Source organism: Dipteris shenzhenensis, chromosome 4 (genome assembly GCF_047967505.1).
Source record: "Dipteris shenzhenensis isolate YYH24624 ecotype China chromosome 4, Dip_SZ_1.0, whole genome shotgun sequence".
Classification (NCBI taxonomy): domain Eukaryota; kingdom Viridiplantae; phylum Streptophyta; class Polypodiopsida; order Gleicheniales; family Dipteridaceae; genus Dipteris; species Dipteris shenzhenensis.
The window spans coordinates 21,444,731-21,588,909 of record NC_141599.1 but is presented as its reverse complement, the minus strand read 5'-3'; the positions used below and the strand labels follow the sequence as shown (position 1 = coordinate 21,588,909).

The 144,179-nt window shown below is 43.5% G+C and overlaps 1 protein-coding gene across 3 annotated transcripts; it reads left to right on the top strand.

Annotated features, from left to right (window-relative positions):
* Positions 1-30,610: 30,610 nt before the first annotated feature.
* LOC147902589 (snurportin-1 protein) lies at positions 30,611-92,687 on the top strand. Of its 3 annotated transcripts, none has more exons than XR_015540865.1 (8): positions 30,611-31,125; positions 60,432-60,618; positions 61,055-61,305; positions 61,723-61,837; positions 84,749-84,841; positions 91,520-91,669; positions 91,821-91,996; positions 92,266-92,687. XR_015540865.1 is itself a non-coding variant. In XM_087373325.1 (7 exons), exons 1-7 carry the CDS (start codon positions 30,698-30,700, stop codon positions 91,923-91,925), a joined length of 1,329 nt encoding a protein of 442 aa, XP_087229451.1. In that variant the 5' UTR covers positions 30,611-30,697; the 3' UTR covers positions 91,926-92,179. The 3 variants fall into 3 exon arrangements, 1 of the variants encoding a protein (XP_087229451.1); XR_015540864.1 differs by having other exon boundaries at positions 92,235-92,687; XM_087373325.1 differs by lacking the exon at positions 92,266-92,687 and having other exon boundaries at positions 91,821-92,179.
* Positions 92,688-144,179: the final 51,492 nt, after the last annotated feature.

Here is a 144,179-nt window from a genome sequence, read left to right as displayed (position 1 = left end):
TAGCTTATCATCTTTTATCATATCTTTGATGTGAATATACGCCTTCTCAGATATGACTAGCCTACCTTGCCCTGTTGTAAGTTCCTCGAATTCTCTAATCTCTTCTCCTAAAAAATCCTTGTGTTGATCCAATATAGCAGCATAGCTGAGAGATTTGTTAAACATATCATAGAAAAGGTGGAACTCCTGCTGAGCATTACCGACTTGAAGATACTCAAATAGCTTCAAGCCACATGCCTTCTACTCTTCTTGCATTCTCTTTCCCTTGAACTGGAACTGCATTTTGATCACGAGCATTTGCATGATAAGCGCCTCTTCCTTTTCATCTGTCCTCTGCCTCTTGTCTTGAGCTGCAAACTTGTATTGAGGGGACGTACTTGCAAAATTTAGCCTTCTCTTCATGGTAGTTTTGGGTTTGTCCAATTGACCTGCATGAAAAAGTGCAATATTTCAACATTGAATTTGGCATAAGGCTTCGAAGACCTTTTGCAAGCCATCTAATACATTCAAAGCTCTCTCTCTCTCTCTCTCTCTTTGTCGCTTTTCCCTAACATACAAAAATTTACTTAGAGCAAACTGTGCAAAAGAATGCAATTTAGGTTGTTGGGCTAATGCCAACCACACAAATCGCATTCTTTTGCACATTCTCTCTATCTAACTTCTGGCACTTGAGCTTCCCTCAGGTTGTAAGCACACCTAGGTTTACAGCAATTCTATACACAAAGGTCCGTGAAAAGAATTCAAATCTGATAAGACAAATAGAAACCTAGGATAAACAGATATGGAGAAGGTTCTTCTCTTTTACCTAGTATCCAAAAGGTTAGTCTTACCAAAATGTACAAAAGAATGCATTTTGTAAGCTTGGTCTGATCCCAACAACATAGATTGCATTCTTTTGCAAATTTTTCTCTATCTATTTTTTGGCACTTGAGCTTCCCTCAGTTTGCTTGCTAAAAAAGGTTCTCATAGCTCCTTACTTTGGAAAAATTCAAAACTGACAGGAAGCATAGAGGCATAGGACAAAATAGATCTCAAAAAGTAAGAATACAAACTTGGGTTTGCAAGAACTCTGTGCACATGGCTACCTAGAAGCAAAGAAAGATAAAACCTATCAACATATATGAAAAAGGTGATTAAGGCCCCGTCTCTCTCTCTCTCTCTCTCTCTCTCTCTCTCTCTCTCTCTCTCTCTACTAACTATAGAAACTTCTAAATATAACAACTACTAAATATAGCACTGCTACTTTAACTACCACACTCTTCAACTACTACATATATTGCTACTTCATCTCTTACTTCCACACCCTCCTGCACTACTTGATCTTCTAGGGCCAACCACATACACTGCTACTTCAACTTCTACTCCCTCTTGCATTGCTACACTCCACCACTCCTGCAATACCTGCTTTTCTAGGAAACCTCCACCTCCACACCCTCTTGCACTACCTGACATTCTAGGGCCATCGTCTCTACTAGAAGGGCCAATAGCTAGCAGACCACCACCAGCACTATCCAACAAAGATCTCCCTGTATTAACAAGTCTCTCTCTCTCTCTCTCCTTTAGAAAATTTGTAAAGAGAAAAATGTACAAAAGAATGAATTTGCAAGATTGGGATCAACCCAACCAAAGCAAATCGCATTCTTTTGCACATTTTTTTGTAGGCTTGCACTCTTCTAAAAACTCATACACTACCTGATCTTGTAGGAAACCTCCACCTCCACAAGCCCCTCAAATACCTCATACTCCAGGGCCACCTACTCTACCAGAAGGGCTATTGTCAATAAATTGTATTAGGTTCTCTCTCTCTCTCTCTCTCTCTCTCTCTCTCTCTCTCTCTCTCTCTCTCTCTCTCTTCCTTTGCCTAGATCCCCAAAACTTGCAAAGAGGAAAATGTGCAAAAGAATGCGATTTGCATGGTCGAGAAAACCAAACCTTGGAAATCGCATTCTTTTGCACATTTCTCTATATTCAGATTTTTGGCATTGGAGCATCCCAAAGCTTGCATGTATGGTAAAAAATATGCAGAATTGTAAACGTGTAAAAGAATACGATTTGAGAGGTTGGGACATGACCAACCTCTCAAATCGCATTCTTTTGCACATTTTGCATTCTACATATTTTTGACTTTTTATTAAGCCATTCATACTGCATGTTAGAGAGAGAGAGGAAGAGATAGATAGATAGATAGAGAGAGAGAGAGAGAGAGAGAGAGAGAGTGAGAGAGAGAGAGAAAGAGAGAGAGAGGCATCTTACCACTTTTAAATCTTTTCATCGTCCTCTTGAGAGACTAGTATAGGAAGGGGGCATAATTGCAAAGAGACTGGTACAAGTAGGTGGAAGAACTGGTAGGGGCCAATGGTTGTGAAATAGGTAGAACCGATAGGGGCCAAGGGTGTGAAAATAGGTAGGGGGCGAGGAGATAGAAATAGGTCTCTAGGTGGCTAAGGGTGAGGTGCGGGCGACATGGTTGAGATGCAAGAAATGATCAACGAGGTCGATGGAGATGGAAACATACTCAAGGTTGACGCAGAGAGACTTCGAGGCCAACCGTATGCTTGTGAGGGGAAGACGAGGCTAGCCATATGCTCTCATTAATGACACATGTGCTATCATTATTTGACACACATGTAATTATTATGACCACACATGCCACCTCTATCAACCTTCTCGCCACCATTATGTACATGTCCAGCCTCATATATTTCCATCTCTACTCATGTAATACCCTCTACCATCTAGACAACCTCTAGCATGTGCACCACCCTGTACCAACTAGACCACACTGTACCCTTTAGGTGCATCTCATCTCTCTCTCTCTCTCTCTCTCTCTCTCTCTCTCCTATTTTCCTTTGCCTAGATTCCCAAAACTTGCAAAGAGGAAAATGTGCAAAAGAATGCGATTTGCATGGTTGGGCTCATCCCAACCTTGCATATCGCATTCTTTTGCACATTTCTCTATATTAAGTTTTTTGGCACTAGAGAGTCCATAACTTTGCACTGCTTTTGGAAGACTACTACACCTTGAAAGAACAAAAGCTGTTAGCATATTTTATTAGGTTCCTGGTACCTTTATAGAGCCTTTGGTCATCCAAATACTTTAAATGAGCTCTCTCTCTCTCTCTCTCTCTCTCTCTCTCTCTCTCTCTCTCTCTCTCTCTCTCTCTCTCTCTCTCTCTCCTCTTTTCCTTTGCCTAGATCCCCAAAACTTGCAAATAGGAAAATGTGCAGAAGAGTGTGATTTGCATGGTTGGGATCAACCCAAGCTTGCAAATTGCATTCTTTTGCACATTTCTCTGTATACAAATTTCTGGCATTGGACTGTCCCAAAGTTTGCATGCAAGCATCAATTCCACCCTCAAAAGCAGTAAGGACACACATAAACAGGACCAAAGAGAGAGAGAGAGAGAGAGAGAGAGAGAGAGAGAGATCCAAGGTAAAAAATATGTAGAATTGTAAACATGCAAAGGAATACGATTTGAGAGGTTGGGCTATGCCCAAAGTTTCAAATCGCATTGTTTTGCATGTTTTCCATTTTGCATATTTTTTACCTTGTATTAAGCCATTCAAGATTACTTGCATAATAGAGAGAGAAAGAGAGAGAGAGAGAGAGAGAGAGAGAGAGAGAGAGAGAGGTGGGGGGGGGAGCACACCTTTTTTAGATCTGGGTATTGTTCTCTTCAGAGACTGTAGAGCACAGGTAGGGGGGTAGAGGTGTAGAAACAAGGGGCAGGGAGGTTGTGACACATAATAGATAGGGTTGAGTGGTGGCGAGGAGTCGGATAAAGTGGGGGGATAGTGCAAGGATTTAGATAAGGTCGAGAAATCTGAAGGCGAGGAATCCGAGGCCACTTGCCATCCCCTATGGACATAAGCAATGCAATTAATGCCACACATGTTGCCATTATGGCACATGCCCCATCATAAGTCTCTCGTCTCCACCTCCACTCCCTCTTGCACTCCATCTCCACCTCCACTCTTGCATCTATGTAGCATCTCCATCTGCATGTCCACCTCCACTCCCTCTACATAGCATCTCCACTTATACCAGGCCTGTACCTCTACCATTTCCACCTATACCTCTTACACCTATACCTCTACCATCTCCACCTATGCTTCTTCCACCTACACCATCTGAACTTCCTCTACCTCTAGCAATACTCTCTAGGCCACCTCTTCCATCTGAACCTCCTCTACCTCTGGCCAGCACTACTCTCCAAGCTGCCTCTACCATCTAGGTGTTCATTTTTTGTGTTGTTCATTTTGCAGACCCATTTTAGTTCTTTAGCAAGGGCAAGGACAAAGAAGATTGGTAGAAAAAAGGAACAGGTTCCACGGATAGCAGAGGCTGCAATAGCAAGACCTAAACACAAAGGGAGAAGGACACATAAAGTTGAACCACAGATTATCAATTTGAGAGTAAGTCATGCTAGGAAAGGAAATTCGATGCACCTTCTTGCAAGGAAGAAGAGATTCAAGAAGAAGGTTTTAGTGTTAAGGGAGATTAGGAAAGCTCAAAAGGCAATGGGATTTAGCACTCCTAGGGCACCCTTCCAGAGATTAGTAAAGTAGATTTGTGACAACTGGAGCCTCGGTTATATAGCGAAAGAATTGCTATTTGGACTCTTCAAACAGTTGTAAAAGATTTCTTTATAGAGTTCTTTCAAGACATGATGCTGGTTGTTGCTCATGCCCATAGGTTCACTGTCATGGTTAAGGACATGGATACCCTCAAATGAGTGAGGTACAGATATGACAAGCTCCTCAAAGCTATCAACTGGTCAGATATCAAGATGAGGGATATTTTGCTAATCCCACTTGCTAGGAAAACAGTAACTGATGAGGTTAAGATACAAGAGGTGACACACACTAGAGACACAAGAACAAAGTCAGCTTATGAGGAATCAGTGAAGGAACAGAAGAGTGCTTCCTCCAATTCCCTCAACAATGAAAGTCTAATCTATGTATGTACATATCCTCTATTGCAGGGATCATTGGAGTTTGGCAGTACTTGATCTAACACAAAAACAATGCTTTCATTTCAACTCCTTGCAAGGGACTCATAAGGAGATTAACATGTATGTGATCTCTATTGCCTACAAGAAGTATCTTGATTCTTAAAATTAGTAGAGGTTTTTTTTTTCTATCTTATAAGATCTCTGTCAATAGCGGTTCCTTGAAAAGATTCTTCAATGCATTGGATCATTGCCCCCCCCAACGTCGATTTGTTAGATGCAGTTGATCCCTGCTTTTTGGAGGTAAGACTTAAATCTCTCTCTCTCTCTCTCTCTCTCTCTAAAAAACATGTAAAAACATTGTGCTTTCTTCATATCTATGTTATTGAGATAGTTCACATGTAAAAACATTGGTCCCTGTGATGATTTTGGATCATAATAGATTCTAAATTCTATTGTTAGTCATGAATGTATCAAGTTTGGAAATTGGACCCTCTTGTCTCATTAATACCAATGTTGAGAGAGAGAGAGAGAGAGAGAGAGAGAGAGAGAGAGTTGTCTCATTAATATGAAAACCTAGTTTAGCAGAAAATATAGAGATTTATATTTAGAAAGCATGTCCAATATAGAGACTATAACCAAAGAGTGCAAAAATATTGATCAATATATTAAAATTGACATTGTACAAATCTTAGTAGGAGATAAAAAATCATTGTACAATGGATGAGTCATTCCATTCTTTCTGATTGTCAGCTTGCATTCAAGGAGTGGTAATCTATCCCCCAATATTTAAAACTCATCCAAGGAAAGGTAGTCTCTCCCCAAGATTTGAAATGCATCCTAAAGACTCAGGACAAGAGTCAGCATAATGAGCTTCCATCAAATAGTACCCCAAGATATCATCTTTTGCCTCAGGAGTAGCCTATAGAGCATGTGCAGACTGCGTTAGAGAATAAGCATCTTTTTTCAATTTAATAGTGCAATAGATACATTCATTAAAATCATTGGTCTTGTTGACCTGTAATTATGAATTTTGATTTATCTCAATAATACTAGTGGGGATGTCTTTGCATCGAATTGTATTTTGTCTCCTTTGCAGTACCTATTTAGATTAAGCAACTCAGTAGTAATAAGTAATCAAGTATAAATATTAAATTAATTGAAAGGCACAAGTTTACCTTTTTGTTGTTGAGGATGAATGCAAATCCTTCTAAAAGCGTACCCTCTATCTCTATATAAATGTTGTGGTGCAATTGGGTGAGTGTATGGAATTGTCTAAGTGATATGATACTCAACAAGTTTCCATTCTTATTAATTGTAATGTCAATTGATTCATTCTTAGGACCAAACAAGTTTAGAATGCGCATGTGCGACCCCCCCTTCTCTCCCCTCCTTGCGCACATGCGCCCCCCTGAGCTCTCCTCTCCTTGTGCATGTGTGCCCCCCTCCCCGACCTTCTTCCCTAATTGCGCAACCCCCCCTCTCCCCTCGTTGAGCGCATGTGTGACCCCCGCCCCCCATCTCCCCTCATTGCACGGATGTGCACCCTCCCCCCCCTCTTGCACGCATGCCCCCCCCTCCGTCCGCCCCCCTCTCCCCCTCTTGCACGCATGCCCCCCCTCCCCCTCTTGCGTGCATACCCCCCTGCCCCTTCTCATCCCCCCCCCTCTCCCTCTCTTGCATGCATGCCCCCCCATGGCCCTTCTCATCCCCCCCCCCTCTTCCCCTCTTGCGCACATGCCCCCCCCTCCTCCCTCCCCCCCCCTCCCCCTCTTGCGCGCATGCCCCCCCCCTCCCCCCTTCCCCCCCCCGCCTCTTCTCATCCCCCCCCTCCCTCTCCCCGTCTTGCGCACATGGCCCCCCCCTTCCCCCCTCCCTCCCTTGCCCCCCCCGGCCCCTTCTCATCCCCCCCTCCCTCTCCCCCTCTTGCGTGCATGCCCCCCCCCCCCCTCCCTCTCCCCCTCTTGTGCGCATGCCCCCCCTTCCTCCCTCTCCCCCTCTTGCATGCATGCCCCCCCCCCCCCTCCCTCTCCCCCTCTTGTGCGGATCCCCCCCCCCCCCCTCTCCCCCCCGCCACCGACTATGCGATCTTCTTCAACCCCGCATCATTTGACAAAGATCATAGCTCTACTACATCATACCTCACATATTGCTATCAGTTCCTTTGGGTTGGTGACACTATTGTATGTTGCAACCTACCGGATTCCTTCTTCATAGCTACATCGACTAGCTTCACATCCGAATGCCTCTTCCACAGAGCAGCTGCACAGTCCATGACTTCTGACATGGTCACCTTTGACATGTTCATCATGCAGCCACATATGCAATCATACACACAGTCATCTTTTGATCAACTAGTTTTTGATCCAAGTGGCCTTTACTTCATGCATATTTCCTTCCTGTTCCCTGCAGCCTAGGTTCAGGGTTTTATTCCCAAAGGTGAAGGATGACCTACAACTTAAGAGGGGGAAATGCTCATTATGTAGAGATTTAAGTCATACTCATTGTACATGCTTCTGCTACGTAGTCACTATGCTCTCGCATGCACATACTACTCTGATTCCTTTTAATTCAAGTAGAGGATATTGAGTCTATACCCAAAGCATCACAGCCTCTAGAGAAAGTAGAGATTTAGTCTACACCCCTTGTGGAGCATGTAGCTCTTGAATACAACTATACTTCATGTTTCCATGATGTTAATCTCATGTGATCTTATTAAATTATATGAAATGTGTCATGATGTTGTTTCTTAATTATATTAAATATATGAATGCATGAGGAGCATGTGCTCATGATGTTTATTCGATGTGTATTGTTTAATTATATGAATGTCTTATGATGTGGTTTTTTAATTATTAATTAAATTTCTCATGATAAGGGAGTGATAATTATGTCAATCATAATACCACACTTTACCACCTTGAGTATGCACTAAGGGGAGGTGATGGACTACTCTTTTGTAACTCACATCTACCACCTTGCAATAACCAAAACATGATGGCACCAAGGGGAGTTTTTTAGAGTTGTAATGCCATGATCACAAGAATAGAGGTGAGGTATGAATAAAGAGCATGCTACCACATGGCCGGAGATGAGGTATGAGTAAAGGCATGAAGTGAAAGCATGCTATCACATGGCAAGGAGGATTTCTCACACATGTAAAAAAGAAATGCAAGTATCCTCACCTATAAAAGGGAGGTCACTCATGGAATAACATATGCGAGATTTCAAGTCTCTCTATATGTGCAAGTCTCAATCTTGTAACCTAATTGAGCTTGATTCTATGCTTACTTAGCCTATCTCTTCATCACGTGTAGAATTAGGATTCATCCATCTTACATTAGCTTAGGCACACCATAGATCCTTAGGTACTCATGTTTTACGAACTTAAGTCGAGAAAGGAAAAGTAATCCAAGTTGAAAGAACAAATTATGCTCTTATGAAAAAAATCATGCAAATAGAAGAGCATGTATATTTTGAAGATGTAGTCTAATAGCCAAAATGGAAGAAAGAAATGAATGGAGAAATGGATGAATTTTATAAAAACAACACTTGGGAATTAGGTAATTTTCCACCAGGAAGAATGCAATTGCAAATGAATGGGTTTTACAAGGTTAAGTATAGTCTAGATGGTAGCATTGAGAGGCATAAAGTAAGACTTGTTGCGCAATAACCCCAAAACAAATGGGTTTACAAGGTTAAGTACAATCTAGATGGTAGCATTTAGAGATATAAAGTAGGACTTATTGCAAAAGGATTTGCACAAAAATATAGATAGAACTATGAAGTAACCTATGTTCTAGTAGCCAAAATGGATTTTATCAAATATTTGGTTTCATTGGCAACCATCAGTAAATGGAAACCACACATCAACTAGATGTCAAGAATGCATTTATTAATGGATGTTTGGATGAAGAGGTTTATATGGAAGAACCTCATAGATATGTTGAAATTGGAAAATCAAATCAAGGATGCAAACTAAAGAAGAGTCTCTATGGATTAAAATGAGATACAAGAACTTGGTACGATAGAATTGACAAATATTTTGCTAATATTGTATTCAAAAAGTCTTATGCAGATCACACAATCTATTGTGGATGAGTTGATAGTCACAAGAAGTAATGGAAACTTCATCAACAAACTAAAAATATCTATTTTAAAATATTGAAATGAAAGATCTTGGATTCATGCATCATTGTCTTGGCATTGAATTCTAGAGAGATTCAAAAATTCATGAGTCAATATTTAATGGAAACCCCCCTTTTCCTTTTCATCCCATTCCTACTTAATGACACCCCATCCCTTTCCTTCATATCCCCTTGCACTTCTTTTTCAATGGACAATCCATCTAGAATATATCAACTTTCTCTTTGAGTTCCAACTTAGAGAATATATCCAAGGGTGTGTCTAAGGGTGCACAACTATCAATGTACCCATCACAACTTTGAAAAGCAACTTAAAGCCAAAATTTATATTTCTAAGGATGACTGATTTGGAATTTGACCCATCTGCTCCTCCTCCTTTGCATTTTAGCCCCTCCCTTATGCTTTCTTCTTACTCTTTTCTAGGATGAACTCCATGGACTAGGTTAGGGTGTTATACCTCATCTTGGAGTTCTTTTAAAGTATACTTCACTCAGTTTTATCTGCAGGAAGCTCCTCTCTACTCACCGTTCTGCTCTAGCCAGCCAAAGTTTGCTACTACTTTAGACGGGTTTCTACATAGACAAAGAATCAGCCATAACTTTGCAAGGTTTGCTTAGATCATTTCAAAGTAAAAAGGGAGTTATTATTTGAAAGATAACCTATAATTTTCTCTTCTAGGTCAAAGTCAAAATTAACATCGTTTGTATGCAGTGAGAGTCACAAACAAAGGGAGGGTCATGGTGGTAGAATGTCATTTTTGAATGGGTGACAAGAAACTAGACAAGCAATCTTCATATGTTGTAGCAGTAGCTTCATCTTTGCCTAACGATAGGCTGAATTAAGTCATTCTTCTTCTTCAACAACAAGTTTCTCTTTTTAAAAAAGGAGAATAGTGAGCTGAAGGACAAGTTCCACAAGCTAGAGGAGATAGTAAAAGTGGCTGAGATTAAGCTAGAAAAGCCAACTCCCCACCCAATTTTAGATGAGGAAGCTAACTTCATTCAAATGGAAGAGATGCATGAGAAACTCAAGGGAGAGATCCAAGAGAAGCTCAAAGGATAAGTGAAGAGCTCCTTAGATGTGATAAGGTGGGAGAGAGAGAGAGAGAGAGAGAGAGGAGTGTACAAGAGATAGCTACACTGTACACTATGTTGTATTGAACATAAACATGAATAAATACATGGGAACCCCATAGGGTTAGGATTAGGGTTAGGGTTTGCCCCCCCTAGTGGCCTATGTAAATAGTGCAATTTACACTATCCTTAACACCCCCTCTTAAATTGCACTGGGTAAGTAGAGGGTGCATGTACAAGACCTTTTTGTGGATTTCATTTGGTGCATATGATAGCATCCAAAACTAATTCACTTTATTATAAGACATCCTATCCCTAATCACTTTATTTCAATATTCTTGTGAAAGCACTCCCTTTAATGTCTCCTCAAGAGAATATTGCAAGACAAGCCCTCTTCGTATGTAATGTAGCCCTTAGTGCTGATCGAGTTCCTGCTCCAAGTTCCACCACATTGCTTCCAACACTGTATACAGTCACCATGAAGTATAAAACTAGGCAAGAAGCCTTCTCAAGACCTTCATAACAGAATACAATACAATTTCATCTTCAAAATAATTCCTTATAGTACGAACACAAAAACAATTACCCAACAATTAAATATCACTCTACCTCCTCTCCACATAGGTTTCTTGTCACTTTTTCTAGCTTTACAGGAAATAAGCATATGATGTGTAAGAATAGTGGACTCTTCTTGAATGCCCAACTTCTTGGCCACAATTTTTCCATGTGCCATGTAAGTTGAAGTCCTCAAACCAACTCAATGACACAAATAAACATAAAACCCATTAACAACCTAGGTCACATCAATTACACATGCACAGAATCCATGGTTAGTTAGTGATCAAGAAAACATTCATAAAATGACACTAGGTTTTGTTGAGTGCATACCCCACAGAGTGACATGCTTATCATATTTCAATAATCATCATGGTGGACAAAAATTCTTGTTTTGATATCCAACTTGCCTTTCTTGAGAAGCTTTCAACCATACCTATACCCATGGGTGCACACATGATAACAATCCACCCGTCATCATCTAAGATTGTTGTTGCCACACCCAATGAGTAATGCACAAGATCCTTTGAGAGTTGATTCCACTCAGGCACACCATCAAATAAAATTCTTGGAACAAAGATAGAGGAGGGAACATCAAGCAAACAAAAATGTGCACTCCATGCACAAGGCTTTCCATTCCTATAGCCTTCTTTACTTTGTAGTTCCACAAAGTAGTTGCACATAAACTAAAATCCCTCTTTGTAATCTCCTTCAAGGATTTGTTTTCCAAGATTTATGTAATCATAGGACCATATTTTCACTTCTTTTGCTGTGTATGCACCCTCTCTCTCTCTCTCTCTTACACACACACACGCACACACACACGCACACACACACACACATGCACACCCACACGCACATGCACATGCACATGCATGCGCGTGCACACACACACTTTTTTTGGGTAATTCGAGTAGCTTATATTACAAAGTTAGGTAATACAAAGAGTCTCTCCAAAAGCAAAGAGTCTCCATCAAAAGCAAGAGTAAACTATCTCCAAGCAAGTCCTGTCCAGGTCACCATCCTTACAGGCATCATAAATAGATTCTGAAGAACTCATAGGGCTGAGTGAACTATTGTTGCAAATATGCCAAATTATGTGCAATCCAAAAAGTCCAAAGAGCCCAGTATCGAAACCAATGAAGGAGAAGGGAGAAAAGATCGTACTGGAGTGGGACATTTGCCAAAAATCCAAAAAAGTCTCCCAAAGGTGGTATTTGGGAACGAAGGCATAACATCTGAGAAATCCTCTAGATCAAAAGCCTAGAGCATGGATAGAACCATATAAGATGTGGTACTGTCTTTGCTAGCACTGAACATCGAAGACAGGAGGCCGTGGTTGAAGAAATCTTCCATTTGACAAGAGTAACACCTACAGGCAGAGTACCTGTGATGCATCTCCAGAGGAAAAGCCTCTGCTTCAGAGGAAGCTTAATTTTTCATAAGGCATGCATAGTCCTAATCCACCAAGCAAGTGGTTTTTGCATATGCCACAGATTATTAGCATAGTTATGTATCCAAGGCCTTGGCTACAGTAGCCTATAAGTAATAATGAATGTGAGTTTACATAAAGGCACAGGACCGAATGTTCAGCCCAGTAGGAGACAATAACCAATCCTCCAACCTATCACCCTGTTAAAGAGGAGGAATAGGCAGAAAAGGTTGTAACATCTCCCTTATCTTTCACCAAATAGGCTTGTGATGCATGCCTAATCCATATGCTGACATAGCTTGGGGAAAAGTAAGGATGTGCCCCTGATCATCCACCACATCATGTATCTGCATGATATCCATTTTGCTCAAATTGTAGGCCTTAATAGGCTCTTAACATGCAAGTGGAGTATCAAAAACAACACTCTAATATAAACTTTCATGACGAAGAGAGTTGGCCCTTGGATTGGGGGGGCCCATTTAATGCGGGAGAAAACCTGCTTCCAATCAAGGATCAGAGCAGTAGCAAAAGGACACCCTAGAATCTTCCCCATAAACTTGCCAAGGAGTACATCCCATATGTCCACATCCCATTTACCATAAGCAGGTGTCATCATAGTCCTAGACATGTAAGCAAGCATCTGGGTCCATGGCTGTTCCCACTGTGAGAAGGTCAACAACAGTGACATTTTATGAGACAAGGCATGTAGGTGCAAGTTGAGCACATTCAATCCACCACTCTTCCGAGGAGAACATACATATTCCATTTTTAGTAATCGGAGAGCCTTCGAGGAGGACTTGGTTTTCCAAAGCAACTCCATTGCTTGTGACATGTATGCTAATATCTCCTGAGAAGTCCAATGCAACAAAGGCAAAAAGAATTGAGCATAGGCCATGACAATAGATTGCACTATTTTGAGACGAACATGAAGTGGCCAAGTGGCTATTTTCCAATAGTGCAACTTATCATAAAGTTTGTCAAACACCCATTTAAGTTGTTGCTTTCTGGTAACCATCCATCTGATAGGATATCCCAGATGTCTGACCACTGCATGAGAATCCAAAATCTCACCTCGCCAAAGAATTGCATGCCAATCAGTTTTTTTAAGGGCTATCAATTTTGATTTCTCAAAATTGACATGTAGACCTGCTGCCATTCCATACAGAGATAAAGAATCCATGAGAAGTTGCAGCTCTTGTTGATTATTATGCAGCATGAAAAAAGAGTCATCTACATATGCCTGTGCTACAAAAGCTTTTTGTCCTGGTAGCTGCAGTCCTTGCAATCTCCCCTGAGTAGTAAGATGATCCAAATAGAGGAGCAGAGGATGGGTGGCAATGGCATAAAGTAAAGAACTAAGGGGACATCCCTGTCTGACCGATCTGCCCAAATTCCATGGCTGAGATAAATGATTACCCAAAATGCATTGAGCAAACGAATCAATGTATAGCCAATAAATTGCATGTACTACCTTGGGCCCAAAACCCATCTGTGTCATTGTCTGTGCAATAAAATCCCATTGAATAGTATCAAAAGCTTTTGCTATATCCACTTGTAGAATGAGGACATCTTGCTCTGTGTACTTGGTATAATCTATGGCTGTCATAGCATTTGCAATGTTATCATAGATCTGCCTTTTGGGCACAAATCCATAGTGATGTGGATGGACACCATCATGTAATATATTATGCAGTCTATGAACCAACATTTTGGAGATTAATTTATAAATGACAGGCATAAGAGTAATTGGCCTCCAATCTGTCAGATGTTTACACAAAAGCCTCTTAGGGATGAGCTTGACAATTCCATGCTTCTAGGAAGCAGGCATACACTGGCTATCCCAAGCTACATTAATCATGGCAAGGAGCACATGTTTGAGATCATCCTAGAAAGCCAAATAAAATTCTACTGTAAGCCCATCCCATCCAAGAGATTTCCCTTTGCCAAGATGAAGCAATGCATCATGAAGTTCTTGAGCAAAAAATTGCTGCTCCAGAGGAAGTACATGGTCCATTGTCAGGATTGGCTGTACCTAGGTCCACACACACACACACACACCTTATAAATCTTCTTCATCTACACACATGCACACGCACACAAACACGCACATGCACATGCACACACACGCACATGCACATGCACACACATACACATGCACATGCACATGCACATGCACACACACATGCACACGCACATGCACACACACACACACCTTATAAATCTTCTTCATCTACCTTATATTATCTCTCTCGCTCATTTCATCCTCTTAAGTCTATCTTATGGTCAAGTGTGTGGTTAGAGGTATCCCAAAGGGATGTCCACTTTTGGCCTCTCTCTCTCTCTCTCTCTCTCTCTCTCTCTCTCTCTCTCTCTCTCTCGCTCTCTTGCTCCTTATCTTATCTTCTTCTATTGTGCACTCTGCACAACAAGCTTACCATGGATTTACAAAGTGCAGTTTTCACAAATGAAGCTCTCACAAGGAGTATTACTATCAATGTACAAGAAAGCTTTTGCCACATATTTAAGTCTTTAATGGCCATGCATTTTTAGCTACAAAACGATACAATAAAGCTTCATCAATATTTTGATTCATCTTCATATGGTTTGACAATTGAAGTTCCTTCATGTTGGTACATAGGGATTGCATATTTTAGGCAGACATTCTATTTGGAGATACTTCACAATGATAAGATCATCCAATTCCAAGGTTGTCATTCAATCAATGATTAGCAAGAATTGTGACGTTGTCATTCAATCAATGAGGAGCAAGAAATGACCATTTCATGTTGCTGTGATGAGGAGGATGATTTGGTTTTCCTTTTAGGACCTTTATCCTTGCAACCTACCCAGCATTTAGATGCAAGTATGGTGAAACTCATCAGGCAATTATCCACATTAAAATGACATTATGACAAGATCTTGAATGGGTCACAACTTATATTTTAGTTGCAGAGTTGCCTTCTTGTGATGTTTTGTTTGAACTTCCATTTAAGACATTTGAAATATGGACAAGAGTAACATAATTAAAATACGATGGCCATGTTTGGATAGATCTCGGACAGATGCAATATCAACAAATAGTATTTCACAATGACAAGATCATCCAATTCTAAGGTTGTCATTCAATCAATGATTAGCAAGAATTGTGAGGTTGTCGTACAATCAATGAGTAGCAAGAAATGACCATTTCATGTTGCTGTGATGAGGAGGATGATTTGGTTTTCCTTTTAGGGCCTTCACTTGAAACCTACCCAGCATTTAGATGCAAGTGTGGTGAAACTCATTAGGTAATTATCCACATTAAAATGACACTATGACAAGATCTTGAAAGGGTCACAACTTATATTTTAGTTGCAGAGTTGCCTTCTACATTTGATGGTGATGTTTTGTTTGAACTTCCATTTAAGACATTTGAAAATACGGACAAGAGTCATATAATTAAAATATGATGGCCATGTTTGGATAGATCTCGGACAAATGCAATATCAACAAATATACATTCCTTTGTTGGGGTGGTATGTCAAAAATATTGTGTAGGTCATCTGAAATGTTGCAATTTCTCATGTTCTTTTCTTGTTAGGAATGGAATTTTTAATCAAGAGAAATGTCAAGGATGGCTACCAAATCTTTGTCAAGCTGGCATGGACACAAAATCTATTGGAACAATTGTGTGCATACATTGTAAGATCCCTCCTATTTGTGAGGCTTCTTGTTCGAGTCTTGTCCATGTCAAATGGTTCTTTGTTTTCCAAATGAGAAAGTTGGCAGAAGATACACACATTGTATTATCCATTTGGGTAATCACTTGCATCCTGTTGGATAGGGTATAACCTGAAAGTCTATGAATATCATTCAAGCCTAAAAAATGATATTCAACAACAAGGACAAGAAATGATAGATGATGAATTCAATGACTTGATTGAGTCATTGTCTCCATTGAGTGAGAAAAACGGTAACTTACAATAATCTATTTGAATCTCTCATGTTCTCTTTTGTGTCATTAATTACTAACACACAATGCATTGGTGTTTTACAATATGTAAATTGATTCAAAAAAACAAAATAGAGTTCACAAACACTATAGATGGGATTGAGGGGATTTGGTACCTAAAAAGATATAGTGTGTACGAATTCATTTAGAGTGCAATCTTTCTTGGTCAAGTTGACTTCACCTCTTTTGAAAGATCATAGATGTTATGTCTTCAAGATGTCAACAAGAGGCCACCTAGGATTAGGGGTGGATTTGGTAAATAACATGTTCCCAGGTGTAGATCTTGGAGAGTCTTGGGTCGTTTTTAACTTTGTGAAGAGGATGAAAGATGAGACAACCATGTCTTATCATGTATAGAATCCTTTCATTCACTAGATCCAAATAATTTATATATGTGCTTTCAAGGTTGAGGATACTTAAGCCCAAGTCCTCTTTTGGGAGATGCTTAATCAAGTGATGTGAAGAAACATGGATGCAAAAGCCTAGTTTAAAGGATTTATGTCAAATGAGGACCAAGAAAATTGGTGGGTTGTAAGAACTATATTTAATGGTAGTCTTGACAATGTTATGGAGTTTCGAGAATGTTGATGTTTTTCCTTTGGGAGAAGAGTCTTCATAAACATGCCATCTCCTCATCGCCAAGAGTATTTTAGACAAATATGTAGACAATGGAAAGATTCACAAACAAGATATGCAACTAACATTGAAATGAACCATCTACAAGAGTGGTGGAGCTTAACTAGTCATGAAAATGAAAAGGAAATTACAAGTCTTGAAGCATGGTCAATGCGGTGGCATGCATGTGTATCGTATTAGGGTCAATACATGATAGAGGTAATTTAGTTCAAAGTAGTTCTTTGCTATTTTTCTTCATTCACAAAATTGATATTTCTTTGTAAACTTCTTATTATTGTTGTTTTAATGTTACTTGCTTTCTCTGAAGGCTATGCAAAGTCACAATAAGCTTTGGGTGCCTTGTACCAACCTCTTAGAATCCATACATGGAAGTTGGTTGGTAGCAACAACAAATGTAAAATATATTAGTGTTTATGATGCATGCATGAGTGACCTTTCCAATTCTATATTGCAAACATCTACATACACTTCATTCCTTGAGGGAAAATTTATATGAAGGGGTCCTAGTTTGTACATTCTTGAGAAAAGGGTAGCATCAGCTAGGCAAAAGAGTTATAGTGAAAAAGTGGTGGTTGACTTGATAAATGAGGTGGAAAATGGCATTGGTGCAAAAGAAAATTAAAGCTTTGATGATGGAGATAATGAGATGGTGCATACATGAAGGATAGAATCCATGCAAATCCCAATACCTCCAAATGATAGTCATAGGCCAAAATGTGGATACTCAAGTAAGAGAAGTTCATTTATACCATTCTAAGGATCCAGAGTGGGTGGAAACACTACAACGTTCCCTAAAGAGATAGAGGAGGACACTTTCATTGTTACTAAAGATAACATTCATGAAATAGATTGGGCAGTTTGTCATACGCTGCCTAAGCTCGTTTTGTCAAGTATACCTTGGTAGGAAGGTGGGAAAATGAAATAAGCTCATCAATTCAAAAGGAAGTTCAAAAATTGGAATTCTTTCCCCATCCTTCTTCACCTGAATCAAGAAACCTCAAGGTATATGTGGTCAAATGGCATGGTATTTTGGGGACAATGTAGTTCATACATGGCAAGCCGCTTACATTATTGAAGGACAAATTGAACTAGCACCTAGCAATTGGAAAGTCACCTCTGGTACTTTTCTTCTCAAAGAATAAGTACATTCATTTATTGAAAACATATATACCACATTTACCTTTGTTATCTAGGATTATATAGGCAACTCTAAGTAAATAAGAGTCGTTTCAGACATTACTAAAGTTAAATGGAGACTAGACATGTATTCCTAAAAGAGATGATTACCTACTAGTTTGTTTATAAAATGACGCCATTTTGGAATAATTTGTGAGGGAATATTATAATATTTTTCATCTGAACACTTCAAACTTGCATTTCCATTCATGTGTGGATCATAGATAAAGATAGTACTAAAGTAGATTTCAAATTTCTAGCTACACGACTTCAAATTAAGGATTCTATAGCTTATTTGTTGAATATTTTTAATGTATGGTTGAGGTATCTAATGTTGCAAACTATTAGGTAATTGTATAACATTATGAGGATACTAAGCAGCCTTGTAAATACCTTTATTTTTCCAATCAAACCCCATCCATTTCAAAATTCCTTCAAAATCATATTCATATCCATATAAATTGCCTTTTGACTTTGGAGTCCCTTAGGAGGAAAAAGACAAGACTGTTTTTAAGTCTATGAATCCACTTGTAAGGAGTTTTCATCCTCACAAAGTCCTTCAATCTCACGAGGTCTTTTGATTCTCATGAAGTCTCCCATGAGGCCTTTTGATTCTTCATGGGTTACTTAAGTTCTTACAAGGTCCTCATGTGAGCTTTCTGAGATCCAGGGTGAAATTCAAGAGGGATGAAATGACATCCAACTAGTCATCAAAAGTGGCTTGGATTTAGATTAGCCCAAATAACTCATGATTATGTTCCAAGGGTTAGGATTGATAATAACTTGCAAAAAGTAGAGAAAAAAGGAAGTTTGAAGAGTTTATTGTCAATGGTTATGAGGATTTGATGCAAAATCTTGTAGCGGAGGTGGAGGTAGAGAAAATTATCATCAAGATGAAGAGGATAGTAGCAACACCAACATAAACTAGTAGCAAAATTCAAACAGGGAAAATAAATGAACTTCATCTCATAGAGTATCACTTCAACAAAGGTGTATCCCTTCAAATAGGTTTGCAAATATTCAGTGCAATTATTATTACAAGATTAGACAATATGAAAGTCATTACAAAATAAAATAGTGTAATTAAAAATTTTAGTACAACACTAAGAAATTTTAGAGGAAATTATCTTGGACATATTCACATTCAAAATCATTATGCAAATCAACAACAAGGTCAAAATTGTGATGAATATCACAATGGAAAGGATGGAAATAGAAGTAGATTAGTCATAAGTTCAAGAGAAGATTTGTCATCAAGGACAAAACAATGATGATGAAGTTCCATGGTTTATTGACAATGCAACAAGTTTATTAAGAGAATGTATTTATCATCACAAGAACACAAATTATTATGAAATTCATGGTACAGACCTTACCCTATTTGAAATATATTTGCTTATGCTATGGTTTAAAAAGGGATAGTGTCTCTAAAACAAAGTCTTATGCTACTCTAAATGCAATAATGCCTAGTAGTAATCTTTGTACCATTATAATTTAGACTCCTACCAATTTAGATCTTGTTTTGACCATTGATGCCCATCATGGGTATGAAAAACCAATGTCACAACCTCACATATAAGATAAATGACCCAAGAATATTTGTTGTAAATATTAATGAGAGTGGGATAATGCAATGAACCATTGTTACTTCTTGCTTGTGCATATTCCATGTAGCCTAAATGTATCAAATCTAGAAGAATTATTAATTTGGTTGTGCCTCTACCTAAATTGGTTGTGTACCAAAATAGTAAGGTATCCTTTCATGACACACCCTTGTTAATTACTAGCAACTTGACACTTTTAAATTGTCTCTTCTTAATTGCTAATATCCATGAAAATTACTCTATAGTACTCTTTCGTTATTTACAAGGTTTTTTTTACGCAGTTTAGGAACACATAGTATATTAATTACTTTTCTAACAACTTGGCATACTTTTAAATTATCTCTTCTTAAATGCTAATATCCATGAAAATTACTCGATAGTACTCTTTCGTTATTTACAAGGTTTTTTTACGGAGTTTAGGAACACATAGTATATTAATTACTTTTCTAACAACTTGACATACTTTTAAATTGTCTCTTCTTTAATGCTAATATCCATGAAAATTACTCTATAGTACTCTTTAATTATTTACAAGGGTTTTTTTGAAGTTTAGGAACACATAGTATATTAAATTCTATGGGCCCAAGAACTTTACCAAATCTTATCCTATACAATGTCATACCCATCATCATGCATGACGCATGGTGAGAATCGAGGAAATATGATTTCAAACCAGAATTTACACAATCATTAAACTAAGTATGTTTAAGTCCTACTCAAAGTATCATAGGATATCATTTGCATGGCTAGAAGCACATCGATGCAACTTTTCCAATGTTCAAGCATGATGCATGGTGAAAATCAAGGACATATGCTTTCCAAACCATGTAACTGATATCCAATGAGTTTCATACTTTGCAGAGGCCTTAAATATTTTATTTTAATGACTGTACAAAGTATGATACCCATCGGTTATCATTTTCATGGCTAGAAGAATGCCAATGCATGTATTTGAACAGTCATGTATGATGCATGATGACAATCAAGGAAATACTCTTTCCAAACCATGAAAATATCTAATGGGTATCATAATTTGTACATGCCTTGAAATAAGTAATCTCAAGGCTTGTGCAAAGTTTCATACCCATCAGTTATCATTTTTATGGACTAGAAGCACACTAATACATGTTTCCCAATGGTCATGTGTGATGTATGGCAAAAATCAAGGAAATATGCTTTCCAAACCATAAAAATGATATACGATGGGTATGATTATTTGCACATGCCTTAAAATGTAAGGCATTTGAAAAGTTTCATATCCATCGGATATCATTTGCAAGGCTAGAAGCACACCAATGCATCTTTTTCAATGCTCAAGCATGATGCATGGTGAAAATCAAGGAAATATGCTTTCCCAACCATGCAAAGGATATCCGATGGGTATAATCCTTTATAAAGGACTTAAAATAAGTATTTTTAAATCCTATTGAAATTATCATACCCATCGGATATCATCTTCATGGCTAGAACCACACTAATGCATGTTTTCCAATGGTCAGGCATGATGCATGGTAAAAACCATGGACGTGTGCTTTCCAAACCATGTAAATGATATCTGATTGGTTTCATACTTTAAAAAAGACTTAAGATAATTTATTTTAATGATTGTACAAAGTATAATACCCATCAAATAGCATTTGCATGGCTAGAACCACAACGATGCATGTTTTTCAATGGTCATGCATGATGCATGGGAAAATAAAGGATATATGCTTTCCAAACCATGAAAATGATATCTTATGGATATATTGCTTTGCACAAGTCTTAAAATAAGTAGTTTCAAGTTCTGTGAAAAGTTTCATACCCATCATGTATCATTTTCTTAGTTAGAAGCACACCAGTACATGTTTTTCAGCGATCATGTATGATGCATGGTGAAAATCAAGGAGATATGCATTCCAAACCATGAAAATGATATACGATGGGTATAATAATTTGCACACACCTTAAAATAAGAATGTTTAAGTGATTTTCAAAGTATCATACCCATCGTTTATCATTTGCATTTCTAGAAGCACACCGATGCATGTTTTCCAATACTCAAGCATGATGCATGGTGAAAATCAAGGAAATATGCTTTCCAATTATACAAATGATATCCGATGGGTGTCATACCTTGCATAGGACTTAAAATTATGTTTTTTAAGTACCATATAAATTATAATTCCCATTATATATCATTTGCATGTCTAGAAGGCGGTGTATGTTTTTCAATGGTAATGCATGATGCATGGTGAAAATCAAGAAAATATGTTTTCCAAACAATGCAAATGATATCATATGGATATCACAGTTTGCAAATGCCTTAAACTCAGTAATTCCAAGGCTTTTGCAAATTGTCATAGCAATAGGATATCATTTGCATGGTTAGAAGCACACCAATGCATGTTTTTCAACGGTCATGCATGATGGATGGTGAAAATCAAGGAAATATGCTTTCCAAATCATGAAAATGATATTTGTTGGGTATCATACTTTGCACCAACCTTAAACTAGGTAAGTTCAAGGAGTATGCAAAGTGTCATATCCATCAGGTACCATTTGCATGGTTAGAAGCACACCGATGCATGTTTTTCAACAGTCATGCATGATGCATGGTAAAAATCAAGGAAATATGTTTTCCAAACCATGCCCAATGGGTATCATACTTTGCATACGACTCCAAGTAAGTAATTCCAAGTCCTATGCAAATTGAAAAAACCATTTAATGTAATTATGTGTTCTTTTTCCCTCTTTTTACCCTCTTTCCTTTCTTTCTTTCTCTCTTTCCCTGCCCCTCTTTTTCCTCTCTTTCCATTCTTTCTTTCTCTCTTTCCCTCTTTCCTCTCTTTGTCTTTCCTCTCTTCCCTCTTTCTTTCCCTTTCTCTCTTTGCCTCTTTCCTCTCCTCTTCCTCTTTCCTCTTTCTCTCCGCTTCCTCTTTCCCTTTCCTCTCTTCCTCCTCCCTCTTCCTCTCTTCCTCTCTTCCCTAGTCTTCGTCTTTTCCCTCTTTCTTTTTGCTCTGCCCCTTTCTATCCCCTTTCTTCTTTTCTTTTATGCTTCCCCTCTCTTTTCTTCTTCTCTCCATTGTTTTCTTTTCTCCTTCCCCTCTTCTTTTCTTTTCCCCTTTTCTCCTCTCTTTCTATCCTTCCTATCTCTTTTCCCCTCTTTTTCCTCTCTTTCCTTTCTTTCTTTCTCTCTTTCTCTCTCCTCTTTCCCTGTTCCTCTTTTCCCTCTTCTTTTTCCCTCATCATCTTTTGCCTCTCTTCCCTTTATTTCTTTCTATGTTGCCCTCTTTCCTCTCCTCTTTCTCTTTTCTCTCTTCCCTCTTCTTTTCCCTTTCTCTCGTTCCCTATTTCCTCTCCTCTTCCTCTTTCCCTTTTCCTTCTCTCTTTCTTTCTTTCTCCTCTTTCCCATTCCTCTGTTCCTCTCTTCCTCTCTCCATCTTCCTCTCTTCTTGTCTTCCCTCTTCCTCTTTTCCCTCTTTCTTTGTGTTCTCCCTCTTTCTATCCCCTCTCTTCTTTTCTTTTCTCCTTCCCCTCTCTTTCCTTCTCCTCTCCTTTTTCTTTTCTCCTTCACCTCTTCTTTTTTTTCTCCTTTTCTTCTCTCTTTTTCTCCATAGAGCAACTGACCTACGTTCTCCGTTTAGCCCAGAGCCATTCGGGATAATCTGGTGCCCCAAGCGGGCCCCGTAGCCCAAGAATTGGCTGCCCCAAGAAATGCTCCATCTACCCTCAATGTGGTCAGTAATGGGATAACTTCCTGCACTAGTATGTAGCCTCATTGGTAGTGTGCCAACTCTATACGAAGACGTCTAGCCATCAAACCACGAGTGGCCTCCATCTGGTGTCTAAAGTAGGACCTATTGGGAACCTAGCTACTCAAATGCCTTCTCCTCATATAGGGGGGCTCACAAGTAGAGTTAGCTAGTTCCCACGAAGTTACATGAGAGTGGGGCATTGATATCCAATACTCTTCCCTCTTTCTTTCTCCTCTCACTCTTTCTTTTCCTCTTTCTCTCCTCTCCTCTCTCTTTCTCTCCTCTCTTCTCTCTTTTTCTTCTCCTCTCTTGTTTTCTTTTCTCCTCTCTTTCCTTTCTTTTTTTCTCACTTTCCCTCTTCTCTTTCATAAGAATAGAGCATGCATAGGTCTACATGATGGAACAAGCATTTAGAATCTCTTCACTAGAAAGGAAGACAAAGATTTGCATGCAAACAATGTTTAGTGATTAGATCCGAATGCTTGTCCCTCATGTAGGCCTCAAGCATTGATCTGATGCTTGTTCCTCTCTTTCTCTCTTCCTCTCTATCTCTCTTCCTCCCTTACTCTGTTGATTGTCCCTCATGTAGGCCTCAAGCATTGATCTGATGCTTGTTCCTCTCTTTCTCTCTTCCTCTCTATCTCTCTTCCTCTCTATCTCTCTTCCTCCCTTACTCTGTTTTCCCTCTTACTCTATTTTCCCTCTTCCTCTCTTTCTCTCTTTTCTACATGTCCACATTTCTGCATTTTTGCGTTCTTTTTTGCATCACATTCTTTTCCGCATTTCGACGTTCTTTTCCGCATTTCCACATTCTTTTTCGCATTTTTATATTTTTGCATTGTCTTTTATTTTTGCGCATTCTCTTCCACATTTTTGCATTCTTTTTCGTATTTCTCCATTTTTGCATTCTTTTCGGCATTAGTATTTTTGCATTTTTGATAGTTTTATCTATTCTCTCTACCATTTCTACCTCTTGCTACCCTATTCTTCTTAGTTTTACATTTCTCTTAGGCTGGTATGTCTCCAAGGCAACTCTAGCAAAATCCTAGACTATAGAATTACATTGGAAGGCACAAAATGTGGTAGTGTCAACCCATGCAATTAATAGTTTTAGATTCATTCACTCAGCTATGACGACCAGTATGACCAGATGCTCCTTTTTATGACTGATGGTTTATTAAAACATATCTAAGTATCTAAGAAAAAAGCTAACATTTTGAAGCAAATCATTTCTTATTATTGCATGATTTTTATACAAAAGAGGCATAGATTAGGTAATCAAAAGATGAAACAAGCTATACTATCAGAAGTTCATTAGGGAATTGTAGCACGCCATTTCTCAAGAGATATCATGAGCAAGAAAGTAATACAAGTAGGCTTATGGTGGCCAACTCTGTTCAGAGATGCATTCTATTATGCCAAACAATGTTTATAATGTCAGAGAGATGGTAGACCTTTAGAATGTTGGCATATGTGCAATGCCCACCTCTTATATGTTAGCACCAATGTTCCATAGTGCCCTTTTGTAAGCCCCCCGTTATGAGGAGAAGCCATGGTGTGAGCACTGGGCATTGGTAGGATCCTAGTTTTGACACTAGATGAGGTTTCATGGTGGCCGTTTGATGTTTAGGAGATGGTAGAAGGAACAACATATTCCTTGGGGGTTCGAGGGAAACGCCCCAGTAGTGGGGTTTGGGGTCTGCCGATAGGCCCCAACCTATGCGATATGTCCTCCATTGCATGTGCGCGAGCATTCACATGTGAATTTACTTACACGCGCATGGTCGATGGTGGTCGGTGGTCAATGGTCTTAGGTCGGTGGCAAAATTCAAGCAAACATGTGCCACCATTAGTCACACAATGTGCTAAGTCAATATGCATGTGCCCCCGCCAGCCCAGCAGTGTGGTGGAATCAGTCTACTATAAAGGGCTATATAAGGAGGCCACTTATCAAGCCTCTAGATCAAATGCCAATACCCCAACCTCAAGTCCTTCTGCATCCAAAGTCTGTCTAGATCGCCCATCAAAGCTCTACTGGAGAGCGCACGGGGGGATAGCACCATCAGTTGTATCTTATTTGGTGATATGAAAATTTTATTTTGCTCTATTGTATCTATTCTTTGGTTATTGTACTATCGTTGTTGTCAAACACTCTCTCCGTTGCATCATATTTCCATATGTTATCAGAGCACTAGGTGCTTTGAGCAGCGATAGTGCAGGAAACTCAGTTGCAACAAAGCTTTAGCACTTGGTGTGATGGCCACTCCTAGTGGAACTTCTGGAGTATCTGCAGCTGTTGCTGCTCCTACTCCAATGATTCACATTTGACTACCCGCCTTCATGGTAGGAAAACTTGATGGTACAAACTACACTCTAAGATGAGTGTAATTCTAGACTCATATGAGCTGCTAGAAACCATTCTCAGGAGTGATCCAGAACCAGTTGGCATTGCCGATCCTGCAAATCTAGCAACATAATTCCTCTTGATGCTACTCTTCTTCGAGCATGGAAGTGACGCAATGCTAATACAATTTGCACCATCGTCACAAGTGTATCTGATTCAATGCTTACGTTGGTTAACCACACATCCAATGCATCCACGGCTTGGAACATCTTGAAGAATCAGTATGAGACCCGCAATCAGACTTGGATTCAAAATTTGGAAAATCAACTTGCTGCCGAAAAGCTTGCAAAAGGGGAGACTGTTGAGACATTCATCATGAGGATGAAGAATCTACGTGATTAAATGGCTGCTGTGGGCATTGCAAAGACTAGTGAAGAGCTAGCTCGGAGGTGCATTCAAATTCTTTCATAGAAATCTTACAGTCTGGTAACTACACTCAACACTCAAGTTTGAACTCCTGCACTTAATTTTGAAGAGTTTTATGCGTTGCTACTTGAGGAGGAGATGCGACCGAAGAGTCGTGATGGTGGAAGCAATGCTTTTTTCACTACTATTACCAAAGGGAGAAGCGCCAAGTCTTCAGAAACGAAGAAGCCAAATAAGAAAATTGTGTTTACTATTGCAGCAAGAAAGGTCATGCTACAAAAGACTGCAGAAAGAAGCAATACAATGAGAAGAACGAGACCTTGAAAGCTTCATGGAAGGGCAAGGACACTATCAACAATGCTGAAGTTGAGCTCGAGCTATTTGTGGCTATTGATGAGATGTGCTCCACGGCTCAGTCTTCACCAAGCAACACTTCATGGGTATTGGATAGTGGTGCAACCCGACACATGACAAGTATGAGAGAATGGTATAGTTCTCTTTAGCCTCTATAAGAACCCACAAATGCTATGGTTGGGAATGATGCAAAATGTGCAATTCAAGGGACCAATACCATGTTACTTGTTGCGGCAGCTAATGGTGAGTCTAAGAAGTTGTCTGATGTACTTTTTGTTCCACAAATCAAAAGAAATCTACTTTTGGTTGACGCAATAACTGATCAAGATCTTGAAGTTCACTTCAAAAAACCTGAAGCCCAGATATGAGATGCAAAGGGAAATGTTGTGGGCACAGGTTCTATTGTATGAGCTCAATGCATTTTCAATCAATTCAAATTTGGAGACAGGAAGGCTTTGGCACCAGCAGTTTGGCCACATAGGCTATGCTGTGCTGAAGGAAATGCAAAAGAAAGGGATGGTTGCACATTTGCTTGCACTCACAAATAAGTGGGAGCCATGTGAAGCTTGCTTGATGGGCAAGCAAGCCTTGAAGCCATTTCCACATGAGAACATAAATTGAGCAAAGGCACCTCTAGAGCTGGTACATGCTGATCTCTGAGGTAAGATGTCTACTATTGCTTTGGGTGGATCTCTCTACTTTATGCGGATAGTCGACAATTATAGTAGAAAGATGTGGGTGTATTTCCTTCAGGAGAAGGCTCAAGCTCTTGAAAAGTTTAAATTGTGGCACAAGCTTGTAGAAAATGAAACAGGAAAGAAGGTCAAAAAGTTTCACGTCGGGCGAGGAGGAGAGTTCATGTCAAAGGAATTTGACAAGTATTGCAATGAGCATGGCATAAAGCGGCAACTTACTGCTAGCCATGCACCTCAACAAAATACTGTTGTAGAACGTTGGAACCGAACAGTCGTTGAGATGGGACGCTGCATGTTGAAGGCAAAGGGGCTACCCAACACATTCTGGGCTAGGTCAATAAATATAGCAATCTATATTCTCAATCGGTGCTATACAAAGGTTCTCTCAAAGGGATGACTCCACAAGAGGCCTACTCGGGTAAGAAGCCTTCAATTTCTCATTTACGTACATTTGGATGTGACTGTTATGCACACATTTGGATGTGATTGTTATGCACACATTCCGAATGCAGCAAGAACCAAACTAGATGCCAAGAGCAAGAAATGTAACTTCTTGGGATATAGCATGGAGTCAAAGGCCTATCGACTCTATGATGTAGAGGCAAAGAAGATCATCATAAGCCGAGATGTGGTGTTTGTTGAGTGACCACTCTCAATGGTGGATATAGTTCCAACCACTTCATCATCATCGAAAGAAATAACTCACCATTTGCTGACCCAAAAGTATGAAGAAACTATCAAGGAGGAGGTGTTCTCTGATAGTGAGGACCAAGAAATCCAGCATGTTGCACCAATCACACCACAACAAAAGCCACAACTAAGGGGGATGCAGCAGCTCTTGATGATTAGAACCCAGAATCTATTCAAGGAAGTCCACAACCCGATGGACCTTGAAGATCAAAGAGAATAGAGGAGCAACGTCGATCTGTTGATCTCATAGTTAACATGGCTTTGATGGCTAAGATTATAGAGACAGTCAAGGAGCCAACAAACTTGGAGGAGGCATTGATAGATCCAAAATGGAAGGCGGCTATGCAGTCAAAATATGACAACATAACGAAGAACGACACTTAGGAACTTGTAAGTCGACCTACAAAGAGAAAGGTAATTGGTACAAAGTGGGTATGGAAAGCCAAATATAAAGCTGATGATAGTCTAGAAAAGTATAAAGCTCATCTTGTTGCATAAGGCTTCTCACAGGTGGAAGGTTTTGATGTAAGTGAAACTTTTGCACGCGGAGCCAGAATGGCCACTATTCGTACGGTGCTTGCTATCGCTGCTCATAACAAATGGGTAGTTTTTCAAGGAGGAGGTGTATGTAGATAAGCCACCACCAGGTTTTGAGTTGCCCCATTTACAAAATAAAGTGTGATGGCGTTATACGGGCTGAAATAGGCCCCATGAGCATGGTATCAAAGGATAGATAATTTTTTCATAAACTGTGGTTTTCTGAGAAGTGCTTCAGATGCTAACCTCTATGTAATGAAGCAAGATGGAAAAGAACTTGTAATAGTCTTGTATGTGGATGGTCTTGTCATTACAGGTGACCATGAGAAGATGACCTAGCAAACACGCCAGCTATTGAGCTTTGAATTTGAAATGATACATTTGGGGCTCCTACACTAATGTTTGGGGATTGAGATTTGGTAAGAGACGGGTAAAATCTTCATCTCTCAACAAAAGTATGCTCAAGAGATTCTGAAGGCATTCAACATGATTGAGTGCAAGCATGTGGTTACACCCGTGGAGGTGAATGCAAGGCTTTCTACAAAGGATGCCTCACCATTGGTCAACATCAAGAAGTACAGAAGGCTGGTGGGAAGTTCTTTGCAATACCAGGTTTGACATTAGTTTTGTTGTTGGTGTCTTAAGCAGGTTCTTGAATCCCCTGAGAGAGCCATTGGAATGTAGGCATGCAAGTTCTTAAGTACCTCAAAGGAACTCTTGACTATGGCATCACTTATACATCAGGAGATTCCTTGATTGGCTACTGCAACTCGGATTGGGCAGGTGACGTTGACTCCAGAAAGTCGGTTTCTGGATATTGCTTCTTACTTAGATCTAGGATTTGTTCTTGGGTAAGCAAGAAGCAACCCACAGTGGCCCTCTCTTCTATAGAAGCATAGTACTTGCAAGGCACCTTGTTTTGTTGCATGCGACGCATTTTGGCTTGGAAGGATCTTGGCAAACATAGGAGTTATAGTAAGACAGCCTACATTACTAAGGTGCAACAACCAAAGTTGCATGGCCATCTCTAAGAACAAAGCACATTGAGATTCAGTACCACTATGTACGGGAGCTGATCCAAGATGAGATCGTTGATCTGGAGTACTGTTGCACTGAGAAGAACTGTGCTAACATCTTCACCAAAGCTTTGGGTAAGGAACATCTTATTCAGCATCTTCATGAGCTTGGCATTGGGCCAAGAACCTTTGCATCAAATGTACCACTCAAGGACTTATCTACACACTCTTACGCCCGACAATGTCACTCCCTTCAAAACCAAGAAATTATCTGTAGCCACCATCGACCTTGCTTCTTCATATTGTTGGAGCTCACTTCCATATCTCAAGATTACTCTATCTTGGTCGTGAATAATTTAACCTGAATAGCCTTATGCCCCATTCCGGCTATCCGTCATATTCTCTCATTGCTGTTGCTTGTATGCCCATTCCCTGCAGCGCTTGCTGCGGATGTGGATGTACTCTTAGACTTCAGAAATAACGTCATGGAGAACAATCCTAGCGTGGTTCTCGCTTCGTGGGTGTTTAGTACTAGAGAAAACTATTGTACTTGGAATGGGATCACATGTGGAAGAGATGCGTTGATAAGCTAGGTCAATGCTATCTCTCTCGTTGACTCAGAACTCGAATTCACAACGTGGGACGGTTTTGCAAGGTTTCAACATGTTAGATACATAAACTTTTCCATGAATTTTATAGTTGGGAACACTCAAAACCCTTGTATCTCTGGATTTGAGTTTCAATGAGCTGGATGGCAAAAGTTCTTCTACGTGCAATGATCTTCCTTCCCTTGAATTGATCGTCCTTAACGGCAATACCATTTTTGGAGCAGTCCCAAATGGTCTTTGCAACAACAAAATGCTACGAGTTCTAGAAATGAGCTACAACCAACTTCATCTCTACTTTAAAATAGAACAATGGTTTTAGTAATACCTACAACAAATTAAGCTCAGCTTAGAGAGAGAGAGAGAGAGAGAGAGAGAGGGAGACGTAATCGAGACTTCAATTTCTTCTTTAGAAACTTTGTAAAATCGACGCTTAGCAAGTGCGCTTTAGACGAGCACCTTAGTAAGCAACTTTCTCGTTGTTATAGCCTGCCCCTAGCGGGGCAAGACTAAAAAGGGTGACGACAGGTGTCCAAGTCAGCAGATGGCACATGGCAGCATGGGATTGCTTTTGCCACGTGGAGGTGGACAGCCACGTAGGCATCATCTCTCTCGTCCCAGCTTTTTGAATTTTGGCAGAGCTCAGAGGGAGGTTGGTTATGGCGGATCGTCTGCTTTGAATACAGAGGCTGTAATAGCTTTGAATACAGAACGCTTCTCAGAGCTCCCATGGCTGAACTTGAGCCTTCCCGGCCTCCTTCCACCCGCGTCCACAAACGTCTCCTCTCCGACCAACAAAAACGTCGGGACCTCGCCCTCCAGCGCCAAATTCAAAGCCGGCGTGACCTGCAGCAGCACGCCCGTCACGTCGTCTCGGCTTTCGTCCCTCACTCTTCTGCTGAGTTTGCGGATGACCCTATCTCCGATCAGACCGAAGTCGAGAGGCAGTACGCAGATTCCGTAGTCGGCACAGGTGATCTGCTTCTCTATGGAGATTCGGCTAGTGTGGAGGGGGACGCTCGTTCCGAGGAGGGCGGCATCGCTGGATTGCAAGAAGCCACGAAGCTCAAAGGAAGTAAAGCTCGACAGTGGTTTAAGCAACAGTTCATGTTTCCAGAATGGATGGTGGATGCCCCTCAGCGTCTTAAAAAGGACTGGTGAGCTCTTCTACCTCGTGACTACATGTCTTTTTTGATCCTGATATTGTAATTGGCATGACAATAGGGACCATAATGAAAGTGCAATTACAGAGCTGTAGTCGTTTTTATTCCCTTTCAGTTGCTGCTTCCCGGTCGAGTGCGCTATCTTATTCTTTCTTTTTAAAGGGTTGGTTCGTTTTCTGCTGGTGCAGTACGTCATGTTTTGTGCCCTCCGAATGTCGATAGCTGATACCTTGCCTATGGCAAACAGAAAGCATTTTCATGAACGAAAAGAGCTGCTTTATTTCTAAACCCGTAGGAGGTAGGGGGCTTATGGATAATAGCAGGCTGAACGATCAGATCTTCTTTCTCGTTGCATCTACACAAATTTTTTATGAGTTCATCCTTGGAATCTCCTGTTGGAATGACATGCTTCCTCTACAATCCGATTACCGAGAAAGCCTCCAGCATCAGCAGCAGTAAGTGTATCCTGAGGAGCAGCAGCCAAACATCATCTCAGTCAGCAGGAGGGGGACTGGGCTAGTAAGCAGAGCATGTCACCCAACAGGATGTGACATGATACTCATGTTTCTTGCCTCTGCCTTTTCCTTCTCCCTGTTTGTTCTGGTGCAAGGATGCAGAGATCCATATTTAGTTGGACCAATAGGCCATGCTGATTGGGGCAGATTTGCATGCCACCTCATCAGCCAATGTGTCAGTTTGAGATTCAGCATCGGTTAACCTACAATGCATGTCTTAGGCCTTTTTGCCAATTCCACACCTCGGCTGTGTTTTTCACCTATCCTATTGCTCATTGGCTTCTCCTCGCCTTACATGTGGGATACATAATTGCATTGCTTGCTCACATGTGGGATAATGCTTCCATGCCATGTGGCAGCAGCTCTTAAGAGCTTTCATACCTTTACTCATACCTTGCCCTTACCTTGTGCTCATGGCACCACAACTCTCAACTTCTCCCCTTGGTGCCATGATGTATTGGCTACTGCAAGGTGGCAAGATGTGAGTTACAAAAGAAAAGTTCATAACCTCCCCTTAGTGCATACATTGCTACTCAAGGTGATGAGATGTGGTATTACAGCATGTCAATGCTTCCCTTGGGTACTTGAATAGCTACTCTCAAAGTGATCAGATTTGAATTTAAAAAAAAAAAACTAGGTCTACTCATATGGGGAGCTTTTACAATCATGGGCTAAGGTGGTAAGGTTTGTCTTTGTGACTCTTAGTACATTTTGTTGTTGTTGTCCTCATCTTTCCTTGATGAAGACTCGCATAGTTGGCTTTCTGGTTCTTCAGTCTGCAATCTTCATCATTATGTTTGAACTTCTTGCAATGGTTACACTTCTTAGGTGTTGCTTTGTTGAAGAGTGCTTGTTCTTCGTAATTGTTGTTGCCTCCAACTCCCTTTCTTTCTCAAGTAGAGATGACACACATCCCTCAAGTATTGGATCTGGAAGATTTTTCAAAGTTATTATTAATGCATTGTATTCCTTAGGCATTCTGTGTCGAAGAGTTGCAAGTGCATCCCTTTGTATTTATTCCTTCGAATTGGGTCATGATACTTTTTATCTTGTTCACAAATTGTGCCAAGGATTCATTGAAGTTTATTTGTAGTCCATAAAACTCAATCTTGAGATACTTTCTTGATTCTTTGCCTTAGCTCTAAACACAATGTTTAACTCATCCCATGCATCTTTAGCATGTTCTTTGGAGTCTATGTGGTGGAGTAGATTAGTATCCAAGTGCAAACCAATGAGTCATAATGCTTGTTCATCATTTTCTTTCCAAACTTCACTCGGTGTGTTAGGTATTTCTTTTATAGGCTTTCAAATCTTTTTGCGCATTAAGAGGTACATCATTTGTGTAGCCTAGCTGTGGAACCCTTTCCGAGTGAACTTCTCAATAGCTGAGGTGCTTAATGCCATTTGTTGCAAATGTCTTACCAATTGAATTCTTTCAATATTGGCAGTGTCTAATTGCATGCAATGATTCTGATATGACGAGTGCGTAAAGCTCCAAAAACCGGTCACTTTTGCTCTTTAGACCTTTGCGAATTCTTCTTGGAACAAAAGTATGGCTTGTCAAAGTTTTGATCAAGAAGAGGGGTCAACATGATGATGTGGCACTATGTGTTCACATGCAAAATGGGAACTTTACTTAGCTAGCATTGTGTGTGCGCATGTGACAGGTGTGCCACATGGCATTGCTGATTGTGCAAGACTACCATGTGCTAGTGCTGACATGGCCTTGCTAGCGTTGTTTTCTCGGCTCGTGTCACTTGTTGATGACTTTATCTTGCCATGTGTACTTTCTCATGTGGCGATCTACATGGTAGTATGCCATATGTCTTGTCTTGAGCTGCTTCGTATCTGTTTCCTGATGAAGTCCGCGTGTTTGCGTCGATGAAGTACCTGCCTGTGTAGTTGATGTTGTCTTTGTAGCTGCTTGTGCTAACGAGTGTCGTTGGTAGATGGTTGTGTGTACATCTTTTGTGTTGGTGTTGTGCGTTGTGCTCTTGCTCTCTTGTAGTTGTGTGTGTTGCATCGGTCGTTGCCTTGCTTTGCTGCTATCTTCTGCTGTTGCATGCTTTGCTGCTATCTTTGGTTGCTTGTTCCTGCCTTTTTGTCGCTTGCTCTGTAGCTGCTTCCTTGTTTGTTACTTTGCTTTGTAGTGCAGGTCTATTAGTTGCTTTCAGTGCTACATGCCTCGCCTAGCTGAGTTGTTGTAGCTAGGTTATTGTAGGAGTGTCGCTTCTACAGTCGGGTTTGTCTTGTGCATTGTTACGTCCTGCTTGTTTGTTGTATGTCATTGTAGCTCTTAAACATCAGCAAGGCTCTAGAGATTGCAAGGCCCTGCTGAGATTCGGAATTGCTGTCTGGCTGAGAATGCCATCAGTAAAGCAGGCTCTAGAGAAACAACATAAAAATTGAGAGAGGAGAGGTGCAATGGGAACACAGATTTTGTTGAAGATACTATGACTGAACAGCAGGAAATGGAGAATAAAGTAGATAATCTTTTTTCTCTGTCAAACACTCTCTCTTATACAAGAAGACTCTGGAAGCACATGAAGCTTTAACACTCTCCACAAGGATGATGTCTCAACGGCGGAAGGCATGGCCAAGCTCTAATACGACGTTAAAACATGAGTATCTCAAGTGTGCCTAAAACCAATCTAAGGTGGATGCATCCTAAGTGAACAGCTAAGCTAAGCATAGACTCAAGTTCAAGTATGTTACAAGATTTGAGATTTGTAATCACTGATAGATTTGAGAGCTTGCACTATGTTTTGCATGACCTTCCTTTTATAGGAATGGATACATAATTGCATTGCTTGCTCAGATGTGGGATAGTGTGGCAGCATGTCCTTGCCTTCGTATCTTTATTTATACCTTGCCTTTATTTTTTGCTTTTGGCACCACAACTCTCAATAGGCTAACTATTGGCTTGTGGTTGGAGCATTTGCGAGGGGATGGGAGGTGCCACCGCCATGTAGATAGGGACATCGAGACGATTTTGCATTGCTTGTGGAGCTGCCTTGCAATAGAGAGGATCTAGCTGGATCGTAGCTTGAATGTGATGCATGTAACGGTACTTCACTTGGGGCATGGCAGTCTGGTTGACAGAGGGGGGTCATGCCCTTTCACTAGAGATGGTCACGCCAGACTTTAGGATTGCTGGACAGAGGGTCTTCCACATCAAGGTGCAGGATGCGATTTCTCCATCCTGCAAACGGCTTGTACCCTCACTCAAGGATAGTGCTTGGAAGGCGGGGTCTAGCATTATTGCTTGGAATATTTGGGTCGCTAGTTGCAGTTTGGTGATGGGAGGCCATCAGACAAGTACTTCCAGCAGCAGCCACCCTTATTCCCATTTGGTAGGATATCATCTATTCCATCTAGACCTAAATTTCCTGCTTTAATGAAATAAATTCTCAAAAACACGCTTCCGCATAAGCATGGCTTTGACAGCATTTGAGAAAAGTTTCCAAACAGCTTCATATACATAATTTATATGCCAAATTTCCTAAGTGTTAGAGACATATAATTGTGAAGATGGAATCCATATGAATCTTAAATACATATCATCTATTCCATCTAGACCTAAATTTTCTGCTTTAATGAAATAAATTCTCAAAAACACGCTTCCGCATAAGCATGGCTTTGACAGCATTTGAGAAAAGTTTCCAAACAGCTTCATAGACATAATTTATATGCCAAATTTCCTAAGTGTTAGAGACATATAATTGTGAAGATGGAATCCATATGAATCTTAAATAACGTGCTTGGATTATCTAACTTTTATTGAAGCTTTATAAAAGGTCATGCCAAAGTTGTTATTCCAAGCTATGAAATGTATTATAGCCATTGTACCTTACAAACGGCATATTCAAATCTACCATTTCTGTTGGAAGCTGAAGCGAATGATTTTGTTGTGGGAGCAATGCTGATCCAAGAAAGACAGTGTATAGCTTTTGGAAGTAAAAATGATATTCAATCTATGTTTTTGTTATCATCCATGCTTGGAAGACATGGAGGCGCTATTTGTATAGTGCTAAATTTCAGATCCTCACAGATCATGAAAGTATCAAATGGTTGTGTAACTAGCCAATTAAGAAGCTGAAAGGCCAAATGAGCTAAGTAAATGGAAGGATAAGTATAACATGGTAGCCCATTCCCTCAGCCAAAATGCCGATGGTAAATGAAATGAGTTTTAGTCCACATCAGTATGATTTCCTTTAGTCCTCAGAGGATGTAAGCATGCTGCCCTCTACTCTAGGACGTAGAAGAAAGTTAGTGAACGAGCTTTAATGGATGAAACCCTTGTGATAGGTGTGAAATCCACACCAGATGTTGGTGTTAGTGTATGGCTCCAGATGCTGGTGGCTGTCAACCAAGAGTGAAGAGTTAGTGCAAGTGAAGTGTTAGAAACATGGTGTGCAGAAAGGGTCCTTCAGCAGCGAGCTGCTGCTCCTCCCCGTTCCCCTGCTGCTCCCCCTCCCTCAGCCCGTCTCTCTCCCCACTCAGCCTGCTCCCCCCCCTCCCCCCCTGCTGCTCCGCCCCCTCCCCCCCTGCTGCTCCGCCCCCTCCCCTTGCCTGTCCCTCGCTCCCTCCCTCTGCCCTTCCGCCCCCTCTCCCTGCTTCCGCCCCCTCCCCCCTGCTGTCCCGCCCCCTCTCCCTGCCTCCGTCCCCTCCCCCCTGCTGCTCCGCCCCCTCTCCCTGCCTCCGCCCCCTCCCCCCTGCTGCTCCCCCCCTCCCCCCTGCCTCCGCCCCTTCCCGCCTGCTGCTCCGCTCCCTCTCCCTGCCTCCGCCCCCTCCCCCCTGCTGCTCCCCCCCTCCCCCCTGCCTCCGCCCCTTCCCCCCTGCTGCTCCGCTCCCTCTCCCTGCCTCCGCCCCCTCCCCCTTGCTGTCCCGCCCCCTCCCTTGCTTGCCCCTCGCCTCCCCCCTGCTGTCCCGCCCCCTCCCTGCTTGCTCTCCCGCCCCCTCTCTTCCTCTCACTCCTCCCTTTCTTCTCCTCTCCTTTCCCCTCCCTCCCTCTCAGCTTGCCCCTCTCCCCTCTCAGCCCCAGCCCCTCTCCTCCTTCCCTCCCCTTCCCCCCTGCTTCCTCCTAGCCTCCTTTCCCTTCCCTTGCCCCCCGCAGCTTTTTTGGAACGGAAGGAGCTTTTATTCTGTTCGAGTCGGCCTCCTCACCTTGATTGGCGATGGATACCCCGTCAGCCAATCCTACTCCATCTCCACCGGCCGCGAAAACTATCACTTTCTCTAAAGACGAGTTGCAGCAGCTCAAGAAGGATGTAGAGATTGAGTGCTCTACCACATTGCTAGCACGCATCTTCGGGTCTCACCCTTCCAGATCCCAAGCCAGAGACTGGATGCTTGCGGCTCTCCCCCCAGACCTCGCTCCTCGATTGGTAGATGTTCGCCTTCTGGGACGAGGTTTTTTCCAGGTTGTTTTTGACACTCCAGAGGCTGCGAGCACTGTGCTCAAGGCCGAGTTTTTACACCTGGGACACAGGAAGATCTTCTTTGAAGCCTTTCACCTTGGTTTCGACCCAGTAGAGGCAGATAAGAAAATCTTCTCGCTCTTCATCAGGTTCCCCGGGCTTCCCCAGGTTTACCATCGACTTCTTTCTGTTATTGGGGAGCATTTTGGCGCAGTTGCTGAGATCCCACCCCTCCCTGGGTTGCCATTGACTGCAGCAGAGGCAACCAAGGCTGATGGGGTTCCTAGAGTTAGGGTCCTTTGCAAGGATCCTAACCTCGAGATGGACCACGTCATGATCCAGCGCCCGGATGGTTCCTTTTTTCGCCAGAGAGTGGAGATTTCAGGCAGGCAGGACCAGTGCAGGATTTGCAGGACCTCGGGACACTTTGCCAGGGATTGTCCCAGGAAGAAGAAAAGGCCTAAGAAGCCCTCTGGTACAGCTACCGCCTCAGGGCATCGACAGGGGGGACAGGGGGGGATTAGACCCGGCACTTGGCCCTTGACCTCGACAGAGGGGTGGTACAGGTCTAGCTCCTGCTCCTCGTTCTTCACGTGGCGGTCCTGCTCAGTCAGGTGGTGGTACAGGTCCAGTACCTATTCCTCGGCCTCGTCAGGGGGGTGGTACAGGTCCTTCACCTGCTCCTCGACCCCCACCTCCCTCAGGCACACGCGACGCTTTACAGTGGGTTCCATTACGTGTGCAGGTCCCTCCTTCAGTTCACGAGGGTACCTTAGTAGACTCTGCTTCACCTCGAGCTGTCCTTCCTGTCTCACCTTGCACAGTCCGAGACGCTGAAGCTTCGACCTCCTCCCCAGTTGTAGCTTCTTCCTTAGATCCAGCACTGCCAGATGTTCCTCTTGAGGACGGAGAGATCTCCGCGGCTGGGCAGACACCGGGTAGAGAGCATTCCTCACTCCCTCCCTTGGATAGGGGGAAGGGGATAGCTTACACTGTTGATCCTCTTCCCTCACAAGGGATCCTTCGTACTCCGGTGTCTGGATTGCTCCAGAGGAACTCGTTTTCAGCTTTGGCAGAGAGTTGAGTTTTCCCAGAGGAGGAGTTTGTGCCCGCTACTTTTGGGGAGCCAGTGGTTGGGTTTCCTATTGACAGGGCTTCTTCTTCAGGTGCCAGGATTCTTTCCCCTATTGACTTTCCTCCACTGGGTTCCTTCCCTCCTTCCTCGAGCAAGAGGTCTTTCCCTGTTGAGGGGTTTGTTTCCGCCACTAGGTCGGGTAAGGTGTTCCACTCTACATCCTCCCGTCGATGAGGATTATCAGTTGGAACATACAGGGCCTAGGTGGCGTCCCACATCGCCGCCGTAGACAGCTGATCCGGGATCAGCTTCATCCAGGTGTTACTGGGGGTCCCATTGATATATTATTTATTCAAGAGCACAAGCTGGATTATAGAGACTGTGCCAAGTCAGGCAAGTTGCTTTCAGGACATACTTTTTGGTCGCCTGCATTGGGCACTAGGGGAGGCACTTCTATTTCAGTTTCGCAGTCGGTTCTCCCCTTAGTTGTTGGGCACGGAGTCATTATCCCCTCTAGAGCTCAGTGGATTATTCTTTTGATTGGAGGGCGTAAGGTTGGCTTCCTCAACCTATATGCCTCCAACATTAGAGGGGAACGTGTCCTTATGTGGAAGACTTTGCTCTCCTGGGCCCCCATTGTGGATTCTTGGGTGATTGGAGGTGACTTTAACATGGTCGAGTTACCTTCAGACAAAAAAGGGGGTAGAGAAGGCGGACTTCACTCTTTGGAGAGAGCAGCTTGGGATGCCTTCCTTTTCCATTTCTGTGGCAGAGATACTTGGTGTGATGATGCCTTTCTTATTCAGCCACAGTCCCTCCTGTTCTCTTGGTCGAACAGGAGGCAACAGATGCCTATTCATGCACGCATTGACAGATTTTATGTAGATGACTGGGCACTAGACAGAGGTGGATCGGTATGCATTGCTGCGGGGGTTTCCACCTCAGACCATTTCCCTGTTGTTCTGGCTATCTCAGAGCCTCACTTGAGAGGCCGATCTACCAGCATCAGGATTCCAGATGCCTTTTACACAGAGGAGGACCTTACAGAGGCAGCCCTACGGATATGGTTTGCTCATGTCCAGGGAGGGCAGCCACATCCTTCACATTTAGCCGCTGCCCTCTCTGGTATTAGCGACTTTTACTGCTCAGTTGCTTCTACCAGGAGACGAGATATTCTCAGATGTGAGATTGGTGTTCGCCAGCAGTTAGCAGCTTTGCAGAGGGAAGAGCAGAAACGGCCTTCAGATGCTTGGATTCAGGAGCGCCTTGCTGCAGCGAGGGCTCATCTGCAGTTATTGCTTGATCAGAGAGCAGAGTATGCCTTTCATGCACGGGAGTCCTTCTGGATTCAGATGGGTGGTAGAGTCAATAAACACTTTTTCTCTACTCTTGGCCCTAGACATAATAGAGAGAGTGTATCTCAGCTTATTGACTCACATGGGGTTTTACAGACCGAGCCAGATGACGTCTTACGCATAGCTTCAGATTTCTATGCCACCCTCCTTACTGCTGATCCTGAGACACACGATATAGAGGATGCTAGACAGGCTATTTGGCAGAGTATCCCAGTGTTGGTGAATCCGGATATGCATGTTCTACTTGACGCACCTTTCACCAACACAGAGTTCAGGACTGCACTTTCAGCCCTTCACAAGGGCAAGTGCCCAGGTTTAGATGGCCTCACCCCGTCTTTTTTCATTGCATTTTGGGATATGATTGGAGACTATATTACTTCAGCCATGCAGGCCATTTGGGACTCTGGCGAGATGCCTGAATCGCTTACAGAGGGCCTCATCCACCTTATCCCAAAAGGAGGTAGCAGAAATTTATTGTCCCAGTGGAGGCCTATCACACTTCTGGGGACTTGTTACAAGATTCTGGCCAAGGCTATCAGCCTCCGATTGCAGCCACTTCTCCCTGATCTTATTCATGACACTCAGACGGGATTTGTGCATGGCAGAAGTATTTTTGATAACATTTTTTCTTTCTGGGAAGCTTCAGAGTGGGCCATGCAGAGTGGCCAGAATCTTGCCATTCTACTGTTGGATTTTGAAAAAGCTTATGACAGAGTAGATTGGAGTTTTTTGGAGGGCACCCTTCTACGCTTTGGATTCACTGATGTTTGGATCAGAGGTGTTTCCTCTTTGTACAGATCAGCCCATAGCCAGGTACTTATTGGTGGGGTAAGGGGTGAGAGATTTCAGATTTCGAGATCAGTCCGTCAGGGATGCCCCCTTGCTCCTTTCCTTTTTTTATTCGTGGCCGAAGCTATGAGCATCTATGTTAGATCTCAAGCTGACATCTTTGGGCTGAGACTTCCTATCAGAAGAGAAGAGGAGCTGCTTGACAGTGAGTTGGCTGATGACACAGCGATTTATTTGGATGCCTCTCCACAGACATTGACTTCTTTCAGGACAGCATTGGATTTATTTTGCTTGGCGGCAGGGGCGCAGATAAATTGGCATAAATCCAATGGATTTTGGATCAGTGATGAGGACACTCCAGTTTGGGGGCTTGACATAGGGTTCACTTGGGTTCAGAGGGGTGTGCCTATCAGGTATTTGGGCTGCCAGGTCGGCTTGGGTATTTCTACCACGCATCAGTTTGCTCCCGTGTTGGAGAGCATCAGAAGGAAGCTTCTCTTTTGGAGCTCAGCCAAGCTGGATCTTGCCTCTAGAGTTGTGGTGGTCAACCAGGTCCTCTTGGCCACGGCCTGGTTTATTTGTTCATGTTGGTGCCGTTCTAGGGACTGCATCATTCAGCTCAGAAGACCGATCAAGAACTTTCTCTGGAGTGGGCTTGATGGCACAGCAGATGCCTTAGCCAGAGTGGCTTGGGAGACCCTCATCCTCTCTACACAGGATGGGGGTCTCAATATTATTGATCCAGATTTACAGTGCAGAGCCTTACTTTGCAAGATAGTGGTGCGAGGACTTATGCCAGGACAGGAACCGTGGAAGGACTTTCTTATCAGCAGCATACAGAGGTGCACACCTTCCTCAGGAGGAGACTGGATGAGCAGTGTTAGATGGATCTTCACCTTAGCACACCTCAGATCACCTTCATCCCCTCTCATGGTTGCCATTCTGAAAGCTTGGGCTAGTTTCAGAAGCTCTCTTCGGAGGATTCCTCCTTCCTCCCGGGAAGAGATTAATAGGCAGCCCATCATGTGGAACGACAGTATTTTAGATGATCGTGGCAGACCACTGGGTGCCTCACTCTACATGCAGTGGGCCAGGTGGGAGAGGGGACCTGCTTCTTCTTTGGGATCTTGGAAAGCTTTCCGTAGGCTTCCAGAGCAAACCAAGTCAAGGTTGACAGGACATCTCAGAGGGAGTGCAGGGAGGATCTTGCAGATTGAGACAGCCCTTCCAGAGGCTTGGATAGACACAGATGATATGCCTCTCACTTCCTCCACTTGGGCAGGTACTTTCTCGAGAGGCGGGGTTCCACTTCAGGTCTTAGCCTTCCGAGATGCACAGGAGGATGCTTTGGTTTTCAGTGTCCAGGATGGTGGCAAATTGCTCAGATCTACAGATGATATATTGCTTGAGTCTGCTTTTCAGCCTATCAGGGTCGTAGGCCTTTTGATGCAGGGATCAGATTCAGAGTGGTTCTTAGACCCTGACCCCCAGTTACTCTCCACCGGGTCTTGGAGACTTTGGCTCTATGGAGGAGTTCCCATCAGGTATTTACAGTGGGACCTCGGAGAGTGGGAGTGGATTGACGCGGGGCATCGAGAGAAGACCATCCCCTTCTTTCGTTACACGGTCAGTAATGCCAGGAGATTTCAGCTCAGTAGTAGAGGCTGGAGACCCTCCAGAGTTCCTCATTGGGAGACTTTTGGTATTACTGCGGATCAGCAGAGGTACTTCTGGAGGAGGCTCTGGAAATCCCATAGGAATAGAAAGATCACTATCTTCTTTTGGCTTTCTATTCATGGAGGGATTGCAGTGAACCTTTGGAGGTCCAGATTCGGAGCCGACCCTACTTGCCCTCGTTGCCTTTCTGCTTCGGAGTCTATTCAGCATTGCTTATGGGATTGCAGACAGGCGAGATTGATTTGGATGGGGATAGCCAGGATCTTCAGTCACTTTGCCCATTCCCCACTCTTTATGACTTGGGGCTCGGTGGCTTGGCTTTCTCTTACAGGACCTCAGGTTTTCTAGGAGGGACTTGACTCCTCTCGGGCCATTTCAGTTCGACGTCATCGGGTTGAGTTCTGCTCGTTGGATGTGGTTCCACACCGTCCTTTTACAGCTGTACATGCCTCTGTGGATACTTCTTGGGAGATTATAGCGAGCATAGCAGCCTGGCATATCTGGAGAGCCAGATGCACAGAGGCTATGGAGGGTACTCAGGCTCATCCCTCGCACACATTGGCTAGTATCTGGACAGACATCGTACACACTCTGATGGCCGTATGGACGGGTATGCAGGGGGACTCCCGTGCAGCCTCAGCTAGGAGGGCTTCTTTCTTCAGGGAATGGAAGGATTCTCCTTTCTTCTCTGAATCTACTACAGGGTTGAGATGGCACTTTCAGCCTCAGCCTTGGTTTCTTTCCACCTCACTCTGAGGGGTTTTTTATTATCCTCATGATTTCATGATGTATTCCGCTTTGAGCTTGCTCTCGCGGGTTTTTGTTCTTACTTAATAGAAGTCTTTTTCATGGAAAAAAAAAGAAACATGGTGTGTGAGAGAGAAAGAAAGAGCTAGGGAGTGAAGAAATGGTAGAAAAATGTAGAATCCACGAAGGCTTTCATTCATTCATCATCACTGAGTATGACAAGACAATTGAAGTACAAGCCTTATATAGGCTACACATTCACACACTTGCACCAAGTGCATATGGTATAGGTCACTAGTGACATGTGGCACTCATGAATGACACACACAAATACTAGTACTAGATCTCCTAGTACTATACACGAACACATCATATCTCCCACACACTCTTTGGCCATGATATCCTCAACACCCCCCTTTAGAGCAAAGAGTGTGAGACTCAACACGCAAAGAGTAGACCGATCCCCCCTCCACCGCGATACTACAAAGAGCAAGTCCAACAATCCAACACCTCCCGTGTGATAGTGACTGCTCAGTCAGCTTGCGACTGGCAAGGGCAAACCATCACTCCTCACTCCCTTACTTTGAACTGGGTGGTCAATACCATCAAACCAAAGTAAAAGACAATACATTCATTTTTTGGGGACAACCCAAGGCAGAGTACCTCTTATTGACTCCAAATACATTCAATTTAGAGGGACAACTCAAGGCTAACAACCTTTATTTACTCAACACAAAAACACATAGGGTAAAGGGTCCGGTAAAGAGGCACGTGCCTTCACAATGTCAGCAGCACCCCTTTCCTCTCCATGGGAAGACCCAATAAAGAGGCATGAATCATGATTTTGAGTAGGTGTCAACCTCTCATAACAAGTTGAGCTAGTTCTCATGTGACATAGTACTGGCCCACCAATGCCTTTGGTATTGGGTCAGAAGGTAGTTTCAAGACAAGTGAAGTACAAGCCTTATATAGGCTCCACACTCACGCTTGCACCAAGTGCATATGCGATAAGTGCCATAGTGAGACGTGGCACGCACGCATGACACACAAGTACTAGTACTGGATCTCCTAGTACTACACACCAACACATCACATCTCCCACAGACTCTTTGGCTATGATATCTCCAACATGAAGGAATTAAGTGAAAAAAGTATACAATTGAAGATAGTTATTTACTTTAAAAAAAGTTAGTATGCATCCCAAATGACAAAGACCTAAGGTGCCAAATACTTTTTGAATGTCATGACAATCAAGTACAAGGAACCATGTATTCAAAAGACTTATGTTCATCCAAAAAGACAATTCTTATGGCCAAGTATGAGTAAGGAGAATCAAAGATTATGTAATAAATTGCCAAAAATGTCAAGTAAATAAAGCATACGGCTTGCTTTGGATTTTATTGTGAATTTACTTGGGACTCATAGGCGGCAACTCTATGTGGGTAATTGTGGATAGATTAAATAGGATGGCTCATTTATTCCAACAACAAAAAAGTGAAAACCCTTAAGGTGGCAAAGATTGTTTAGCTACATGTATTTGTTAGTGCTTGGGATGGCAAGTTCAATGGTCACTTTTGGAGGGCTATCTTTCAAATATCAGAAACAAAGTTGATTATGAGCACATCTAATTATCCTCAAAGTCAATCAAACTTTAGACGATATGCTACGAGCACATATAAGTAAAAGGCAAACATTGAAAGAGAGAGACTAGTGGTGTACATAGTTGTCTCCTAGGTATAGGTATTGTGGACCATTCACAATACTCAAGCAAATTGGTGAGCTTGCTTATAAATTAGCTCTTCGCCATCTTAGCCATCTTAGCCTCTCCTTCTCCACCTCTTGGCTCCCTCTCCACCTCAAGATTCCACCCCGCCTCGCCACCACCTCACACTGGACGTGCCTCCCATTAAGGGGGGGGAGCTGGTGCTCCCGCTCCTGGTCGGACACTAAGACCTACACCTGTTGGAAAGGTCACCTCCCCATCTGTAAGCCCCCAAATGAGGAGAGCATGGGGGGGGTGAACGTAGGGTTTGAGTGTCTGTCACATGGGCATCTGATTGGATGTCATGTGGGCAAGAATCAAAGAGATGGTGGGTACCTGGAGCTAGGATGGATCTGCAGTAGCAAAAGGCGAAGCAGTAGCCAGCACAAGGAACCCGTACGGCGCAGGACACGTGGCCGGGAAGAGGGCCTGGCAGAGGCACAGACATTGCAGGGAGTGCAGGCCCAGATCTGCAGCAGGAAAAGTGGCTGTCAGTGGGCAGGAAACAGGCCTTTTATAGGCCTTGAAAGGAGGGCCAAAGGGCCCTGGAAGTTTGGGCCAGAAAGCCCTGGGTTGTGTGCCTTATAGGGCTGGACCAGCCACAGACTGGTCGGCCAGTCTGTACCAGGCTGGTCGGTTTTTATCAGCCCCCCCTGGGGCCTATATAAAGAGGCCATTCAGGCCTCATTTCATCATCATCTGGAGCAGCAATTCCACCAGCAGAAGGAGCAGCAGCAGGGCTATCTTTGGGCCTACAGTCAGGAGGAGAAAGAAGTACCTTGTGCTGCAGACTTAGCTAACAGGAAGCTGCCCACCTAGACTGGTTTCCAGACAGCAAGGTGGAGAAGATCATTCTAGACGGAAAGTCTACTCATGCTCGAGGTGGAGCACGCGGACTCTAGTCTAGAGATAGCCAGCAGATAGGAGAAGGACTTTGTGGTAAGATCAGAGGACCACACCATTGGCGGGACTCTGGATCTGTCTATTTTGTATTGTGTCCATACTTGTGGACGGAAATATATTATTTGGTGGTTTCTCTATCTAGTTTGGTTCATTGTCTATTGATGAGTCTGCACACCTATTGAATGCACATAAGTAAAGAAGTTTGTGATTCCACACCCACACCGCACACTGTGTGAGCTCCTGGGCATTATTTCCGCTGTGTGTACCCTCTGTTGGGTCTTTTCTAACAACACCCATACCCAAAAAAAAAAAAAAAAGGGTCCAAGAGAAATGGGGGACAAAGCCAAGAAAGACGACAACAACAATAACAAAAAAAAGCAAACGACACAACTGAAATTGGAGGATGTGAACACACGTTACAACCGAAGTGGACTTGGGGTAGACAGCAAGGCAAAGGCAGGACCCGCCTCAGCTTCTTCAGCCTCTATCTCTACCTCAACCTCAACTCCCGCTACAGTTTCAGTTTCGGTTTCAGCTCCAGCCTCAGCTCCCTCTATCTCTATCTCTACTTCGACTTCAGCCCCTGCTTCAGGCTCAGCTCCAGCTCCAGGATCTGAGGCTCAGCTCCCTCTACATCTACGATCAGTGACATACTCATGCCCATGGCGCCGGTTGTTGTTCCCTTCCCCTCCTCTCCTATTATAGCTCTTGCACCGCTTATGACCCCTACTTCGGAGGTGTCATACACTGTTCCGCATTACGCTTCACTCTCCCCTCTCCCTCTCAGTCAACCCACGCTCCCACACCCCATTGGGACTTCCTCATCCATTCCACTGTCATCTTCGTCTCTCACCCAATTCACTCAGTCACCGTCTAGTTTCCAGACTCCATTCCACACTTTCATGCCACAGTCACCACAGTTTCAGCATGGACTTGGGTGGGCTGATACACCAGAGGCTCGTGAGACCTTGCTCATGGAGATACATAGTTTTCGTCAGCGTGAGATGGAGCTAACTCGCTTCGCATTGGAGCAGGTCCGCTTCAACCACAGAGCCGCATCATACAGAGCAGGCTAGGGCCATTCGGGAGCAGGCGGCAGGGACTCAGACAGGATATCATGCAGCTCCGACAAGAGGTCAGAGCCATACACACTGTCCTAGGGAGTACCTCGGTGGTCGAGGCACGGATTGCGAGCATGCAATCTGCTATTGAGGAGACTTCCAGATGGGTTGACGTGGCCAAATGGGAACCCGCAAGGGTAACCGTTTAAGCTACCCACATGGAGTAGCAGCAGCAGAGAGCCAGTAAGGCTCTCAACATCAGAGTATGCGGGATCCCACGCATTGAGGCTATACCGATGGTAGATGTGACTGCGTTCGTGGCCGCTACCCTGAGTGTGGTTGAGCTCCAACTGAGAGCAACCCCTGATCATACGGTTCCATGACACTCAGGCACGACTTTCAGCTCTACGATGCAGATCAGTTCTCGAGATCAGCCAACGATCTCTATGGATGAGGACCTCACACCTCTACAGGTTGAGGAGAGGCGCTCTTTGCTGCAGTAGCAGGATCAGGCCCGAAAGGAGGGAAAGTGGACAGTGGTACGAGAGGGACGACTTCTTACAGGCTCCCGTACAGCACTTGTCCCCTCCCCTATATAGGGAAGCGGGGTCTATGAGACTTAGATATCCGAGACCGTGTCCTGCACCATTTGGAACTGTAATGGTACCTTATGGTCAGAATTAGGGAAGTTCTTGGAATCCTATACAGGCCACGACATAGTCTTTTATACAGAGACACATCAGAGTCCAGAGCGCCCTCTTCCAATAGTCAGCGGATATACATGGGAGTCTGCCTACAGAGATGAGACGAGGGGTACAGGAGGAGTTCGAGGTTCAAGTGGAGTTGCAGTCCTTTTCAGATCCACACTTTGGGGGACCATTTCAGTAGAGTAGAAACATACATATTTCAGATTTCTTTGGATCCGGATTCGGACACATGGACAGCCGGGATCTGTTTGTCGCAGTTTGCTACTTCCCCCCTGAGACCTCCCACTTTGCCAGAGATATCCGAGGTGATGATGAGACATCCCCATTTGCTGTCCTTTATCAGTCCATCGTTGACTTCTCTAGCTGTGGAGAAGTCCTCCTAGTGGGGGACTTCAATGCGAGGACAAGGGCCCGTCAGGTACCACTTCTTGACTTCAGCGATGATTCGACTTTACTGCCAGATATTGACCTTGAGGAGGCAGGTATGCTACGGGTTTCGGCTGACAAGCAAGGTCCATTCTCATCTTATGGGCAGGTCCTATTAGACCTCAGCATGATACATGATCTCATTATCTGTAATGGTCTTGACAGATGGCCCGCTTCAGGTGGTTTCACATGCTTTCCACATGGGGGGGGCCCTAGTGTTGATTATTACATCATGGGATCCCCTGTCTTTACATCTTGCATTACTGACTTCATTGTAGCACCTCCCCCCCCCCCCCCCCCCCCCGGGGCTGATCATACATACCTTTTCTTTAGCATCTCCACCTCCCTTCGCACAGCACCTTCCACCCCACTCAGTGCTTACTCCACCTACCATGATATACGCTTTGATCGTGATCACTCACCTTCTTACTCTGGCCGTCTATACATACTTCTCGCTTATATTGACTTCATACCCCTTTTAGAGGATCGTGTTGCCCTTGTCACCCGCTCACTACACGAGGCTGTCATTCACGCTTTCCCCCACACCACCCGCTCCACTCGCCCACCATCCCCTGGAACCGTATTCTGTAATAGTTGGTACGATGATGAGTGTAAGGCTTTACGCCGTCAACTCAGATTCGAAATAAAAAACAGTCTTATGAGCGCACCAGATACTCTACGCAAATACCGTAGATTGGTACGAAGGAAGAAACTAGACTTCGTTCGTCGAAACGAGGAGGAGCTACTGAACATTTCGTTTAGTAACAACTCTAAGGACTTCTGGTGGAGATTTCTAGAAGGACGGTCCCCTTCACCACTCACTGACACTCAAATCTGGTTTGATTATGCACGCACACTTTATGACATCCCAAATCAGCCAGTCCCTAACCTCACACATGCCTCGTCCCACATCATGCACCCTCTTCACTAGAAGAGGGATAAAGGATGCCGTAATGAAACTTCATAATAGCCGAGCGAAGGATCATGAGGGGCTATGCACTGAGTTCATTGCATATGGGATTAACCTCCTAGCCCCGATCTTAGCAAAGCTTTTTAATGAAGCTGTTTGTTTGGGATTTCCACACACTTGGACCATTAGCACTATCTCACCCATCCACAAGGCAGGGGATCCCATGAGCCCGGAGAACTATTGTCATGTGCACGGATTGGTATCTGACGTGTACTAGGTACACAGAACTAGCTCAGGTTAGCCTGGGGAGGCTTAGAGCTAGGCAGGCTTGATTCTCGGGTTGAGTGGCAAGGGTACGAACTATTTATAGGTCTTCGCTATTTTTGGCGTCGGGGCCCGAGTCTATAAAAGAGGCCCAGGGGGTTCAGTTCTCAGTGTGCAGTTGGGAGCAAGTCTCGTTCCCAGGTGCCAGGTCTGATCCTGGATTGAGTCGCGGACGCGCGCCTGCATCTTAGCGTAGCCCAAGGCCCAGTGGCAGATCCAAGGCTTCACAGCGCCACCTGGTGGTATGGGACACCAGGCTGGTTTGGATCTGATTGGGAGTTCGTGCCAGTAGCTCAGCTCGTGGCTCGGAGGGGACATCTTCTGATTCGGGATCTCATCCGGTAGATGCCATGGTTGGGTGGTGAGCAGCCTGCTCAGATCTGATGTTGTGTGTGGTTGTTTTGCAGATCAGGGGTTTCAGGAGTGCTGGGATGTGTCAGAGTATCAGAGCCAACTCCTGAGGTAGGAACTTCTGATGCGGGAATTTTTGACGAATTTTTTCCTCCAGGTATGCCCAAAATTCGAAATCTGTTGTTGCGTTTTCTGCTGGGTACCTGGGTTAGCAAGGGTGGACAGATGTGAGGGAAAAGGTAGAAGAAAGGAGGGAGAGATTTCGAGATTCCTGAAGGGCCTGTGAGAGAAGGCTGTAGGAAGTGGAGAGAGAGCAGAAAGGTAGGAGAGAGAGGCGAAAAGGCTGCAAGGGAGGTGTAGAAGTGACGCCTAGGGCAGTACGGTAACAGGCGGGTGCAAGGAGAGGCTCAAAGGGCAGCGAACAGGCTGTGTACAGCCTGTGTAGAGGGCTGTGTGCAGCCTGCGCAGAGGGTGCTTTTTTCGAAAAAGCACCCCCTCCAAAGCTAGGGGAGCTTGGCCTTTTTTGGAAGCAAAGCTTCCAAATAAGGCTGCCCTGCTCCCTATATAGATGGGGGCAGGGAACCAGCCTACCCACAGCCTTGCCTAGAGCCTCGAAGTAGCTCCTCGAATTGCGAGCCAGCCTGCGCCAGCTTGCGTAAGCCGTACACTGCCTGCGCCAGCCTACGTCAGCCATCGTACGGCTCTGCATCAGCACCGTACGGACCAGTAACTGTACCGTACAACCTGCGCCAGCCTACGTCATCAGTCGTACACTGTTGCATCAGCCAGCGCCATCTGTACGGTTTTCGCAGCAGCGAACCCTGCGTCAGCACCTCCTGCTCCGAGCCAGTACCCGCAGACTGTACGGACGCCGTACAGTCCACGTCAGCATCTGTACGGCCTCCGTCAGAACCTGTACGGCCTGCGTCAGCAGACCGTACAGCCACCTCAGCAGCACGGTTGCTGCAGGATTTCGCACGTGCATCCGGTAGCGGGTTCAGCAAGGTCTCGGGATTCGTGGGCTTCCGGTTCGCCAGGTTCCAGCATCTCTTTCCGTTGGCATCTCTTGGGACGGTTTTCCTCTGCTCCATTCTCCTCTGCGCTTCGTTTCAGTCAGTTATTTCTCTCAGTTCGTATTCAAATCAGATTTCAGTCATGTCTGATGTTGCAAATCCCGAGTTCACCATGGGAGAGCAGGATTTGGATTACACTCCTGTGGGAGAGGAGGATCAGGGTCTCTATGATGACCAGATAACCAAAAAGGCCTTCAGTGAATTTACGACTGCTCTAGATGGAAAATTTGAGCAGGTCAATGCCAATCAATCGGGGTTGACACAGCAACTCCAGGGGATTCAAGCAACTCTCACCCTTCTGTGCAGGCACTCACGCATGTGGATGCCATGGCTTCAGTGCTAGGCCCGAATATAACTCCAGACCCTTTTCCGGGCGACCAAAAGTTGAGAACAAAGGAGGTAGTTGACACTTGGTTACACAAGTGGCAGGTACACTTCCAATTCCACCCATATCCAGATGAGAAAAAGATCCAGCTTGCAGCAGGGTTCATGTCAGGTAAAGCCTTGCTATGGTGAAAGGAACTCCAGCCTAAGCCTGATACATGGACAGATTTTGAAGGAGTCTTCAGGAAGGAGTTCCTGAAGAAGGAGGATGATTACGATATTGTTGGCAAGCTCAAAGCCCTTGATATGTCAAAATTAAACTTGACCTCTGAAGTTTATCTTCAAAGATTTCGGGATCTGCAAACCAGGGCCACTAAGATGGATCCAGTGACCTTGTTAGGTTTCTTCGTGGATGGTTTGCCAGACTCCTACAAGTTGCAGATAAAGAACAACAAATGCACAACGTTGCAGGAGGCCATGACTTATGCGCGCATATATGATGATACCATGGCCGGTACCAAGGCAACCACAGTTACCGACACGAGTGGAAAGAACAAACGCAAGTTCTTTCAGCATACGACTGGTATTGGGGAGACGAAGTCTACGGACAACGCCTCCAAGAAAAACTTGACTCCAGCCAAGAATGGTAAGGCCCGTTTCCTTCGCACTCTGAGGCTCAAGAAAGAAGGACGATGCTTCTATTGCGAGGAGCGGGGCCACACAAAGAATGAGTGTCCTAAGCGCGAGAACCAAAAGTTGGTGCTAGGACTGAAGCTCCAGGCGGGTCCACGTACCGCAGCCAAGGGAGCGAACCAAGTCGCGATGACAGGTATTTCAGTAAATGTCATTACCTGCCCACTCTCTTGTAATTGTACTTTCAATACTTCGTTGTTTGGTTCCCATGATCTTTTCCGAGTTTATGGAGAAGTTATGGACCAACCGGTTCACATTCTCTTTGATCCGGGCAGCTCTCACAATTTTGTTAATTACAAATTTGTGCAGAAGATGGGGCTGTCCACAGTACCTAGCGACCACACCTATGAGGTGTAGCTTCCAGCTGGGAAAGTTTTGGGATTGCTTCCTATCCGGATTCAGGCCTACACGGGAGCTCTTACATGTTATGTTATGCATCTGGAGCATGTAGACTTGTTGATCGGAATAGAGTGGTTTAAAACCCACAATATTCAGATCGGATGGACGGAGCATACGCTTTCTTTTGTAGATAAGGACACCCAATTTTGTATTTAGTGTGATAAAATTCCCTCTTCTCAGGGACCTATTGTATCTGCGATGCAGCTTCGGAATATATTAAACAATTCTCATTATGATGTCTATCAGTGTGTTTTGATTCCACTTTCTTCATTTGTTGTTTCTGTAATTAACAAAAATGAGTTAAGTGTGTTTGAACACCGTGAATTGAGAATGTTGTTAGATAGTTTTAAGGATGTATTCCCAGCTCAACTGCCGGAAGGTTTACCTCCAGAACGGGCAGTAGATCATCGCATAGACTTAGTCCCAGGGGCTCAACCTATCAGTGTACCACCTTATAGGATGAGCCAGGTAGAGGAGGATGAGTTAGCTACCCAGCTTCAGGATTACCTGAATATGGGCTATATCCGCCCAAGTAAATCACCTTGGGGTGCACCTGTCCTCTTAAGAAAGAAGAAAGATTCTTCCTGGAGAATGTGTATAGATTATAAACGATTAAATAGAGTCACAATTAAGAACCGCTATCCTTTACCTCGTTCCGATGATTTGATAGACCGTTTGGTCGGAGCGAAGTATTTCACTAAGATTGATTTGCGTACGGGTTATCATCAAATCCGTATCTATGCTAAACACATAGATAGGACCGCATTCCGGACTAGGTATGGTCATTACGAGTTCCTCGTATTACCTTTTGGTTTGACCAATGCTCCTGCTACTTTTCAGCAGATGATGAACGATTTGTTCAGGGATTTTCTGGGCAAATTTGTTGTAGTGTTCTTAGATGACATCTTGGTATATAGTAAAACGCTTGAGGATCACATAGGACACCTCCGGGTTGTCTTAGTTGTTCTAAGACAGCATAGGCTTTATGCCAAGATGAGTAAATGTGACTTCTTTATGAAGGAGATCATTTACTTAGGACACAAGATTTCTTCTGAAGGTATTAGCATTGATCTGGATCGTATCCAGAAGGTTTAAGAATGGCCTATTCCTCAGACTGTGAAACAACTTCGTTCTTTCCTAGGATTTACGGTATTTCTTCGGAAGTTAGTGCGTGATTATTCACGTATCACGGCACCCTTGACCAACATATTGAAAGGTCGTGGACGCAGGTCTACCCAGCCGATCCCTTGGAATGATGCAATGAACAAGGCTTTTGAAACCTTGAAGTTTTCTATCAAGGAAGCACCCGTTCTTGCATTACCCGATCCTACCCGGCCTTATGTTTTAGAGGCCGATGCGAGTGATTATGCGATTGGGGCAGCTCTATTCCAAGAGGGCAGACCTGTAGCTTTCGAGAGTAAGAAGCTAGACGACACTCAATATCGTTGGCCCACACTCGAGAAGGAACTTTATGCTGTAGTGTATGCTCTTAGGGTTTGGAGACACTACTTGTATGGTTCAAAGTTCCTTGTATTGACTGATCATCAGTCAATTAAGTATGTATGTGATGGATCAGAATTGAGGGGAAGGAAAGCTAGATGGGCAGAATTAATGCAGGATTTTGATTTCGAAATACGTTATCGTAAGGGTTCGTTGAATAGTGTGGCGGATGCCTTAAGTCGAGTTAAGTTTATAAATGCTTTGTCATTTACGGAAATATCCTCAGACCTATTTCAATCCTTCTGAAGGCTATACGCAACTGATAGTCATTTCAGTTCTTATTGGCAGAGAGTCCAGGATGGGAGCTCCATGGTTGACCAGGACTCAGGGATTGTGCCACCTATGGTACAGGCGGCGGGAGGTCAGTGGATGATTAGGAACGGCTTGCTGTTCCGGAATGAAAAGATTTGTGTGCCTGATGTTCTGGACCTTAAATCCAAGATTCTCTGGGAGTGTCATGATACTCCTAGTGCTGGACATCCGGGTATACATAGGACTCTGTCTCTTGTGAAGCATACCTTTTATTGGCCTAAGATGCGTGCATTTATTGAGAACTATGTAGTAGGTTGCCGGGTTTGTCAGGTTACTAAGGCAGAACGCCTTAGAAGCGCGGGCTTATTACAGCCATTACAGATTCCAGGTAATAAATGGGAAAGTATTTCCATGGATTTTATTACTGGTTTGCCTCGAACGCGCAAGAGTCATGACTCCATTTGGGTCATAGTCGACCGTATGACAAAAATGGCTAGATTCCTACCTACTAGAACAACTATTTCAGCTGTTCAGCTGGCTCACGAGTTTGTGGACCACTTGTTCAAGCTGTATGGTTTGCCATCTGACATAGTCAGTGACAGGGACTCAAAGTTTAGAAGTACCTTTTGGACACTTGTATTTGAGAAGTTGGAAACTACTCTAAGTATGAGTTCCTCGGATCATGCACAATCCGATGGCAGTACAGAAAAGGTCAACCAGTTGGTTGAAGACATGCTTCGGGCATATGTATCTAAGAGGCAGTCTTCATGGGAAGATTATCTACCTATGATTGAATTTGCTTACAACAGTGCAAAGCATTCTAGTACGGGTTACAGTCCTTTTATGCTTATGTACGGGTTTTAACCTAAGTCACCAGTTATGGTTGGATTAAAAGGAGTTCAAAATGATGCTGCTAAGAATTTCTTGCTAGATATGCAGGAAATGTTGCAGTTTGCCAAGGAGTCTATTAGAAGTGCCCAAGATCGGGACAGATTTTATGCTAATAGACATCGTTCACCTAGAGAGTTCTCTGAAGGAACGATGGTATATTTGCGAATTCCGAAGGAATCCAAGAGCCTAAGTACTGGTTTGGTTCCGAAATTATCCCCCAGATACTGTGGTCCTTTCAAGGTCATTAAAAGAATTGGACCAGTTGCATATCGACTCGAATTGCCTCCTGATGTTAAAGTACATCCAGTCTTTCATGTCAGTAGACTGAAAGAAGTCTTGGGTGCAGATGATCAACTTGTTTCTCCTCATGAGATTATAGAAGTTACAGATTTGACTTTTATTCCTCACGAACCTGAGTGTATTCTTGAATTTCGTGAAAGACAGATTCGTAATCGTACTATCACGGAATACAAGATTAAGTGGAAGGATCGTGTTGAGGAGGATGCAACATGGGAGACATTACAAAACCTCCAAAGAACATTTCCAGATTTCTTAGCGAACTCAGGAGTGAGTTCTTAGAGGAGGGGGAGTATGTCATGTGCACGGATTGGTATCTGACGTGTAGTAGGTACACAGAACTAGCTCAGGTTAGCCTGGGAGGCTTAGAGCTAGGCAGGCTTGATTCTCGGGTTGAGTGGCAAGGGTACGAACTATTTATAGGTCTTCGCTATTTTTGGCGCCGGGGCCCGAGTCTATAAAAGAGGCCCAGGGGGTTCAGTTCTCAGTGTGCAGTTGGGAGCAAGTCTCGTTTCCAGGTGCCAGGTCTGATCCTGGATTGAGTCGCGGACGCGCGCCTGCATCTTAGCGTAGCCCAAGGCCCAGTGGCAGATCCAGGGCTTCACAGCGCCACCTGGTGGTATGGGACACCAGGCTGGTTTGGATCTGATTGGGAGTTCGTGCCAGTAGCTCAGCTCGTGGCTCGGAGGGGACATCTTCTGATTCGGAATCTCATCCCATAGAGCAGCCTGCTCAGATCTGATGTTGTGTGTGGTTGTTTTGCAGATCAGGGGTTTCAGGAGTGCTGGGATGTGTCAATTATGATTAGACATGTCATGTCCAAGATTTATGTATCAGTACTTGACTCCAAGGTTATTAGACTTGTAGAGTGTCGAGGACTTAGAGTAGTAGGACAAGTTGGATTCCGGCGTGATCGTGGAACCATGGACCACATTCTCACGCTTAGATGTATCATCGAGGAGGCGAGGTCACGGAAGCAGAGGGTTTATTGTTGCTTTGTGGATTTCCGCAAGGCATTTGACACGGTTCCGAGAGCCCGCCTCATACGGCGGTTACATGACTTGGGTTATGACCAGGAGATCATTTGGGCTGTCATGGCACTTTACGAGAGAGTTTTAGGCAGAGTTCGGGCAGGATCCAGGTGGACAACCGAGATCATGAACACCATCGGGGTCAAACAAGGGTGTCCTTTGTCGCCTACCTTGTTTGGCCTCTACATTGATGAGCTTGAGACAATGATGCAGACACAGGGGGGTGTAGGTTGCTCTCTTGCGGGCACGCTGATCCAAATTTTGCTCTATGCAGACGACGTGGCTCTCTTGTCTTCCTTAACAGAGGGGCTTCAGAGACACCTAGACGCACTACAGTCCTTTTGTGAGTCTCATGATTTGAAGGTCAATCTGGGTAAAACCAAGGTCATGATCTTCAATACATCTCGAGCCATCATGTGTCAGGAGCAATTCACATTTGCAGGGTCATCTATTGAGATAGTTTCATAATACACTTATCTTGGGGTTATCTTCTTCGGACCTAGCTTCACTATGAGACCCGCAATGCAGGCACGCTTGAGTAGAGGGTATGCTTCATTGGCCAAACTAGAGAAGCAGTGCTTCCACTCGCACTTTCAGGATCCACGCACCAAGGGGTTGCTTTTTGACTCCTTGGTTCGCCCAGCGGGGATGTATGGCGGCCCTTGTTGGGGGCCAGACTTGTCGGATACAAAGTGGGCCCGTGTGGAGCGGCTACAAGTCTCGTGTTATCATGGATGATTCATGGTAAGTCATCCGTTCCTCACCATATTATTCAGGCTGAGTTTGGGTCACCCCCTTTACAGCTAGATGCTGCATTTCAGGTCATCACATATTTGTACCGAGTTAGGGAATATGGGGATTATACCTCGGGGCATAGCAGGCTACCATGGATAGCTCTATCCTCTTCTATGGCACTTGCAGCAACAGGAGACCAGAGGTGCTGGTATGCACGTACAGACAGATGGTTTGAGCGATTGGGGCTCCACATGAATAGACTACCTCCCTTTCAGTACAGCATGGATGCTCCGTTTTCTCCCCTCTTATCACACGAGGTCAACCAAGTTATCCGTGAGGATCTACTACAGCTACACACATTTCGGACCTGGTTGGGATTGAGTGAACTCCCAGTGAAGCTTAGCTTCTACAGAGATCACTTCTTACATATCACACCGGAGGGTTTCATTGACCCACCAAGATACACGCAGATTCACCTACCCCACTCGTTGAGGATCTCTCTTGGGCAGTTCCGGGTTTCTTCACACAGACTTCGCATCGAGAGCGGCAGAGCAGAGCGACTACCCAGGGAGAAGTGCATATGCACACTGTGTGACATGCAGGAGGTTGAGACAGAGGAGCATTTCATCTTTAGGTGTCCTGTGTACTATGAGATTCGAGGGCGTTTCCACTGCCTCTTCAAGGATAGTTATGGGATTTTGGCCTGTTTCCTCTCCTACTCAAACCAGCGGTGTTTGGCAGGTTTCATTCATGAGGCACTTAGACATCGTGAGAGAATACTCTGAGCACGGAGACAGCATCAGACTTCTTCCTCGGCTGATCCCTCTCAGAGCTCTATCACGTAGTTCTTTCAGCTAGATCACATGGACCCCCACGAGATGAGGCCTTGACATGACCGTGACTTGGAGCCTGTGACCCGACAGCTCAGACAGAGGGTCGACACACAGATCACACTTGGGGACATCCCCTCCTTGTTTAGAGTCGGAGCCCGACCGACGGGGGTCACAGTAGCCTTGGTTAGACGCAGAGCTACGACCAGGAGACGTGCCGGGACTACACCTCTGAGTGGCCGACAACACTCTATTGCCGACTTTATGCCTCCACTACCTCATCCATCTTGATATCTTGTTGCTGCTGATGATGATGATGATATTGATGACGATGCTGAGATTTATATATAGTCGACCATCGACATGACTATGTTGTACTTAGGACTTAGTACTGCCATTCTGCATTTTTGCATTTTGCATTGGTATGGACGCTCGTTTAGTAGCTCCACTACCACAGCTTGTTGTATTAGGATTTTCACAGTCTCATAGACCCATCGGTCTTCCAAAGACTTCAATAAACTTTCTTTCTTTCTTTCTTTCTTCCAGAAGGATGTAGAGTCCATCTAGTTTTTCAAGTTAGTCGGTAAAGGACAATTGGCAACAAGTGATAGATTGGCAAAGGAGGAGTAAACGGCCACTTCTTTTGCACAAAAGAAAGAAGTACATGTCATATAGTTATTCAAGGATATTTCTTTTCTAAAAAGAGACTTCCATTAAGTACGAACAAAACCCGCGAGAGCAAGCTCAAAGCAGAAATACATCATGCAATGTGGGAAAAAACACTCCTCAGAAAGAGTGGAAAGGCTTTCAAACATGCCATGCTGCAATACTCGCCATATCTCCCAAGAGGTATCCATAGGGGCATACGGAGCTCTAAAAGGTAAGGCAGGAACATCATCCAGAGAACATATAGTCATTCACACTGACTCAACACTTTCTTCTTCACACAAACACAACACAAGCAATCCTAGGATGACTTAAGGTTACAAATTCAAGTTTAACCAAATAAATCAATGGAAGAACTAAGGCTCTGATACTTGTTAGAACCGTGCTATTTTTTGTTTTCAATGAAAAGACTTCTATTCAGTATGAAAAATACCCCAAGAGCAAAGCTTATGGTAGAAATACATCATGCAAGGCATGAGAAATAAAACACCCTAAGTGGGAAAAAAAGCACGCTCTTTATAGAAGGCAGAAAAGCACCAAGGTTGAGGCTGGAAATGCCACCTCAACCCTACGGTGGACTCTGAAAAAAATGGGGAGCCACTCCACTTCCTGAGGAAAACTGTCCTTGCGAAGAACTCCTTGCAGAATAAAGCTGGTTTCGGAAGTTGAAGATCCTCGTTGAATTGTCCGTTCCGTAATGACCCTTGAGAATGACCTAAGCTTCATGTGCAGTGGGGGCCATTAGTATGACGTTATACATGGTTGTCTAGATAAGTATGGCATATGTGTTTGTGTTGTGGTCCTCCCAAACTTCCAATGCTATTGGATTATTGAGGTTTAGCTTTGGTACGTTTCCTTGTCACTTGGGGCTTCACATATGTTCCATCTGTTACCTTCGTAATTGCCATAATTTTAAGAGGTTTTGTTTGGGATGGGCAAGTACTTGGTTGATGTTATCTTGCGTTCCTTTCCTACCAAAATAGAAGAACTTGGACTGAGAACTAGCAAACTAAAGCTACCTTTCACCATTTGAATGGCTGTGTGCTCCTTATAAGGAATCTGTCCTTCTAGGACAGCATTCAAATAAGTACAGCTTCAAAGCAGGGCTGATTTGGATCGTTTCTTTAAGTCGTGGTTGATGTGGATCAGCCCTTCAAGCACATGGCTGATTTGGATCATCCTTTCAAGCAGTGGTGTCGCTTGTGGGTAGAGCTAGGAGATTAAGTTTACTCCACCCAGCATCTTGACGGTGCCCTCCTGAATACCTCTCTTCTGAACACACTTGGCTGTGATACCATCTGAGGGAAATTCGCCATGCACATAATAGCAGAAGCAGTAAAAGTTTAAGATTATGAATATGAATTATCTCCCACCTGGGCCAGTAGGCATAGTTACCAGGGAATGTCGTTCCCCCTCCCAAAATGTAGGGACACTGTTTCAGACAAAGCCATGTTCCCAAAAGGCCGGGACGCTCCAAAAAAAGATTGCTCATAAAATTTCTCCTCATATATTAGGGATATTCGAAATTGTCTTCTCATATATATGGGGCTATCCACATATTGGAAGCCTTGATTAATTAAAAGTTCTAGGGCTGAAATGGAAAGTTCAAGCTGTAAAAAATTAGTTTCTTTTCTGATGTGTCGTAGGACCTGTCATATGATGTAGCGTTCCCTTTCCTGTTTCCATGTTCCCCCTTCCTGAAACGTTCCCGTTCCGGTATCCAATGTTCCCATTTATTGCAACTTGCTAGTAGGTCGACGAGGAAGCATGAGACTTGACCTGCCGTTGGACTGACTACATGTGGACAACTAATTGCTGCCAATTCATCAGTGGGCACCTCATCACAGCCAACTGTCATTGCCAGATCATCAGCTGATTATGATGACAGCAACCGTTTACATTGTGACCTGTGCTGCCACACGATCTGCAGATCTGCATGGCATCTCTTTAGTGTGCCTGTCAGTGTGAGAGCTGCCGTGTGGATTTCAATTCAGCTCAAGCCATGACACATGTCTTGGGAATTCGCATGAGTTCTTCACATGTTCTATGGGTCTCTAGTTATAAGGGCATTACATGTTGAGCATCTAGACTAGGTGGCTGTTGTGGGTGGAGCATTGATTATCTAACAGTGTGCATTAAGTTTCTAGTCAGGTGCATCTCCAGCCAGGTTATTTGTAATTATTTATCAAGATGTTTTGTTAATCACAGGAGTCTTTCCTGGCTTGATGTATTTAGTCATCTTAATAGAAGTTTCAAACTGTTTTTTCTCAGGTGACAAGGCAGAGTTACTACGTAGGCCAAAGCATTGGACTTCCCGATTTCACTGTTGTAGTACATGGACTGTGTGTGTCATAAGTGGTGAATACGGGTCATTGGAACCCATTTGGGGTGTTTAAAAAGTTAAAGGGCGCGGTAATTGATGGGACCCTCTTTCCTTAGAAAGAGGGTTTAGGATATATTTTTCAGAAGTTGTTTTTGTGGTTGACTATAAGAAGCTTGTGGATGAGGCCTTTGCAAGCTGTGGTCAATGGACTCCATTGTTACTTTTTTGGTCATCTTTTCATGTTGTTACGTTTGTCGTATGCAGGTATGTATTGGCTAGGCCTGCTGGCCAGCGTTGTATAGTTGTCTCATCAAATGGTACAACAATCAGCAGACTGCGAAATGGTCGGATGCTTCATTGTTTTCCATCAGCTTTACCAAATGGGGCAAAGGTGCACGGTTCAGCAACATCTTCTCACATATTTTGTATCTTGGATTGCATATTTCATGAGGTAAGATAGTTCAGACTTTATAATTTGTCACTTTATGTATTCATTCACATTCTCAATATTGATGCTCTAATACAATTGTTGTGGGATTTGTTCCTCTAAATGTTTGAACCACCCATCCCATGACAGGGTGCGCTTGGGTATTGATGAGAAAAATAAGCATTGCTTTGCTTACTATGTTGTTTTGCTTCCTAAATTTTCAAGCCCTCTTCTAAGGGCCTCTCTCTCTTCTTCCCCCCCCCCCCCCCCCCCGGGGGCCCCCTTCCAAAACACCCATCCAGTGGATCTTCGTAGGTCTGTAGCTTGTACTATGACATAAAATATGCTCTATTGTCCCTCTTTTAATATAGTTTGTCTTAAATCTGCGTCTTCACAAAACGTAGACTAAGGAAATAAATGGATCTGTTCTTATGCAACTTTCTTTTCTTTTGGAATGCAGTTGGACAATACATATTATATCATAGATATGATGTGCTGGTGTGGATACTCTCTCTACGACTGTACATATGAATTCCGATACTTCTGGGTTAACTCCAAGCTGGCGGAAACTGGTGCTTGTGATCCTCCTACCACTTATCATCGCTATCGCTTTGGCATTGCACCTGTCTTTGAATGTGATATATCAGGTTTGCAAGCTGCCTATAGTGGCCCTATGCCCTTTGAACGGGATGGCTGCTTGTTCATCAACAGGTAAAGACTAAAGACAGGTGGTTTGATATTACGTGGTTGTGAGCTAGGATTGGTGATTGTATGCTCAAAGTGTGCAGGTTTCATGTTCAAGTTATCAAATGCAAGAGTAAAATTTCCTTCTAGGTTTGTAGTCTGTTTTTCCATATTTAGTGAGTTTGTCTGTTTACATCAGCTGGATCTTTCTTTCAATGTCTGCATGCTTACTGGCTGTATGAAAGCAAGCTCTGCTCCACTGCAACTGTGTTTTAAAAAGTAAGAGAGGGGTACCTAATTGGTTTTGCTTGGGAAGGCTTTCTCAGATAAATCCTATCATTGTACTGTTTTCTCGTTCCAAAATTCGATGGTTTGTTGATGCTGTTTAGAACAAAGAATTTGTGACAGTTATTGAAAAATGGAAGATATGGCTGCTTGTTTCAGGCATGCACATTACGTTTTGGGGATCACCCCGCTGGCTCTTCTTTGGAAGGATTCTATATGCAGTCGGTATTGTCTGGACACTGATAGCAAGGGCAATGTGCCAGCTTATCAACAGGTATTATCTTGAAACAACATCCCAAATCCCAATTACATGTGATCATTGTGCATGTGTGCATGCGTATGCATTCTAAATGTACTGTATGCATACATTACCTACATACAAAAATACATGAGTATACTTGAATGCACATATTTGTGTCTGCATATTTATGCTTGCATAGACGGTGCATTATGTTTACATGCAGCCACATTAACATGCTGCCCTCATGCTGCTGGAGTCAGTAAGTCGATTAATGTTGAGGATGCCATTAGTATGAATAGGTCCATGTATGTTATCTCTAGCATTTTTCATAGAAAGGGCATCCTTTTAATCATAACAAAGGGTTTTCAATGTGGATTCTTGAACACCTTTGCAAGAAAGGGGATCGATGACTTTGTCGTCCATAGTTTTTATTCGTAGTTGGTCATATGGTAGTGATGGCCCAAGTATTCTTTGATATCTCAACACTAGACGGAATTTTTCGTTTTGGATGTTCTTGTGAAAGAAAGAAAGAAAGAAGGTTTATTAAAGTCTTCGGAAGACCGATGGGTCTATGAGACTGAAAAACCTGATACAATGAGCTGTAGTAGTGGAGCTACTAAACGAGCATCCACACCAATGTAGAATGCAAAAAATGCAAAATGGCAATACTAAGTCCTAAGTACAACAGGGTACAACATAGTCATGTCGATAGTCGACTATATATCAATCTCAGCATCATTGTCATCATCAACATCATCATCATCATCATCATCATCATCCTCATCATCAACAGTACGACATCAGGATGGATGAGGCAGTGGAGGCATGAGGTCAGTAATAGACCGTTGTCGGCTCCTTAAGGGTGCAGTCCTAGTACGTCTCCTGGTTGTAGCTCTGCGTCTAACCAGGGCCACTGTGACCCCCGTCGGTCGGGCTACGACCCTAAAGGAGGGGATGTCCCCAAGTATGATCTGTGTGTCAACCCTCTGTCTGAGCTGTTGGGTCATAGGCTCCGGGTCATGGTCATGTCGAGGTCTTGTCTCGTGGGGGTCTATGTGATCTGGCTGAAAGAACTCCGTGATAGAGCTCTGAGAGGTATCAGTCGAGGAAGAAGTCTGCTCCTATCTCCGTGCTCGGAGTATCCTCTCGCGGTGTCTAAGCACCTCATGAATGAAACCAACCAAACACTGTTGGTTTAGGTAGGAGAGGAGACGGGCCAAAACCCCTTAACTATCTCAGAGACAGTAGAAATGCCCTCGGATCTCATAGTAAATAGGACACCTGAAGATGAAATGCTCCTTTGTCTCAACCTCCTGCATGTCACAGAGTGTGCATATGCGCCTCTCCCTAGGTAACCGCTCTGCTTTGCCGCTCTCGATACAAAGTGAGACGCGGAATTGCCCAAGAGAGATCCTCAGCGAGTGGGGTAGGTGAATCTGCATGTATCCTGGTGGATCAATTAAACCCTCCGCTGTGATATGTAAGAAGTGATCTCTGTAGAAGCCTAGCTTCATTGTCACTCGGGCCCAACCAAGTCCGGATTGTGTGTAGCTGTAGTAGATCCTCACGAATAACCTGGTTGACCTCGTGTGATAGGAGGGGAGAGAACGGAGCATCCATGCTGTACTGGAATGGAGGTAGTTTGTCCATGTGGAGCCCTGGCCCCTCAAACCATCTCTTTGTGTGTGCATACCAGCACCTCTGGTCTCCCCCTGTTGCATAGAAGAGGACAGTGCTAGCCATGGTATCCTACTATGCCCAGAGGTGTAATCCCCATACTCCCTGACTCGGTACAGGTATGTGATAACCCGAAATGCAGCATCTAGCTGTAATGGGGGTGACCCAAACTCCGCCCGAATGATCTGGTGAGGAACGGATGGCTTACCACGGATCATCCGTGATAACATGAGAACCTGTAACCGCTCCACCTTCCCACTTTGTATCCAACAAGTCTGGCCCCCAGCATGGACTGCCATACATCCCTGGTGGGCGGACCAAGGAGTCAAAAAGAAACCCTTTGGTCTGTGGATCCTGAAAGTGAGAGCGGAAGCACTGCCTCTCTAGTCTAGCCAATGAAGCATATCCTCTGCTCAGACGTGCATGCATCGTGGGTCTCATAGTGAAGATGGGTCCGGAAAAGACGACCCTAAGATAAGTGTATGATGAAACTACCTAAATAGGGGACCCATCAAATGCGAACTGCTCCTGGCGCATGACGGTTCGAGATGTATTGAAGATCATAACCTTGGTTTTACCCAGTTTGACCTTCGAATCATGAGACTCACAAAAGGACTGTAGTGCGTCAAGGTGTCTCTAGAGCCCCTCTGCTGAGGAAGACAAGAGAGCCACCTCATCTGCGTAAAGCAGTATATGAATCAGCGTGCCGGCGAGAGAGCAACCTACCCCCCCTGTGTTTGCATCATTGTCTCAAGCTCGTCAATATAGAGGCCAAACAAGGTAGGTGATAATGGACACCCTTGTTTGACCCCGATAGTGCTCATGATCTCGTTTGTCCATTTAGATCCTGTCCGGACTTTACCTGAAACTCGTTCATAAAGTGCCATGACAGCCCAAATGATCTCTTGGTCGTAACCCAAATCCTGTAGGCGTCGTATGAGGCGGGCATTTGGAACCCTGTCAAATGCCTTGCGGAAATTCACAAAGCAACAATAAACCCTCTGCTTCTGTGCCCTCGCCTCCTCAATGATACATTTGAGTGCGAGAATGTGGTCCATGGTCCCATGATCCCGCCTGAAACCGGCCTGTCCTGCTGCTCTAAGTCCTCGACACTCCGCAAATCTACTGACCTCAGAATCAAGTACTGATGCATAAATCTTGGACATGACATGTCCAATCATAATGGTCTTGTAGTTCTCCGGGCTCATGGGATCCCCTGCCTTGTGAATGGATGAGATAGTGTTAATGGTCCAGGTGCAATGAAACCCCAAGCAAACAGCTTCATTGAATAGCTTTGCTAAGATCGGGGCTAGGAGGTTAATCCCATATGCAATGAACTCAGTGCATAGTCCTTCATGATCTTTCGCTCGGCCATTATGAAGTTTCATTACGGCATCCTTTACCCCGCCCCTAGTGAAGAGGGTGCAGGATGTGGGGCGTGGCATGTGTGATAGGTTAGGGACTGGTTGATTTGGGATATCATAGAGTGTGCGTGCATAATCAAACCACACCTGAGTGTCAGTGAGTGGTGAGGGGGACCGTCCCTCTAGAAATCTCTTGCTGGAGCCATCTCCATTGAGAGGAAGGACGCACACTGCCGATTCATGTGGATCTGGATCCGACGCACAGACACCCGTGACCTTTTCATAGCAATATGCTACTTCCCGCCAGACACATCCCACTTCGCCAAAGTGGCACGAGAAGAGGGTGAGATATCTCCATATGCACCATTACATCAGGATATCCCAGACCTTTCAGCCCGCGGGGAAGTTCTCCTTGTTGGGGACTTCAACGCCAGGACGAGTACGCGACAGGCACCACTCTTGGACTTCCGAGACGACTCTATCATGCTTCCAGACATGGACCTAGGCAGAGCAGGTATGACTAGGACCTCATCGGACCGACACGGGCCTGTTACACCATATGGACACGCGCTCCTTGATTTGGGCAGGATGCATGATCTCATCATCTACAACGGGCTCGACCTATGGCCCTCCTCAGGTGGTTTTACTTGCTTCCCACATGGGGGGGGCACCAGTGTAGTAGATTACATTATGGGATCCCCTACCTTCACTTCATGTATCACCGACTTCACCGTAGCACCACTCCCTCCAGGAGCTGATCACACATACCTATTCTTCACTATCGCCACCTCATGCTTAGCCACACGACACACACCACATAGGAAGCACGACACCTACCACGACATACACTTTGATCACAGCCTCTCACCGGCCTACTCTGGACGCCTAAACAGACTCCTAACCTACATCGATCACATACCACTCATAGAGGACCGTGCTGCCCTGATTAGTCGCACACTCCACGAGGCTGCCCTCCAAATCTTTCCCCACACCACACGGTCCACTAGACCACCACCTCTTGGTTCTGTACCCTGCAACAATTGGTACGATGCGGAGTGCAAGGCTTATCGCCGGCAGCTTCGACTTGAAACTAGATGTCACCTCCCGAACACACCAGACACGGTACGCAAGTATCGACGTCTCATATGTCGGAAGAAGCAGGCTTTTCTTCGTCAAAATGAGGAGGAGCTGCTGCACATCTTGTACATCAACAACTCTAAGGATTTTTGGCTGAGATTCCTTGAGCGTAGGTCCCCATCACCCCTCACCGACACAAGAGTCTGGCACACATATGCACACCATCTATATGATGTCCCACCCACCCACTCCAGACCTCATACACACACCTCGTCCCACCACTTGCACGTTGTTCACCAGAGGGAAAGTCAAGGACGCAACATTGAAACTGCACAATGGCCGAGCTAAGGATCACGAGGGGCTATGCACTGAGTTTATCGCATATGGGATCGACACGTTAGCCCCAATACTAGCAAAGCTATTCAACGACGCTGTTTGCCTTGGCTTCCCCCGCACTTGGACACTCAACACCATCACCCCCATCCACAAGGTAGGGGATCCCATGGACCCGAGTAACTACATGACTATCATGATTGGACATGTGATGTCCAAGATCTATGCAGCTGTATTGGATGCATCGGTTAGCCTGTTCGTAGAGATGAGAGGGCTCAGAGCAGAGGGTCAGGCCGGTTTCAGGCGAGACCATGGGACTATGGATCACATACTCGCACTTAGGAGTGTCATTGAGGAGGCCAGATCACGGAAGGAGAGGGTATACTGTTGCTTTGTGGATTTCCGCAAAGCCTTTGACACAGTACCTCGAGCTCGTCTTATCACATGCCTACAGACACTGGGATTTGATCAGGAGATCATCTAGGTAGTCATGGCAGTGTATGAGAGAGTCTCAAGCCGAGTTCGTATAGGCACAGGTTGGACAGATGAGATTCTGAGTACCATAGGGGTCAAACAGGGTTGTCCCTTATCACTGACCCTATTTGGCCTCTACATCGATGAGCTTGAGACTTTCATGGGGACGTTCGGAGGGACCGGTTGCTCACTTGCCGGGATCATCATCAGGATTCTTCTTTATGCAGATGACGTGGCACTCTTGTCGTCCACACCCGAGGGGCTCCAGCGACACCTGGATGCACTGCAGGCTTTTTGTTTATCCCATGATTTGGAGGTCAACCTTGGCAAGACCAAGGTCATGATCTTTAACACCTCTCGAGCAAACATGCAACGGAAACAGTTTACTTTTACTTTGGGTGGGTCACCAGTTGAGATCGTATCCTCATACACTTACTTGGGGGTCATCTTCTCCGGCTCGATCTTCACGATGAGACCAGCGATGCAGGAGCAGGGGATATGCCTCACTGGCTCGGCTAGAGAGACAATGCTTTCACTCCCACTTCCAGGACCCTCGGACCAAGGCTCTTCTCTTCGACTCCTTGGTCCGACTAGCCGGTATGAAACCGTAATTGACGAAACAGCTTTTACTTTATTTCTTCGACGGGAATTAACTCTCCAAAGGCTCTCCCTCACTCCCTCTCTCTGAACAAACACTAGGGCCCAGGACAAATTGTCGGGCTGGACCCCCCCGAAGGTCTTTATTACTTTCAGAAATTCTGTTACAGAAGTTCAGCATAGAGTTGTCTCGTAAGTCTCTCTCTCTGAAACGTGAAAAGAAATCCTTACTTTACAAGAGCTTCAAGCCCCATTCAAATTGGCAACATGCCACTTGTCTAAAATCTAGACTAAATCTTATTACAAGCCACTAAGGGCCATTCTGGAGTCTTCAAGGCTCTCGGTCACACGAACCGCTTCCTAGGTGCTTGTCAGGCTCCCATTTCGCTTAGGAAAAATAATCCTTCCTAGTACCTGCAACAATTAATTAAAGCGCACCACTATGGTACCCATTAATTGTTAGCGCTTTGCATGCAATAACACACTGTGGACTAATCCTAGTCACGGTGGGCGTCCCCACTGAACACATGTGCACGTCTAAACAAATATATATACAAATAAATATATATATATTTTCTCTGGTTGACCGGAGTCAACACTCTTGATTATAATTAAAGAGCTTTGACCAAGGGTCAAGGCGCCTTAATTATAGCCAAGTCTCTCCAACCGAGGTTGGCACATCTTGGTTAACCGGGGTTAACCCCTCTTGGCGCTTGCCAAGTCTTGTTAACCGAAGTCAACACTCTCTGACCGCAGTCAGGTTTACTTGGCTAGAGTCAAGTATCTTTGACCATTAGAATAACTCTTTGACCGTAATTAACACATATAAAACTCTTTAATTATGATCAAATAAATGGTCAACTGTACTTTGACTTAGGATATTTACATTGTGGTGACATCCCCTCGGCTTCTATTCAGTTGACCTCAACTGAAAAGCTTCCTTGTAAACATCCAAAAGCTGTGGATGATCGGATAACATGTCTTCGTCCATCCACTTGGCATCTAATGCCGTATAATTCTTGAATTTTACAAGATACCTGTAAAATTCCTTACCCTGAGGGCCTTTACGTACAGTATGGTACACAATTTGCTCTGGCTGAAGGACTTCCTCCAGCTCATCCACTTCTGGTGGATCCTCTGAAACTGGTTCTGTAGGCTCTGGTCCTTGAAATTTCTTTAGAAGACTCACATGGAATGCATTGTGAATCCTCCAATGCTCTGGCAATGCTAATCTGTATGCAACCTCATTTATTCTTTCTGTAACCCTGAAAGGGCCATAGTATCTGGGAGATAACTTTGCATACACTTTCTGTTTGCCTTTAAACTTGCGGAGCCTAGCTTTTTCAAACCTCAAAAGTATCCAGTCCCCTTCCTTGAGATCTAGCTGTCTCCTATGTTTATCTGCAGCCCTTTTATGTTTCTCTTGAGACCTTTCAATTGCTGTCCGGACTTGGCTGTAAGCTGTCTGGAGGTCTCTTACAAACTGATCAGCTGCAAATATTTCATCTTTAGTCCTCAATATAGGTGGCAAAATCACCTTCCCATATATGACTTCAAAAGGGGCTTTCCCTGTAGAGCTATGTACTGTATTATTGTAAGCAAACTCTACTAAGGGTAGGTACTTTTCCCAGTCTGAACTCTGGTCACCCACGTAGCATTTTAGCATATCCAAAATGGTAGAATTTGCTACTTCAATAGAGCTGATGATTTCTCAGCTCTTGAAACACTATAGCAAGATGTTCTCTGTGGTCTTCCTCTGTCTTAGAAAAAACTAAGATATCGTCAAAGAAAGTACCTGTAAAATGCCTGTACTTCCGGAAGATGCGATCCATCATTCTATTGAATGTGGCTGGAGCATTTGTCAACCCAAAAGGCATCACTAAGTATTCATACAGCCCAAATGTTGTGCGGAATGCTGTCTTATGCACATCCTGAGGTTGTATCCTCACTTGGTGGTAGCCACTCTTTAAGTCTATCCTGCTGAAAACTGAAGCTCCATTTAACTGATCCAAGACATCATCAATACGCGGAATAGGGAATCTATTCTTGATGGTCATTTTGTTCAGTGCGCGATAATCAACACACATACGGAATGAACCATCTTTCTTCTGTACTAACAGTACAGGGGAACAAAAAGGAGACGAGCTGGGCTGAATCAAGCCTTTGGACAGCAAGTCCTGTACCTGAGCCATAATCTCCTCTCTCTGAGTCGCACTGACTCTATAAGGGGGTCTGTTTGGTGGCTCACTACCAGGCATTAACTCTATCTGATGATCTTCTGGTCTCTCTGGGGGTAACTCCCCTGGCAAAACATCAGAAAAGCAATCTTTAAAGTTTACCAAAAACTGAAACTTATCTTTGTCTGCATCATTCATTTCAGCATGCATATCAGTCTCTTTTTCTTTTACAAAAACCATGTACGCAGAAATTGCAGACTTTATTGCTTTACCGCATGAAACATCAGATACAATGGGGATAGTGTCCCCTTTATTCCTGGCAATTACACGCTGATTTTTCCCCCTATGTACAAATTCCAGCACTCTTTCAGGAAGAGTCAACTTCACTGCCTTGCGGTGAAACCAAGGCATCCCCAAAACTACATCATAATGTTTCAGTGGAGAAATGAAGAAGTCTTCCTGATCCACATAATTCTGAACATGTAGACGGAGCTTCCCTATCAAGGGAGTAACTGGCACAGGATTCCCACAAAACATTTGATCGGCATCCAAAGCCCTGCCTAACTCTTCCGTCTTTATTCCCAGCCTCAGGGCTAGATCCTCTGATATGAAATTATCAGTAGCCCCTGGATCAAATAAAATTAGCGCTTGCTGGTCTCTAACTTTGCCCCATGATAGCAGCAATTCTTGTTCTTCTTGGTTCAAAGCATGACCCAGTATATCAGGAATACCCCCCGCCATTGGCTTTTGCGGTCCTCGTGGCTTCTCTGCCTCTTTTCCCTTCGATGATGAAGGCTTTTCTGGGCACTGGGCAGCCACATGCCCCTCTTTACCGCACCTGAAGCATTTCCCATCTCTACGGAATTCCGCTATCTGTTCAGGGGTAAATATAGATTTGCCCTTACAGGTCTTTGAGAACTGAGTACCCCTCGGCTTCTGAGACCGAAATCCTTTCTTTTTAGCCTTGGGGAACTCTTTCTTTTCTGATTTTATAAAATCAGATTTCTTTTTATCAGCACGTCCTGCATGCAAGGATGGCACTGTAGATGGATCTTGTAGCGGCACAAGACTCGCTACTGAGGCTGAATGCATAAGATCTTGAATATTCTTTGCCCCCAAAGCATTCACTACTGCCTGAATTCTTGGAGTGAGACTTGCTCTGTACTTTCTCATCTGGGTACCTTTGGAGATCTTTTTGAACGGTGCAACCTGCAAATAAGCATCCCAGAACTTTTGGTTGTACCCATCCACTGTATCTCCTGCATCCATGTGCAAGCTGTCCCAGTCTTGAAGAACATGGTCTCTAAACTGTTTAGGCATGAACTGCTGGTAGAAGGCTTTCTTGAAGCCCTTCCACTTTCTTGGGGCTGACCCATCTGTGGTCAGTGCACTCCACCATGCACTAGCCGTTGCTGTTGACCATTCTTAATTTGGAGGATTCTGAAAATTTTTCTGTACCGAATGCAGCATCAAACTGTCTGATAAACTGCAATGCTTTGTCTGTATGACCATACTGTCCATTGTAGGTCATAAACTTGACAGATTTTCCTCCCTCTTTAAATTCCTTGGTCACTTTGGAAGACTTTCTCTTCCCAGACTTCTCATGTTTCCTTCTTTTCCTGGATGGTTTATCTGATAAGGAAGAAGAAGACACAGAAGTCGAACTCGAGGTAGACGGTGATGGACTAGGAGATCGGTGACGATGCCTCGATCTCTTTTTACTATGGGACCGTCTCCTATGAGATCTATGAGATCTCTCTCTCTCAGACTGTACACGAGAGTGTGCCTCTGGCATTGGCACGTCATATACTGGATTAGGCATAGCTTCTGCTGGAAACAAATGCTGAGCCCTGGGATCCCTTTTTAGATTTTCCAGCTCTTGTATACGAGTGCGTACCATTTGTTCAAATTCTTGTTGAGTTTGCGGCACATTCCTCTGTCTTGGATGCACATCCCTATCTTGAGAATCCCACTGGATAGGTGATTGATCCATATTCTGAGATCTGCAGATTTTTCTCACACTGTGCAAGTAACTAATGCACACTACCTTTGCTTTTCCAACAGAAAAGGTACCTCAACAAGAGGTGTTTTGCATTCACAATCTATGCCAGTACTGGCTGTCAGTTCAAGGCATGTACCCACACAGTTGTCAAAGCATCATCAACTATATTGCCCTTTTCTGGCTGCTGTAGATGGCTTCAAAAGGCATCTGTTTTTCCCTCTTTTTACTGCTCAAAGGCATGCATACTCTTTTTCTGCAAATCTCTGTTTTTCTCTGCTTTTCTCTGGTTTTCTGCTACTTTTCTGACAGTAAAAGCCTGACAGGCAGGTGAAAATTGATAGCCAAAACTGTCTCTGCAACTGTCTTTTTTTTTTTTTTTTGGGGTGAAAACAGTAACCAGATGAGTAACTGGCTAGTTACTCTAACCAGACTGACTGGTTCTAGTCTGGTCAGTCTGCAACTGGACTAACTAGACTGGCCACAGTCTGGTTACAGTGACCAGACTGGTCTGGTTGGGTCAACTAACTGGACCTCTAACCAAGGTTGAGTTAGATTAACCCCTGGTCAGCCATGTCAGCATCCATGTCACCTGTCAGAATGCCAGGTCATCTCACACGTGCATGCCACGTCATCTGCTGAGCTGGCTGCCACATGTACTGCCACGTCAGCTCCTGCACATGCGGACGCCATGTCACCTGTGTGCCACGTGTCTGCTGAGCTATCTGCCAGCATCTCAGTGCCACGTCATCAAGCCCATCGCTCCATCCGCCACGTCAGCTCTGCAAGCCTGCCCAAACCTTGGTTATGGGCTGATCGTCGTCGCGCGTCGCGGGCTTTTACGTCTCTGGAGAGGCGATGGTCTTCCGTCAGCCAGCGAACCAGCTAACCGGTGTGTGAAGGTATCGCTGTCCCACCCGATGCGTCACGCAATTGTTTGCACAAATATCTCTCCAAGGAATGACTGAAGCCCACGCCCCCGACTCCTCGTTTAGCTTACTAACTGAAGGACCGTATGAACCTTCGTACTTTGCCTGGTCACCGTCCTGCGTATAGCCTTCGTCGGTGCATCCGAGGGTAGGTGGTCACCAATCATTTGAAAACTAAAACTTGAGAGCCAGAATCTCGTTGTCCACTGTTTGGACGGAATTTGCAACAGGCAAAATAGAACATTTAAAGGTCCGATAATCTTTTGATTACCCAACCAAACACCCTTCAGCCTTTCTTGGATCGTCACCACCTGAAAAGATGGCGAATCCCAGGCTCTGATACCAATGAAACCGTAATTGACGAAACAGCTTTTACTTTATTTCTTCGACGGGAATTAACTCTCCAAAGGCTCTCCCTCACTCCCTCTCTCTGAACAAACACTAGGGCCCAGGACAAATTGTCGGGCTGGACCCCCCCGAAGGTCTTTATTACTTTCAGAAATTCTGTTACAGAAGATCAGCATAGAGTTGTCTCGTAAGTCTCTCTCTCTGAAACGTGAAAAGAAATCCTTACTTTACAAGAACTTCAAGCCCCATTCAAATTGGCAACATGCCACTTGTCTAAAATCTAGACTAAATCTTATTACAAGCCACTAAGGGCCATTCTGGAGTCTTCAAGGCTCTCGGTCACACGAACCGCTTCCTAGGTGCTTGTCAGGCTCCCATTTCGCTTAGGAAAAATAATCCTTCCTAGTACCTGCAACAATTAATTAAAGCGCACCACTATGGTACCCATTAATTGTTAGCGCTTTGCATGCAAATAACACATTGTGGACTAATCCTAGTCACGGTGGGCGTCCCCACTGAACACATGTGCACGTCTAAACAAATATATATACAAATAAATATATATATATTTTCTCTGGTTGACCGGAGTCAACACTCTTGATTATAATTAAAGAGCTTTGACCAAGGGTCAAGGCGCCTTAATTATAGCCAAGTCTCTCCAACCAAGGTTGGCACATCTTGGTTAACCGGGGTTAACCCCTCTTGGCGCCTGCCAAGTCTTGTTAACCGAAGTCAACACTCTCTGACCGCAGTCAGGTTTACTTGACTAGAGTCAAGTATCTTTGACCATTAGAATAACTCTTTGACCGTAATTAACACATATAAAACTCTTTAATTATGATCAAATAAATGGTCAACTGTACTTTGACTTAGGATATTTACATTGTGGTGACACGGTATGTATGGCAGCCCTTGTTGGGGGCCTGACATGTCAGAGATAGAGTGGACACGGGTGGAGCGCTTATAGATCCTCATGCTCTCACGGATGATCCGGGGGAAACCGTCTGTACCACATCACATCATTTAGGCCGAGTTTGGTGCCTCTCCACTCCAGCTAGATGCAGCCTTTCAGACCATCACATATCTACACCGGGTTAGATCATATGGGGACTGCACATCAGGGAGACAGAGGTTGCCATGGTTGGCTCTCGATTCCTCCATGAGGTTGGCAGTAGAGGGAGACGAGCGATGCTGGTATGCACGAACTTACAGATGGTTTGTGAGACTAGGGTTCCACATCGATAGGATGCCTCCTTTTCAGTACAGTTTAGATGCCCCTTCGGTACTCCCACCCACCATCCCGATTGGGCCACATACCAACCAGGTCATTCGAGAGGATCTCCTGCAGCTACACACCTTTAGGACCTGGTTGGAGCCGAGGGAGCTTCCAGTGAAGCTGAGTTTCTATTGAGATTACTGTCTTCGCATTTCGGAGGAGGGATTCATCACACCATCGAGGTACACTGAGCTTCATATGCCTCACTCACTACGGATCTCCATCGGACAGTTTCGGGTATCATCACACCGCCTCCGCATAGAGAGCGGCAGAGCAGAGGGGATTCCTAGGGAGCATCGCTTATGCATATTGTGCGACTGTCAGGAGGTTGAGTCGGAGGAGCATTTTATTTTCAGGTGCCCAGTGTACTACGAGATCTGAGGTCGCTACCATTGCCTCTTTAGAGACGGCTCCGGGCTCCTTTCCAAATTCCTCGCCTACCCAGATTAGAGATGCCTCGCGGCCTTCATTCACGAGGGAATCCGACATAGAGAGTACTTACTCAGGCGACGGCGGGGCTTGGCCACATCATCAGATACCTCTCACAGCAGGATCACAGAGTTCTTTCCATCGAGTGACATTGATCGTCCAGTCTCTAGCCATCGACGCGACAGAGACCTTGACCCGACGATCGCAACACGACACACGAGACATCGAGGGGACACACAGATCACTTTGGGGGACCTCCCGTCATTGTTTAGACCCGGGATACGTCCCATGGGAGTCAATTGCATCGAGCCTCGTCCAGGAGACCGAGACGCACGGCACCCCTTGACGGGCATCAGCGTCCCATCACCGGCTATGCACCAGCCAGGGGGGCATGACATACGGAGGATTTCGCTCCGCTCCAGTCCTTTTCTTTTCATTGTTACATCCAGATGTATTTGATTATGTATGATCAGACTTAGGATTCAGCACGGGTGATGATGCTCGTTTCAGTAGCTCCACCCTTACTGTGATTTGTATCAGGTTTTCTTTCAGTCTCATAGACCCATCGGTCTTCCGAAGACTCTAATAAAATTCTTTCTTTCTTTCTTTTTGCCAAAAGTTCTTAGAGTTGTTACTGAACAGAATGTTCAATAGCTTCTCCTCGTTCCGGCACACAAAGTCAAGTTTCTTCCTACGTACCGGCCGATGGTACTCGCGTAGCGTCTCTGGTCTGCTCGGAAGATTGTTTTTGGTTTCGAATCTGAGCTGACGGCGTAAAGCCTTACACTCATCATTGTACCAGCTATTACAGGGTACGGTCTCAGGTGGTGGTGGGTGGGTGGAGCGGGTGGTGTGGGGGAAGGCGTGAAGAGCAGCCTCGTGTAGTGAGCGGGTGACTAGGGCATCACGGTCCTCTAATAGGGGTATAAAGTCAATGTATGCGAGAAGTATGTACAAACGGCCAGAGTAAGTAGGTGAGTGATCGCGATCAATGCGTATATCATGGTAGGGGGAGTAAGAACTCAACGGGGTAGAAAGTGCCGTGCGACGGGGGGTAGAAATGCTAAAGAAAAGATAGGTATGATCAGCCCCTGGAGGGAGAGGTGCTACGGTAAAGTCAGTGATGCGAGATGATGTGAGAATGGGGGAGAGAGAGCAAAATGAGAGTAAGAAGCAGGAGAGAGTGAGAACTGAAAGCTTAGTTGCAAAAATGAGAGTGAGAGAGATTGAACTGAAGGAGTGAGATAAGGTTTTGTCCTAGTGACAAAACCTTAGTAGTCACTAACCATAGTTAGTGGACTAACTGCGGTTAGGGGAAAAAACCTCTTAAAGAGGAAAAGTGTCCCTAACTAGCTTATTAAATTACATTGGTCACTGCTGAATTATATTTGTAATTCTAACACCCCCTTGCAGTGCCAATGTCATGTACAAGGATGATTAATCACCATACGGATATAAGTTCAGGGCACTGCGAAATGCCTCAAACTTTTCACGTGGAAGTGCTTAGGTGAAAATATCTGCAACATTGTCATGTGTGGACACAAAGATCATAGTGATCTCTCTTGCATGCAACTTCTCTCTGACGTAGTGATAGTGAACCTCAATGTGCTTCGTGCGAGCATGAAACACTGGATTCTTTGCCAATGCAATGGCACTTTGACTATCAGTGAGAATTGGAGAAGGACCCTCCAATGACAGATGAAGATCAGCAAATAGATGACGCAGCCAGACACATTCAACTGTTCATGGTTGTTAAGACACTCGTGTCTTATGATAAGACACTTAAGACACTTAAGACACGTGTCTTATCTTAAGACACCTTTAGACACTAGTGTTTTTTTTTTTTTTTTTTGGGTGGGTGAGGAGTAACAACACACATTGAGTTTGACTTAGCCATGCTAGCATTGATGGTGACTTTGGATCTAGCAGTGGCAGTGACCTCATAGATTTAGATTAGGATGAATCTTTAGAGATTTGAGTCTTGAGAGTCGAAAGCTTTCTTTCAATTATATGTATCGAGATGCAGTTTTCATTCATGTCACTTTAGTACTCAAAACTTACGAGCTCTTCAATCGTGAGTCTTAACTTTAACTTTTAAGTCTTGAGTGACGAGTCTTGACTCTTAACTACATTGTACAAGTGCATTGTTTCTTCTTGCATTATTTAAGTGTAGCTTATTGTACTTCTAGAATCTCGCAGCTAGCTATGCTAGCAAGTTGTACATTTGTATACTTATACATATATTAATTAAATATTTATTATTATAACCACAATGGCGTGTCTTACGTGTCTTATCTTTAAGACACTTTAGACACTCGTGTCTAAAGCGTGTCTAACGTGTCGTGTCTTAACGTGTCTTACAACCATGCAACTGTTGCTGTGAAAGCTGCCCTGTACTCAGCTTCACATGATGAGGTAGCCACTGTAGATTGTTTCTTGCTCAGCCAAGAAATGCAGGCTTTACCCAAAAAGAAACAATTGCCACTAGTGGACTGCCTAGTGTCATAATCACCAGCCCAATCTGAATCACTGTAGGCATGCATCTGCAAGTCACCCCCCTTGGGAAATAACAAGCCAAAAGACTTCGTGCCCTGCAAATAACGGAAGATGTGCTTAACTGCCTGCCAATGCATAGTTTTTGGGCTATGCATATACCTGCTCACCTGAGATACTGCAAACTGAATATCAGGTCTAGTGTTGCAGAGATAAATGAGGCATCCAACAGCCTGACTGTAAAATGTGGCATCAACTGATTCTCCTGCATCATGCATTGTGAGTTTCAGCCCCGGCTCCATGGGAGTGGCTATGGGCTTACAATCATGCATGTTAAATCTGTCCAAGAGTTTCTGCACATACTTGGACTGAGACATAACAGTGCCACGTCTCTCTTGAGAGAACTGGATCCCCAAATAAAAGTGAAGCAGCCCCAAATCTGACATGTTAAAGTTGGTCTGCAAATCAGCTTTGAAATCTGCAATATTATCTTCATTGGACTCTGTGAGCAGTAAGTCATCGACATAAAGAATGATGACCAAAATTTCCCCCCCATCCTTCTTGATGTAGAGGGTGCTCTCAGTAGGACTATTGTGCAGCCCCTTGCTGGTCAAAAAGGCATGAATCTTGGCATACCATACACGAGGGGCCTGTTTCAGCCCATACAAAGCTTTATTCAGCTTGCATACCTGAAGTGCATTTCCTGAAATTTCAAAGCCTGGAGGTTGTTTGACATAAACCTCTTCCAACAAGTCTCCATTTAGGAAGGCTGTTTTAATGTCCAACTGATGAACATTCCACTCAAAATGTGCAGCCATTGCAATAACAGATCGGATCGTGGTCATCCGGGATGTAGGAGCAAAAGTCTCCTCATAATCTATGCCCTTTTTCTGAGCATAGCCTTTGGCAACCAGCCTTGCCTTGTATCTGTCAATGGAGCCATCTGGCTTCCGTTTCACCTTGAAAATCCATCGTGTACGGTGGCAAGTCTACGACATCCCAAGTCTGATTTTTTTGAATGGACTGCAATTCATCGTGTATGGCATTCATCCAATGCACATTGTTCTTTGCTTCTTCGAATGTTGCAGGCTCCTCCTCATCAAGAAGAGTACCTGCATATGCTGATTCCACTGAATTAGCACCTTCCATGTGCCTTACTGCACTGCGAGTCCTGCCAGGTAATGGAGCATCAATCTTACTCTCCCTGAGAGTCTGTAACAACCAGTTTGGGACTGTTTTTGCTGCATGTATGTCTGCAATTTCTTGTTGAACCACCTGTTCCACTGCCTGTGGAAGTGGCAAGACATCCTGTGGCTGAATTGGAGCATCGGGAGGTGGCTGTAAATTCTGATTTGCATCAGAAATATCAGCAGGGGAACCCAAGGAAATGGGTAGCAACCCCTCAAAAACATCCTCTGAAGAAGAAGGCATATGAAATTCAGCCTGAGTGTGAGCTGAATTTTCTGCAAATATCACATCTCTACTAACAATGATCTTGCGTGCAGCAAGATTGTAGAGACGGTACCCCTTGCTTTCTGCACTGTACCCAACAAATATGCACTTAATTGCCTTATCTGACAACTTATGCCGAAATTCAACTGGCACATGAGCATATGCAAGGCATCCAAAGACACGGAAATGATCCACTGAAGGCTTTCTCCCATTCTAGACTTCATAGGGAGTTTTTGTTTTCAAAGCCTTAGTGGGAGACCGATCTAAGATGTAGTTGGCACACATTAGACCTTCAAGCCAGAATTTGTGAGGCATGTGCTTGCTTTTCAGCATACATCTGTCCATCTCCATAAGAGTTCTATTTTTCTCTCAGCTTTGCCATTTTGCTGAGGGTTCAGCCTCACTGTGAGCTGATGCACAATACTCTTGCCTTTCAGAAAAGCATCAAAATCTGCAGACAAGTATTCCCCACCTCTATCTGTGCGCAATGTCTGTATCTTGAGTCCAGATTCATTTTCAACCATGGCTGAAAAGTGTTTAAACACCATGAACACTTCTGATTTGGGCTTCAGCCCAAAGACCCAAGTGAAATTGGAGTAATCATCAATAAAAGTAACAAAGTAGAGATGACCACCCAATGATGGACTCCTCATGGGACCACAGACATCACTGCGTATAAGCTGTAATTTTGGGACAGCTTTAACTGAACCATCCTTTTTGAAGGGGAATCTGTGCATCTTGCCTAAAATGCACCCTTCACAGGCATGTGGAGGAGGTATCTCAAGAGGTGGCAATGCATCAACCATAGAGTTCTTCTGAAGTGTCATCAAGCTGTTGTAATGCATGTGGCCATATCTGGCATGCCATAACTCTGCATTCTGCATGGCAGCAGTAAGAGTAGAAACTACAAGAGCATGGGCTGCTCTTTTCTAAAAAAGATCAAGCTGAAAAAGCCCACGTAGCAGAGTACCCGATAATCTTAAGGCATAATCATTTTCTCTATCTCGGACAGCACATTTGTCATCCTCAAAAATGACCTGAAATCCAGCCCTGTTAAGAGTGGACACTGAAAGGAGATTCTTGGTGATACCAGGCACATACAAGACATCTGAAAGTCTGAAAACTGAGCCATCAATGGCGGTAAGCTCAACTTCTCCTGTACCACGTACTGAATATGACGAGTTGTTGGCACAAGTGACTTTCTTACCAACGGGAGGTGGATGCAAGGAAGTGAAGAGACACTTCCTAGAAGTGATATGCTTGGAGGCACCGCTGTCAAAATACCAAGTATTCAGTGTTTCATTGACACTGAAAGCTGATGCATCCGTGGAAGGATCATAACTGCAAGTCAAAAAGGCATATGTATCATCATTACAAGTGGTTGTACTATCCCGAGCATCTGGAGCAGCCAGCCTAGAATCTGAAATGCAAGATAAAAAGGCATAATCCTGTCCAACAAAGTTGGCTGCAGCATCCCCACTGTCAGATGCATGAGGAGCTGAATCTGAAACAGCCATACCGGAGCTGTTTTTCTTCTCTTTTGCAAGCCTTTTCCTGCATTTTGCAATGTGATGACCTGGCTTTTTGCAGTAATGACAAAAACCCTTCTTCTTGGGCTTACTTGCATCATTCTTAGCCTTTTGTGAAGGCTGTCCTGACCTTCTGGAAGGCTGATTTACTGATGTCTTTGCTTGTCCCTTTCCTTTTGACTTGAACTTTGAGAGCATAGCTTGTTCACCTGCACGTGAAGCCAAGTTTTTCCTGGTCTGCTCTTCCTGAAGCAGAAGTCCTATCAACTCATGAAAAGTGAGAGGATTTGCACCCCCCCTCAATGATAAGTTCAGCGAGGTATGAAAGCTGAGATAAGTCTCAGGAAGAGAATTCAGACTGGTGGTAATCATCTCTGAATCAGGAATAATCTCATCAATGTTCAATAATTGCTCTTTGAGATCCTGTAGCTTTGTGAGGTGGACTGACATGGAGTCACCCTCTTCCATATGTGTATTACTTAACTCTCTTTTCAAGAAAGATACCCTTGCATCATTCCGGGCTGCATACATGCTTTCTAAGATATCCCACGTTGCCTTCGAGGTCTTACACGACCGGATATGCGGAATGATAAATCTTTTCACTGAAAGAGAGATGCATGACAAAGCTAAGGCATCCCGTGAATCCCATCTCTTTTGTTCTGGAGTGGTGGCTACAGCTGCACCAACAGCCTGTCCTGCAACTGCACCCTGTGCACGACCTCTTCCACCTCCTTTCTGGGGAGGGGTATTAGGTGCCATACCTGCTGGTCGGATCTCATCCCCATTCACATAATCCCATAAATTGCGAGAAATCAGAATATTGCGTACCATAAAACTCCATAGGGAGTAGTTGGTACCATCCAACTTGTCTTCCTGTGAAAGACCACCGAACGGGAAATCATTCTGATTTTGTTGGGCCATATCTGAGAAAGAGATTTTAGCAGATACTAAACTGAATTCCCTTACTGGGAATGAAATGCACAACTCCCAAAAAACACAGCCAAGCACTGGCTGTAAATGCAACTCAAATTTTTGCACTTGCACTGTCTGAAATCTGTCCAAGCATCAAAAACTCTCCAAAAATTGCCAAAAGTGCTTCAAAGCACTCACAGAAAGGCCGTGTGAACTGAAATCTGTCAAATTGCTCTCCCAACACGAAAGCCCCAAAATAGGCCTGAAATTGCAACCAGAAAGGGGCAAATTGATCAAAAGCCCCAAATGTTGCAAGAATTGCGCTCTGTCTGCAAAAGCCCCAAATTTCACTGCGAAATTGTAGTGTAATCACAAAATCCTCAAATTTCTGCAAGAAATTGTACTACAAAACTGAAAGCCCCAAATTTTGAGCTTGAAACTCTGAATCTGCCAGCAATGTCTGCTTCATAAGCAATTACAAACCAGAAAATACCCCAAATGTCTGCAAATGACTGCAAAAATAGCACAAGCACCAGATCTGCAAAGAATAGCGAAAGAGCTGCAAGAATGCCTGCTCAATGAATCCTGTACGGAATCTGTACACTTGCAGTACGGCTGTACGAAATATAGTGCGGCGGCCAATGCAGGTGTGCAGTACGGAACCTGCAGGTACGGATGTACGAACGAGCATGTACAACACAGTACGAATGGAGTGGACTGTACGGCAGTACCGGTGAAATGCAGTACGGGTTGAGAAGTACGGTCGCGTAGTACGAAAGCAGCATGTACGACAGATCTGCAGTACGGATCGAGCCGGATTGAGCGAAATCGTACGGAAATGTACGGATGGCGGAAACAGTACGGCGTAGTACGGCTGTACGGTCGAATGCAAGTTTGTACGGGCGAGATGCAGTAGAGTACGGACTAGAGTAGCAGGGCGGTACGGACTTGTGTGGACTGTACGGCACACGGACCGCAGTACAGCACTGTACGGGATGACGAGACTGCAGCAGACAGAAGGTACGGCCAGCAAAGGGAGCTTGCGGGAGCTAGAGCTGCGAGACGTCGAGAGCTTGGGAGCTAAAGATGAGAGCTAGTCCGGGGGCAGGAGGAGATGGTCCAAGAGCTTAGTCTGCTTTGATACCAAATGTGAGAATGGGAGAGAGAGAGCAAAATGAGAGTAAGAAGCAGGAGAGAGTGAGAGCTGAAAGCTTAGTTACAAAAATGAGAGAGAGAGATTCAACTGAAGGAGTGAGATAAGGTTCTGTCCTAGTGACAAAACCTTAGTAGTCACTAACCATAGTTAGTGGACTAACTGTGGTTAGGGGGAAAAACCTCTTAAAGAGGGAAAAGTGCCCCTAACTAGCTTATTAAATTACATTGGTCACTGCTGAATTATATCTATAATTCTAACAGATGTGAAGGCAGGGGATCCCATGATGTAGTCCACAACATTGAAGCCTCCCCCATGTGTGAAACCACCTGATGTGGGCCATCTGTCAAGACCATTATAAATAATGAAATCATGCATCCTGTCGAGGTTAATAGGGCCTGCCCATAAGATGTGAATGGTCCTTGTCTGTTAGCCGAAACTCGTAACATACTTGCCTCCTCAAGGTCAATGTTTGGCAGTAGAGTGGAATCATCCCTGAAGTCGAGGAGTGGTGCTTGACGAGCGCCTGTCCTTGCGTTGAAGTCCCAAACTAGGAGGACTTCTCCACGGCTAGAGAAGTCAACAATGGACTGATAAAGAGCAGCAAATGGGGATGTCTCATCCTCCCCTCGAATATCTTTGGCAAAGCGGGAGGTCTCGGGGGGGAAATAGCAAATTGCAATAAACAGATGCCGGCTGTCCATGTGCCGAATCCGGATCTAGAGAAACCTGGAATGTGTATCTCTCTGCTCCACTAAGATGGCCCCCAAAAGTGTGAATCTGTAAAGGACTGTGACTCCTCCTGATCCTCGAACCCCTCTAGTATCCCTCGTCTCATCTCTGTAGGCAGACTCCCATGTATACCCGTTGACTACTGGTAGTGGGCGCTGTGGACTCTGATATGTCTCTGTATAAAAGACTATGTCGTGACCTGTATAGGATTCCAAGAAGTTTCTTGGTTTTGACCATAAGGTGCCATTACAGTTCTAGATGGTACAGGATAGGGTCTCGGATGTTTGAGTCTCATAGACCCCTCCTCCCTATGCGGGAGGAGAGGTGGATGCCCTACGGGGGCCTGTAAGGAGTCGTCCATCTCGTACTATTGCCCACTTCCCCTCCTTGCAGGCCTTGTCCCGCTTTTGCAACACAAAGCACCTCTCCTCAACTTGTAGTGGAGTGAGGTCCTCATCCATGGGGATCGCTGGCTGGTCTCGTAAGGCTGAGCTACGACATAAAGCCGAAAGTCGTGCCTGGGCGTCATGGAACCGTATGATAAGGGGCTGCTCTTGGTTGGGGTCCCTCCCAACCTGCCATGCTCTCTCAATTCTGTGCTCAGTCGCCCCTAGAGTAGTGGCCATGAAGGCTGTCGCATTTGCCATTGGTGTAGCCTCAGTGCGTGGGATCCCACTCACTCCTTGCTGGCTCTCTGCTGTTGCTCCAGGAGGGTAGCCGAAATGGTTACCCTTGCAGGTTCCCGTTTGGCTATGTCGACCCATCTGGACGTCTCCTCGATGGCAGATTGCATGCTCGCAATCTGTGCCTCCACAACTAGGGTGCTCCTTGGGACTGTACGTATAGCAGTGACCTCTTGTCGGAACTGTGAGATCTCTTGTCTGAGTCCTTGAATAAGATCAGCCTGGTCTCAGATAGCCTGAGACTGCTCCTGTATGAGACGCGCCTGCTCCTGGGTGAAGTGTGTCTGCTCCTGTGCGAAGCGTGACATCTCCCTCTCGCGCTCTCGGATGCTATGAACCTCCATCAGCAAGTTCTCCCAAGCCTCTGATGGGTCAGCTTGTCCGTGCTCTAGCGGAAACTGCAAGGACAGTGGCATCAAAGTGTGAGCTACATGAGGTAACGAGCAGTAAAAATATAGTTGAAAGGATCAGACTATGGTTTGCTACATTCTAGGCTAGGAGGAGGCAAAGGATAGGCTAGGGGAACAAAATAAGGGCAGGGAGAGGCAATGGCTGAGAGGAGGAGGTGAAGAGGCAGGGCGGTAGGTGGGGTAGCAAGAATGCAGGCAGGGGGCAGAGAAGGGGGGGAGGGCAGGCGGGAGGGACAGTAGAGGTGGGAGGGACAGGAGAGGCTAGGTGGGGGAGGAGGAGGCGAGAGCAGGAGGCAGCAGCAGGGAGAGAAGCCAGGCAGGGAGTTAGGCGAGGGAGGAGGCGGCAGGAGGGGGGTCATGAGCAGGGGGACCAGCCTCTTCCTCCTTTGCATGATGCATCTTTGCCTTGAATTTCTTCTGGCAGCTATTTCTTTCATACTTGATAGAAGTCTACTTCAAGGGTGTTTTTTTTTTTGGGGGGGGGTTATTATTGAATGGCACAAGGTTTTGACTAGGTAAACTTAAAGCACTCTCTAGCTGGGTCTTATAGATTTTTTGGATGAAACAAGATCTTGTACATTCATGTGCATTAAAGGTTTTGGTTTGGTTGGTATGGCTTTGTTTCTAGTTTGGTTTCCATGAAGGGAATCATCCCTATTGATTCTAACATGGACAGGATCCTCTTAATTCCTTGAAAGAAACTAACGATGTCAAATGAGGGAAACCCTTTACTAGCTTCAAATTTGTATAGTAAATTGACAAGGCTATTGATCTGTTTGGTTGAAAAGAAAATGGACAGGTATCCTTATTATGATACCCTTTTTTTAATGAATTGCAATTTTACTGAGTTTTCCCTTCCGGTCCATCACGAAACTGATTTCAATATTCTTTCGTGGGCAGGTTGTTCTTGAGCTTCAAGAGGATGGAACTGTGTCTACTAGTGATGAGCCTCATGTAGTACTTGGAAGCATGCCCAAGCAATTTCTTCATCAGGTGCTGGAAAATGTCAATTGTTTTTTTGCACAAAATCTCTTGGTGGGAAATGCAAGTTTAAACATATGAATTCAAGCTTGATTAAGAGTTGGATAATGCCATTAGAAGTTGCTTTATGAATAATTTGAATTGTATCTTTTACATATCATCTCAAGGTTTTGCTTGCACTTCTAGCCGGCCTCTATACTTTTAAACTGCTCTAAGAACACTTGATAAGATCATTTGTTTTTTTCCCCATGCCCATCTGGAGCTAGCAAAAAATACTGCTTTTGAGCTCCTCGTGATTTGCCTTGATGGTCATCGTTGGCTTGCTCTTTCTATTTCCCTCTTATTGGCTAATCATGGCGTCTGGCTTGCTGCTTGCGTAAATCAAGCTAGCCAAAATACACCACTACGGGTAGGCAAGTAGCATAGACTGTGGCTTATTGTTGGCTCTGATCTTACTTCGTGTGATCTTGCTTCCTTCTCTCTCTTATGCATGTAGTCATTTGGCTACTCGCAATCGCATTGCCAAGTCTCTTTTCAATTGCAGACCCTTTGTACTCTGTTCTTTATCTCATCTCGCTTCTTGGCGTGTTCTTTCTCTAATGCTTGATGCCAATTTGCATACACACTAATGTTATCTCCTTCCCTTGCCTTTCTTGCTTCAAGCGAAATCACAAAGAGTAGGTGTATTGGATGCCCTTGATAGTGACTTGCCTCCATCAATAGCTTGCAATGTTCGATCATTTTTCCCTTGACCTAGCATAGTGACCAGGAATGCCGTTCCCCGTTCATGGAACAGGATCGTTGTTCTAGACAAAGCCACATTCCCGAAACCTCTAGACCCCACCCCTCTCCTCCCCCCCAAAAAAAGAAAATTGCTTTTTAAAAAAATTCTCCTCATACTAGGGTTTTTGGTTCCCGTTCCCGTTTCCACGTTCCCCCTTCCTGAAACGTGCCTGTTCTGGCATCCAATGTTCTCGAAACTTTCCCTGGTAACCATAGGCGGTGGGATCCCTTAGGTATGGTGTTCGTGGGGGAAAGTCTTTGAGATATCATGGTTCGTGTGATGTTATTGCACCCTTTTTTTGTGAGAGAAAAGGACTTATATTGAACAATGAAAAAGAAACATTACAGCTCTTGGAGCTAGAGCTAGGGCGCATTGCACAACGCCATGGCTGCAGACTCCAGTTGAGGGCATCGCTTCTTGAAATACAAGATAATGTCCAATGTTTACAGCTTGACTATTTGACCAAGATCTAAAGGAGAATTGCAATAATGAAACATTGCCATGTTTCTATGTTATCAGTGTTATAGTGGCAGCTCTGATAATGCTCCAAAGGCTGTATTGCACGTCATTCATCAGCCTTTTGTCTCTGAGCAAGGAATTTTCCATCTGAGCGGTATTACAATCTGTGCTCTCAAGAGCCAATTGTAGAGTTGCCTCCACACACAGTGTGCGAGAGGGCAGCTCCAAAATAAATGAGAGTTTCTTTCCATTTGAATCTTGCAGAAGGCACAAACAGGAGAAATGTCCCTCCACGTAGTCACCCTGTCCTTGGTTGAGAGTTTGCACGCCATAGCATAAAATTTAATCTCTAAGACGTGTGGCTTTCCAAACCTTCTTTACCCTATGTGCCTAGACATTTGCTGAGTCAAGAGGTGCTTGAGCTTTCCAATACAAGTAGACCATAGGAGCGGGAAGCCCCTTAAGGATAGACGGGTGAGGTCTTTACCCTTACCGTTAAACCATCTCCAAAAGTTGTTTGGAAAACATAGCACCATACTAGAAGGCCACATTGGTTTCATTCTTGTGAATGTGGAGTGGATGAAGGCTTGCTCTCTATTTGAGAGATCGTATTGTGCAGTGAGGTGCTCAATGGAGTGCCAGCACCTATGCTGTGAATCCCAGAGATGATGCCACTTGGTAACTCCTCTATCGTTGAGACTTTTGGCTAGGCGGGGACTGATTTGGACAGGCACCACTTCGTTTGCATATGGCCATTTGGTAACCATAACGCAAATGCTGAGGCTCAAAGAACCGTCCCCTGTTAGAATTGGGCTCCCCTCCATGCACAAGGACCCAAATGTTGCTTCCAGAGAATGATAGGTTTGTGCAGGACCTCAGCATGCTGTATCTTGATTGGGAAATCTGAAAGTAAGAGCTCTTGCCGAGCTACACTACCATTTGAAAAGGCAAGGATGCCCTTTGATTCATCAATCCAGTGCTGTATCAATATTGCCCAGGGCTGCTGAGAGTGTAATTTGGAAAGCCATTTAGAACAGAGGTGATCACACTTTCCTTCGAATGATTCAAGTCCCATACCTCTTGCATCTTTTGGAGTAGTCAAGATAGGCCAGGGATGGAGTGCCACTGGTCTCTCCAGATGAATTCTTGAGATACCTTTTCAACCTCTGAGAAGAGGAAGGAGAGACAAGCTCCATTTGTTGAATTTGGATCGAACTTTGTCTAGACACCCATTGTAACCTTTGCTTCATGGTTACACCAAAGCCGAGTGGGCATCCCAAGGTACCTTACAACAGCTCCTGTGAACGTGCAACAGCGAAAGGGACAGTGGCAATCTGCTTTGGCAAGGACCGGAATGAAACACAGTCTCCTAAGGCCACTCAGGGTGACTCAATGAGCTTTGTACATGACAACTGACCCTGCAGATCGATTTTGAGGTCTTTAGGCGGACAGCAACAATTTTATGTCTGTTTACGCCTTTGCTGAAGTCTCTCATGTTATTGCACCCCTGTCTTTACTTCTTTTTGGTGCCCTTTTCTAGTTTGAGTGGATTTCTAGGTTGCATTGTCACATGTTTGGAGGAATAACTGCATTTTCTCTTTTCATTCATCACTTTAAATACTTTCTTTGCTTGACTAGTGACTTGTTTCAGCAACTTGCCTAGCTAGTGTTCATACCAAGTGTGCTAGATTCTTGTCGGCCAAATGTTATTTTTTAAAAGGCAATTGTTTGTGAAATGCCTTTCTTTTGTTGGTATGTGTTTGCAATCCCAAGAACCTAACTAGCAAATGGTAAGCTTTGGTAGGTCTATCATTGTGTGATGGTACCACATCTTTGAGTTTGGTTGCAAACGTCCAACATTGGTCTGTAGATTTTGTCACATTTGTGGCATTTCAGGTGCGTATTTGTAGTGCACATTGGCTGAACTTGCCATGTTGCAACATTGGCATCTTCCCATAGATTTTGTCACATTTGTGGCATTGCAGGCGTGCTTGTAGTGCACATTGGCTGAACTTGCCATCTTGCAAGATGCACACCTCAAAAGGTTGCTTGAAGTTATGTCCTTTGTGTTGATATGACTTCAATAGTGGTGCCCCCCCCTTCCCTTAAAAAAAAGAGGGGCTTTTATTATATGCTTTGAAAATACACTAGAAAATAAGCTATTCACAAGACACTCAAAATAAAGAGGAACTAAATGCCTTGCACATTGCTTCTTTGGGATTCGGCACATGCCATATGGTCATTGATAACTCAGCACCCAACAATCAAGAGGTTTTGTGATCTGTGAGCGTCTTTTAGGCGAAGCCTTCTAGGACGTTAACAACACTTGGTGGTCTTCCTGGAACTCTTCGTACCTTTCTTGCTCTTAGATTGAGCACAAGTTATATATATTATCCATCCCTATGCTGATGAGAGCGGTTGTTAGTGGGATCAACTACCTCCCATTACAAGGGCTGCAGTGTGCTACTCGGATGTTCCACAGATGCTTCCATATGAAAAACATGAGGGGTGTTGCCTGGAAAGAGGAGTGACACCATGAATGTCTCGACACCATGAATCTCTAGTGTATGATTGTCCCCCCACGTATTAAGCAAGCAAGAGATGTCATCTCTATTGGGAAAGCATGCCTCCTACGATCACACTCATTAGATGCGGCAGTCTCATTAGAGGTGAGAGATTATCTATAGAAATTTTGTTGTGCAACAGTGACAGAAGTAGATCTTTCATGGTCTGTTATTGGTTCAAAGTTGTGAGCAAAGCTTGGCGAGAATGCTTGAGCCAGTGCCTCTCGTGTTAGGGTGCAAAAGGGGAGGCTCATAGTTGAAGCCAGCTAGCAATGTCACTTGCATGGTCCATGTAGATTGTCTTGTTTGGGTGGGCCAAAACTGCTCCTCGATGTCCAATTGCACCCCTTCCATAGCTAGGGCCGCCATTGTACATACTCCTCTATGGTTGATCAAGGTAAGTTATTTAGCTTGGTAGCTTACCAACTGAAATAGATCGTGATAGAGATTCTAAATTTACTGGGTGTTTCTGGAGAGCTGTGTTCACGAAATTTGACACTCGGCTCAGCATGAGTTTGGCTTATCATCCTAAATTGGATGGACGAATAAGAGAGTCAATTAAAATCTGGAGGATATGCTGATAACTCATGTCTTTCGGAGGCAGTCTGATTGGGGCAAGTATCTTCCTGTGTTGGAGTTTGCTTACAATAGCACTAAGCATTCAGCAACCTGAATCAGTCCATTCATGCTGATTTATGGATACCAGCCTAGAGCCCTGTGGGTAATTGGTTTGCAGAATGTTGAGATTGACATTGCTGCTGATTGGTTGGAACTTGGAACAGCAACAAGATGTGTTACAACTTGTAAGGGAAAGCATAAAAAGTGCTCAAGATAGAGCACAATTTTATGCTCCTCCCACCTCCACTGCCCCGGAAGCCCTGTTGCTCCATTGCCCTCCTGCCCTCTCTGCTTGGCCCTTCATCCTGCTTTCACCTACACCGGGTATGCATTTCCTTACCTATAGTCCAGAAATCAATGCATGTGAGCAGAGTGTGTTGACAATGGGACTTGTCCAGGTCTTATGTTCCCCCAGTTCCCCCCCTTTTTCTTTCAAACCCCCCATGTAATTACCCTAACCCTCTCCTTTGTATTTTCCTTATAATTTCCCCCTGGCCCCTCCTTTAATTTTTCTCAGACCCCATACCCCCCTATTTCTACTCTTGTTTTATAGCATTTTATTCTAATTAATCACATTTTTAACGAGGAAGAGGAAACAAAATTACATCAGGTTCCCAACCACTCCAAGGCTTATACGATCCAAGACCGCAAGATTCTTCTCGAGTAGGCCAAATGAGCTGCAGAAGAAGGGAAGCATCAAGGGTATGATGGTCCGGCTAAGGTCACAAAAGTGGACCTTGCCTCAGACGGTGAAGACCCGAAGCCGGTCTACATAGCCGATGACCTCTACCCCGAGCGGTGGGGTTTACTTCAAGATCCTCAAAGATTCTAAAGTAATGTGAACTAGTCAAGTCTAGTATCTTCATGATTTTGTGGTCATTTCTTAATATTAAAAAGACCAACGAAGTGAGCAGCTACAAGTGTTGTTTACTTGGTGATGTTCGGGTATACCTAGTCTTTCATGGCAATAGATTGTACAGAAGTTGGGTGTTGGAGATAATTGTCTTTGAGAATAAACTTGTACAACTCGAGGATCTAACCAGTTGTGTGTCCCATGAGGTGGAATGTCTTCTGGATTATAGGAGCTGATAACTTAGGAACAAGGTCTTCAAGAGCTGAAGGTTTAGTGAAACTTCCACTCGTAGAGGGTAGGTCTAGGGAAAGTATTGATTCTCTTTGGTGCCAATTCCTACAGTCTATGTCTTAGTTCTTCTTTGAATAAGGGCGGAAGAATATTATGTCCACGTCTGGACATAACATGGCTAGTGTTATGGAGGTCAGGTTAACCTAGGGTAATGTAATTCAATTAGGACATGACGTACCTTTGTTACAGCTAGGGTAGTCTTAGGGTTGAGACACCTAAGACACACTCTATCTATACATGTCTAGATTTTTTGTCTTACTTCCCCTCTTATTAAGGCTGCGGGGGGGGGGGGAGGGGGCAGGGAGGGTGGGCTGAATTGTTTATCTCAATTGTCAACCTTTGTTTTGGAACTGGGAATGCTGCTTCAATGAACTTTAAGCTCACATGAGCCGTGCTCTATCCCTTAGTATCTGATGACTGAGAAGGCACTGAGATCATGGCGGAAGACGCTTGTCACTGCTGTGAGTTCTTTGAGCTTCCATCCTCCTGCCTGGTGAGCCATCCCGCCCAGGTCATCGATGTTGGGCACGGGCTGCATGTACTTGATAAGAAGCTGATCGAGAACCTTGTAGGTAGCCTTATCAAATTTACTCATTATCATGATTCCCTGCTTCATGATTCCAAGCACACATGCAAGAATAATCCACTCACAGATAGAATGAGCCCCTCAGGACCCACTTATTTCAGCTTGCGGAACCATCTATTCCCACTTGCTCCGGGATTCAGTTGTTCAAGGTTCACTAGTTCTAGATTCATTGTTCCAGATGCCAAATTTTCTTGTTCCATGTTTTGGACTCACTGAATTTTTTGGGAGTCATCTCACTGTTTCGCTTCTTTTGGCAGCATCTACTTGGTGCTTTGACAGTTTGAGGCTGTTTGGGCATTAATTGGAGTGTTTTGCCAAAGTGTGTTGTTTGACAGTCCCAAGTTTGTTATTGTTTTTATCTTTGTTTTTTTTGCTTACAAACGATGTTTGTAGATGCGCTGTATGTTTTGTTTATAACAATATTTCTTGTGCATTTGTGTTTTTTGCCATCTCATATGCTCGCATTGTTGTGATAGACCCTGTTTTTTACTTCTCACAAAAAATTTCCATTTTTGCTGCATGATTGAGGCTTCAGAACAAGCAGCATCTAAGGGCAGGTATGCTGCTACGATTTGCCATCGGTGAGCAGGGCCTGAGCATTGTAGATGGTAGACCTGTCACGGCAGATATTCAATACCAAGGGCCTGCGAACCGCTCTCGGGCAGGTGCTGATAGCGTATCTAAGGTATTTGTAATAGATATTTGTCTGGGACATTGATGTCCTACTGTTTGAGTTATAATGTTTGAAAACTGGAGCTATGCACGTTTTATTTGCTCATTATTGTACACCATAATTTCAGGAAATTAATCTTAGCTCCATGCTTTCTTTGGTACAGATTCTTTTCCAATATGCTGCAAGGCATGCTCCACTGACAATCTCAGACCTCCTAGCAGCTGTAGCATCTTTTGATGACGAAGGTGATATTCAAATGGATGTATGATTGCAAAATCTTCTCAGTGCAATCGCGATCATCAGGTTTAAAGTGCCTTAAAAGATTCTGCATTCAGAGAGGTAATTTTTGAGCAACATGCACAACTGGATTTCAGAAATTTCGTTTTGTTAAGAGCTCGTATGCTTGTCAAAGGGTAGCTTGGCAAATCTTCTTCCGTTGAGTTCATAGGAGGGGTAGTAATATTTGTGAATGTTAGCATTCCTAGCTATCTTTCATATTGATGTCAGAATGAAGTTTGAGTTCAAGAACTAGGAAATAAATCCAGGTGCGATTGAGCATAATTAGAAACTTTGACAGGGTCAACTTGTGTTACAAATGTGATGAGCAGGAGACAAGATCCATCTTTCTGGTATCCCAGAGGTCATCGGGAGCATTTGATTATGTTTGTTTTCTTTTCCAAACTATGGTAAAGTGCTACTTGTACCCATGTCTCTAACTGTGCTTTGGGATAGAGGTCCACTTCGAAATTAAAATTTTTGGCAGTGATAAGATATCACCTCTGAGTCTCTGAATGTGCGAGGTACTGCCATACTCAGCTTCTAAGTTCTCACACAAGGAAATTTCAAATATTGCATGCCCTCAATATCTCAATGGCTTGGATGATGCCTTGATAATATCCACTATATTGGTTTTGTAATGTTGGAATTGACCGACTTATGGATTCTTATAGCTCATTGGCAAGGTATCTTTATTATTGATACTTTTTTGAATCTGAGAGCTAACAGAAAGAATTGTGGAAAAGAAGTGATGAAATGCGCATTTTCCTTCTATCCGAGGATTCGTCCCAAGACTCCAGGTTGCACTTTTGCTATTGGAACGGGATAGTGGTCCTTAATTCTATCATTTCAGGAGTAAACCATTTGAGTATGGAAAGTAGTTTTAGGAACATTCTCTTCCCATATGAATAACTAGTGATAACCTGAATGCAAATCAATCTTAGAAAAATATCATTCACCCTCGTGTTGATTACACAACTCATTAATGAGAGTCATAGGATATTTATTCTTAATCAACATCTTGTTAAGAACACAATAGTCTACACATAACCGCATAGACCTGTGCTTTTTCTTCACCAATAAAATAGATGAAGCCCAAGGAGACACACTTGGTTGGATGAAACCTCGTTTTAGGTAAATTGACACGCTACCTCTTGAGCCTCTTGCTAGTTCAGCTAGTAAGGAGGCTTACTAATGGTTTTAGAGTGTGGTATAACATCTATATCATGTTCTACCCCATGCAAAGGTAGTAAACCTTCAGGTAGCCTTCTTATACTCTAAAGAGGCCAAGAAGAGAGCTGGTACCCAAACTTTTTTCACTTGCTTAGACTTTTCTTGAGGTCCTTTTTGCTTCTAGAATCTTGGAAATGATAAATCACCAATCGCACTAGGCAGCTTCTATGCATTCAATGCACATTTCCCTTTGGCAATTGTGTTGTCAAAGATTTGGTCAAATTTATTTGCCTCCTCAAGCAACTTAGGCTCATTTTGTTTAACCTAATTTTTATAATCAAGGTCAAGATCATGAATAAATCCATGCAATTTCTAGAAGACATCGATGCATGTAAGCTTCAAAGTGCCTTTTCGATACTCACTGATGTATTAGGTTGGTGGCTCATTATTCATCTTACACTGATCCTATACATCCCAATTTTGTTCCATTTCATTCTTTGGAAGACATTCCTTTTGAAAGAGTGCCTTGAACCATGCCCACGTGGTGGTGTGTATCATGTTACTCTCAATGAGACCATTTCACCACTTATAAGCCTTGCCCCTAAGAGCCAAGCATCTAGAGCATGCAAGTGCCTCGGTGTCTGACTCAAGCTATGCAAGTCTTGTCCCTTTTATAATAAAGTGGTGATTGCATCTCTATTTCACTCTTTTTTCACTCCATTAAAAGTGGGATGTTACAAATCCTTCAGGATAGAGGTGGAATCATGAGATCTGTGTGAAGATAGTGGGAGAGAGGGAAGGAGTCTCACTTGAGGCTTTCTCACAATCACAATGGGGGAATACACACAAAGGTAGAGGCTGAAAACAGTTTTTCTCTTCTTAGTTGTGAAAGCCAAAAGAACTCTTGTACAAAGAAAATAGAAGAACCCTATATGTGGGTCTCAAACCAAACTCAACTAACTAAGGTGGCATACTAACTGAGCCACAAACTAGAGTAGATAAGGATAGTTGTCATCCAGCTATTATTCGTGGGCGGTGTACCAACCGCATCTTCAGCTAACAAGTCGGTGACATAAATACACAACGGTCACCCTGGCATATCGTGAGTGGAGCTCGATATCTCAACACTCCCCCTCGAGCTGAATCCCAATTCCTGCACACCCAGCAGGTCTCTGAACTTGCGCAGCTTCTCTGCGCCCAATGCTTTCGTGAATATGTCAGCTACCTGATCCTCTGTGCTGACATAAACTAGATCAATAAGACCTAGTAAAACCTTCTTCCGCACATAGTGATAATGCACCTCAATGTGCTTTGTTCTAGCATGAAAGATTGGGTTCTTTGCCAAGTGTATGCTGCTCATGTTGTCACAATAAATGACAACTGGCCCATCTGTAGACTGATGCATATCATATAGTAGCTTATGCAACCAAGCTACCTCACATGCAGTCATTGCTGCACCCCTGTACTCAGCCTTTGTGCTCGACAAGGCAACTGTAGGCTGTTTCTTGCTGCTCCAAGTGACTGCAGCACTCTCAAAAGAGAACATATATCCACTAGTAGATCGTCTATCAGAAATACTACCAGCCCAATCAGCATCAGTGTATCCATGCAACTGTATCTGAACCCCAGCCTCATAAAATAGTCCATACTGCAATGTGAACTTCACATACTTGAGTATGCGTCTAGCCGCATCCAAATGCGGTTTCCTTGGAGCCTGTATAAACTGACTTACCAACCCAACAGCATAGCTCAAATCTGGCCTGGTAATAGTCATGTAAATCAAACTTCCTACTATGCGTCTGTACATAGTAGGGTCTTCCAGAAGCTCACCTGCATCTGCGCTCAGCTTCACATTCTGCTCCAAAGGAACTGAAATAGGCTTACAGCATGTCATCCCATATTTGGACAGCATGTCCAATCCATACTACCTCTGCAAGAGCTGTATCCCACTTGGTGATCTAATCACCTCAATGTCCAAGAAATAACGCAGCTCTCCCAAATCCTTCATCTCAAACTTCTGCTTCAATAGCATTTTCACATGAAGGATATATCTTCATCACTATCACCTGCGATGATCAAATCATCAACATAAATGACAAGCAGCATAATCCCTTTCTCTGTTTTTCTCACATAGAGTGAGAAATCTGCCTTGGAAATTTGAAAGCCAATAGTGACAAGATACTGTCCTATCTTGTCAGACCATGCTCTATGTGCTTGCTTCAAGCCATACAAGGCTTTCTTCAACCTGCAAACAAACTCAGGATGAATAGCATGAACATAACCTGCTGGCTGCTCCATAAAGACCTCTTCTTGCAAATCACCATGCAAGAAGGCATTCTTTACATCCATCTGATGTAAAGACCATCCCTTTGATGCAGCCATAGCAATGACAGCTCTTACGGTTGCCATCCTTGCAATCGGGCTGAAAGTTTCTTCATAATCAATGCCATATGTCTGTGCATATTCCTTGACAACTAATCTTGCCTTGTATCTATTCACAGAACCATCTGCATTGTGCTTGATTTTATAAACCCATTTACAGCCAATTGCATTCTTGCCTTTAGGCAAAGGCACCAATTCCCATGTAGCATTAGCATCCAAGGCATCCATTTCTTCATCCATGGCTTTCTCCCATTTTTTATTTCCCATGGCTTGCTCAAAAGAAGTGGGTTCTGGTTCGTGTATCACTTTGACCATATAGGCTTAGTGAATGGTTGTAAATCCATCATATTTCAGCCTATCCACAGGATACTTAACCCTGGTAGACCTGTGTAAAATAGGCTCACTTCCAGATGCTCTCAAAACATCCCTGGTCTTCCTCACTCCAGGTGTAACAACAGAAGGAATACCCAACTCATCATCAATGCTCTACTCTGAGCCACTGGATTCACCATCCATATAAGACTGATCTGCATTCACATCAAACATGGGCTGATCTACCTTCTCTTTTCCTTTTCGTGATACCTGCGTACCACTCTCTGCATTGCTTTGAGGAGATTATCCTGATCTCAATCTGCCTGTCCATGGCGAAGTATGTGAACCACTGCTAGAGGACACTCCAGGTCCACTAATATGTTGTGATTGCTGCTGTGAATTCTGTGCAGCATTACTATTTTGTGCATCTACATCAATCATCACATTTACTGGTTTATACCAGCTACTCATCTCATCAAAAACATCTCTGCTCATTGTGAACTTACGTGTAGAAGGGTTATAGCATCTATACCCTTTCTGTTGCAGAGAATAACCAATAAAGACGTACTTCTCAGCTTTTGGATCCAACTTGGACCTCAACTCATCTGGCACATGGACATAGGCAATGCAACAAAAAATTTTCAAATTCGAAATATTTGGTTTCCTACCAGTATACATCTCCTCTGGCGTCATGCCATGTATTACTGCAGTGGGAGTCCTGTTCATTATATAAACTGCTGTAGCAACTGCTTCAGCCCAATAATAATTTGGTAGATCTTTTTCATTTAGCATAGCCCGAGATATCTCTCCAATATGCCTGTTTTTTCTTTCTGCAATTCCATTTTGCTGTGGGGTATGACTGCATGAATATTGCTGCTTTATACCATGCTCCTGCAAGAACCTTGCAAACTCATTTGAGAGGTACTCTCCCTCTCCATCTGACCTTAGGCATTTTATTTGCAGGCCTGGTTCTTTTTCAACCATAGCTTTGAAAGCTTTGAAGTGCCCAAACACTTCACTTTTCTTTTTCATAAAATACACCCAAAGTTTTCTGTTGAAGTCATCAATAAATGTGACAAAATAGTGACAGCCACCAATAGATGCAGCTTTAGTAGTCCACACATCAGAGTGGATTAATTCCAATGGCTTTTTACTCTCTTGAACATACTTAGGAAATGGTTTCCTTGCCTGTTTTTCAAATTGACAGGCTTCACAAACCTTGTGCATTTTTGTAACCTTGAATTTAGGCAATCCTGCAACAATATTTTGGGCTTGCATTGATTTAAGTCGCTGTATATTAACATGACCAATGCGTTTGTGTCAGATATCAATATCTGCAACTACACCGGTCCCATGTGCAAACATTGCTGCACTCAATTCAGGCATGTCCGCATCCAACGTAAACATCCTGCCCTTCTTTCCTTTTGCTATCAAGCGACCATTATTTTTCATATCCTCAACAAAGCATCCATGAGGATTAAATCTGACCTGCAAGCCCTGCTCAACCATCTGACCAACAGAAACCAGGTTCTTGGTGATGTTCGGGACATGAAATACATCAGACAAGTATTTCTTTTTCCCATCCTGCATAGACAAAGGAATTTTGTCAATCTGCACAATAGGATGTGCAGTATCATCACCAGTCTCCACAAATCTTGGTTTTTTCATTGTCCTTGCATCCTGCATCCATTTAGCATGACCTGTCATGTGGTTTGACGCACCTGAGTCAACATACCACACATCATTGCTTTCTTCTGCACTTGTCACAGAATTTGTCATATGCTGTACCATAAACAAATGCTCATTTCTGTCATCACCCTGTCTACTAGAGGATGCATAATTGCCTTGCTGCAATTTTTCATTCATAATGTCATTCTGCTTTTTGTAGCAGTCTTTAGCCATATGCCCCATTTTGCCACAGTAGTAGCATTCAACATTGCTGTTTGCATTTTGGCCTCTCTGCCATCCACCACGGCCTCTTTGGCTCCCCCTGCCTCTAGAGTTACCACGTCCTCCTGCATAGGACTGGTTTTCTTGCATTTGCTGCATATTCTGATTTCTACCACGGCCTGCAGATCGGCCTCCTCTACCTCTGCCTCTAGCTCTGCCAGCATTTGAGTAGAAGACAGCTTCTTTTGAAGTTCCTGCTGAAGAAGATGCACCACCATTTCTCTGCTCTTCAGAAATTAGAAGAGCAATCAACTCCTCAAAATCAGGAAATTTTTCAAGGACGGCAATGGATGTCCGGAACTGTGTATAATCCTTTCCTAGACCATTCAAGGTCACAGAAACTAAATCGTCATCATCCACTGGCGATCCAATGGAAGCAAGTGCATCCGCAATTTTCTTCACCTTCATGTAGTAGTCATTGATGCTCATATTTTCTCTCTGCACATTGTGCAGCTCTTGCTTGAGCTGCATTTTTCTGCCTGTGTATTTGTGCTATACATTTTAGCCAGCGTATCCCATGCCACCTTTGGCGTACTTGCATCCTGAATATGCACAATCATGGAGTCCGAAATACTGATAGACAGCCAGTACATAACTTTTCTGGCTCTCTCATGCCATCCTTTGAATGCCTGCATTTCCTGTTGATTGGGAACATTAGGAAGAACAGGTTCTTCTTCATTTCCTGTAATGAACTCCCAATAGCCTTTTTCCATCAAGAAATTTGTCATTCTAAACTTCCATGCCTGGAAGTTGTTCTTGTCAAGCTTTTCAGTGACAATCTGTGAAAGGGAATCTGATGCCATTACGGAACACTGCAAAATATTCTGTCACTGCAAAAACACAGCTTTTGCCTCACACGGGCATATCTGCAAAACTGACGAAAGTGGTATTTTACTACACAGTCACTTCCTAGTGATGATTTTGCATCAATAGGCAACAAGCATGAATCTGCAACTTCCAAAATCTCTGCACACAGTCATACGATGCAATTTCTGCGGTAACTTTTCACCGACTAGCCGAGTACGACTAGCCGAGTAGTGGTCGCACAGCAAAAACAAGGCCTTTTCCTGAGTGCCTGCGGAGAACTTCCGCCTCCAAAACGGGCCCCGAAATGACCTCGAATCAGAAAAATAAAGTCACCAAGGGCTTTGCCCTTGTTCGCAGCATATAATGCCCTCTCGCTACATCGCGAAGGGCGTCTCAATCTGAGACAGTGCACTCTTGCACTTCCGGCTGTGCTACCTGCAGAAATTTGCTCCCAAACTCGAAAAAGGAAAGCAACACTTGTCCTCTTACCAGGACACTGCGAACTTGGTTTGCTTTCTTGAGCTCCTTACCACGAACAAGGCTCTGATACCATGTGAAGATAGTGGGAGAGAGGGAAGGAGTCTCACTTGAGGCTTTCTCACAATCACAATGGGGGAATACACACAAAGGTGGAGGCTGAAAACAGTTTTCCTCTTCTTAGTTGTGAAAGCCAAAAGAACTCTCGTATAAAGAAAATAGAAGAACCCTATATGTGGGTCTCAAACCAAACTCAACTAACTAAGGTGGCATACTAACTGAGCCACAAACTAGAGTAGATAAGGATAGCTGTCATCCAGCTATGTGACATAAATACACAACGGTTACCCTGGCATATCGCGAGTGGAGCTCGATATCTCAACAATCTGTTGACTCCCAAAGAGGCTAGATGGACAATGGGTGACACTATAGGTGGCACCAAAGTTCCCTCCCCACCATGTGTTGTGGTCAAACCATTGGGGCTATAGGACTAATGGCTGTGGAATTGATGATTGTAGACCTAAAGTGTTAAGAATATCATTTAAAATTTACAAAATATTATCAACGTTAATCTCTAGAGCATCATGAAGCATTCCAAATTTAGGAACTGGGATAGACTAACCACCACAGTATCATCCAACAGATCCTCTTTGACGTTTTCATGCATGACATCATCTAGAGGCTCCACACACATAGCCTGAACCATAGTCACAAACTTCTCTAGCAGGCAGACTTCCAAAGCACCCATAGAAGCATACACAAGTAGACTAAAATCCTCCATGATTTCTAGAATACGTGTGAGAATAAATTTTTAAACAAAAAATGCAAAAATAAAAAATAGTGGAAGCAACCACCAACAAGAACTACAACACCTAGAAATCTTGTTGCCATAGCGGAAGCAACCACCAACTAAAAAATAGCAGAAGCAACCACCAACAAGAATTCCAATACCTAGAAATCTTTTCACCATTGCAACTTGAATCTTGTCGCAAACCAAATTTGCAAGCACAAAGCTTTGGTCCTAAATTTGGTCTACAACAAGTCAAAGCATACCACAAACCTTGAGCCAACAAGCAAAAACAAGAAACCAAAGCTACTATAAGACATGAACATGAAGCTCAAGGTTGAGTAGTAAGTTTATATACATAACATTCTAATAGGTGCTCCAAAAGCATGAGGAAGGAGTTGCATCAAGGAGGAAAATTTGTAGGACTACATGTAGAAAGAGCTACACTAAGGAGGAGATGTTGTAGAAGTATGTGTAAAAGGAGCTTGTACAAGGAGTTGCTTGAATAGGAGGGCTGCTACACGAGGGGGTATTGCTGCAAGAGAAGTTGCTGGAGAAAGAGAGGTTGTTGTAGCAAGAGAGGTTGTTGTAGGAAGGTGTACTACTATAGAAATAGAGGCTACTTCACCAAAAGCTATTTTTATTATGGAGGAGCTATTGTAGCAGGAGGAGGAGAGTTGCACCAACAAGAGGGAGAGAAAGTGTGCACAATGAAGGCAGTGGGGCTCCTTTTACAAATGCAAACGAATTTGAGACCAAATAAGAATAGAGGCGATGGAAAGGCCTTAGATAGAATGTGACACTTTCCTCCTCTCTAGAATATCAATGGGCTACATGTAGATTTAGCTCCATGGTGTGACAAGTGATGTCATAAGTATTGGGTGGCCCTGCCACATGTCCTATAGCATCTCATAGGTTGTCATGTTCCTATGCTACCCTCATAGGCTACGACATATCATGGTTGCCACATCATCATGCCATATGAATGTGCCACATTAGCATGCCATGTCATCATTCCATATTAGCATGCTATGTCATCATGCCATATCATCATGACACATCAACATGCCATGTATCACATCTATAATTATGGGCTAAGGTTATTTCGACCACTCTTATGTGGCTAACGAATAAATTTAGTTTGGGTGATCAATACTAGTTTGATTAACCTCTAGTTTCACCCTTAAGTTTTATACAATGAAATGCATCAAAAGGCTAATCTAAGAGCAACTTAGTTTGGTTGACCTTCTCACATGACTTATAAGGCCTATTACATTTTTCATCTTGTTTTGTATCTCTAGGGTGCTTTCATGTCCATAGATAGGACCACACCCCAAGACTACTATAAACATTTTCTTCCATAGAGGCTAGGTTGGTATACATACTATACATATGATTGGTCCCATGTTTGGGTCCTTAGACGGGGTGCGGTCTTTATGTTTCTCCATATAGGAGGATCCACGAAAAAAGAATTAAGATATCAAAGATTAAATCTATAATACATGTAACAGAAGATGAAGGTGTGGAAGATGATGAAAATGTTCTGACGCACTTATTTAATTCCGCATAAACAAAGTGAATCTTTTCCTCGAAGATTACCGTTGCTTTGCTTGAAAATCCCAGAGATTTGTGGCCTGTAGTTTTGTCTCAGTTCTAAGCATTAGCATGCCTCTGAGTAGTACGTTTCTACAATTTGCCTTGGCATGTGAAAATCAAGACATCTGTAGACTCTAAGCTGCATTCTGATGGCTGCCTCCTCTCGATGAAATTCATGCGCACAAAAGCATTGTAATATAGTATGGGCACTAATCCCCTATTCTATTCTTTCAATCACACTTATTTCAAATTCCTTTTGATTCAAGGCTTAATTCCTTGAAATTTTCACCCTTCAAAGCTTGACCTCCCAACCAGTCCGAATGCTACGTCCATGTTTTTGCTACTCTTGACCCCCTCTTGACACGTTTCTTTGTTTTTAATGTCTAGTATACTTGTGTGTTTTTCCAATTTCAATGTCCACTAAGTTGTCTTTAGGCTAGGGTTGGGGTCTTTAAGAACACCCAAGGATAATTGAGATTGCAAAACCTAAAACTAGCACACCCAAGGAAAATTGAGATTGCATTTATTCTCATCATATATGATAATATCTCAATGGATGTTTGGAAAGAACTTGCAAATGGGAGAACAACCTCAATATGACTAATAAAATACCTTTTGAATCAAGTCTTGATTATGTTTGAGGTTGAAAGACCTTTCATAAGACCTTGATGCTATAGATTACAAGGTTTACAACACAATTTTGGTGTAGATAATTAAATGCTATTGGCAAAGACTATGACTAGTTTATAACTACAATGTTAGAAGGGAAAATCTCCCAACTTTTGAGATCGTGTTTGACCATATAGGAGCTTGGAGGATCAAATAAACATGAAATTCATGAGTAAGGAGATTCCATAATAGGTTAGAGTTTCCAAAGGGTAAGAGGTAAATAAAATGCAGAAGTTATCCAAGATGCTTCAATAAACTATCAACATCTGGTGGAGGCTAACAACAAAGCAAAATGTGCAAATTTAAACAAAGGTTATCACAAGGTCAACAATAGTTAGAACATGCCTAAAGGTACTTGAAATTACGAAGGTAGAGCAATTACCAAGGTACTTGGAATTACAAAGGTAGAGCCATTCCAAGGTACTTGGAATTACCAAGTAACGAAATGCTAGAAGAAGCAATCATTTCAATAATAACTTTAGTAATATGAATATCATTTAAACTACTCAAAGAAGATCTAGCAATTGCAACTAGTGTAGAGTTCGGACATTGGGAGTCTGAATGTGGCCAAGAAGCCATTCACAACCATATTAATAACAACTTCAATAATATGGAAGTATTCCAAGAAGATCTTGCAATTGTAAGTATTATGGAGTCTTGGGACATTCCAAATCAGAATGCCACAAGAAGCAATCAAAAAAATTATTTCAATAACTCCAACAATATGAATATTAGTGGAAGTGGTCCAACATTTGGCAATTGTGACTATCGTGGAATGCTATTGGAATCCTTGTGCAACTTGTCTTTATATTTGTATTTGGAGCGATTGGATTGATACAAGCCTATGCTTTTTGACTTTTTGTTTTTTGTTTTCGTATAGAAAAAGGAAATTCTATTAATGCTTTGAAAAAACACCCTGCAATTTAGTTTCCAATAGAGCTGCTAAAGGTGAATACAAAAGAGGAAACTAGCTATTAACCAAGCCACGTTCCGTAGGGCCCAGCACATTGCCTAGGGTCCCTCCTTGGAGTTTTTAAAAAAAAATCTATAATCTAGAGCTAAGAAATAGATGCATAGGTACTAAAATCATAAAAAGAGAATGAGCTTTACGTAGGAGACAAGTTGTCACAAATCAATTATAAAGAGTATATGGATCCAAGACTTGGAGATGGCTCAATACGCCCTTGGTTGATTGATTTTGCATTCTGGTTATCCATTGAATATGGTTTAGCATTGACATGCAAGATGCATGCAATCGCATCACGTGCTATGGTGCAAGTTTCAATCCTCATACTTATAATGCATTATAGAAAACTATACTACACAAAGCATATGCAAGTAGAGAGATCACATCACCCGCATTGTTTTTCAGCCCTTGCATAATACAAGATGCACAATTGTTTTAGATGGATGGACAAATACAAAAAGATGCCCATTTTTTAATGTAATGATTGTATCAACAAAGAGGAGAGTCATTTCATGAGTCTATTAATTCAAAACATGAAATAAAATATGGGGATTACATAGCAAGAAATTTGGCAACAACTATAAGGGAGATAGGACCAGACAAAGTTGAGTATATTGTCATGGACAATGCAAAGAGTTGTAAAAAGGTTGGTAGATTACTACAAAGAAAGTTTTTCCCAAATGTATGCATTAGTGTGCTACACTCGCACCTTGAACTTGGGGTTGAAATATTGGTACAAGCATGTGTCATGCATCAAGGAGATTATACATGATACTCACGAAACTGTGAAATTTTTATTATTGCATCAATGGCTCAAGATAATATGCAATTCATGAGGAGCTGGTGGATCCCCAATGAGGCAATTACTTTTAGGAACAATGTTTTTCATGCACTTTTACACATTGCAATCATTGATTAAAGATAGATCTTTTGTAATTAAGACCTTTCATTGTGGCATTCAAAGATTGGTGTTTGATCCATGGAATAGAGTATCTAGAAATGAATGTGACGATATAAAAGAAAAGATATTGTTACCAAGATTATGGAGATCTATTGAGGATTCCATGCGGCTGATATATTGCCTAGAAATTTGCAAATGCATCTAGACAAGTGAAATGTCAGAAGGCCCTTTAATGCACCAAAATGGAGGGAGTTATGGAGTTTATTTAGAAAGGAATGGGAGAAATCTCATAGTTTGTTACATAATTTTGGGTATCTCCTTGATCCAGGGTGTTGGAACATGAAACTTGAAGAGGTTCCTGGAGTCATGAATGATTTCCATAAGGTTGTTTGAGCATATCATCCACAAGATGCTACATTTACTAGGTGTTGTTGTGAGCTAGCTCTGTATCAATGCAAGAAGGGATTATTTGCATTTGCCAATGTATAAGCACTAGCCAAAACCACACCTACATGAAAATGGTGGATAATAGATAGTTCTGGTTATGAACTCCAAGCTTCAAGGATGCGACAAGAAACGAACGTGGAACCTGCAAATCCTTGAAAAACACAGCAACACTCTTTGAAACTATGCACAAACTCTCAAAACTCACAAACAGAAGAGACAGAACAAGCGTGCTGGGTACAATCTCCCCCCATAGGAGTGGTGCTCTCCTTCCACCTCCTATGTATTTATGTATATTCCTCCAAAAAGCTTCCGAGCAAAAATCATACAAAAGCCTCTGTGCTTTCCTCCATGCACCCTTTTACAAAAGGCCCATCCACCTTCTAGAATAGCTGGCTTTTTCTAAATATAAAGCTTTTTCTAACTTTAGTTTATTCACTTAGCCAAGCCACTAATATTCCAAAATTCAATTATGTACATAAGCTTTTGTAATATCAGAAATTAGGCATAAGCCTTATTCATCCCCACATCACTCGAGTTGTGCCTACGCGCCCAAAATATGGCGGATCATGCTTGCCACATGCCATCTCCCGACAATTACTCTTCCCTTGGATTCACACGATCAATAGTAATGAAATATTTCAAGCATAAGATAACCTTGGAATTAATCATCACAATCAATCAACCTTTCAGTATTATAGCAACGGGAAATCAATAAATCACATATGAACGGTGCACACATGCGACACATACCATCTCATGGTGCACCTGATGCTACACATGACAAATTGTACGGATGGTGCACACATGCTACACATACCGTCATCATGTAAGTGGTGCACACAATGCTACACACTCATATAGCCGTAGCCTTATATCCAAACATGTAGAACACACATGCATCACTATAGAACAGCGAGCACACATGCATCAACTACGCGATAAAAATGCTGGATCTCACTAAACTAAATACTGAAGGATCAAATTAATGGGATAATTCCAATTCTTGTAACATCCCTCTTGCTTGAAATCGCAATTGCCCTCAACTGCGTGACAAAAAAGTAGTCAATAAATCAGGGTACTGTCAAAAATATCGCTCGGGCATCCACTTAGCATCCTCAATGGGGTGGTTCTTAAATGTAAGAAGATAAGTAGGATACGAGTTTCCATGTCTCGTTTGAGTGATTTGTTGATCAATGATCTGGTCTGGCTCTAAGAGCTGGGTCTCTCCTTGAAGCAATGTGCATCGTCTAAAATAGGTATAATTGGTGGGTCTCCATGGAAAGGTTTCAAGAGGTGCACATGAAAAGAATTATGAATTTTCCAATCTGGTGGTAATTGGAGCCGATAGGCATTGTCATTAATGTAAGAAAATAAAACGTCTGTGCTCAACAGATAACAGGATCTCGTATGCGAGAGAGAAAAGCAGATAGTATGGCGAATAAAAAATTTGATTAATGTAAAACTGATACAATAGATGGCGCTGCCTCCTAGCTGTGTGCTCCTATGAGAGGCTTCAATGGCATGCAAGAAACTGTAGAGGACGGAGGCTGGATGCTAAGGAATCAAGGTTGTTATAGCCAGTTATGAATATGGGCTTCACGGGCTTGCACTTATATAGCCACCAATTGTAGTTGGTTAGACCCAATTGGGAGACCGACTTAGTCCACCCAAAACGACCGACTGGAAATAGGCCACCGACCACACGTTAGAATCGTGGCATAGAAAAGAGCAACTCACCTATGGTGTTTGTTCTGCCCAAAGCCATCTGGGATCATCTGGGGCTCCAAATAGGCCCCACAACCCGAGAGTGGGTTGCCCCGGGAAATGCTCCATCTACCCTCAGTGTGGTCAGTCATGGGATGCCTTCCCGCACTTGCATGTAGCCTAGTTGGCAGTGTGCCAACTCTATTTGAAGTCGTCCAGCCATCAGGCCACACATGGCCCCCATCTGGTGTCCAAACCAGGACCTACCAGATAACTGAGCTACTCAAATGCCTTCTCCTCATATGGAGGGCTTACAAGTAGAGTTAGCTAGTTCCCGCGCAGTTACACGGCGCAGTTACACGAGAGTGGAGCATTGATATCTAACACCCCCCCTCAATGTCCACCCGCAAGTGAACTTACTTTTTTGGCCCAATGCCAAGTCGATGAAGATGCCTCTCTAGCAAGTCTCTTCTAAGAGCCTTCATGAAGATGTCCGCAACATTCTCTGTAGTCGGACAGTACATCAAGTTAACCTCTCCATCCATGATGAGCTCGCATACAAAGTGATATTGAATCTCAATGTGTTTTGTGCGAGCATGGAACACAGGGTTCTTTGCAATTGCCATGCAACTCTGATTGTCACATAATAACTGCGTAGGCTTGTTCTGCATTGCACCCATGTCCCCCAAAATCCTCCTCAACCATACTGCCTCACAAGAGGCAAAACATGTTGATTTGTACTCAGCCTCGGTAGAAGAAAGAGCAACTGTGGGTTGCTTCTTGCTGACCCATGACACAGCTTCAGATCCAAGTGAGAAACAGTAACTTGTCACTAATCTCCTACTGTCCACGTCTCCTGCCCAATTCGAGTCACAAAATCCCGTCAAGATGTTGCCCTTGGTATAGGTGATGCCATAATCAACAAGTGTGCCTTCGATGTATTTCAGCTCCCGCATCCCTGCCCTCCAATGGTTCTCCCGAGGCTTATTGGAAAACTTGCTTAGTACACTAGTCGCAAAGCTAATGTCCGGCCATGTGTTGCACAAGTAAATCAAACTGCCCACAAGCCTTTTGTACTTCGCTTCATCCACCAGTGGTGATGAATCCTCGTTTGAGAGCTTCACGTCAACCTCCATAGCGGTGCCAACTATCTTGCACTCAGCCATGCCAAATGCCTTCAGTATCTCTCCAACATACTTCAGCTGTGAAATGAAGATTTGTTTTGGCTCTTGCCAAACTTCAATCCCCAAACAGAAATGCATCAGTCCAAGGTCTGTCATTTCAAACTCTCTTCCTAGCAATTGCTTTGTCTGCGAGATCTTTTCTTCATGGTTCCCTGTTATGACAAGGTCATCCACATAAAGGACCACGATCATACACCTGCCTCCTTCTCTGTAGATATACAAATTTGCATCAGATGGGCTCCTCCTGAACCCATTTTGCAAAAAGTAGGCATCAATCCACTGGTACCATGCTCGTGGGGCCTGTTTTAGCCTGTAAAGTGCCTTCTTTAGTTTACAGACTTTACCTTCTGAACTGGAGATCACAAAACTTGGTGGAATCCACGACACTGCACCACTTGCAAAGGTGAAACATAACCAAAAGTGGATCTCCTGCTACCCACATGCCCTACATAGTCTGAATCTACCAAGTACACGCATCTCTCCTCTAGCAATGCAGATACACATCTCCTTGGTACCCTTCATGTACCTCATTATGCACTTAACTACCTCCCAATGCCTCTTTCATGGATCAGCCATGTTCCGGCTAGCAACTCCCATTGCAAATGAAATATCTGGTCTAGTAGCTATCATTGCATACATAAGACTCCCAACCGTTGATGCATAAGGAACCTTAGCCATCATGGCCCTCACCTCATTTGTTTTTGGACTATCTGCCTAACTCAATTTCACATATGGAGGCAATGGAGTACTTAATGCATTCCCCCCCTCCATATTGAAATGTTGCAACACTTTTGTAACATACTCCTTTTGTGAAAGCCAAAGGAGTTTCCTACTACGGCCACGCATCACGTCCACGCATGATACACATACCAAGAATATGACCTACAAGTCCCAAATCCTTCATGTCTAAGGCCTCATGCAACTTGGCCTTCAATGCATCGAGCTCATAAGTGTTCTTGCTAGCGAACATCATATCATCCACATAAAGTGCCAGGAGAATGCTATTATCCTTAGCCCTTTTAGTGTAGAGGCAGTGATCAATCTAACTTTTGTTGAAACCTTGGGATTGAATGAAAGCATCAAACTTTTGATACCATTCTCTAGGTACTTGCTTAAGGCCATAGAGACTCTTTTTCATCTTGCAAACCAAATTATCTTTGCCCTTTTCTTCAAAGCCTTCTGGTTGTACCATGTAAATTTCCTCATGCAAATCCCCATGTAAGAAAGCTGTCTTAGCATCCATCTACATAAGCTCCATGTCCTCTGCTACTGCTACAAGTCTAAATACACATCTAAGTGTGGTCATCTTCACAACCGAAGAGAAGATCTCATCAAAGTCTACGCCCTTCTCTTGCTTGAATCCTTTAGCAACCAAACGGGCCTTATACTTAGGCACATCATCACCCGTGACCGTCATCTTGTAGACCCATTTACATGGCAATGCTTTCTTTTCATGTGGCAAAGAAACCAAGTCCCAAGTCTTTATTTTCATGAGTGAATTCATCTTTGATTGCATAGCATACTCCCACTTGCACTAATCCTCGTGCATCATAGCCTCCCTATATCTAGAAGGCTCCCTGCAATCAATAAGCATCACATAGTCTGCCCCTAGAACAAATCTCTCAGGTTGTCTAGACACTCTAGCTGATCTTCTCAAGGGCATTTCAGCTTGCTGTCCCACCTGTATATTAGCCACATTTGGCTCATCATTTCCACCAATAGATGATCCATCATCTACCCTTGATTGTGTACCTATGGGAGTACCTAGTGGCACCATTTCCTGCACATTTGGTGCATGGACAACTTGGTGTCTGTCAATATATTCAGGTGGATTCACATCCTGGAAAGTGATTCTCCTCATTTCCACATCTCTCATGAGTGTCTTATGCATCTTCTTCTCATTGAAGACCACATCATGACTTCGTATGATCTTCTTTGCTTTTGGATCCCAGAGATGATAAAACCCATCTCTCCACTTTCACCATAACCTAGAAAGATGCATTTCCTAGACTTAGGATCTAGTTTCTTCCTAAGCTCTTTTGGCACATGTGCATGGTCTGTGCATGTGCCTCACACCCAAATATACACAAATGAGAGTAAGAGGGCTTCTTGCCACTCCATGCCTCTTTAGGAATACCACCATCCAAACTCTTACTAGGTGATCTATTGATCACATGCACTGCAGTCTTCATTGCCTTAGCCCAAAAACCACCAGAAAGACTTGCATTGGAAAGCATACATTGCAACCTTTCCTGAATGGTGCAGTTCATCTGTTCTGCAATTGGATTTTGTTCTAAAGTACGAGGGGACATGAGCTCCCTCTTAATCCCATGTGTATCACAAAAATGCTGAAAGTCATGAGAGAGATACTCTTCACCATTGTCAGTCCATAGGTAGTTAAGCATTCTACCTGACTGATTTTCAACCAAAATCCAACCATTTCTAAAATAGCTAGAACACATCGCTCTTCTGAGCTATAGCAGAAGCCCATACTTTCCTAGTTACATCATCAATGAATGTCACATAGTATTCAGACCCGCCTAATGATTATGTAGGCATGGGACCACATACGTCTAAATGCACCAAATCAAGCCTTTCAAGCTCTTTCTCTCCCCTTCTTTTATGGGCTGATTTAGTCTACTTCCCATAGAGACAATGCTCACAAAATTCAAAATCTAGAAAACAAAAATGTGGTACATAACCCAAACGGCATAAGAGTTTCATTCCATTCTGGCTCATGTGCCCCAACCTGTAATGCCACAAAGAAGTACTTGGCTGCTTGGTTATTGTAACAAAATGATCAGATACCCCTGATACATGTAAGGGATACAAAGTCCCACACTTGGCACCTCTTGCCAAAACCATAGAGCCCTTCTGAATTTTCCAACTCTAAAAGCCAAAAGTGGTCTCAAAACCAACATCATCTAGCGGACCCACTAAAATGAGACTCTTTGTCAGCTTAGGCACATGTCTAACATTTTTCAAAAAAAATGCAAACCCATTTGCAAAATAAAACTTTATGTCACTTGCTCCCACTATGTCACATGCATAGTTGTAGACTTTGCTAATGCATCCAACTCATTCCAATCATCCATAAACATATCTACAGGCTTAGCTCCAATCCTTGCCAAGGGTTTAATCTACTTCTTTTGAATAAGAACATCCCTTATTTGTTCTTTCCATTAAGAAAAAATTATCCCATCAAACTTTTTAATGCTGAAAAACTCCTTTTCAAACATGGAAGAGGATGCCATGATGCAAATGAAATAAAATCCCAAATGCCAATACCTGCAAGAGAGAAATCACACCAAATACTAGGTGCACCCAAATATGTATGCCTTAGTATCACCAAAACTCAAGGCTCAAAGCATCAAAATGCATCTGACTCATGTGCATATACTATGCATCAATATGAGCAAATCCAGCCTAAAAGAAAATGTCAACTTGCAATGACAAATCAATGGCAAACCCAATGCCAATACGAGCCAAATGCCTCAAGCATAAACACCATCCATGGCCATAAGCATCAATAATGTCTCATCCAAGAGAGCATAGCACTATGACTGCATTAACTACAATGTGTCGAAGCTTTCCCTCAGCATAAAATAGCATCTGTGTGCTAAATGCCCATCAATAAAGCATCCCACAAGGCAATCTAGGCCTATCAGTGGATCCAACAGGGATCACAATGCATCCAAATGGCCTGTAAAGCATCCACTGTAACCCAATGCAAACCACGAATGAGCGCATATTGCTCATATTGCAACCAGAGTGATCTGCATAAGGTATATCCAAGAAATCATGGCCCCATGGCAATGACTGCTAGTGAAAATAGAACTTGGGATGCCTCAAAACATGGGCATCACTGCATAATCAGACTCAACAAGACAATCTACAAATATCTCTCTCTTGCTACCTAGAACTCCAAAATCCCAACTGATGAATTGGAAATGGGGAGTCAACCCTTCCAATTGACCTATAATCCAAAAATGAAAGGTTTGAACCTTTGAATGGATTTTTGACAGAGAAACAGACGATTCGGCACCTTAGAGAGATGGAACTTCTCCAAATCTCCATGAAATTGTGCAAGAGCTGGTAGGTAGGGGTTTTTGGGCCTCCAAAACACAATGGAATAAACGGTTTTGAAAACCATGGTCCTAAACACCGGGTCCAACACATGGACCAAAAGACTTTTTGCAAACCAGACCTGTTTGTAAACACCACCAGAGTGCGAATGATGAGCAACATATAAGTTTTAGGACTTCTTGAGTCCACCGAAATTGATAGATGCGAATGGTTGCTTCAAACTCGAGTTCCAACACACTGGTAGAAAAATGTTGAAGTAGAGATAGTGAGTCAGAAATCCAAAAAAATGATGCCAAATTCAAGAATGGTGTTTTTGAACTCTCGAAGTGCAATGGACACTAAAAGCAGGTAATCGTTACCTTTACAGGTCATTTCGGACTCTCAGTAGTAGTCGAAAGGAATAAGTGAATAAGCAAAAAACGTCTTTTTTTACTCCAAAACCACTCAAAGAGCTTTCCAAAGGTTTCTGTAAGGTCTCTATACACCAAGATGCAGGTAAAGTCACCCGATTGAGCTTCTCCTTCCTCCCACAGAGCTGTAGCAAGCAGACTTTGAGCTCCAGGCACACACTCGAGCTCAGCTAGAACACTCGCACTTTGATACCAGTTGAGAGATCTCAACAACGAAAGCAGAATGGAAGAGAGTGAGAGAGAAGAGAGAGCCACACAAATTTTGGTGGGTGCTAAACAACCTAATTCTATGTCATCCATATATATGTGTGTTTGAGTATTGTAAGGTACGATGGCCTTTAACCCCCACAATGAGGTGGTTCCTCCCATCATTAAAACAACCATTGTAGGATGAAGAAGACCTTATTTGCCTTCCAAGCCACAATGATAAGCAAGATGAGCAAGATAATGATGACTCTAATCCTCGTAGCCTTGATGATTAAATTTTGTGAAAGTGGATTAAATTTATAAGCTCTTTAAAGTTTTAACAAATGAGATAGATGTTTTGAAAGTTGAATTTTCTTTGTGTGTGCTCTGCTTGTGTGTGCATTGGTTTATGATGGCATGATGTATTCATGATTTTCTCTAATTTTTGCATGCTTGCTTTAATGGGTGGTCCGATACCATATTAGTCATTTAGTGATGATTATGTGCACTAGATCAATGTTAGAGTTGATACTTCTATACATTGTGTGTGCATTGGTTTAATGTTGACAATTATCTGTTAATGGTTTTCTCATCTTTGCATGCTTACTTTAATGGTTGCTTTGATAGGTTTCCTTCAATGGGTTTCTTCAATGTGTTTTCTTCAATGGGGTGCTTCAATGGGTTGCCTTAATACACAATTATATTAAACCTGTAAATAGTATTTCAAAGACTCAAGTGTGCACATCTATATTAAACTTGGAATAATTAAATCGAATTTTCAATATTAAGAACACAAGAGTCAAGACATATTATGCTAATCCCTTTAAAAAAATATAGCTAGCATGTATTTAAATATTCATATATTTTTAGTTTGTAGGACTCATGAGTATGCTATTACCTTTAAAAATATATAGATTTCGCATTCAAACAAAATCTTTTAGTTTGCATGACTCATGAGTATGATACTTCCTCCAAAAAAATATAGATGGCATATATTCAAATATAGAAAATTTTTCAAATTACATGACTCATGAGCTTAGAGCTACTATGGCAACAAATCACCCATGCAGAAAACCATATGCAATGATAATGCAAATGCACAACGACAATGTGGGCATAGCCTACTTGCTTGCATCGCTTGTAGCAAGCATATAAAGTGAATTTTATGTCCATAAGATGTGGTATGCTATTTACTAGATCAAAAACTATTTGATAAACAATACATATGAGTGCATCTTCACTACTCGCTAGAAAAGCCTCTACTAGAAAAGGTTGGTTTGAAGATGGCAACATATTAACATATCTGTATTATCTAGTTGTGCCCCTTGTAATGTAGCTCTATGCTCCATGCACTAGCCTTAAGCGCACATTCAATTTGGTTAAGCTTTGTAACTATGCCAAATAGAGTCGTGACAGTGTTTCATGTAACTTCAATTGTCAATACACTTTGCAAGCACTAAATCTCCTCAAAATAAGTTTTTTTTTCATCATGAGGATTCTCCACTTGCTCTTCCATTGTCTCGTGCTTCTATCGATGCATCTAAGAGCATCTCTTATGTTACTGCAACATCAATCTGAGGCTTTGTATATTTGTCATTGTACAAGAAGAAGTGTATTGGGAGTCCTTTCACAAAGTACATGTATAACGTATTTACAAAATACAAAGGCACATTGGGGCTCTTTGCTATATACGTCAATTTATATGTCATGTGCTCAAGCTTGGAGCTTTTGGTGTTTACAATTAATGATGCTCCATCTCCCATGCTTCTCAACAGGATTAGAGCCTAAGGCCAAGCACCTTCGCCTTCGTTGACTTCCAGATTGCTCCTCTACATCTAGTGGACCAATGGATTATTAATACATCATCCTAGGACACCAAGTCCTTCCAATGAGCAGCAATACTGTTTGCCCATTGCAAGGTTTGTTGGATACTATATGGCAAGTGTTGAAGAGGTGCAGTGGCAATTCGTTGCATGCACTCAAAATGTGCATAAATTTCACGAGCATGCACCTCCTCTTCTTCAGCCTTTATTGACGATAATACTATGTGATAATGGTGGTGAATGACTCTTTATCGATAGTATATTGACCTTTTACTAGTGGTATTAGTCTTATTATTGTTGGTTTATTGATGATTCCTTGTATTTTTAGACTTGAAAGGTCTTTCCATCATTATGTGCATATTCATGAATGTAAATCGCTCAAAAAAGTGCATGTGATTACATGAATTTGTAATCCTTAGGTTTTGTAAAAAAAGTTTTAAAAAAGAATTCCATCAAAGAAAATTTGACAAAAAATTCCATTTATAATGTCCATCAATAAATTCTCGACAAAGAGGTATGACGAAAAATTCTACAAAAAAATAGCCTTGAAAATATCTAATGAAAATTTGATAACAAAAAACTGACAAAAATTTGAACCGAATTTCCCAACCAATACATTTTAGCAAAAAAGACCACCTAAGAATATCACCTTGCCAACCATTCACACACCCACTCTTCCCATCTCTTCATATACCTCTATTAGCTCCACCATCCACTACACTTCCACCTTGCTCGTAGCAGATGCTAGTGAACACTATTCACCAATACGTCACTTGAGGAACATGGTAATTCCATCTTGTGTGAATGCTCTAACTATTCTAATGGACTTCATAGAGCTAGCTTATCAATAACATATTTGACCACAATTCCTTCACATAATCTTCATCATCGCATGATTTGACAACTTGGATGCCAAACTTATAATTGCTACCATAAAGACATGTAGAAGCCATTATCCTTTCTAAAATAGAGAATTTCCTTTATTCCACATGATAGAAATGGCTCGACAAGGATAACAACTAGTTTGTTTATGAGCCACTTGACTTGGTTATTGGGGCAGCTTTATAACAGTGGAATTCATAAGCCTCTTTAAAGAAAATAGGATTTGACTTATGCACCCTCCTCCTTGCAAGAAAAATTTACCCTTGTGTAAGATTCCATGCCAAAAAGAGGCCAAAAAATAGTCAACAAGATGGATTTTATGAGTGGCATGTGTGCACAAGATGTGTGCTACTATTCTAATGTAAGAGGAAGATTATTGTTGCCAAGCATCATAAATATCTGATGTGATGAATTGCTAAATATCAAGAGTGTTAAAATAGTGTCAGATGTATGAGTGTGTGAACACTAATGATAGAATTGAATGGACTAAACTAACTACTCGGGTGATTTAGGCAATGGCTCAATTGGATTGGTGGAGTTCAATCTCCTGTACAGCTATGCTAGTCTACAAGTAGACTACAAGTAGACTACACTTCGATCATAAGACATAGCAAAAGATTTTTTTCTTTGTCCATTTTATGAGCTGAGTCAAGGATGTTGTAATGGATTGGGAGGCAGTTCCAATGATGAGGATTGAATGATCATAAACTGTAAAAAAGTCAAAATCTAGGTCTAATGTGCTTAGAATGTAGAGGATGATGTATTAATCATTTTTTGTTTTTTACACCACTATGAAATTCGCAAATTGTAGCAAATTTTTTCCCAAGGAGTGGTTGAAAATGATGATTTGGTACATGGTCATGATGTGGCAGTGTATGTTCACACACTTGTACAAAAGTGTGCCTCCATGGCACTATGTTCTTAGGTGGCATTAATGATGTGGTGTGACATGATATGTGATGTGGCACTACTGACTAGGCATGTTGATGTGGCATTGAGATAAGACAACTAACTATGGTTAATAAGCATTGTAATCATGTGATAGATAAGTCACCACATGTTTAAATCTTCATTGAAGATTTAGGTACCCTATTTGGACCCATTTGCCATCGATTATATGTCACAAAGCATTGGCATTGCATCTCCTTCCTTAGTAGCTAGCCATGGCCACTGCCATCCCTTCATTGCTTCATCCCTTCAAAATTTATTCATCACCTCACAACTTAAGCCATGTAGAAAGGTTGTGGGTCTCTCTTAACCTTTCCTTCTCCCTTGTGCCTAATATTCTAGCCTCGCAAGAAATTGTGTGTACTTTTGCAACTTCAAAGATGTTGTAGACATGTAAGTAGAATATGATGATTCCAACTTCTTAGGCAAGAAGGAAGTCTCACTCATTGTGTTGCATAGCCTTTGTCTACTATCATCATGTTATGCTATCTGAGTCATTGCTTAGTTTTGTTGTTGCTGCAGGTCACTTGCCATAGAGTAGAGCTTGTTGTTGCAGGTCACTCACCATAGAGTAGGGCTTGTTTGTCTACTTTTGGATACCAAATCTCAGTATCAAGCATTTGTCATGAAGCAAATTAGATTGGATACATGAACCTATCCTTGCCTTGCTACAGAAGAATACTTGCTAATGTATGTGAACCAACATTAGGGTTGATAAAGAAAGTTTTTTCCCCATTTGGGTTGTAAAAAATACGAGCTAATGACAATGCATCCTTAATCCTTATAAAGACTTCATAACAATTACAATCCCATACAAACTCCTTCCCATGCATAGGAAGCGCACCATGGGACTTATCACATTAACGAATATTCAAGCATAAAGACCAACAAGGTTTATAAAAGACCTCACCTACCTTTTAGGTTGGGGTGTTGGCAATCTCACAATCACTTCCCTTCCTCAACTTTAGGGTGTACATCTTCCTCGAGGATTTGTCCTTCTATAGTCACCAATTATGCACTTCTTAGGATTCACACCCCCACCATGAGCTTCATCCATTGTTTGAAAAGACAATCAAACTTTTTCCACATGCTCTTTCCTCATAGCATAATGCAAAACATTATTGATAAATACCTCCAAGAACTTCCCTAAAAAAAGTGCAAAGACCATCATTGAAGGTGGAAGGAGCATCTTTGAGCCCAAAGGGCATGACACAAAAGGAAAAGGTTTGCCAAGGGGTTGTGAAGGTCATCTTTAGCACATCTTCTTCTTTACAGTTCATATATGATAGAAGCCTAAGTATCCATCATAGAAGGTATACATCTCATGACCACTAACCTTCTCCAAAACAAGGTCCAGAAAGGGAAGAAGAAAGTGGTCCTACTCAATGATAAAATTTAGCTTCTCATAGTTGATGCACACTCTCCATTTGTCGTTCTGCTTGGGGGTAACTACCACTAGGGAGACATACATGATTAAATCAGCTTCAAAAAGCTTATGAGCCTCCATCTACAACACTCCTATATGGATGTGCCCAAGTTGCATAAATTATGGCACAATAGGCCTGGCCGCTTTTCTCCTATCATTCTTGTGCTCAATGAGTTTGACTCTAGTGAGGTGATGATAATTAGTGGTGAAGAGCTTGGGAAATACTTTAACATGCATAGGAAATTAAACTTTTTGAGTGGGGTGAGATTACGTGAAAGCATACAGAAAGCATGCAAACTTTTTGAGTGAAGTGCGAGCACTAGGGTGATGTCAAGAATGTAGAGCTCTTGTTTCAAAACCTACTCTCCCATTTGCATCTTCAAAGCTACCAAGGGAGGAAGTTGAAACTCTTGTCACCTATAGAATCTACACCCTCTTCAATTTCCATGGCACTTGTTTGCACTAGAATTTTCTCTTTCAAGTTACTAAATGACCTGTGTCCAGTCCTCCAATAGCTGATTGCATCACTTTACTTAATCCAAGGTTGACCCAAGTTCACCAAGTAACTCTTTCCAATATCCTCTATGTCAACTACGTAAATATCGTGGTGGATACCATTCACAATTACTAGGAGGTCCTCAATCAATGCAGTGATTGACAATTTATAGCCATTTGCTACCTTGATTTTGATGGCTGATTTCCTAGTCCAATAGAGATTTAATCTTTTCATGATTCGGGACACCATTAGATTACATATCAGCCCACCATCCATACAAACAATCTTAACTCTATAGTTATCAATTATGACATCATCTATATGAGGATGTCTATCTATGTCTTCGGCATTGGAAGAGATCTCATGAACGTTACCCTTTTTCTTTGACTTTTGTATTGAAAGGCTCTGTTGGAGTTCCTTATGCACCGAGGGGCTGAGCGTGTAGAGAGGGGGTTGGAGTAGCAAAAAGGGTAGTGAAGAGAGGCAAGAGATGGCTAAGAGAAGGGGTGTTGCCCAAGAGGGGGGAGAATATATAAAGGCCAAAGCGGGTTTGGTGAGAGACGAGGCACAATGAGCACAGAGAGGCTAAGTGTGGGGGAAGAGGTGCCAAGAGGTGGTAATTGGGAGAGGTGTGAGAGGAGGCTAAGGGAGTGGAGCAAGAGGGTGGTGACAAGGGAGTTGTGAGTCAAGGATGGTGAGCCATAACAGTGGGGGGTCTATGAGAGAGGGAGAGGTGATCGGGTAACCATGACTCGTAGGGAAATGAGGATGTGGAGAAAATGAGAGGGGGCTTGAGCATCCAGGTGGAGAGACTGAGCATGGGGAGAGAGAGGGGAGTGTGAGAGGTGAGACAGGGGAAAGAGGGAGAGTGAACAGGTTATGCTGAGTGAGAAAGAAAGAAAGAAAGTAAGTTTATTAAAGTCTTCGGAAGACTGATGGGTCTATGAGACTGTGAAAAACCTGATACAATGAGCTGTGGTAGTGTAGATACTAAACGAGCATACACACCAATGCAAAATGCAAAATGGCAGTACTAAGTCCTAAGTACAACATAGTACAACATAGTCCTATCGATAGTTAACTATATATCAATCTCAACATCATCATCATCATCATCAACAACAGGACATGAGGATGGGTGAGGCAGTGGAGGCATGAGGTGAGCAATAGAGCATTGTCGGCCCCTCAAGGGTGCAGTCCTGGTATGTCTCCTAGTCATAGCTTTGCATCTAACTAGGGCCACTATGACCCTCGTTGGTTGGGCTCCGACCCTAAACAAGGAGGGGATGTCCCCAAGTATGATATGTGTGTCAACCCTCTGTCTGAGCTGTTGAGTCATAGGCTCCGAGTCACGGTCATGTCAAGGTCTTGTCTCGTGGGGGTCTATGTGATTTGGCTGAAAGAACTCCGTGATAAAGCTCTGAGAGATATCAGTTGAGGGAGAAGTTTGCTCCTATCTCCGTGCTTGGAGTATCCTCTCGCGGTGTCTAAGCACCTCATGAATGAAACGAGCCAAACACCTTTGGTCTATGTCACGCAATGTGCATATGCACCTCTCCCTGGGTAACCACTCTGCTCTGCTGCTCTCGATACGAAGTCTTTGTGAAGATACCTGAAACTGATCCTCAGTGAGTGGGGTAGGTGAATCTGCGTGTATCCTGGTGTATCAATGAAACCCTCCACTATGATATGTAAGAAGTGATATTTGTAGAAGCCTAGCTTCATTGGAAGATCACTCGGGCCCAACCAAGTTCGGAATGTGTGTAGCTATAGTAGATCCTCACAGATAACCTGGTTGACCTCGTGTGATAGGAGGGGAGAGAATGGAGCATCCATGCCATACTGGAATGGAGGTAGTTTGTCCATGTGGAGCCCTAGTCCCTCAAACCATCTCTATGTGCATGCATATCGGCACCTCTGGTCTCCCCCTGCTGCAAGTGCCATAGAAGAGGACAGTGCTAGCCATGGTATCCTGCTACGCCCAGAGGTGTAATCCTTATACTCCCTCACTCGGTACAGATATGCGATGACGTGAAATGCAGCATCTAGCTGTAATGGGGGTGACTCAAACTTCAACCAAATGATCTGGTGAGGAATGAATGGCTTACCATGGATCATTACATCCTTGCTGGGCGGACCAAGGAGTCAAAAAGCAATCCTTTGGTCCGTGGATCCTAAAAGTGAGAGCGGAAGCACTACCTCTCTAGTCTAGCCAATGAAGTATATCCTCTGCTCAGACGTGCATGCATCGCGGGTCTCATAGTGAAGATGGGTTTGAAAAAGACAACCCCAAGATAAGTGTATGATGAAACTACCTTAACAGGGGACCCATCAAATGCGAACTGCTCCTCGTGCATTACAGCTCGAGACGTATTGAAGATCATAACCTTGGTTTTACCCAAGTTGACCTTCAAATAATGAGACTCATAAAAGGACTATAATGCATTAAGGTGTCTCTGGAGCCCCTCTACTGAGGAAAACAAGAGAGCCACGTCGTCTGCGTAAAACAATATCTGGATCAACGTGCCCACGAGAGAGAAACCTCCCCCCCTGTGTCTGCATCACTGTCTCGAGCTCCATCAATGTAGAGGCTAAACAAGGTAGATGATAATGGACACCCTTGTTTGACCCCGATAGTGCTCATGATCTGGTCTATCCATCCAGTGGACTCTGCTTGAAATGCTCATAAAGTGCCATGACAACCCAAATGAACTCCTGGTTGTAACCCAAATCCTATAGGCGTCGTATGAAGTGGGCTCTCGGATGCCTTGCAAAAATCCACAAAGCAACAATAAACCCTCTGCTTTCGTGCCCTCGCCTCCATCCAGATCCTGTCCGGACTCTGCCTGAAATGCTCATAAAGTGCCATGACAACCCTAATGAACTCCTGGTTGTAACCCAAATCCTATAGGCATCGTATTAGGCAGGCTCTCGGATGCCTTGCAAAAATCCACAAAGCAACAATAAACCCTCTGCTTTCATGCCCTCTCCTCCTTGCTGATACATCTGAGTGTGAGAATGTGGTCCATGGCCCCATGATCCCACGTGAAATCAGCTTGTCCTACTACTCTAATTCCTCGACACTCCACAAATCGGCTGACCTCAGAATCAAGTACTAATGCATAAATCTTGGACATGACATGTCCAATCATAATGGTCCTGTAGTTCTCCAGGCTCATGGGATCCCCTGTCTTGTGAATGGGTGAGATGGTGTTAATGGTCCAGGTGCATGGAAACCCCAAGCAAACAACTTCATTGAATAGCTTTGCTAAGATTAGGGCTAGGAGGTTAATCCCATATGCAATGAACTCGGTGCATAGCCCCTCATGATCTTTTGGTCGGCCATTATGAAGTTTCATTACGACATCCTTTAGCCCCTCCCTAGTGAAGAGGGTGTAGGCTGTGGGGCATGGCATGTGTGAAGGTTAGGGATTGGCTGATTTGGGATATCATAGATTGTGCATACATAATCAAACCATACTCGAGTGTCAGTGAGTGGAGAGGGGGACCATCCCTCTAAAAACCTCCACCAAAAGTTCTTAGAGTTGCTATTACTGAACAGAATGTTCAGTAGCTCCTCCTCGTCTGGCACACAAAGTCAAGTTTCTTCCTACGTACCAATCGACGATACTTGCGTAACAACTCTGGTTCGCTCGAAAGACTGTTTTTGGTTTCGAATCTGAGCTGATGGCGTAAAGCCTTATACTCATCATCATACCTGCTATTACAGGGTACGGTCCCAGATCGTGGGGGGGGTAGGTGGAGCAAGTGGTGTGGGGGAAGGCGTGGAGAGTAGCCTCGTGTAGTGAGCAAGTGACTAGGGTAGCACGATCCTCTAATAGGGATATAAATTCAATGTATGCGAGAAGTATGTACAAACGGACAGAGTAAGTAGGTGAGTGATCGCGACTCGATCGCGATCAAAGCTTATATCATGGTAGGTGGAGTAAGAACTCAATGGGGTAGAAAGTGATGTGTGACAGGGAGTAGAAATGCTAAAGAAAAGATAGGTATGATCAAGCCTTGGAGGGAGAGGTGCTACGGTAAAGTTAGTGATGCAAGATGTGAAGGCAGGGGATCCCATGATGTAGTCCACAACACTGAAGCCTCCCCCATGTGGAAAGCACATGAAGCCACCTGATGCAGGTCATCTATCAATACCATTATAAATAATGAGATCATGCATCCTACCGAGGTCTAATAGGACCTGTCCATAAGATGTGAATGGTCCTCGTCAACCAAAACTCGTAGCATACCTGCCTCCTCAAGGTCAATGTTTGGCAGTAGAGTGGAATCATCCCTGAAGTCGAGGAGTGGTGCCTGACCAGCATCTGTCCTCGCGTTGAAGTCCCCAACTAGGAGGACTTCTCTACAACTAGAGAAGTCAACAATGGACTAATAAAGAGCAGCAAATGGGGATGTCTCATCCTCCCCTCGAATATTTTTGGCAAAGTGGGAGGTCTCGGGGGGGGGGGAGTAGCAAACTACAATAAACAGATCGCGGCTGTCCATGTGCCGAATCTGGATAAATCCGGATCTAGATCCAGAGAAACCCAAAATGTTTATCTCTCTGATCCACTGAGATGGCCCCCAAAAGTGTGGATCTATAAAGGACTGCAACTCCTCCTGACCCTTGAACCCCTCCTATATCCCTCGTCTCATCTCTGTAGGCAAACTCCCATGTATACCCACTGATTACTGGTAGTGGGTTCTCTGGACTCTGATGTGTCTCTGTATAAAAGACTATGTCGTGACCTGTTTAAGATTCCAAGAAGTTCACTGGTTCTGACCATAAGGTACCATTATAGTTCCAGATGGTACAAGATAGCGTCTTGTGTGTCTGAGTCTCATAGACCCTGCCTCCCTATACGAGAGGAGAGGTGGGTGCTCGACAGGGGCCTGTAAGGAGTCATCCATCTTTACTACTGTCCACTTCCCCTCCTTGCGGGCCTGATTCCGCTATTGCAACAAAAAGCGCCTCTTCTCAACCTGTAGTGTGGTGAGATCCTCATCCATGGAGATCGTTGGCTGGTCTCATAAGGCTGACCTATGGCGTAAAGCTGAAAGTTGTGCATGGGCATCATGGAACCGTATGATAAGGGGCTTTCTCGGTTGGGGTCCCTCCCTACCTGCCATGCTCTCTCAATCATGTGCTCAGTCGCCCCTAGAGTAGTGGCCACGAAGGCAGTCGCATCTTCCATCAGTGTTGTGTGGGATCCCATTTACTCTGACGTTGAGAGCCTTGTTGGCTCTCTGCTACTACTCTAGGAGGGTAGCTGAAACGGTTATGCTTGCAGGTTCCCATTTGGCTACGTCGACCCATTTGAACATCTCCTCGATGGTAGATTGCATGCTCACAATCTGTGCCTCCACAATTGGGGTGCTCCCTGGGACTGTACGTATAGCAGCGACCTCCTGTCAGAGCTGCGAGATCTCCCATCTGAGCCCTTGAATAAGATCATCCTGGTCTTGGATAGCCTGAGACTACTCTTGTATGAGACACGCCTACTCCTGGGTGAAGCGTGTCTACTCCTATGCGAAGTGTGACAGCTCCCTCTTACACTCTCGGATGCTATGAACCTCCATCAGCAAGTTCTAGCTCCTAGCAAAAACTGAAAGGACTGTGGCATGAAAGTGTGAGGATGAGACTGAAGGCTGGGTGATGTGACTGGGTGAGATGGGTGCAGTATAGAGATGATAGTGGCCTGGAGGAGGCAGCAATCCCAACAGGGTGTAGGAACCTGGGTTGACTGAGAGGCAGAGGAGAGAAAAAGGTCGAGTAGTGTGGAACAATGTATGACCCCTCCAAAGTAGGTGTCATAATCGGAGAGAGAACTGTAGCGGGAGAAGAAGGGAGATGGGGGAGAGATGGAAGAGATGGTGTCAGTGACAACCCCTCTATCCTAAGGGAGGGTGGAGCAATCGATGTCATGGGTAGGGGTATATTAGAGCCAGTAGTTGTAATTGTAGAGGCTGAGGATGGAAGGGGAGCTCAAAGTAGAGCTGAAACTAGAACTGGAGCGGAAGGGGAGCTCAAAGTAGAGCTGAAACTGGAACTGGAGCTGATGCTGAGGCTGGAGCTGAAGCTAAGGATGAGGATGTAGCTAAGACTGAAGCTAAGACTGAATCTGAAATTGAAGTTGAGGCAGAGGTGGACCCCACCTTTGCTTTGCTGTCAACTCCGAGTCCACTGCGGTTGTAGTGTGTGTTCACCTCCTTAAGTTTCAGCTGTGTTTGTTTCTTGGCTTTGTTGTCATATTTCTTGGCGGCTTTATCCGTATCTTTGCCACCTTTCCCCATTTCGTTTGATTGACCCGTGTTTGGTGCAGGTCTTAGTGCAGGAGCGGGAGTGGGAGCGGGAACAGGAGCCCCCCCCTGCCCCCCATGATGGGAGGTACCCCTAGGGGGTTGAAAAAAGGCGAGGAGCAGGAGACCTCAATGGAGGGGGCAAAAGGCAGGGTTGTGGGTTGAAGCTGTAGGTTGGGGTGGAGGATGGGTGAATGTGGAGGGGAAAGGAGGAGGATTTTCTCTGATTTTTCTATTGTTTTCTGACAGATACAGATTATCTCTGACAGACACAAAATGACAGGTGACACCCGTTTTTGGGGGGGGCGGTGTGGAGTAACTGGGTAAGTAATTGTCTGGTTACACTAACCATATTGATTGGTTCTAGTCTGGTTAGTTGACAGTCTAGTTAGCCTCCTGTAACTAGCCTACTAACTAGAGTTAGTCGACCAGGGTTAGTCTAACCCATGGTTTGCCTAGCAGCTGGGTGATTGTTCACGCCACGTGGAGCGATGGTGTAGACTTAGTCAGTGAAGTGATGGCGAGGCTGAGTGTGGAGCAATGGCGTGGAGCGTGGAACGTGGAGCGATGGAGCATGGAATGATGGAACAGGTGCAGATGACGATGGTTACAGGCTAGTCTGGTTACACTAACCATATTGATTGGTTCTAGTTTGGTTAGTTGACAATCTAGTTAGCCTCTATAACTAGCCTACTAATTAGAGTTAGTCGACCAGGGTTAGTCTAACCCCTAGTTTGCCTAGCAACTGGGTGACCATTCACATCGCGTGGAGCGATGGTATAGACTTAGTCAGTGAAGCGATGGCAAGGCTGAGCATGGAGCGATGGCGTGGAGTGTGGAACGTGGAGCGATGGAGCATGGAATGATGGAACAGGTGTAGATGACGATGGTGTATGCTGAGCAGAGGAGAGAGCAGATAGATAGGTGGAGTGATGGCGAGGCTAAGCAGAGGGGAGCGATGGCGAGGCTGAGCGTAGGGGAGTGTAGGCTGGCAAAGCTGAGTGTAGGCTGATGAGGCTAAGCAATGAGAGCGTAGGCTGGCAAAGCTGAGCATGGGCTGGCGAAGCTAAGTAAAGGAGAGCATAGGCTGAGCAATGGCGAGGCTAAGCATAGGGAGCGTGGAGCGATGGCGAGGCTGAGCGTGGAGCATGGAGCATGGAGAGGGAGCGTGGAATATGCTACCAATGTTACAATCATAACTCACATTGTTTTGCCAATCATAGTCACCCTATTTTTGACACCCAATCCAAAGTCAGTCAGTGTCGTAATTGTGATTTTTTGGTCTTGTATATAGTCTTTAATCAACAGATCTTTATCCTTCTTGCCAATATCCGTGAACAAACTAGGTCCTTTACCCATGCCTGAGGCTGGTAGTGAGGAGGATGGTGATGAGGAAAATGATGAGGCTGCTATTGAGCAATGGCCAAGCAAAGCCAACTCCAAACTGCTCAACTTTCAGCCTAGGGATAGAGATGAGAATGGAAAAATAGGGAGAGAAAATAGATGAAAGGTTTCCTACAAGTAGTTGTAAGGGGGGCTGAGAGCTAGGGGAGGGGGAATTATGGGGAGATTGAACCGTGCGCGCATGCACACACACACACAAATGGGGCTGAGTGAAAGGGGAGGGGGAATTATGCGGAGATTGGACACACGCGCGCGCGCTCACGTGGGGGGAATCATGGGAAGATTGAACACACACACACACACAAAGGGGGGGGGGAGAGAGAGAGAGAGAGAGAGAGAGAGAGAGAGAGAGAGAGAGAGAGAGAGAGAGAGAGAGAGAGAGAGAGAGAGAGAGAGAGAGAGAATATGTGTTTTGTATTTATACTCTAGGCATCAAGGTTGCTCGAACCAATGACCACCCCTCACAGCCATCTATAAAGTAATTTTTGGAATATATCTCCATTATAAATATATATATATATATATATATGTATGTATGTATATATATATATATACACACACACACATATATATGTATGCATGCATGCATGCATGTATGTATGTATGTATACATTGCATGTTTCATATATGTTTTTGCATTTGGAATATCTCAGTTCAAGGCCTTACTTTCTAAGAGGTTATAGAGGGAGTCGATAAATAGAATGAATGAGCATACTCTCTAGAGTGTCTTCAAGTTGCATTGAAGCCTTAGTAGCACAAAAATCCAATTCTTTAACTAGGCCCTTTTTGTGTGTGTCATCCCCTATTGCCATGTTTCCTTGTACACTTTCCATTACCTTTAGAGGTTTTTTCATGGCCTTTAACAAATTTGGATATGTCATCACATCCTCCAAGTCATACTATTATCAATACTAGCTCCCAACATTTTGGATCATGAGGATTACTTCTCCATTTCTTTGTCCAACTATCCTTTTATCTTTGTACAATAGAACCATACTTACGAATGTTGGAGCCTAATATTGAACTAGAAATTTCATATACTTTGGTGAAGCTATTACTTGGTCAACATAAAAAATTGTAGCACCAAACCAAATTGGATATACCTTCTCAATTGTTGCAATAGCATAAATAGGTTTTTACGTAAATTTGTGTGAGACTTGAAAGCAACTTTTGGCTTCCCTTTATTTGGTTCACAATTTGTTCATCATCATCGTCTTCCAATTCCTCGGGCAAAAATCATTCATCAACTGTGTGTTGTTGGTGGTCGTATTATTTTCAAGTAATTTGTAATGTCCTCCTAATACAAAAAACTATTGGGAAGTGTTTTTTTGAAAGCTAGGTTGAAATATTTGCTCTCTTTAGAAAATATTCAAAAACAAGGTACTTTCTGAAACCATTGATGATGTTATTTTGATCCATGAGACTCTTATGATTGGCACTACAAGTGGACCTTATTTGCAAGCATAGGATGACCATCTAGATCTTGCTATTATAAATATATTCCTTCTTGTGGTGTCCTTATCTTCATCGTGTGATTCATCATATATTGCATAATAGGGATGCACTCTCTAATAAAAAGTCAATCTTAATAGGATGCAATCTCTAATAAAAAGGTAAAATGAAGGCAAAATTATAGAGTTTTCTTGTGTTCAAACAATGCATTTATCCCATCACATAGTTACACTTCAACAAAAAATTTGAAGTTTGGTATCTTTGGCATCAAGTATGGCATTAAATTGAAGATCTCTCAATGAAGGCATCCATCAGGTGGGCAAAACAGAACACACAATTTTATTGAAGCCTCGCTAAAAGCATTCTCAACATTGAATTCATATCTTCTCCTATGTGTGACCAACCATTAAGAATCCACGATGCAAAATATTAAATATGCCCCTTGCTTGGAGAGAAATGTAAAAAAATAAAGGGTTTTCTTTTTAGAATCCTATAATCTTTTATTTCTTTGTGGTACCATCCTTTTGTAATGGTTGTCTCCTTTTGTTCATGCCTTGTGCAAATTTTGCAATATCTATGTGCACAGTTGGCAATGTCTTGTTTATGTAACTAAAAAAGATGTCATTCTCTTGTAGTGATCAATAAGCTTACTGATGTCACTTGTGTGATTGGCCATTTATTAGTTGAACATTAAGATTTTCCACTCCATTGACATCATGGGCCACATTGTCAATCTTATGTACTAGGTTTGCATGAGTTTTAGAGATGGTCATCCCAATGTGTCATTCTCAAGCTCCTCATACTCAATCGTTGCCTCATGGTGGTTGCTAGTAAGTGTTTTACATAAGTAGCAAATTGCTTGTGAATGGAGGAGTCATGACCAAAGAAGAGCCTTTTGATAAACACAAATTTTACATGTGCTTATATGTATAACAAGGACACATCTTACGTACATTGTTTATGTCCCATATTAAAAAAATACAATTGTCTAATTGAACAACGAAGCATCATTAATTAGGTAAGGAAGCATGGCATCCTTACTTATTGGCTTTTCAATAATGATAGAAATCCTAGTTTGACAAATGGTGTAAAGTTACAAGTTGTAGCAAGGTCATTAAAGTGGATAGATCCCTCTCCAAAAACTATTCGCCATCAATCCTCAAGGGCATCCCCATTGTTCTCTAAATGAAGACAACCCATAGTTTTAGGACCAAGAAGTCAAAAAGTACTTACAATAAGAAATTAAAAACAAATTACACCTTGAGCATTGAAATTGTTTTATAAAAGGTCCTACTGATTCTTAAGACACAAGGAAAATAAAGGGGACCCTTTGTACTCTAACATAAGGATTGAATCAATCTCATTCACCCACCAAACCTTATGATTTCTCTAGATTTCATTATCTTAATAAATGTTCTTGGCGATTCCATTCGTCTACAATGATATTAATAAATATTAATATTGGCCTTGAAATTGAAATCTAATTCAATCAACAAAGATGCCTTTGATGCTAGCTTTAATCAAAGCGGCGCTAACATGCAAGCCAATAAAGATGGACTTAAAGATAGACTTCTATCAAGATGGTTTTAATGGCTAGAATCTATTCCAACGTCTTTTTTGGAATTTTAAAATTTTTTTGTTTTTTTTTCCATGAAAAAGACTTCTATTAAGTAAGAACAAAAACCCGCGAGAGCAAGCTCAAAGCGGAATACATCATGAAATCATGAGGATAATAAAAAACCCCTCAGAGTGAGGTGGAAAGAAGCCAAGGCTGAGGCTGAAAGTGCCATCTCAACCCTGTAGTAGATTCAGAGAAGAAAGGAGAATCCTTCCATTCCCTGAAGAAAGAAGCCCTCCTAGCTGAGGCTGCACGGGAGTCCCCCTGCATACCCGTCCATACGGCCATCAGAGTGTGTACGATGTCTGTCCAGATACTAGCCAATGTGTGCGAGGGATGAACCTGAGTACCCTCCATAGCCTCTGTGCATCTGGCTCTCCAGATATGCCAGGCTGCTATGCTCACTATAATCTCCCAAGAAGTATCCACAGAGGCATGTACAGCTGTAAAAGGACGGTGTGGAACCACATCCAATGAACAGAACTCAACCCGATGACGTCGAACCGAAATGACGTGGAATTTTAAATTTTAAATTACAAATATAATTAAATTTGTATTACATTAAAATATTAACAGGATTGACTTGATTCCATGGAAAAGGTGTTAGTATTACACTCTTTCAAGACTTAATCCATAAAAAAACTAGATGAATTCCAAAAGACCACTCCTTCAAAGACGCATAGTGCCTTAATAAACTAAATGATTCCAAAAGACCACACTCCTTCAAAGACCCTCCTTCATTGGACTTAGTCCATCAAAATTTTTGATAATTCCAAAATAAAGGACATCCAAAATAGTGGTCTAAATTTACTATATGAATTTAAATATGCGAATGCATGAATAATTTATGTCTTAGGGTAACCATTTATTTAACTAAGAAAAAAACCGTCATGGACATAGTCAATCAACAAAGAAAGAATTCCAAAAGACTACCCATTTTCACAAACTTAGTCCATCAATAAAATAAAGGACATCCATAATAGTTGCTTAAATTTACTATTTATATCAAATGCATGAATTCGTTATGCCTTAGGGTATCCATCTATTAGGCTAAGGTGTGAATCCATTCAACACATAGTCATGCAGCTTCAATAAAGCTATCAACCTGGATACTTGAATAGATTGAGTTAATTCATTCATTAACACAAAAATTAAGTTTCCTTCCAGTATGATGATTGTATTAATGATAATACACCTATGGATCCTTAGCCCTTGAGTGTAAAGGTTTCAAATACAAAAGTACAAATGGATTTGGAGAGGATGAATTGGGTATGTCTTAAAATATCTGAGTGAAAAAGAAAGCAAGAAAATTTGGATATGTGTTCTTTGGAGGTTCCCCCTCTCAAGTTTGCGTGCCTTATAAATGTAAAATGTATGCACAAAGAAGTATGAACTGGAATAAAGTAAAATTTTAAATGAAAATCAAAGCTACACTTTGAGAGGTCACCTGTCCTAAACTACGTGCACTTAAAGCCTCTAGTTTTTAGATATATCCATGGGCCTTTCCTTAACCCTTAAGGCACAAAGTCATGTGTTTTCTTGTTTTTTAAACTCCCTTGGGATAACCACTCTTGAAAGGTCATAATAGTAAAGGCTTCAACACAAGAAGCAGAGCACAAAGGCCAAAATAACCAGCATGGAAGTAACCAACTTGTTGGTCAAGGTAGAAACCAACAAGGTGGTTGTGACTGAGAATAGCACAATACATAATAAAGAGGTAGGTAGAGTGAAGTAAGATCAATGATTATTCTCGTATTTTATCTATCTACTCCATGCTATCTTCCTAGTTCATACTCTTGATGAATCGAGTTTATGTACCCATTCTTATTGTGCTATCCATTAACCTGATGAACTATTAATGAGCAGCTCATTAAGGTAGAATGGATTAAGCTCAAGAATTGCTACATCAATTTGATGACTGACTTAGTTAATCTTACCGTGTTCTCTAGATCATGTGCTTTTGATGGACTATGTATGTCGAGGTGGAGGTAAGAAAGTGCAAGGTTATTCTCATTGTGTTAAACTACTTTATGAACCATTCAGGAGCGTAGAAAGCCCAAAGAATGCGATCTTTTTAATAATCCTACCTTGCCATCTACCCTTTGGACTCTTAATAGAGTAAGTCCGTGATGGTACAATGGAGAAAGATTGAGGATTGCTCTCATACTATCTATATACTCCATGAACTCTTGACTAACTTGATTGACTTAGTGAGTTAACATGTCAATCTTCTCATACTATCTATCTAGATCATGGACTCTTGACAGACTTAGTGAGTTTATTTGTCAATCTTCTCATACTATCTATCTAGATCATGGACTCTTGACAGACTAAGTCTATGAGGGTAGCATGGAGCAACGTCAATGATTGTTCTCAAGTGATGTATATTTGCTCCATGAACTCTTGACTGACGTGATTGACTTATTGACAATAGAGTGCATGCATTCTTGTAGTAGTGTCTATCTAGATCTATCTAGATTATGGACTCTTGGTTGACTAAGTTTGTGAAGGTAGAGTAGAGCAAGGACAAGGATTGCTCTCAAGGACTCTTTAAAGACTAATTCAGTGAAGGTAGGGTGAGGTAAGGACATGGATTGCTCTCATGCTATGCATATCTACTCCATGAACTCTCAACTAACTTGACAGACTTAGTGGTTTTAGAAGATGCATGCATTCTTCTCATACCCTATATCTAGGTCATGGACTCTCAGTGGATGGACTAAGTCATTGAGGGTAAGTGGAGTAGGGGCAAGGATTACTGTCACGCTATGAATATTAGCTTCACAAACTCTAAATTGACTAGATTGACTTGGTGAGTCTATAAAATGCATGCATTCTTATCATACAGTCTTGTTATACTGTCTCGCTAGATAATGGACTCTAGAGGGACAGAATCTGTGAGGGTGGAGTGCAGCAAGGTCAAGGATTGCTGTTAGATTGTGGGCAGGTTGGCAAGCAGGCTAGCTCTCTAGCCCTCCTATAGATCCTCTCTCTCTCTCTCTCTCTCTCTCTCTCAAAAAAGAAGAAGAAATTGCAAGTTGCTAGGAGAGATATATGAACGTGCAGTTGCCATGTGGTGTTTAACTGTGCACAAGGACTAGAGCAGAGAATGTAGCTGCGCATGCCTGCCACGTGACATGCATGCTGCCCACCAAAATTTGACCACAGGCTAATAAGTCGATCATGATACTCTCCTCTGCCACGTAAACTACAATCTAAGACTATTTCTTGATTTTGTGGAGATACAATCATGTTGTGCCGCAGCAGTAAAGCACGGGTCCCTTGCTAGTGATGGCAATTGTAGCACCATTCTCACGGGGTTCTCTCTCGTGTTCACGAAATACCTGACAAATGAGCCGGCAACATTTTCATTTTTGAGAATAAAAAATATTTTCTCGATTTTGTAAAGTGCAAAGTTTGAGGCAATTATGTTATATTTTAGCTTAAAAACCTGCAAAATTCTTCAAAAATGTAAAATCCAAGTTATTCAAACATTTGAAACCGAAGTTTTGTGATTTGTTAAGAAAAATGTTTAATGTTTCCTCTCGCCCTTTTGATTCATTTTATTTAAGTTTTGAAGGGCTATGGAGTCCACTGTTTGCCATCTTTGAGGCTACACAGGGTATAAGTTGTGCAACCAGAGATTTTACACTTTGCGGCTGAACTTTTTTGGTTGGATTTCACGGTGGCTTCAATGATGGCCAAACGAGAGTTCTCCAACGGTCTTCAACATTTGAAGGTGCTGATTCCTTGACTCTTTTGCCAGATTTTGTGCGGGCATGTCTCTGTGTAGCTTTGCCTGCATCGGGAACCTTCCCTAAGGTTTTCTCTAGAAATCCGCCATGAGTTAGGAAGAGGAGAGAGAGAGAGAGAGAGAGAGAGAGAGATTCCTGTAACCTAGGAAAAAGGGCGAACTATTGCAATTCGAAGTCAGCGCAAGATGTAGAGAAGCATTTTTAGCTTAAGGAAGACCCATGGCAGAACAGTTACAGCCACATATACAGGTCTAACGTAACAGACATGAAGCTGAATTTCGTCTTATAGTTCATTCCAAGTAGTTTCTTTACTGAGCCGTCTTTTTCCTACTCGATTTCAAATTTTCGAAATGTCGGGTCTAAGAGAGCAGACGCGAAATCATTTAGTCGTATAGTTCTTACCAATTACTTTTCTTACAGAGCCTTCTCTTGAGGAATCCCCTTCTTCCCATCTTCTGGCTGCCTTAACACGGAATCCAATCAACCACAGTAGTCGTTGAATAGCGGGTTGTGCCTCTCTCCCAGCCCCCAATAGGCGCTGGTGTGACAATACGGCCGCCCCTACTCTGAAGCAAGGGTTTCATGTCAATTGTATCGCTTGCTGTAATTTTGATGGCTTTGCCTTGGATTCTGAAGAGGACATAAGCTCTCAGGTGTGTTGGAAGTGGAACATATTGCACGCTTCATACGATTTTTTATGTTCATCCTTGTTTTTGGTGATGTGCCATCCTTGGAGTCCGTTGTGAGGCTGGTTTTGACCATCCCTTTTCTGTTACACGACAGTTTGTTGGGTGATATAGGCCTCTGTATGGCCCATTGTATCTCTGATCAAGAGCATCGACGTTTCATGAGCAACGATTAGGTGCAGAATCCTGGAGGCACAGCCAATCTTCGCATCGGAAAGCAATGCGTGCTCTGAAACATTGTATTTGGGCAAGCTCAAATTCTGTTCAAGTCAAATCCAAGTGACTTTGACATGACCTGGAACTCCCAACTCAGAATTCAAATTTAGATGGAGTAGAACTAAGGAATTCCTGTAGAAGAGCAGGCTGAGAGGATCAACGTGTCCTCTAGGCTGAGAGGATCAACGTGGTGAAGCTGGCATTCAACTCAAGATTTAGAAGCTGCTGTGACTTCCGAGGGTGTATGGGTGTACTGTACATGACGATGAGCTGGCAGGGCTGTTATGCACTTGTGAATGTGAACTGCCATGATTCAAGTCCTCACCATCCATGTACCTACGAATGGGCTGACTTCCCTCGTGCACCCACATATACACTGTGAATTTATGCTACCCCCACATTTCTACATAACAATTTGGCATCGTGCATTTACCATTTTCAACAGAAATACATGTAAACTTCATGCGTGTATACTGTCCACAGTCCTAAATCTTTGTACCACTTTGCAATTGCATTTGGATAAATATCTTGGCGTGGATCCTTACAATCATTATTGGACTAACTTAAGCTCACCAAACCCCTTCCATGCCAACGTTAGGTGTAAGTTGACTGCAGTCTTTCGAGTGAGACCTCTCCAAGTGCTGCTCTGCTTTGGGATATCACTTCCAAGTTCCGTGTCATTCTTAGTTGACTGAGACAAACAGACTTGCAGGCTGTAGAGTTCAGCTTACTGAGAACTGTGTATGTGTGGCTGCATGGCAGCATTATGGCAGAGCAGCGCAGCAGTGCCAGGCCTGTTTATAGGCCTGGCAGTAGATCTCAATCGGCTGCAGGTGAGGGTCAGCAGCAGGCTGGTCAGTGTGATCCTGGCCTGACTTGGCCTGTTCTTGGGAGAGGGGGGGGAGTCTAGCCCCTCCACCCTAGAGGCCCCCCCCCCCCCCCCCCCCCCCCCGGCACACTCCATCAATCCCACTGAAGCCTGTCCAAAGGCAACACAGTCGAGGGGTGCATGAGCATGCTTGCTCCCTACAGATCTCAGCAGTACAATCATCGCTGATAGTTGTTTATCCAGCACCTTGCTGGATGTTTCTAGCTCTTGTCTGAGCTGTTAACCCATGCTTGTGGATGAATAAGAGTCTGAGTTCAGGAGGCGTTAAAGAGATCCACATGGAGAAATGTGAGGAAGCACCAACCTCAATGGAAGTTTGGACAAAGCTGAGCAACAACGAGGACACATCTCCGCTGATTGATGCAGCGTTGTTTAAAAGGATGCTTGGAAGCTTGTTGTATCTAACCAATACTGACCAAATACAGCTTTTGCACTGGGTTTACTTCGTCAGTTCTCATCAAAACCAAGGGAGAATCACATGAATGCGGGATAGTGGATTTTAAGGTATCTGAAAGGTACATGTGCTTATGGATCACATATCTCACTAGGAGTCAGCTCGATGGTTTCTGTGATCCAGGTTGGATTAGAGATTGGGATACATGGCACTTGACGTCAGGCTATTGCTTCGTGCTTGCATCAAGTGCCACACCATGGCTCATCAAGAAGCAACCCACAGTGGCATTCTCTTCCACTGAGGCAGAATACAGAGCGGCATGTTTGGCTTACCTTTTTCTAACAGGCCATGCAGTTGGCATAATTATTTCAGCCAAAGTATAATAGTAAGGAGAAATCAATGGGTATTGGACATTTCAGCAAGGGTTTTTTGGATGGGGACTTGGGAAAGCCAGGTTTAGATCGGAGAGTCTTCACGAAGACATATACCTCCTTTGAAATTCATCTACAGCTTCCACAGAGTCTGGTAAACCTATCCCTAAATTTTTTTGATATTTTTGGCTTTGAAGACTCCTCGTTGTCAAATGGATAGGTAATGGACGAATTCCATGAATGTGATGATGCTGCTCTTAGGGAGGATGAGGTTAAGGATGAGAACTATGTCGTCAATCTTGGGCGTTGCCTCTATGATGACAGTCAAGTGTGCCAGGGAGTGCCCATTCCATGAGTGTGACGATGGAGTGCCTAAGGAGGATGAGGGTAAGGATGAGAACTGTGTCTTCAATCCTGGTGGTTGTTTTGTGATAATGACGGGGCACCTGTTTGCTCTGTTGATACTGAATTTTCTCTGGAATCATTTGCTGCCATTGATAGTAGTTCACATACAGCATGTGACATGTAAAATATCTTGTTCAAAAGACCCGTCTGCTGTGTCCAGGACAGAAAGGGAGATGGTAATGAAACTGCTTATGAGGAAGAGCTCTTTTGGGATACTCAGGTTGAGTTATATCAGATAATTCATGATGGAGCCAACACATAGTTTTGTCGATTCCAGGCCCTGTATATGTATGCGAGAGCATATGTTTATACTATGGTCTACACCCTCCTTTGTGCGCTGATGACATCATTGGGGATGCCATAGTACCTAGTCCTGGCTATGTATAATGGAGTTTATGCTTTTCAATCTTGTGAGTGACTGTCATGAGGTTGAAACTGCACTGTGTGTGGGGTTTTCCGGGGATGAGTTTGGGCATGTTGCTGGATTCATCTAGATATATATAGAGAGATGCAAAATTTATGGGCAGTTTTGTTGGGATTTAGCAGTCACCTCCCCACTGTGAGCCCCCAAATGAGGAGGACATGAAGGAGGATGACCTGTAGGTAGACGGGGGATGAGAGAGAGCTGAGTATAAGAAGCCATGGGGGCTGGACTGAGAGAGGAATGCAGTAAGCAGAGGGCTGCCATGTGGGCAGCTGTATGGCTGGCAGTATGGCCAGCATGTAAGGCGATGACAGGATATAGCCCAGCAATATGTGCCCATAAGGACGAGATATAGGCCCTGGAATGAACCAGTCAGGTCGTGTCATGTGCACGGATTGGTATCTGACGTGTACTGGGTACACAGAACTAGCTCAGGTTAGCCTGGGGAGGCTTAGAGCTAGGCAGGCTTGATTCTCGGGTTGAGTGGCAAGGGTACGAACTATTTATAGGTCTTCGCTATTTTTGGCGCCGGGGCCCGAGTCTATAAAAGAGGCCCAGGGGGTTCAGTTCTCAGTGTGCAGTTGGGAGCAAGTCTCGTTCCCAGGTGCTAGGTCTGATCCTGGATTGTGTCGCGGACGCGCGCCTGCATCTTAGCGTAGCCCAAGGCCCAGTGACAGATCCGGGGCTTCACAGCGCCACCTGGTGGTACGGGACTCCAGGCTGGTTTGGATCTGATTGGGAGTTCGTGCCAGTAGCTCAGCTCGTGGCTCGGAGGGGACATCTTCTGATTCAGGATCACATCCCGTAGATGTCACGGTTGGGTGGTGAGCAGGTGCTCAGATCTGATGTTGTGTGTGGTTGTTTTGCAGATCAGGGGTTTCAGGAGTGCGGGGACGTGTCAGTTGGTATCAGAGCCAACTCCTGAGGTAGGAACTTCTGATGCGAGAATTTTGACGGATTTCTCTTCCAGGTATGCCCTAAAATTCGAGATTTCCTGCTGCGTTTTTGCTGACTACCTGGGGTAGAAGGGGTGAAGAGATATCTGGAAAAGGAAGAAGAAGAGGAGTGAGATAGAATCGAAATTTCTGAAGGCTACGGAGAGAAGTTTAGAGGGAGGAGAAAGAGAGCAGAAAAGAAGGAGCGATGTGCAGGAAAAAGACTGCAAGGGACGAAGGGATGCGGAGCTTAGGAAGGGGCGCAGTAGGCGAGGCAGTAGAGGCGGGACAGCCTGTGTAATAGGCTGTCCACAGCCAGCGCAATAGGCTGTCCACAGCCTGCGCAACAGGCTGCGAACAGCCTGCGCCTAGGGCTGCGTGCAGCCTACGCAGGAGGAAGGTGTTTTTTTCTGAAAAAAGCACCCCTCCAAAGCTGGAGGGGCTCAGGTGCTTTTTTCGAAAAAGCACCCCTCCAAAGCTGGAGGGGGGCTCAGCCTTTTTTGGAAGCCTAGCTTCCAAATAAGGCAGCCCTGCACCCTATATAGGTGAGGGCAGGGTGCTAGCCTACCCACAAGCAGCCTCAAACTTCGAGCCTTCACCTCGATTACTGCGCCAGCCAGTCAGCCTCGTCCGTACCTTGCCTGCGTCAGCATCGCACTGCCTCGTGCAGTCTCCTGCATCTGCCCCTGCTTGCGTCAGCCTGCGCAGCCTTCGAAGGCCCTGCAGCAGCCGTACAGCCTGTACGGACTGTTTTCGCCAGCCCCTGTACCTGCTGCTGCATCAATTTGCGACTGCGCCTGTACCTGCAGAACTGTACGGACGCCGTACAGTTACGTCAGCACTGTACGGCCTCCGTCAGCCTTTGTACGGCCTGCGTCAGCAAACCGTACAGCTACTCCAGCAGCACGTGCATCCGCGTTGGGGATTCGGGGAGGCCTCAGGACTCGCGGGCTTCCGATTCGCCAGATTCCAGCATCTCCTTCCGTCTGCATCTTTCGGGACGGTTTTCTTCTGCTCCATCCTCCTCTATGCTTTGTTGCAGTCAGTTATTTCTCTCAGTTTGTATTCAAATCAGATCTCAGCCATGTCTGATGCTCAAAATCCCGAGTTCACCATGGGAGAGCAGGACTTGGATTACACTCCTGTGGGAGAGGAGGATCAGGGTCTCTATGACGAAAGTGGCAGGTACACTTCCAATTCCACCCCTATCCAGATGAGAAAAAGATTCAGCTTGCAGCAGGGTTTATGTCAGGTAAAGCCTTGCTATGGTGGAAAGAACTCCAGCCTAAGCCTGATACTTGGACAGATTTTGAGGGCATCTTCAGGAAGGAGTTCCTGAAGAAGGAGGATGACTATGATATCGTTGGCAAGCTCAAAGCCCTCGATATGTCAAAATTGAACTTGACCTTTGAAGTTTATCTTCAAAGATTTAGGGATCTGCAAACCAGGGCCACCAAAATGGATCCAGTAACCTTGTTAGGTTTCTTCGTGGATGGTTTGCCAGACTCCTATAAGTTGCAGATAAAGAACAAGTGCACAACGTTGCAGGAGGCCATGACATATGCACGCATATATGATGATACCATGGCCGGTACCAAGGCAACCACAGTTACCGATACGAGTGGAAAGAACAAACGCAAGTTCTTTCAACATACGACTGGTATTGCGGAGACGAAGTCTACGGACAACGCCTCCAGGAAAGGCTTAACTCCAGCAAAGAATGGTAAAGCCCGTTTCTTTCGCACTCTCAGGCTCAAGAAAGAAGGCCGATGTTTCTATTGCGAGGAGCGGGGCCACACAAAGGATGAGTGTCCTAAGCGGAAGAACCAAAAGTTGGTGCTAGGACCGAAGCTCCAGGCGGGTCCACGTACCGCAGCCAAGGGAGCCAACCAAGTCACGATGACAGGTATTTCAGTAAATGTCATTACCTGCCCCCTTTCTTGTAATTGTACCTTTAATACTTCGTTGTTTGGTTCCCATGATCTTTTCCGAGTTTATGGAGAAGTTAGGGACCAACAGGTTCACATTCTCTTTGATCCGGGCAGCTCTCACAATTTTGTTAATTACAAATTTGTGCAGAAGATGGGGCTGTCCACAGTACCTAGCGACCACACCTATGAGGTGCAGCTTCCAGCTGGGAAGCAGTTTTGGGATCGCAAGGTTGAAGCGCTTCCTATCCGGATTCAGGCCTACACGGGAGCTCTTACATGTTATGTTATGCATCTGGAGCATGTAGACTTGTTGATCGGGATAGAGTGGTTTAAAACCCACAATATTCAGATCGGATGGACGGAGCATACGCTTTCTTTTGTAGATAAGGACACCCAATTTTGTATTCAGTGTGATAAAATTCCCCCTTCTCAGGGGCCTATTGTATCTGCGATGCAGCTTCGGAATATATTAAACAATTCTCATTATGATGTCTATCAGTGTGTTTTGATTCCACTTTCTTCATTTGTTGTTTCGGTAGTTAACAAAAATGAATTAAGTGTGTTTGAACACCGTGAATTGAGAATGTTGTTAGATAATTTTAAGGACGTATTCCCAGCTCAACTGCCGGAAGGTTTACCTCCAGAACGGGCAGTAGATCATCGCATAGACTTAGTCCCAGGGGCTCAACCTATCAGTGTACCACCTTATAGGATGAGCCAGGTAGAGGAGGATGAGTTAGCTATCCAGCTTCAGGATTACCTGAATATGGGCTATATCCGCCCAAGTAAATCACCTTGGGGTGCACCTGTCCTCTTAAGAAAGAAAAAAGATTCTTCCTGGAGAATGTGTATAGATTATAAACGATTAAATAAAGTTACAATTAAGAACCGCTATCCTTTACCTCGTTCCGATGATTTGATAGACCGTTTGGCCGGAGCGAAGTATTTCACTAAGATTGATTTGCGTACGGGTTATCACCAAATCCGTATCTATGCTAAACACATAGATAGGACCGCATTCCGGACTAGATATGGTCATTACGAGTTCCTCGTGTTACCTTTTGGTTTGACCAATGCTCCTGCTACTTTTCAGCAGATGATGAACGATTTGTTCAGGGATTTTCTGGGCAAATTTGTTGTAGTGTTCTTAGATGACATCTTGGTATATAGTAAAACGCTTGAGGAACACATAAGACACCTCCGGGTTGTCTTAGTTGTTCTAAGACAGCATAAGCTTTATGCCAAGATGAGTAAATGTGACTTCTTTATGAAGGAGATCATTTACTTAGGACACAAGATTTCTTCTGAAGGTATTAGCATTGATCTGGATCGTATCCAGAAGGTTTAAGAATGGCCTATTCCTCAGACTGTGAAACAACTTCGTTCTTTCCTAAGATTTACGGTATTTCTTCGGAAGTTTGTGCGTGATTATTCACATATCATGGCACCCCTGACCAACATATTGAAAGGTCGTGGACGCAGGTCTATCCAGCCGATCTCTTGGAATGATGCAATGAACAAGGCTTTTGAAACCTTGAAGTTTTCTATCAAGGAAGCACCCGTTCTTGCATTACCCGATCCTACCCGGCCTTATGTTTTAGAGGCCGATGCGAGTGATTATGCGATTGGGGCAGCTCTATTCCAAGAAGGCAGACCTGCAGCTTTCGAGAGTAAGAAGCTAGACGACACTCAGTATCATTGGCCCACACTTGAGAAGGAACTTTATGCTGTAGTGTATGCTCTCAAGGTTTGGAGACACTACTTGTATGGTTCAAAGTTCCTTGTATTGACTGATCACCAGTCAATTAAGTATGTGTGTGATGGCTCAGAATTGAGAGGAAGGAAAGCTAGATGGACAGAGCTAATGCAGGACTTTGATTTCGAAATACGTTATCGTAAGGATTCGTTGAATAGTGTGGCGGATGCCTTAAGTCGGGTTAAGTTTGTAAATGCATTGTCATTTACGGAAATATCCTCAGACCTATTTCAATCCTTGAGAGGGCTGTACGCGACTGATAGTCATTTCAGTTCTTATTGGCAGAGAGTCCAGGATGGGAATTCCATGGTTGACCAGGACTCAGGGATTGTGCCACCTAGGATACAGGCGGCAGGAGGTCTGTGGATGATTAGGAACGGCTTGCTGTTCCGGAATGAAAAGATTTGTATGCCTGATGTTCTGGACCTTAAATCCAAGATTCTCTGGGAGTGTCATGATGCTCCTAGTGCGGGACATCCAGGTATACATAGGACTCTGTCTCTTGTGAAGCATACCTTTTATTGGCCTAAGATGCGTGCATTTATAGAAAACTATGTAGTAGGTTGCCGGGTTTGTCAAGTTACTAAGGCAGAACGCCTTAGAAGCGCGGGCTTATTACAGCCTTTACAGATTCCAGGTAATAAATGGGAAAGCATTTCCATGGATTTTATTACTGGTTTGCCTCGAACGTGCAAGGGTCATGACTCTATTTGGGTCATAGTCGACCGTTTGACAAAAATGGCTAGATTCTTACCTACAAGAACAACTATTTCAGCTGTTCAGTTGGCTCACGAGTTTGTGGACCACTTGTTCAAGCTGTATGGTTTGCCATCTGACATAGTCAGTGATAGGGACTCAAAGTTTACAAGTAACTTTTGGACACTTGTATTTGAGAAGTTGGAAACTACTCTAAGTATGAGTTCCTTGGATCATGCACAATCTGATGGCAGTACAGAAAAGGTCAACCAGTTGGTTGAAGACATGCTTCGGGCATATGTATCTAAGAGACAGTGTTCATGGGAAGATTATCTACCCATGATTGAATTTGCTTACAACAGTGCAAAGCATTCTAGTACATGTTATAGTCCTTTTATGCTTATGTACGGGTTTCAACCTAAGTCACCAGTTATGGTAGGATTAAAAGGGATTCAAAATGATGCTGCTAAGAACTTCTTGCAAGACATGCAGGAAATGTTGCAGTTTGCCAAGGAGTCTATTAGAAGTGCCCAAGATCGGGACAGATTTTATGCTAATAGACATCGTTCACCCAGAGAATTCTCTGAAGAAACGATGGTATATTTGCGAATTCCTAAGGAATCCAAGAGCCTCAGTACTGGTTTGGTTCCGAAATTATCCCCCAGATACTGTGGCCCATTCAAGGTCATAAAAAGAATTGGACCAGTTGCATATCGACTAGAATTGCCTCCTGATGTTAAAGTACATCCAGTCTTTCATGTCAGTAGACTGAAAGAAGTCTTGGGTGCAGATGATCAACTTGTTTCTCCTCATGAGATTATAGAAGTTACGGATTTAACTTTTATTCCTCACGAACCTGAGTGTATTCTTGAATTTCGTGAAAGACAGATTCGAAATCGTACTATCACGGAATACAAGATTAAGTGGAAGGATCGTGTTGAGGAGGATGCAACATGGGAGACATTACAAAACCTCCAAAGAACATTTCCCGATTTCTTAGTGAACTCAGGAGTGAGTTCTTAGAGGAGGGGGAGTATGTCATGTGCACGGATTGGTATCTGACGTGTACTGGGTACACAGAACTAGCTCAGGTTAGCCTGGGGAGGCTTAGAGCTAGGCAGGCTTCTCGGGTTGAGTGGCAAGGGTACGAACTATTTATAGGTCTTCGCTATTTTTGGCGCCGGGGCCCGAGTCTATAAAAGAGGCCCAAGGGGTTCAGTTCTCAGTGTGCAGTTGGGAGCAAGTCTCGTTCCCAGGTGCTAGGTCTGATCCTGGATTGTGTCGCGGACGCGCGCCTGCATCTTAGCGTAGCCCAAGGCCCAGTGACAGATCCGGGGCTTCACAACGCCACCTGGTGGTATGGGACACCAGGCTGGTTTGGATCTGATTGGGAGTTCGTGCCAGTAGCTCAGCTCGTGGCTCGGAGGGGACATCTTCTGATTCGGGATCACATCCCGTAGATGTCACGGTTGGGTGGTGAGCAGCCTGCTCAGATCTGATGTTGTGTGTGGTTGTTTTGCAGATCAGGGGTTTCAGGAGTGCGGGGACGTGTCAGGTCGGCAGGTACAGGTGTGGTCGGCAGCATAGTCAAGCGAGTGGCAGCGTTGGCCTGGTCAGGAGAGCAAGTAGAGAGGCTGGCTGGCTAGTCTGTGGGTATGGTCGGCAGTAGCAGGGATCTGGTCAGCTGGATCTGAAGGGCTTTTGCCCTATTAAAAGGCCCCTATTTGTTCTTGGCATCAGTTTAGAAGTCCCTTGTTGCGTGCACACTGCAGACAACAACAAGAACTGTACCACAACCTGCACATCTGGATTCACCGGTTACTGTTAGAGACAGCAAGAATCGCTCAGTAGAAGGGATTGGGAGCATTCCATTCACCACTGATTCAGGTGAAGAAAATATACTTAGAAATGTTCTCTATGTTCCTAATCTTTGCAAGAACCTTCTTTCTGTTAGCCAGATCGCAAAAAATAGGATGAAGGCTGAATATGATGATAGAATAGTACTAATCCGATTGAGGATACGGGAAAGGTATGGCATGAGGAAGAGAGCAACAAGGGCTATACAAAATCAGGGCATTATTGGCACGTGGATACATGCATTCGAAGTTGTGGCATGAGAGGTTTGGGCATGTCAGCTACGGGACTCTCTCAGAGATGCAAGCTGAATTGGTGGATGGACTTCCACACGTCGTAGACAGTGCAGAGGTCTGCTAGGCTTGCATCCAGGGCAAGCAACACCGTGAGGCATTTCCGAAGGAGACTATGCAAACATCTCTACCTGGGAAAAGAGCATATGCAGGCCTCTTGGAGCAGCATCCAGTCCTACCTTGGAGATCCTTTTGGAGGATACTGAAGGCTATTGTTCGGCCACGCACCTGATGGAAGGTGAACAGCAGGTGGTGGAGCAGCAATTTGGCATGCTTTGAGCAGGGTATTCCAAATGTGGTTGTATCTCTTTTGAGAGCATATAAATATTTTATTGGCTGTCTACATGGCTGTCTATTCATCTAGATGCTAGTGTCTACTTCAAGAACACTCGTGTGCATAAGATGGAGTGAGATTTGTTTTACACATTGTGTAAACCTTTAATAAGTTTTATGCTCTGGAGAGTTGGCTCAAGCAAGCAGCCCTCTATTTTTCTTAGTGTCATTGGAAGGCTCATACAATTCAGCACAAAGCTATCCATAGCATCGCCTACCATCCTCAGACTAATTGTCGTACTAAAAGGGTAAATAGATGGCTTGAGAAGTATTTGAGGCATTTTTGTTTTGGAACTCTAAAACCTTGGGATATGTGGCTTTGTCTAGCAGAATTATATTCTAATTAAGCAAGGACACTCCTATTGGGATGTCCTCTTTTGAAGCCTTGTATGGCTATCCAGTGGAGTTACCATCCACTGTTTTGGATTAACATATGGTCGTCAAAGTGAAGCCTTTGTATGGCTATCCAGTGAAGTTACCATCCCCTATTTTGGATGAGCATATGGTAATCAAAGTGCTACAGGAGAGCTTGAGAGGATGCATGCAGTCTTGCAGCTTGCAAAGGATAACATGATAAGAGCCCAAGCAAGAATGTAATTCTATGCTTATCAAAATAGGAGGGGAATGGAGCTTAAGGGCAGGTCCAGGGGACTGGGTCTAGCTCAGATTACGTAGGTACAGGTATGCCTCTTTGAGAGGAAACACCAACACAAACTTGCTCATAGGTCTATGGTCGCTTCAAAGTAATTGGTAAGGTAGGAACACTCCCCTGTAGGTTGGAACTGCCTCTGACTTCGAGGATCCATAATGTTTAATGTCATGGAGCCAGATACGGCCAACCATGTTACCCTTGAGGTCACCTGAGGTCATGGAACCAAAATCTCTAGAGGTATGCGATCATGGCGAACGCTGAGT

What these genes read in the sequence shown, in the direction of transcription:
- LOC147902589 (XM_087373325.1), top strand. Translation starts at nt 30,698, where the DNA reads ATGGCTGAACTTGAGCCTTCCCGGCCTCCTTCCACCCGCGTCCACAAA. An exon ending in CCAAGCAATTTCTTCATCAG is followed by an intron (nt 84,842 to 91,519) that starts GTGCTGGAAAAT and finishes TTGAGGCTTCAG; the next exon opens with AACAAGCAGCATCTAAGGGC. An exon ending in GTGCTGATAGCGTATCTAAG is followed by an intron (nt 91,670 to 91,820) that starts GTATTTGTAATA and finishes TCTTTGGTACAG; the next exon opens with ATTCTTTTCCAATATGCTGC.